Here is a 144,179-nt window from a genome sequence, read left to right as displayed (position 1 = left end):
CTATGAAGGTTTCAAAGTGATTTACATATATTATCTTATTTATAACTTCAGACATTATTTACATTTTATAATCAAGGCTAATAAATTGAAATAAAATAAACCAAGTTGCTGGGGAAATATTATGGAAACCCATATTTCCTAGTACCACACTGTGGTAGATGCCCAAGGGTCATGATTGATTTAGTAGTGTTTGAATTGGGTGTTAATTAGGAACTACTAAGTACCCACTTAAAGGTGATTAGATTTTAGCCACTAGCCAACCCTGGGGAGAGTGTGCTCTCAGAGGCTATGAACTGCTGAGACTGCTCTCAGCCAATCAGCTTGAAGAACCTCCCATTTCTGGGAGGAGGACAGGAAGTAGAAAGTGAAGTCTGGGAGGGGATCTTCTTCTTTTGGTTTGAGGCATCAGCGGGGTGGCAGAATTTCATGTGGGCTGTTAGGAAAGGAAAGGCTTCTATCTCTCTGGCTACACCGAATAGATCCAAGCTTTAATAAATCCTTAAAAGCCTAAACTCTTGGTGAATTTATCAGTGATTGTAGCCAGTTTCCCCCAAAACTGGGGGAACAGATTAGAACCCATATTTAGATTTTTAAACAACACAACACATAATACCCACACCTGTCACATTAGGATCATCATAGATTAAGAGCAAGAAAAAAAAGCAAAGATCAGCCTGTATTGTTCATTGATATTCATACACTTCCAAAAATGGTCATATGCAATTGTCATTGTTTTTCATTCTCAAAGAGAACCATAACCATCAAGAGGTGATGACATGTGTTACAATGAATTGGATTTAAGTGAAGGAAGGCTGTGCAAAGTCACTAGCCTCACTCTCTCCTCCATAGCCATCAGGGTTCGGTGGCCAACCAAACTTGGCCCCAGATAATTGAGGCAATTGGGGTTAAATGACTTGTCCAGACTGACACAGGTAATAAGTGTCAAGTTTCTGAGGCTGGATTTTAATTAAAGTCATCCTGACTCCAGGGCCAGTGTTGTATCCACTCTACCACCTCCCTGCCTTGATTCCCTGTTAATGATATATAATGAAATATGGCTTATTGTCACCCAGAAATCTCATAATGTTTTGCTTATAAGAAAATTATCTTAAAAATCTGAAAGATATATACACAATAAACATGAGATGCTGGGACAAAATTCACCACCCAATCAAAGAAACACAATATAGATCTGAAAGACAATTTCTTCCACACTCTACTAATTGGCTTATGATATCATACTTTATGTCTAAATCATTTACTCATTTTGAGCTTATGCGTTTTATCATATGAAATTTAGTCTATGACTAATTTCTATCAGACTACTTTCTACCTTTCCAAGCAGGTTTTGTCAAATAGGGATATCTTGTCCCAGTAGCTAGTATTTTTGTGTCTATCAAATACTAATCTACTGTGTACATTTGCTTCTACATGTCTCAAACCTAATCTATTCCATTGATCAACCATTCTATTTTTTATCCTGTGCCAAATTGTTTTGATAATTATCACTTTATAATACATTTTAACTCTATTCCTGCTAGGCCTTATTCCCTCACATTTAAAAAAAATTAACTTTATTATCAAATATAGATATCAAAATTATAGTAGAAGACTTTATGGATACTCCCTCAGAGCTAAATAATGCAAAAAGAATGATAAAAATACCTGAAATTGAACAAATTCTTGAAGAAATCAAAGTCAATAGACTTCACAGTCTCAGTAACATATATCCCTTGTAACAAGTTCAGTCATGCAGTAGTGCACAGAGAAATTAAAAAAAAAAGTATAAATGTTAATGTATCCTTTATAGAGCATAAATATATGAAATTATCATCTTTGGGAGCAATAATAAGATATAAGAATCTAATTAGATACTTAATAATTATATCTTAGGAGTCAATGAACAAATCAGAGAAATAATTTATAATTACAGGAAAGAAAATGATATTGATAGGACAGAATAACAAATTTCTTGAATATAACTAAAATAATTCTAAAAATAAAAATCATAAACATAAAAATCATAGATTAACAAAATAAAATGCCCAAGCCATGAGTGGAATAAAGAAAATGTATGAAAATTAAAGAAAAAAATAATTAATTAGTAACTAAAAAGTTTATAACTGAAGAAAGAAAATAATTAAAACCTGGATATTTGAAAAGATTAAATGAAATCACATTTTTAGACAACCCAATTTAAAATAAAGGCAGAAAGATAATAAAGTAAAAAATTAAAACAACAAAATTCTAGACTATTTGTGCACATATGTATGTTTATTGTATTGTGTACTTTAAAAGTATACTCATATTTATATGGTAATGTACCAGAGGACAAAAAAGAATTAGATTAATATCTTAAAAATATAAAGTGCTCAAACTAAGAAAATACTAAAGAGATATTTTAAATAATTCAAATTAAGCAAAGGACATCAAACTAGTGATAAAGGATCTGACAAACATGTGAGGTAAAGACTCCTGGAGTTCCTGGAGCATACTAATAAACATATTGATATATTGACTGGAGAATTCTACCAAATACAGAGAAAATAAATGCCTATGCTATGCAAAAATTTAGAAAGAAAGAATTCTACCAAAGTCCTTTAATGAAACCAATATTATAATAATAACCACACCAGGACAGGATGAATAAGATTAAGAAAAGTATAAACAAATAATATTAATGAATATAAATTTAACAAATCCTGGTCCCTACCTTCATAAAATTTTCAGCACTTCATAGTTTTAAAAAATCATAATTGAGTTTGACTTATACAATTATGAAAAGAGATAAAAATTAGGAAGATAGTCAATACAATTAGTCACAGTAAACCAAAAATATTGTTTTAGAAATGAGAACATTCTCTCAATATATGCAGAAAATTTTTGGCCAAAGCATGATATTCATACTTAAAAATTGAAAACCTAAAAATTTTTAATAACACAAGGGAATATATGTATTTGTGTAAACACACATATACACATAATACATATATAGATATAAATTCCTGTAATGCTATCTTGTACTTTATTATATATTCAATATATTATATTTAATATAATGTTATATAAGATCACATATATTTATATCGAACATTATATGAAATATAATGTTATACATGCTATATAAGATTATATATACAATATATGAAATATAATGTTATATATATTGTATAAGATTTTATATAGCATATTTTATATGTAACATATTTTATATAACACATGCATGTACATTGTGTGTATACATGTGTATATATGTATAAGTGTATACATACATATATGTGTGGTTGTGCATGTGTGTGTATATGTATACATATATAAATAAAAGCTGAGAGCTGAGAGAGCAGCAGGGCATAATAATCAAGAGATCAGGCCAGTCATGGTCCCTGTTCCCCCAGAATTTAGCAGAGGACAACACTAAACTGAAGTACTAAGTCAAGAAGCAACCTGAAAAATTATAAACAACAAAAATAACATGGGAGGTGGAAAACTTGCTCTGGTGATAGGGTAACTCAAGATGCAAACTCAAAAGAAGAGGCACATCTATAAACAAAGCCTCAAAGGAAAAAAAAATGCACATTTGACATAAGTCCAACAAGAATTTCTAAAAGTGCTAAAGAAAGAATATTTTTAAAAAGAAAAATGATTTAAAAATCAAAGAAGACCACTTTGAAGGAAAGTTAAATCAGTGTCAAGAGTATAAAGATAGTAAAACTATGCTAGTCAGTATTTTACTTTGCCACCTGGATTTATTTAACCATAAATAAGCAAGAAAGAAATTAAGAAGGTGAATAGAACCTTAGAGAATTTAGATACACTAGACTTTTTGTAGAATGTTGGAAGGGAAAAGACTAGAATATACCTTTTATCTACAATATGTGGCAGCTCCACAAAAAAATGACAATGAATTAGGACATAAAATCATCACAAACAAATGCTGCAAAGGAAATATATTAAATATACCCCTTTTGGACCACAATGCAATAACAATTATTTTCAACAAATAGCCTTTGAAAAATAGATTTAAATTAATTGTATGCAAAATTCTCTAAGCCTGAAGAATGAGAGCATCAAAGAACACATTATAGAAACAATTGTGTCTCGCTTAGATCCTGTCTTTGTATAACTTCAGGGACATGCTGTCTATACCATAAATCTTAGCGCCCCCTTTCCCCTCCCTGTGCCATGAGCTCATGATCTGCTCATGATCAGAGTATGCTATACATTGTGCCATTTTCTGATTGGGTTAGATATCATGTATAGATTATATATCATGAAGATGGACAGGGGTGGGAGGGGTTATTGCATTAGGAACATATATAATACTTGTTTCTGAATTTACATGCGAACACTTACCATACACAGTTTTGTACCCTTTCTCAAGGAAGAAAATAAACTGTTTTTTTATTTTCTGCTTTTGCTCTCTGACTCCAGGTATTTATATAGAGTTGGTGTTCTATGCACAATAAATAATTTCCTTAAAGGTAATGACAAAAAATAGACAACATGAGAAAACTTTTGGGATGCCACCAAAGCAGTACTTAGGGGAAAAAAAAGAATAGTCTCTAAGCACTTATATCAATAAAATAGTGAAAAAACAGATCAAAGAATTCAACATGTAACTAAAAATAAATGAGACATAAAATTTCAGCTAAAGGAAACAAAATAGTTGGGTTCCAACTTCTCTTCCTCCCACCCTTCCCAACCCCACCCACAAGAATTCAAGCAATTCAAAATAAGTTATACATGAGTAGCCATGGAAAACATTCCCACATTAGCTAGGTTATAAGAGAAAAGTTTAAAAAACAAAACCTTAGATTAAGGAATTGTCAAAGAAAAAAATTAAAATGTGTTTTCAGATACCATCAGTTCTTTCTCTGTAGAAGGGTTGCAATTTTCATTAGTCCTTCAGGTTATATTGGATCATTGTTTTGTTGACAATAGCCACATGCTTCCCAGCAGATCATCTTACACTATTGCTGTTATTTTGTATACAGTACATTTCACTGTGTTTCAGTTCATGTAGGTCTTTTTAGGTTGTTCTGATTGTATCCTGTTCATGATAACCTGAATATAGTACCTTAAACTTGACAAACATTTTGCTTCATAATAGCCAGCAAAGTAGGTACCATATGTTTTCACACTATAATAAATCATCATAACTATTTCCCTCCATCCCATTCTCTTATCATGATATTTACTCTACTTTTTATCTTCTTTTACCCTATTCCTCTTCAAAACTGTTTTACTTCTTACTGTCTTCCCTGCCACTCTCTGCACTCCCTCTTTTTCACCCTTCCCTTCTTATCCTTTTGCCCTCCTACTTTCCTGTAGGTTTAAATAGATTATTCCTCCCAATTGGGTTTGAATGTTATTCCCTCCTTGAGCCCACTCTGAGAATATTAAGGTCTTTGAGCTAATTCTGTGTTGTAAATTTTTCTTCCTCCCTTCCTCAACCCTCCCTCTGAAATCAAACAATTCAGTATGTCTTACTTGTGCAGTTATGCTGAACATCTTCACCTTCCCCAAAAGTGTTTTGCTTTTTACAGCTCCCTCCCCCAATCTGCCCTTCCCTCCTTTCCTTCTTCTCTCTCCCCCCCATCTCCCTCCCCTCCCACTTTCTCTCAGGGCAAAAGTATATTACTATACCCACTTGAGTATGAATGTTATTCCCTCTTTGAGTCAATTCTGATATTAAGGTTCACTCACTTCCCCACTCCTTCCCCCTCTCCTCTCCCCTCCATATGTTTTTTCTTGTTTCCTTCATGTGATCTACCTTTCCCAAGACTATCTTTCCCCTTCCCCCTCCCCCATTCCATTCCTCCTACCCCTCAGTCCTATTTTAAAGATTTCATCATGGGTTATTTAGGCTAATCTGATTTTTAAAAATAAATACAAAAATCAAATTATGAATGAAAATGGTCTTTGTCTCGCTAAGTACGATGAAATTAAAGCAATTATTAGGAGCACTTTTGTCCAATTATATACAAAAAACCCCTAAGTAGAAATGATAAATATTTGCAAAAAATATATACAAATTGTTCACATTAACAAAGGAGAAAATAGAATACTCAAATAATACTATCTTAGAATCATATTTTAAAAAAGAACAACACATTTACTCCCAAACGCAAAAAACAAACAGAAAAACAAAACAGGACTAGGTAGAATAATAAGTGACTACTACTACAATTTAAAGAATAATCTATTCCAATATTACATAAAGTGGTTGAAAAATAGGTAAAGAAAGAGTCATACCAAAATATTTTTATGACAGAAAAATGGTTATCATACCTAAGCCAGGAAGATTAATAATAGAGGGAAAAACAAACAAACAAAAAAACCCTATAGACTAAATTCCTTAATGAATGTTGAAGGAAAAAAAAGTCAAGAAGATTGCAGAAAGATATCACATAGATATGTGATCATAACCAAGGTATATTTATGCTAAGAATATAAGACTTTTTTTGTTTTCAATTTTAAGAAAACTACAAGCAAAATTGACCATTTCTATAACAAAACTATCCAGTGATTACATCAATAGAGTCAGATATTCTTCTTAACAACGACAATACAATAGGAAGCTTAGATAAAACTGGAGCTTTTCTTAAAATGATAAATATCTGTCTAAAACCAAGGGCAAGAGTTATGTACTGTAAACTATAAGCTTTAAAAGAAAACAACAAACTATAAGTCTTCCAATAAGATTAGGAATGAAGCAAAGATATTCAGTATCATAACCATTATTCAGTAGTATAATAGAAATGAAAGATATGCAAAAAAGAAAAGAAATGAAGGTAATAAGCATAGACAGTAAGGAAACAAAAATCTGACTTTTTTCAAATGATATGATATTGTACTTAAGATAACTTCAAAACAGTAAACAACTGTGACAAAATTTCAGGATATAAAATAATCTCACACAAATCATCACAATTTCTTTATATTTCAACAAAACCAATCAGGAAAAGATAGAAAAGAAATTCTGTTTAACTTCATGGAGCCTAAAGTACTTGGGAGTCTACATGCCATAAAAAAGCAACTATAAGAACCCAATTTACAAAACACTTTTTACACAATTAAAGACATATCTAAATATGATTACTCATATGTAGGTAGTAACAATATTATAAAAATGATAATACTACCTTAATTAAGTTATGTTCCTTTTTCATAGCATGCAAACTACTGAAGAATTACTTTATACTGAGGCCTAGAAAAAATGCTAACATGGGGGCAACAAAGTGGCCCAATGGATAAAGCACCTGCCCGATATTCAGGAAGACCTGAGTTCAAATCTGGCCTCAGACACCTGATACTTAACTAGCTGTGTGACCCTGGGCAAGTCACTTGACCTTCATTGCCCCACAATAAATAGATAGACAGATAGATAGACAGACAAATAAATAAGTAAAGAAACAAACAAAAATAAAAATAAGAAAAATTATGTGGTAGGGAAAAAGTCATTATTAACAAGGCAATCAATTAAAAAAATGAGGGAAGAAGATCTAGCAAGAACATATCTCAAACTATATTATAAAGTGATAATCATCAAAACATTTTGATACTGGATAAGAAATACAGTGGTTGATCAATGGAATAGACTGGTACAAGATATATAGAACCAAATGTACATAGTTGATGAGTATTTGATAAATGTAAATATCCCAGCTATTGGGGTAAGATCTCACTATTTGACTAAAACTATTTGGCAAACTGGAAAGTAGTCTGACTAAAACTTTGCATGGACCACCTTTCATATGATATACCAGATAAGCTGAAAATGGGTGCATGATTTAGATGTAAAGGGTGACATCATAAACAAAGTAAGGGAAGATGGAAGAAAATATCTTTCAGATCCATGTATAGTGGAAGAGTTTATGACCAAAAAAGAGAGAGTGTTTTATGAGATGTAAAATGCATAATTTTGCTTACATTAAATTAAAGAGAGCATTGTTGTACAAACAAAACCAATTCAGTTAAAATTAAAATAAAATAAGTAATCTGGTAAAAAATAAATAGAAATTTATCTGATTAAGTTCTCACTTCTCCAATAGATAGGGAACTGAGCCAAATTCATATTAAAAAACAACATAGGATCCATTCCCCAGTTGATAAATAGTTAAATTTGAATATGCAGTTTTCAGTTGGTGAAATGAAAACTATCAATAGTCATATGGGGGGTGGTTCTCCAAGATTACTAATAATTTCAGCAGTACAAATTAAGGAAACTCTTTGGTGTTTCATACTCATCATATTGGATAAGATGACAGAAAAGGAAAATGACAAATTCTTGAGAGTTGGGAAAATGCTAAGTGGTGCAGTGAACAGTGTTGGGCCTGAGTCAGAAAAACATATTCCTGGGTTCAAATCCAGCCTCAGATACTTATTAGATATGTCACTATGCAAATTACTTAACCTTGTTTTCCTCAGTTTCCTCACCTGTAAAATGAACTGGAGAATGTAATGGCAAACCACTCTAATAACTTTGCCAAGAAAATTCCAAATGACATCATGAAGAGTAAGATATGCCTTAAATGAATCAACAAAAATGAAACAATGCACTACTGGTAGATTTGCTAAGTAATCCAACCATTGGGGGGGGGGGGCGATTTGATGCTAAGTTCAAAGAGTTATAAAACTGTACTCTTTCTGAGCTAGCAAGACCACTACATGGACTATACACCAAACAGACCAAAGTAAAGAAAAAGGAAGTCCATGTGTTAAAATATAACTATGTGTGTGTGTGTGTGTGTGTGTGTGTTAGCAAAGAAATGGATTTGAGGGAATACCCGCTAGTTGGGGAATGGATGAAGAAGTTGTGGTATGTCGTTGTAATGGGCAACTATTTTTTAAGAAATGATGAAAGGGATGTTTGCAATCACATACTGTGGAGACTTATATGAAGTAATGCAAAGTGAGGTAAGAACTAGAACCATCTACACATTAGGCAAGAATGTAAAGATAATCAACTGTGAAAGACTTAGTAACTTTGATCAATACAATGATCCAACACCCCTCCTAAGGGCTAATGGTGTAAAATGCCATCTACTTCAAGAAGGAAAACTAATGGATTCAAAGTGAAAATAAAAGCATTTTTCCTGTTTTTTTTTCCTTTTTTCACAATATGACTAATGTAGAAACAAATTTTGCATGTCTGTATATGTATAATGGATATTGCATTTCTTTCCTTTTCAATGGGTACAAGAAGAGTCAATGGATGGAGAAAATTTGGAACTTAAAAATAAAATAGAAAAAAATTGAAATTGAAAATAAAATAATTCCAAAGTTTTATATCATAATCCCAGGGGAACAAATATAGCTCAGTAATAGATTGTTCATAGACTTATGACTTGGTTCAAACTTTCAGGGAAGCAGTTTTCAGTTATTCAATTACAGATATTAATATTAATAAACCAATGATTATACTACTAGGAATATGCCTTAAAGACATCACTGACATTTTTAAAAAAGGCTCCACCTAAACCCAAACATTTTAAAAAGTATGTTTTGTAATAGCAAGGAACTGGGGAAAATATTGATGTCCATTTATTTGAGAATGCCTCAATAAATTGTGTTACCTGAATATAACAGAATATTACTATGCTGTAAGAAACAATGAATATGCTAAATAGAAAGGCTTGGAAAGACTTAGAGGAACTGATGCAAGGTAAACTAAGCAGTGCCAGAAAAACAATATATACAATAATTCCAACAGCATATTTGGAAAGAATAAGCACAAAATAATCCAAATATTATGAGACGTTCAAAAATTATAAAGAATAACTTTGGTCCCAGAGAATACACAATATCTCTGGCACCAAGATCATTCATTAAAATTTCACAATTTGTGCATGTATACAAACACATGCAAATACGTATTTTATAGTCACATACATATGTCAATAAATGTATAAGGTCACTGTGGACTGGTACTGAGTAATGATATAGAAATGATTTTCTTAAGGGCTTCAATTTAAGCCTATTTTTCTGTATTTTAATTTGAGTATCCATAGCAAAGGTTAGCAATTAGGACTGGAATTTCAATATCCAGAGTATTTCTAGTATTGCTCAAACATTTAGAATGAAGGGTATAACTTAAGTGAGTTTAATACATAACATGGCAGTGTAATAAATTCGAAGTCATGCTTTCTTTCCCTTTAGTGAGTTATATGTAATTATCACATTAAGTTGCAAACAACCATCAAGTACTTGCTATATGCCAGGCAATATCTCCCTCTCCTCATGCTGCTGTTCCCCATATAATAGAAAATAAACATTATTCTCTTCTCATTGTGGAGAGGCAGTTTGGGGAAAACAGAGAGAAAGGAAGCAAACAGTGAGAAAAACACAAAGTACAGAAAGAAATCCTAACAACAGAGGGGGCCTTTATTAGCTAATTATTTCCATGGAAACCAGACCCTGATCAAGGCAACTGAACATCATTTTAGAATCCATTGCCTTCTGTTGCTTGAGATTCATTATAAATACAAGTGTTCTTGTATCTGACAGTCAGTGGGCTCAAATGGATTCTCAATGAATTTTCATTTTTTCTATATATCCTAATACAAAAGAATAATGCTGTTAACCAAGAGAACATTTTATTTTGTTTTTTTTTTTCATTCTGCTATTACATTGTCTTTCCCCTGCCAATTATCTTGTCTTTGGAGATAGATATGAATGCAAACATAAAAGAAAAATCAGTTTCTCAAACCAATCCTTGTAAACCAAAAATGATAACCTGTCCCACTATATTTTGCAGAAAAATGCAGCAGTCTTTTGTTTCAAATAAGGCTTTAGAAAAACAAGAAATTGATAAACACTTAGTTAAACAGCAACCAGAACAATTTGTTTCCAAAATTTCAGTAAAAGGTCACTATAAAGAGCCAGCATTTCCATTTTTTTTGTCTGAGCCCAAGAACTAAGACCAATCAACATCTCCCATTTTTGGAAACATCTCTGGTGAAAGAATCTACTTTAGTTTCATGATATAATGATTCCATTATTGAAGGACAGGCTTGGTATTTCAGTAAGTATCCATTGTTTCTCCTTGTTACTTAGGAATAATGTGAAATGATGTAAGATTTGCAGTTGTATAACTCAGCTCTCTACCAGACTAGAGGAAATTTATCAAAAGCTGGGGATGAGAATGATGATACAACAGGAGAGATTGTCATAAAACAAAGAGAAAGAGATGCAAAATCATCTCCCAAATTCACACTATAATCAGCAGGGATATGATTACTACCTGTATGATTAATAATTAGTAATTACTACTTGCATGATCAGAAGTAAGCCTTAACCTCTATTAACTATCCAAATAAAAATTTGGGGTTACAAAACATTTTAATTACATGGGTTGGTCACTTCTCATTTCACTCTAGGCCTCAGAGTCCTCACATGTAAGGGGAGATGTTTGAACTCTGGTACCTAATTATTAAGTACTATTAAATCTTAGTACTTTATTAAAAATCTACTGAAGTATGTAGTTGTTTTAACTTCTAAAACGGAATATAAAAGGTTTAATTGTTCATTTTGCATTACTGCTCCAGAAATCAACCATGAAAGCTGTACAAACTTTAGAAATCCATTTGAATTTAAGTATCGACCATTATTTACTTTTCCAATGTTGCACCTTAGGAAATTGGAGAATATTATTCTAAGTTGGAAGACTGGTGCTGACTTTGTGAAGTTTTAAAGTCTGCTTAGTCTTTTTGCATCTTACATTTTGCTAATTTAAAAAAGGAAAAAGGAAGGAAGGAAGGAAGGAAGGAAGGAAGGAAGGAAGGAAGGAAGGAAGGAAGGAAGGAAGGAAGGAAGGAAGGAAGAAAAAAGAAAGAAGGAAAGAAAGAAAGAAAGAAAGAAAGAAAGAAAGAAAGAAAGAAAGAAAGAAAGAAAGAAAGAAAGAAAGAAAGAAGAGTGGTTGACCTACCTCTGTGGCATAGAACAAAGGATATTTAAGAATATGGATAGAAAAATATTTTGCTAATACCAAAGTGCTATTTAAGTGATGATTATAACAACTCTCTTCTGAAGAAGGGCCATGGAAATGTGAATTTCTGGCTTAAAGAATACCCTTAACAAGATTAAGAAGAGGATGTATTAGAGCTTTCAAGACAGCAAATAACTCTTGCATAGCATTAGGCCTTAAGTGAGAAGTAATCAGAAACATGCTGGATTCCTCTTGAAATTCATGTTAGCACAAAAATTACTGGCAAGGCAAAGAATCAGATTTGTGAAACTATTCAAGTCATTGTAATAAAATCTGAATACTGCTCTTTCTTTCCATATCAACAAAAGACAGAAGTCATCTTTCAGTTTATAATTTTAATAAGGAGCAACAGAGTGTGTCATATTTTGTCCTTCTGCAGGATATCATGGTTATTAGCCCCTACCCCTGCCTCAATCTCAGTACCAGACATATTTGGTTTCATGCCCTTTATAAGAAGTGAGGTTGGGAGTCATTTTTCTGCCCTTTGCTCAAATATGAACAAATTATGTTCTCATTTTTAAGTACTTCATAACTCACAACTTATTTCCATTTAACCATTTATTATCAGATTAGCCTCTACAAAATGATATTTCCTTCAAAGTTATGTAAAGAACAACCATTCAACATTTGTTCCTAAACTTTTGGGGGCACAATGCCATCTCTTCCCTCTCTTTGGGATAGAAATTAGGAACACAATTTTGCTCTGTTCCTACATAGCACTGGGCCCACTAAGTTCATGCCTAAAGATGCCATTATTGGTGGCTTTTATTGGACTAGATATAATATCTTGCCTGCATTCCAGGATTTCAAATTCCAGATCTCTGTGACTAAAATTGAATTTTCCCATCTCAAATAGAATATTCTACTCTCTATACCTAGAACATAAAAGAAAAACAAATGGAATGACCAAAAAGCTATGTCCTATTTTTGGAAGGTGGCATGTTATCTAGGGATGTAGTAGAGAAAGCAAGATCTTCCAACTTTACCACATATTGTGTCAAAGAATCACTTTCACCCTTGGAACCAAATATAACAAATGCCCAGGAAGCTGCTGAGTCAGTCTTTTTAAAAGATAACAAGAGGGGCCAGCTAGGTGGCACAGTGGAAAAAGCACCAGCCCTGAATTCAGGAGGACCTGAGGTCAAATACAGCCTCAGACACATGACACTTACTAGCTGTGTGACCCTGGGCAAGTCATTTAATCCCCATTGCACCACAAAAACAAAACAAAAAGATAACAAGAGATCTGGCTATATGAACAATGGGACAAAGTTATTCTCAAATAAAAATATAGGCTAATGCCGAATAACAATATCTGTGCCTGTTTTTCAGTCTCCTGGAAAGAGATTTCTAGCATCTTCCATTTTTGGTTGAAATCACCTAATATTTTCTTGATTACAAAAATATAGTTATTGATCCAACCATTCTGGACAGCAATTTGGAACTATGCCCAAAGGGCTATGGGACTGTGCATACCATTTGACTCAGTAATAACACTACTAGGTCTGTATCCAAAAAAGATCATAGAAGAAGGAAAAAGACCCACGTGTACAAAAGTATTTACAGTAGCTCTCTTTGTGGTGACAAAGAATTGGAAATTGAGGGAATGCCCACCAATTGGGGAATGGCTAAACAAGTTGTGGTATATGAATGTAATGGGGTATTATTGTGCTTTAAAAGCTATGAGCAGGAGGAGTTCAGAAAAACCTGGAAGGACTTACATGAACTGATGCTGACTGAGAGGAATAGAACCTGGAGAACATTGTACACAGTAACAGCAACACTCTGTGATGATCAACTGTGATTGACCTGGCTCTTCTCAGGAGTGCAATAATCCAAAAAAATTTCAAAGAACTCATGATAAAAAATGTTCTCCACATCCAGAAAAAAAAAAGAACTGTGGATAATGAATGCAGATTGTATCCCATACTATCTACTTTTTGGCTGCTTTTCTTTCTTTCTTTTTTGAGGCTTTTCCTTGTGTTCTAATTCTTCTTTGACAATATGACTAATGTAGAAATATGTTTATGTGATTTAACATATATAACCTATATCAGGTTGCTTTCCATATTGGGGAGGGGGTAGGGTGAGAGGAAAAATTGGATCTGAAAATCCTATGAAAACAAATATTGAAAATTGTCTTTACATGTAAGTGGAAAATAATAAAATATTTTTAATGGAAAAATATATTTAAAATCTCACTCTAGGTTCCAAAAAATCTAATAATTGAATACAATGAAGTGGCTTCTTTATTTTCTTTATTTATTTATTTTGTGCAAGTGCCAAAATATTTTCTCATTCACTATGACGGTTTTATTTTGTTTATGTTATTTCAGATGCACACCTGTATTATCTCAGTGTTAATAAGTATACCTAATATTTGTTTAGGACTTTATACAATTTAAGAGCTTTAGATTTCCCCCAGCACTTCCCAATAGATTTTCAGGATTATCTTAGATCCTGACAATATTATCCATCAGGAGAGAAGTTGCTGAAAAAATTACTGTCTGCAAATGTAATAAGCCTGCCATCTCTTCCTTTATTAAGGTCATGAGTAAAATATTTATTAATAATAATAGTTATAATTCCCATAGACCTAGAAGGTTTTTAAAACACTTTGTGGACAGCATTTATTTTTCATTCTCACAACAACCATGATGGGAAGGTACTGTTATAATCATCCACATTTTACAAATGAGGAAACTGAGGGACAGGGAGGTTAAATGATTTGCAATGGTCTCATAGCTAGTGTAATGCAAAGTTTGTATTCAGGTATTCCTGATTCTAGGTCCAACACTATCCACTATTCTAGGTAGCTAGAATCAAACCCAGATCCAGGAAATACTGCATGGGAGACCTTTTGCCACATTTACTTGGAACTATTAACTATTCTTCTTACAGTCTGACAATGCAACCTCTACTATCATTCAGTCCCTTTCTCTCCCCCAGATGCTTAATAATATCATAAAATACTTTATCAGTTTCTTTTAAACTATATGCATTATTTTATAGCATTGTATTCATCTATCAGATTTGTAATTTTCAGCAAAATTTCAAAACTTTAGTCTGGCATGATTATACATTGATGAATATAACCTTTTTCATTCTAATTACTACTACTATTTCCACATGTCAGCCAGTCAGAGCATTATTCTAAGTCCTATAAAGCCTAAAATTCTAGCTGTGATGTTTAAAATCTAATGTGTTGTCACCTGATCTGACCCCAGTGTGGGGGAGAAGCTAGCTAAGATTCACTGATCAATTCAGCAGGAGTTTAGGATATTAAGTATTTATTAAAGTGTATTAGAAGTTAGTGAAGAGAGAGAGATTGAGAACAGATTTCTTTTAGAATGGAAAAAAAAACTAGCTTAGTTCTATTTGGGATAGTCAAAGATAAAACCTTGCCTCTCCCTAACCATCCATGTGAAGTTCTCGACCAAACTGCAGTCCTGAATGAGAAGAGCCACTACTCAGGGACTTCTCCCAGAAGCCCCCTCTGAAACAGGAAGCAGGGCCACCCCTAGACACAGCTCCAAGCTGATTGGCTGGTAGCACTGATTGACATGACCCACAGGCGGTAGACACAACTCCTGGATGCCAATCCGACCTTCAAAACCCCAGAAAGGTCACTTCTGGACACCAAGTCACATGTCTTTTCAGGCCTGATTCTCAAAATATCCCTCTCAGCAAGGGGTGTCATTCCAATTCTCACAGGCCTGAGGATAAAAAATAGGGCAAAAACAAAGACCCTGACTTCAAGTATCTCACATTCAAATGTTGAAGGTGATATACAAATACACACATGTATATGTATGTATATGTGTATTTGTGTATATAAATATGTACACAATTCACATATATATATATATGTATACAGACAAAATATATGATGTGTAGGGATAGTGTCAATGTCAAATGCAATGTCAAGATCACCAATTTATACTCTGAAAAGTCCATTTGCCTCCTTTAAACAAAATGATCATTCTGTCCCATTCACCACTTTGTGTCACCTCTCTCTTATCCTAAAAGTATCTATTTGTTTCTGACAGAAATCATATCTGGGAGACTGTCCAACATTGTATATTAGGAGGAGGAAGCACTGTGCCTCAGTTCATCCCACTTCCACCAACACTAACTCAAATATAGATCTAAGAAGATCACCAGACCCAGAAGTGATAAAAAGAATCAAAGGAGAAAATATAGTCAGTCATTTTCCCCTCCCCAGGGAGTAGGAAGGGGAGTGGTCTAGAGACTATGTCTTTCCTACCCAAGCTCTAGGTTGAGGACCCTGGGTAGACTCAGTTGTCACAAGGACCAACTTGTGATTTTCTTGCATGACAATGAATGAGTGTGTTTTTAGCAGATTGAGGATGGAAATTCTTCTCTGATCCAGAGGGAACTGAGACTGACTGTGCAAGGAGCAGAAACACTAGCCAGACTGCATCTCTATAGCTCTCATGTAAGAGCTAGGTCAGAGACCTAATATAAACTGATGAAGCATTGGTCATCTAGCTGTGGGGATAACTTGAAACTTTGTTGAATGGTTGCTCATCCTGAAGATGCAATTTAGACTGGGCATGGGGATATATACTGGACAAAGTTCAGAAAAAATGCAAACAGCAGTCTCATTTTGACTGAAGAATGAAGTTATAGATTCATTTCACATTGGTGTTTAGTCTGCAGTGAAGTGACCAGGTCAGATGGTTTAGACACAATTGAATCTAGCAGATTTGTTGCCCTTGATACAAAAAAATCTACTAGTAAGCTATTGGGTAAGGTGGCGAGCAATAATGTACTAGAACTCAAACCAGGGGGAAGGTTACAGTTGTTTTGCACAGACCCAATAGGAACTTGTAAAGGTTTGACCAGGAAGGAATTGACCAAATTACTTTGTATCAAAGTTTTTAGGGGATACCAACTATTTACATTGAGTTGCCCCTGAAATCCTTAAAGAACACATAATTTAATAACATATTCCCTATTAAATTATAAGACCTTGCAGGGCAGCAACTGTCTTTTTCATATGTGTATTTTGGAGAACAGAAAATAGAACCAAAAAAGAATGACATTTTCTACAAGAGTGTGCAGAGCTTTGCCCTAATACAAATCCCAACTAGGAAATAGTCAGTAACAATAACAACAAACAACCCAACAATCTTTCATTATAAAGAATTCTATGCCACCATAAAAATACAAGACAGGCATAAAGACATAAAGGGGGGCAAACAAACAAACAAACACCCAACTCCAAATTATCTATAAGTAAAGTTACAAAACATAACAAAAACCCATAGCTTAAAGCAAGTTCAGAAAATTCAAATAGAATTTCTAGAATAAAAGTGATAATTTGAAAAAATGCTATTACAAATAAAATATGAATGAAGAAGAGAATTAAGAAAAATGGAAGTTTAGGAAGAAAGCCATTAAGATATATTCAAACAAAGTCAAAAGACTGGGAACATAAAATGTAAACACTCTTAAAAACTGAAATGGAATACAGAATGTAGAAATGTAAGAATAATTGGATTATCTGACAGTGATGAGCAAAAAGATGAGTCCTGAGTATATATATATATTTATACACACATATATAAATATATATATATATACACACACATATACATGTATATATACACGTATATACAAGTATATACACACATATATATATATATATACTTATATATGTATATACACATATTTATACATGTATATGTGTGTATATATATACACACATAGGACATATACAAACAAGTATATGTCTATGTATGCATGTCTTCAAGAAATAAGAAAAGAACACATAATACTTACTACAAAAAGAATCCAAAATGAAAATAGAAAAATAAAAAAGATAACATTCTAGAAGAAATCTCAAAATAAAAACTATCAGGAAAGGCATGGTTAACTCTAGCTGTTTAACATCTAAAACTAAAATTAAAACATTAAAAAATAAAATACTTCAAGGAGACAGAAAGAGTTGAAGTAATAAGGAGCCCCAGTTAGGCTCCATTAAGGATTTAAGGCTCTTCACATCCTGACCTTTTCTTTTAATCTTTTCAATTTTCTTAATAATAGTAACAATAGCATCTGGAGCTTTACTATAAAGTTCCAAACTATCTGGTACTGGCTAAGAAAGAGTGGAGGATCAATGGAATAGGCTAGGAACAGGAGACACAGTAGAAAATGATATTAGTAACATAGTGTTTGATAAACCCAAAGACTCCAGCTTCTGGGATAGGAACTCAATATTTGACAAAAACTGCTGGGAAAACTGGAAGATAGTATGGCAGAAATTAGGCATAGACCAACATCTTACACCTTATACTAAAATAATGTCAAAATGCATACATGATTTAGACATAAAAAGTGATACCGTAGGTCAATTAGGAGAGGAAGGAATAGTCTACCTTCCAGATGTTTGGAAAGGGGAACAGTTTATGACCAAAGAAAAGATAGAGAATCTTATGACATGCACAATGTATAATTTTGATTACATTAAATTAAAAAGTTTTTGTACAAACAAAAACAATGCATCCAAAATTAGAAGGGGTGCAGAAAGTTGAGAAACTTTTTTTATGACCAGTACTTCTGATAAAGGTTTCATTTCTAAAATATATAGGGAACTAAATCAAATTTATAAGAATCCAAGTCATTCCCCAATGGAGAAATGGTCAAAGGATATGAACAGGCAGTTTTTCTGATGAAGAAATAAAAGCTATCTATTCCCATATGAAAAAAAAAATGTTCTAAATCTCTAATGATTAGAGAGATGCAAATTAAAACAACTCTGAGGTACCACCTGACACCTATCAGATTGGCTAATATGACAAAAAAGGAAAATAATAAATGTTGGAGAAACTGTGGAAAAATTGGTACACTAATATAGTGTTGGTGGAGCTGTGAACTGTTCCAACCATTCTGGAGAGCAATTTGAAATTATGCCCAAAAGGCTAAAAAGCTGTGCATACCCTTTGACCCAGCAATACCACTTTTGGGTCTTTTCCCCAAGGAGATCATAGAAAAGTGAAAAGAACCCACATGTTCAAAAATATTTATAGCTGCTCTTTTTGTGGTGGCAAGGAATTGGAAATTGAGTGGTTGTCCATTAGTTTGGGAATGGCTCAACAAGTTGTGGTATATGAATGTAATAGAATTCTATTGTGCTTTAAGAAACAATGGGCAGGAGTTCAGAGAAACCTGGAAGGACTTGCATGAACTGATGATGAGTGAGATGAGCAGAACCAGAAAAACATTATACACAATATCATCAACATTATCTGTTGATCAACTGTGATAGGCTGGATTCTTCTCACCAATACAATGGTACAAGAATGTTCCAGGGAACTCATGATGGAAAAGACTTTCCAAATCCAGAAAAAATAAAGAACTGTGGAATATGGATGGTGATTGAACCATACTATTTCTTTTGTTTTTGGTGCTGTTGTTTTTCTATTTTGAGGTTTTTCTTTATTGCTCTGATTCTTCTCTTATAGGATGAGTGATGCAGAAATATGTTTAATGTTGTTATATATGTGTATATGTGTGTGTGTGTGTGTGTGTGTGTGTGTGTGTATAAAACCTATATTGGATTGCTTGCTGTCTAGGGGAGGGGGGAGAGAGGGAGAAAAATTTGAAATTGGAAATCTTATATAAACAAATGCTGAAAACTATCTCTACATGTAACTGGAAAATAATAAAATACTTTTTATGTTTTTATTTTGTTTTTTGGTGAAGCAATTGGGGTTAAGTGACTTGCCTAGGGTCACACAGCTAGTAATTGTTAAGTGTCTGAGGCCGGATTTGAACTCAGGTCCTCCTGAATCCAGGGCTGGTCCTCTATCCAATGTGCCACCTAGCTGCCCCAAATACTTTTATTTTAAAAAAGTAACAACAACTAATATTTACAGAGTGCTTTACAATTTGCCTCATGCTTTATTTTTTTTTCTAATTTGACCTTTATAATAAACTTGGCCAAAAGATGTTACTGTTTCTCTATTTTAAAAGTAAATTAAATAAAATGTTAAGTGGTTAACTAGGATCATGAGGTTAACATGAATAAGGTTGGAACTCAGATCTTCCTGATTCCACGTCCAGCTCCTGATTCTAAATATATGCTGATTATTTAAGATGACTTTACCTACTTACCTCCCCTCTGTGTGCTCTGTGATCCACCTATAATGTACTGCTTTAAGTTCCTCATATTTTACACTCCATCTTCCATATACAGTTTTCTACTCTCACCACCCCATTATCTAGAATGATCTTCCTCTTTCGATTTACCTCTTAGAATCCCTGTCTTAATTGTAAACACATTTGAAGCACCATCTTCTGAAGGAAGCCATTTATGGTCTCTCAAGTTGCTAGTACCTTCCTACATAAAACTAAATATCATCAGCTATACAGAACATGTATGTACTGATTTAAATGTGATTTTTACTTTCATTAGACTGCATCCTCTTTGGGAGTAAGAAAAATTTGTTTTATTGTTCTTTTTCTCCCAGTGCTAAGCAAAGAGACTGGTAAATAATAAAATAGATATAAATGCTTGCTTGTTTGTTTAATTGGTATGTGTCAATAACTCTCCTAAACAAAGAAGTTGGGGGTAGTATAGAGTATGTGTATATAGAGTTATATACATATACAGGTTTGTGTATGTGTGTGTGTATATATATATATATATCTATATATATACACACACACACACATATGCATGCATATGTATGTGAATGTATGTGTATATATGCAAGATAGTTTAGATTGGCTATGTAAAGCTTCACATGTATGGTAGTACTTGAGTTGTTTTAGGGGAAGAAAGCAATATATGAGAACTTGAAAGTAAAACATTCCATTCATTGGGTTTATGTAATTTCTATTAGAGTGAAAACTTTCTCTCTGTTAATGAAACAATGCCCAAAATAGAATTCCCCATTGTTCCATCCTTTATATTTTGAATCATGAAATTATAATTAAGAAAAGTTGAGAAATGCTGCAAAGATGGCAGAAAAAAGACCATGACTGTCCTGAGATCACCTTAAAACCTCTCCAAACACCTTTAAATAACATCCTAAAACAATTCCTGGAGTTGCAGAACCCACAACATGGAAGGGTGAAATATATTTCCAGCCAAAACCAATTTAGAATTTCGGCAGGAAAGGTCTGTTTCACCTGGGTGAGAGTGAAGTATATTCCAGTGCAGGCTGTGCCATCACAGGCCGTGCCCTGCAAACCAAGGATCAGGCTTTGGGAGGAAATTCTTCTGCAGTGGTAATGGCTGCTTCTGGAGTTCTCTGCCTCTGGAAGGTAAAGGGGCTGAACAACTTGCCAGAATGCTACAGGGGTCCTTTCATTGCCTGTGGGGACAAAACTCTGTTTCTTTGCCCATGCTCAGTTGCTGTTTGTAGTCCTTTGATCTGGGAGGGTTCCTATGGCAAAAAAGACCACTATCACTTGTAAGCTTGTGCCCACAGTGGAGTGGAGACCCTTGAAACAAACTGAAAAGTTAAAGTTTTCTTGAAATATCTATGAAAACAATTGCACAAAAACCCTGAATCATGGGGCAGTGTGCCCTCTATCCTGGAAGCAAAGTCCTACTTTAACAGAGTTAAGAGGGGCAGTGAGATGGCACAGTGGATAAAGCAACAATTCTTGATTCAGGAGGACCTGAGTTGAAATCTGGCCTCAGACACTGAAACTTACTAGCTGTGTGACCCTGGGCAAGTCACTTAGCCCTCATTACCCTGCAAAAACAAAAAACAAAACAAAACAAAAAAAACAAAGAGTTAAAAGGCAAGAAATAAGCAGGGGAAATGATCAGAAAACAACAAACTTCTGACCATAGAAAGGTACTATGGTCATAAAAAAAGATCAAAATTCATACTCTGAAGAAAAGAAAGACAAAGGTGTTATATCCATAGCCTCCAAGAAAAATGAACTGGTCTTAGGCCATGGAAGAATGTAAAAAGATTTTTGAAAATCAAGTAAGAAAGGTAGAGGTAAATTTTGGAAGAAAAACGAGAGTGATGCAAGAAAAGCATGAGGGAAAGAGTCAACAATTTGTTCAAGAAGACATAAAAAATACTGAAGAAAACAGCACCTTAAAAATGAAATAGGCCAAATGGTAAAAGAGGTACAAAAAGCCAATAATAAGAATGCCTTAAAAAGCAGGATTGGCCAAATGGGAAAAGAAGAACAAAGAGTAAATGAAGGAAATAAAAAAATCATAAAAAGTTAAATTGGCCAAATGAAAAAGGAGGTAAAAAAGCTCAACAAAGAAAATTAGAATTGAGCAAATGGAACCTGAATTCAAGAAACAATAAAACAAAACAAAAGAATTAAAAAGAAGAAGAAGAAGATGATGATGGTGATGATGATGATGATGACGACAATGGGAAATATCTCACTGGGGAAAAAAGAACAAATCTGCTCTGGAAAATTGATCCAAGATAGATAATTTTAAAATTATTGGAATATCTGTAAGCAGTGAACAGAAAAAGAATCTAGACATAATCTTTTAAGAATTATCAAGGAAAACCACCCTGATGTGCCAGAAGCAGTGGGTAAAACAGAAATTGAGAGAATTCACTGATCACCTCATGAAAGATATCCCTAATTAAAAAAAATACCAGGAATATTATAGCCAAAATCCAGAGCTCCCAGGTCAAGGACAAAATAAATGTAAGCAGCCAGAAAGAAAAAATTCAAGTAACATGGAACCACAGTCAGGATAACACAAGAATTAACAGTATCAACATTAGGGATTAGAATATGACATTTCAGGGGGCAAAGGGATTAGGATTTAAACTAAGAATCTCCTACCCAGCAACACTGAATATGAATATTCAGGAGTGAAATGGAAATTCAATGAAATAGAGGTCTCTCAATCATTCTTGATGAAAAGACCAAAACTGAATAGAAAATTTCACATTGGAATACCAGGCTAAAGAGAAGCATACAAAGATGGACAGGGAAGGGGATTCATAAAGGATTTAATATGGTTAACTGCATTCCTACATGGACATATGATACTTTTAACCCTTAAGTAATTTATCATTATTAGGGCTGTTGGAATGATCACATATAAAAAGAAGACCTGGATGTGAATTGAATATGAAGGGGTGATATCTTAAAAAAAAAATGAGTGAGAGAGGAATTCACTCAGAGGAAGGAAAAGGAAGAGGTGGAATGGGGTAAATTACCTTACATAAAAGAAGCAATAAAAAGTTTATACATTGAAGGGGAAGATGGTGGAGGTAAGGGGGAGTGGGTGAATCATTCATCAGAATTGGCTCAAAGAGGTAATAACATACACATTCAAGTGGGTATATAAATCTATCTTACTCTGGAAGAAAATAAGAAGGGGAAGGGATAACAGGAGATAGGGTGGGTGATAAAAGGGAAAGCAGATTGGGGGAGAACATGGTCAGAAGCAAAACACTTTTGAGGAGGGACGAGGCTAAAGGAGAAAATAGAATAAATGGGGCAGGGGTAAAGGATGGAGTGAAATAGATTTAGCAATAGTAATGGTGGAAAAATTAAGCAAATTTCTCTGAATATAAGTCTTTCCTCAATTGATAAATGATCAAAAGATATAAAGTTTTCAGATGAAGGAATCAAAGCTAACTATAGACATATTAAATGATGCTCTAAAACTCCTTTGATTGGAGAGATGCAAATAAAAACAATTCAGAGATACTAGCTCATACCGAATAGATTGTCTAATAGTACAGAATAGGGAAATCGTAAATGTTGGAGTGAATGTGGGGAAAATGAGAAATTGATGCACTGTTGGAGGAGTTGCGAACTGATTCAAACATTCCATAGAGCAATTTGGAATATGCCTAATAGTCTAAAAAAACCATATATACCCTTTGACCCAGCAATGCCACTACCAAAATACATTAAAAAAAGGAAAAGAACCTATGTGTACAAAAGCTTTATAGCAGCTCTTTATTGGTAGTGAATAATTGGAAATTGAGGGGATACCCATCAATTGGGGAATGGCTGAGCAAATTTTATGTAATTATGATGGAATACTATTGTGCTATAAGAAACGATGAGCAAGATATTCTCAGAAAAGAAAAACTGAAAGACTTACATGAGCTGATGAAAGGCAAATATACTGTGTATAAAGTAACAGCAGTATTGTAAAGATGATCAACTATGAATGACTTGGGTATTGTCAGAAATACAATGATATAGGACAACTCTGAAGAACTTCCAAAGAAAAAATATAATCCAACCACATAAAAAGAACTGATAGAATCTGAATACAAATTGAAATATGCTTTTTAAAACTTTATTTTCTTGAGTTTTTTTTTGTCTATTACATTTCACAACATGACTAATAGGCAAATATATTTTGCGTGTCTAAATATGTATACCCTATATTGAATTAGTAGCCTTCCCAATGATGGAGGTTAGGAATGGAGGAAGAGAGAGAATCTGGCACTAAGAGTTTTAAAAAACAAATGTTAAATTTGTTTTTACATGTAATTGTGGAAGTAAAGTAATAAATCATTTTTGTAAATAAATATTTTGGGGGTAAATCAGCTGTGCAATCATTAGCAGTGTTTTGAAAGTGAGTAAACTGGAACAGATGCTCTTGTTTCATTGTTTGCATCAGTTCATATCAGCTATCCTATGTGTCTCAAATATATCATGTGTGATTGTGTATGACCAAATGTCATAAGAAATTTAACAACCATGTATCAAAACTCATTCAAACATTTTCAAATTAATTAGCACCTCCTTTATTTCTAGTTTGTTGTTGTTTGTTTTGTGTGTTTCCCCAAAAATCTTAGTTTCAATATTTTGGTACAGATGCTTCAAGCTTTTCTTTTCTTTATTTCATTTGTGTGTATCCAACACTTCAAAACTTGGGGGCAGGTATGATGAAGAAATCCAAAGATTCATTCTTCCTTTATTACCAGATCTTTTGAAAGCCTCCCTTAGCCATCACTTAGATAAGCACAAAGCCTGAATCCTTAGATTCTGGTCTATAATGAAATCATTCCTTTCTAATAATAATCCTCTAATATAGAACATGGAACAGCAATTTTCAAGATTATAGTCTTGAGACAGAATGATTATAACCTGGGTGAATTTCTTTTCCTCTTGAATATTTTGCAGGAAGAGCATCCAGAAATATCCAGAAAAAAATCAGGTAAAAAATATGAAAGCTTAGAACTATAAAGTGTGTTTGATTTCACTGTTTGGTTCACATAAACATCTTATTTTTAATGTAATCAAGGAATAATATATTTTGGGTGAGATTTAGATTATATTTAGCTTCATTTCTAGGTGTTTGTGTGTATGTGTCTGATTTTAGCAAATCACTTTTTACTACATTTTTGACAAGAAAAATAAAGTTGCAATTATTGTAATGAGAAAATTTCATCACATGATTTAAATTCTTTCAGTTAAAATGGATCAAATAAAATACTTTAAAATATATTAATATAATTTTTGAAAAGTGAAAAAAATGAGTCACCAAACATTTTTTTAAAAGACAGAATATTCAGATCAGAAATTAATTCAGTTCATTGATATAATGGGTTATTTTGGAATTTTGAAGAATCCTTTATAATCTTATGTTATTGTATATAATATTATAATTTACTATGCATAATTCCAAAATAATGAAAGGATTAATCATTGTCCATAAGGAAAGACCTCTGGAGAGTTGGGACTTAAGATTTCAGTCCACACTACTCATGTTTCTGAGAATGGGTCAATCACCTTACCTTTATTACATTCCACTTCTTGTATAAAATGGAGATAAAATGTCTATAATGTACATATTTTAAAATTACAATCAAATGAACAAATAAAAGTGCACTGACGAGAAATTTGGTGGAGTCTGAAATCCTGGCTTTGATATTTTGTACCTGTATATCCTTTGGAAAGTCAATTAAAGTCTAAAGACCTAAATATTCTCATATCTAAGATAAAGCAATTGTAGAATATGATCTCAAATGTCCCTTACAAAAGTAATTCTCTGATATCATGTTTATGCAGTATTTTCTAAATTTTAATCATTATTAGAAGTTGTAGCAAAATTCAGGAGGAAATTATGTTTAGAGATGACTATAGTCTTTCTTACGTTTCCCAATAAAATGTAACACATCTATGATTATTTGACACCATGGCTATAATAAAATTACGTATGTATGAATGCATGTATATATGTGTGCATATGTATATTTGTATGTATAAATATGTGTAACTATAATAAAAGCCCTTTCCATTTTTATTTTTATTATTATTTTATTCTATTATTTTAATTCTTTTACTGTTTTATTTATTTATTTATTTATTTATTTATTTATTTGTCTATTTATCCATTCATTCACTTATTTATTATTTGGTTGTTTGTCCATTCATTCATTCATTTGTTCATTCATTCATTCATTTGTTCATTTGTTTGTTTTATTTGAAACCCTCATAATTCAATATAAATAAATGTGAAGAGGATTTACCTAAGGTCAAAGAAGTAATAAGTAAGAAAAAAATTAATTTGAACTTAATTTTCTGAGGTAAAATTTAATATTCTTTACTCTCTGCCACTCTCCCCAAATAGCATCATTGAAGGGGAATGAATTCAGGGCCTTCCAAATATATTTGTGTGTGTGTGTGTGTGTGTGTGTGTGTATGTGTATATATGTATGTATATATATATATATATATAAATTTGACCTTTCTCTTGAGTTTCCCTTGCAAACTCCCACCTTCAGCATCTTCCACACTATATTGAATGGGATGATCTGATCTGCCCTGGTGTCATTTAATCCCCATCAGTCCATTCCACGGAGTTTCCATCAATGTAATATACAACCAATTTCTCAGTATTTTTTTAGGCTGAATCTCCTTTGGAAGATTTAGTTTGAAGTTGTGCTAAACCCAAATTTTCCCATGTCTTGCATACCAGACTATGGAGTGAATATTTTGTAAAAATTAATCAATCAATAAATGAATGAATGAATGGTGTATAAAATATAGTGTAAAGGAAATTGAAAAAAAAATAGTTCTTCAACCAGGAAATCAATTTGAAGTTTTCACTTTCAAATTCAATGTTTTTTTTTCTAATATAGGCAATATTTATAATAAAATACGATGAAATAAGTTGGATTAGTCAAATAAAGTTATGATACAATTAAATTGTAAATACGTGATAAAGATAACTGAAACAGTATCTTAGTTTTGTGACCATGAATGAGACACAGTATTTATCTGCCTTAATTTCTTCACTATAAAATGAGAGGGTGCACTCTAAGCTTACTTCTAGCTCTAAAGCTATCACTGTGACTAAGCTATGACCATGCCATGCTAAGAAACCAACTTAGAATCAATTTTCATTTGTCAAGGATCGATAGACAATGAGACTTTTTTGTTGAATTAATAGAATGAATAACTGATGTAGGCAGGAAATTTGGGGTCAAATTGATTATGAGCCATCCCAAAGGAATGACAAGACTCAGTGACTCAGTTTCCCAAGTTTTATTGCAATACTGTGGGTTACCACAGGGAGAGAACCAGGATATTATAAAGGTGTCTCTCGAATAGTGAAAGAAAAGACAGTTATATTTATAGTATAGATAAATTGATTATCAATCTCATTATAATAATCTCCACCTTGGGGAGGTACAAGGGAGGGCCTGTCCTACTCATTATAATATTTTCCCCCTAGGGGTGTTACAAGGAAGGGTTTATCCTAATTTGCCATTCCTGGGGTCCTAAGCCAACCCCTGAGGCGGGTACTTTTTTCAGTGGAAGTGTGTTTTTGTGGTTTACACATCATAAGTTGAATCTGGGGAGAAATTTGGCCTTTTCTGCACATGTCTCTTTCTGATTCCCATGGCTAGTTTCAAAATAGAATCATTTTTCTTTAGAATGTCCATAGCCTTGTCTTTTCCTTTATTGTTAATTTGACCTGACCCATTTTGGTCTGTTATGGATGCTGATCACTGTGGGTATGAGAACCTCACATTTTGACTTGTAAGTTATCCATTAACTGGGATCTAACTCCCTTTTGGAGCTAATATCTGAATTCAAGCTTGGATCTTAGGTTTTTCTATTAACCCTTTTTTCACCTCCTACGTCAATAACAAAACTTAAATGAATTGATGTGGAGTGAAAAGAGCAGAACCAAGAGAACATTATACACAGTATCAACAACACTGTGTGATGATCAACTGTAAGAGGCTTAACTGTTCTCAGCAATAAAATAATCAAAGTGTGATGTTTAAAATCTAAATGTGTTGTCTAAAAATCTAATCTGTGGTCGCCTTAAATTAGAAGCTTTAGCACCAGTCTTTGGGCATTAAGCATTTATTAAAGTATATTAGGGTTTAATAAAAGGAACACGTGTAGCAAGAAAGAGATCTGTCTACTTTCCCTATTCTCCCTGTTCCTGCCACCAACAGCAGGTTCCCAAAAGAAAGAGAAAAGGCCAGAGCTAGGGAGCCAACCTCCCTTCTTACTTCCTGTCTCCCTCCCCAAAAGGGGCCATCCTTCAAGCTGATTGGTTGAGGGTAGTCTCATGTTGATGTCATAGTCCACAGCCTCCGAGAACAACACCCCACTCAGGGTCAGTCAAGCATTGTCTTGATTTTATCAATCTTACTTAGGTTCTCAGTCAGTTTCGCAGTCTCACCCAATTCAATCAATTCCAAATCAATCTTTAGGTGGGGGCCCCTGGGTGTCTGCCAAATCCCATTATTTTATCAGAAAAGACAATGCCGAAAGACTCATGGTGGAAAATTCAGAAAAAAAACCATGAAGTTGGAATGCAGATTGAAGCATACTATTTTCACTTTTGGTGTTGCTTTGTCCTTGTTGTGTATTCTGTCTTGCATTTTTTTCCTTTTGTTCTGATTCTTCTCTTACAACATGACTAATGTGGAAATATGTTTAACATGATTGTAATGTATAATATATCAGATTGATTGCTGGCTTTGGGAGGGGAGAGGGAAGAGAAGGTGGGAGAACATTTTGGAACCCAAAACAATTTTCTTTACATGTAATGGGAAAAAAATAAATTAAATTAAAAATATTTTTGTCCAACCGAAACTCAAAAGGAATTCTTACTATAATATTCCTGACAAGAGGCATCTAGAATTTGCCAGAAGACTTTAGGCTAAGGGGGAAAAGTTCTCCAGCTATATGTAGTCTATTTTAATTTTTGAAAAATCCAATTGTTAGAAAGGTTTTTTCTTCCCTGAGATGAAGACTAAATTTGAATTTTTGCAACTTCCATTTGCTCCATTTTTTCCATCTGAGGCTGAAAAGAACAATACTAATTCTTCTTCCACAGGTTTTCATATACGTAAATGGTACTACCATATTCACCTTGAATTTTCTTCTGGCTAAACATCATCAATCCCTTTAGCTGTCCTCAAATTGCCAATGTCCTTATTAATTGGTCATGGTCATAAGTAACAAAAGTTCTTTAGCTGTAGTCTGAATATATTCTCATATTGAATAGGGCTCTAGAGGCACCTGTTGAATGTTTCAGTGGAGGGAGAACCTACATTAATGAAATAACATATCCTGCAACATAGAAGTAATGGATAAAGTCAAGAAGGATGAACTTCTCAGATGAAACTACTTCATAAGCCATCAGAAATATTAATTCAGCTTAAAATTTTTTATCTCTGAAGTCAATTTGCCTAAAATGATAAATTTAATTGATTTGATCATTTTAAGTAAAAATCATAGAATTCCATTATTCCCTTCTCATTTTCCCTCATAAATGACTCCCCTTCATTTCCATGCATTTTCAAGGTTGATTCCTAATAGATGTAAACCTTTCAGGGTTGGTTGCTGAAAAAGTTCTTTTTATTGTGTGTTAGTTAGGCTTCCTGATGCACACACACACACACACACACGTACACATAAATATATATACACATACATACACACATTTACATATGTGTACATTTGCTGTGTGCATATAGTTATATATACACATACATACTGAAATGACTAAAAAAAAAATCAGTCAAGCAGTCAATCACAGCTACCATATGAAGAATCATGGACAAACCAGGCTGTCTCCTACTGGAGTTGGTCAATTAAATTGTTTTGGGAATTACTGAGCATAGAAGCACTAAGGACATAAGGTATTTTGAGAATTTCTCATTTCATAAAACTTTCTAAATTTGTATTTTAAGATTAAGCTTTTCAGAATTCTATCTGTATGAGACTATAATAAAAGGTGGAAAGGACCTTAGAAACTGTCCAGTGAAATGAAATACTTTCACACTTGAGAAAACAGGATTCTAAAGGATAAAGTATTTGTCCAAGGTCACACAGATAGTAAATAGCAAAACCAAATTTGAAGTTATGTTCTCTCATTTGAAATCAAGTATCTTTTCCACTAGAGAACACATATTCACTTAAACTGTGTTCACACAAAAAATAAAATGTCTTGCTCACCAGCTACAGGCAACCTTTCCTAGCAGGATTCCTTCAGACAAAGGTTTCCCAGTGGTAACTTCTTTTATTCTGTTTCCTAAAATAAAAACCTAGTGCTGGATTACTGCAGAAGATTTGGAAGTATTATTTCTGGGTCTTTAAAAATAATGTATTTGACAAGTGTTCTTTGAGACTAATGCACCCCGGAGTCCATCTGCCTGGGATTGTATCCATGTGATAGCGTTTGAAGGTCAGGAAATTGTCTTGGTGCCTAATAAATTCTTATGATTCCAACAAAAGAATGCATCTAATGAAGCATATCCCTATAGGAGTGTATTTACATATTGTCATCAAGATAGGGGGATAATATTGGTTCCATTTAAATGCCAAATTCCTAAAATTTAAAAGAATAATGTAAAATGAAAAGAAAATGACTGAATAATCTTTAGAAAGGGGACAAGAACTAACCATTTTTTTCTTTCAAATACAGCTATTAAAATTTTTCAACACAAATGAACAGTGCTTTAAAAGATTATCCAATTTTTTTCTCTAACCTTTAGGTTGACTTTCTCTGCCTTTAAAATGCTTAGGGATATAGATTGCACTAGATGGTTACTGAGATAATTTCTACAAAATCATCTACTAATCATAATTGATGCCAACTAACATCCCAAACAATTTGTGAGCAGGGCTTACATAGAATAAATAGTTGTACCTTTCCAATCCTAGCCTCCAAACCATGCACAGATCACCATTTTTGTACATACATACATATGAATACACAGATGTATTCAGGGATCTCAGGCCCTGTAGGACCATCGAATTATACACCACAATTTTGATCTACCAACAAAGCCAAATGTTTTGTAATATATAAGGTTTTTTACAATACCTTATTTGATTTTATAACTAACTTAACCTCAGTGGCCCCAGTATCCTTATGCATAAAAAGAATATATTAGGGGAGATGGCTTCTAGGGTCACTTCTAACTCTAAATCTTCATATAGTAGAGATATTCATTATCAAGTGATGTCCCCTTCACAACCCAGTAGACATAATTTTTTAAAAAGTAAAGAGGAAATCACAAAGACAAAATGTGCCAAATATTTAAATGGAACATATGCAATGGTTTAAGCTACTTTTAACTCCTTTACTAGGTATAAATAAATCCTTAGTCAAACCTGATGGAATTATGTGGTCAACATGACACTGACTGGCAGAAGATTAATTGCCACATACCTGGTAGAACATTAACAAAAAGTTTCATTGCTGGTTCTAGAGACAAAGTTGTTGTAGTAGAATTGTTAAAACTCTGATAGTATAGAAGAGAGACAGCTTTTAAGGAAGAACCTAGTTCCTGAGATAGAATTGGTCTTCACTTCTTGATAAAGGGAATGTATATCTCTCCTCTCCCCTCAAATTTGAAATCAGATATATTTATTTGACAGGAAATACCATACTCGGCAATTATTAGGGATACTGAATAAAGACAAGGAGTCACTGGAGGGACCTATAAAGATTATCTTCATTGGAAGAGAAGAGCTCCAACATAAATTCAAAAGATAAATAGGTCTGGATTTCTAAAGTCCAGATTTTGAGATTAAAATGCCACTGATTCAACTAATTATCATATAAAATTGCAATACTATACCAAGAACAGTTCAATGTGAGAGTACAAGACTGTAGGCAGTTACTGGCTTGAACACACATGCCCCTATAGTTCATGCTTCATTACTAGTGTAGTCTAAATTCATTGTTCCCCTGCACACTGAAACTGTCTGTATTCTTGGGAGAATATAGCCTAGATTAATGAAGGTTAATCCTTTTTGCTACTCTTTTTTTACCATATTACTTTGGAAAATGACTTTCACTGAGTTTATTGTGCCTACTGTATGATTATTAAAGGTAACTACATGAGTGTATTGTGGTGGTGGTGGGGTATATTAACTATTGTTTAATAGTACATTCCCACATCTTGAAACTTGTGGAGAAGTTATCCCACTTGGGAATTCAACAGACCTGTGCAAGTTGAAGTGGTAGCTCATTGAAATTCTGGTGAGATAATGGATAATTGATCAAAGTATATGAATGGTGGAATGTAGAAGATATAAAAGCTATCAAAAGTCATATAAAATGCCCTGAATCACTAAGAATTAGAGAAATAAAAATTAAAACAACTCCAAAGTATCACATCAAACTTTTAAGTTTGGTTATCATGAAAAAGAAAAATTGAAATTGCTAAATGTAATCCAGTTGTGGTGCCAGACCAGAAAACTAAGGAACTGAGGGACTGGTACAGATCACCAAGAGAAGACAGCACATGTGGGAGCTGTGAATCACTGGACCAAGCTTGAGAGAAAGAATATGGCATCTAGTTGTGGCTGATTCTATCAGTTGGGACAGAAATCTAGGCTATTGAATTATGAAATATCCATCATGGGAGGAGGCTGAAACACTGAGAGTCAGTGTCTAAGGAAACCAGAATTTGAGGGGATGGAATAAGGAAGTAAGTGATAAGAAAAAAATATAAGGGGGAGAGGATTGGCAGGATAAAATATTTCAGGGATGTGTGGAGCAAACTGCCTCAGTTTACCCAAATAACTCGAGGAGACCACCAAGTCAAGCAGAGACAGATTTATTACATCCTCATGAGGACGGGCAAAACCCAATTACACATTGAAGTCTTGCAAAGATATGCCCAATCCTCTAGGTTTTTATAGTAATCTTGAAAAGGACTGTCCCCACGTACACCTAGGGTGGATGAGCTCACAATCTAACATCCAATCCTGTCTCACCCAGGGTGCGTATGGAGACATGCATACGTGTTCCAGGGACAAGGGGGAAAAGGGGAGGGGGAACAAGGTCAAACCAAAGGAAAAGGAAACAGGGGAGTGAGAGTCAGATGTTTCACATCTCACAGTTCCCACTGACTCCCCTCTCCAGGCCCCTGTCTCTAAAGATAAGGATGACAGGGTTAAAATTTATCTTCGGCTATGTTGGGAAGAAAAGAATAATCCATTGTTGGGACTCCAGGGTCAAGGGGATTCTGCTCTGAGAAAAAGAGACAATGTTACTTAACATCTGGTCTCAACTCAATGGCTGCATCCTGTGCCGAGTCCCGTCCTTTCTTCTTGAGTCCCGAGTATTGAATTGGTGGGCTAACTCCCTGACCCACTGACTGGGGTTCTGACACATGATAGATTGCAGACAAAACTAATATGTAGCTAACAAGTGGGGAGACTGAGCAGAAGTAAAAATACTGTTAATTGGCAATAAAACTTAAAGGAGACAGTGAGAATTTTGACAAGCAATAAACTTCTAAACAAACTATACTGGGGCAGGGCTGGGTACCTTCCAGACCCCATGGTCAGAGTTTAATCTGACTCAAATCCATAATCATATCATACAGGGAGAAGAAATTCAAAGAAATTGAACATAAACACATCATTAAACAGCAAAATCAGAAAGAATAATATAAATATTGCCACCATATCTGCTAAATGAATTCAGGAATCTATTAGTAAAATTGTAAAACCAATTTGAAAAATGATCTGACCCTAGATAATGTCATGGGGTGCAGAGCACCCCAGAAGTTCTCTGGGGCACATCAAGGAAGCTTCTCCTTGAGAAACTAAACCAGAGGACAGATAACACCTAGAGAGATAAACTGAACCAAATCAGACTGAGCTAGCTTGGGATTCCTACCCTTCATTCTGGTCTCCCTTACCCTGGGGAGATAAGTTTGGGTGTGGCTGCGGCCTTTGTGTTCTGAAGAGGGATCTGTAGCCACCCCTCACCCATTTCCTCTAGTCACTACCAGTGGGGGATGGTCCTCCACTCCTCACCCAATTCCCCCAGCTACCACCAGTGGGGGATGGTCCTCTCTCACTAAAGGAACTTTTCAGATGGTCCACCCCCATCAGTCCTCTATAAAAGTACCCTCCAGTCTCCTGTTTGAGGAGATTTGGTACCTCTGAGCCATGTGCTTTATGCCAAATCTCCCCATGAAAAGTCCAAGGATTTCTTTCATGGTTTCCCTCCCCCCACCCTTCCCTTCCCTTGCTCCTAAATAAACTATCACCTTATTCTAACTACGTTTTGTGTTCAAGAGGGTGTAATTCTTTAAAAGAGGAATTCCCAAGAACCCCAACCCATACCCCATTTTCCCACCATATCAATAAGACAAAAGACTCTGTATGGGGTTTGAGGAAAATACAGAACTTTATGCTTTTCTTAGTGGCTTAAAGGAGAGAGGATAATTTTGAGATCAGAAGTTTTAGCCTGTATGACCAAACAAAACAAAACAAAAAATCAGAATAGAGAAAAAAATAAATCATCAAAGAAACCCTCAACAAAGAAACAAAATAGAGGACAATAGATTGGCTAGGTAAATGCAGAGAAGTAAAAGACAACATAGAAAAAGAGAAGCAAAAAAACAATAACATTAAAATAAAAAAGAGGTTCTCTATGAAAACAAAACACAATGAGCCTTAAGACAAGAAGGATAGAGACAACCTAAGATCTCCCAAAGGAACATGAGGAGAAAAAGAAGAAAACTAATGCTCCAATGAAGGAAATAATAGAAGAAAATTTACTGAAATGACTAAACACAAAACATGGAATTCTAGTCGAAAGTATTCACAGATTGATTCCAGAAAAAAAAGAAATCCAAGACTGCAAACTTGAAGACCCCTAATAGTTAAATTCAGCAATTACATTCAAATACAACAAATTCTTCAAATAATCAGGAGAAAGACCACCAAATAAAAAGACATTATTCAGGGGCAGCTAGGTGGTGCAGTGGATAGAGCACCAGCCCTGGAGTCAGGAGAACCTGAGTTCAAATCCAGCCTCAGACACTTAACAATTAATAGCTGGGTTACCCTAGGCAAGTCACTTAACCCCCATTGCCTCACCAAAAAAAAAAAAAAAGACATTATTCAAATAATTTGACAATTCCATAATCATTAGGAATAAAAAAGGAAGACAGAATGGAGTAATGTGTACTGAAGAACTTTGGCGTTCACAATTCACAATATAGCACAGTGGGACTTATACTGCAAATCTGTGCTTAACACTGTAAGATAAAATATGGAAGTTTAATAATAAAGTTGGTTGAATTATTTTTGTAAAGTATATTAGAAATTAAGATACCATTTATCTCTTAAACATCCTTAAACAGCAGAAATGCAGGAGGTATGACTAATACAAGTGACAAGGACAGCAAGAGAAACACAGCGAACAATATAAACAGCCATAAATTGCTTGAAGGAAGAGGTCTGATAGAAATAAAATGAAGAGGGAGGAGATAGAACCTGCTTACAGTTGAATGCTTCTTTTGTGGGACTGCATTATAATACAATAGGATATATAAAGAGTGCTAAGGGATTAGGGAGATAGAGAAGAGTAAGTGATTCCTCATGGTTAAATCAAGGATAACCAATGAAGCAAAGGTGACCTTTCCAGTCTCAGAAAGATAAAAACCTACAGAAAAATGGGTGAAAAGAAATGAGAGAAATGAGAGTTATTCAGTGAAATTATGAAAAAAATATTCAAGGAGAGGGGGCACCTAGGTCACACAGTATATAAAGCCCTGGATTCAGGAGGACCTGAGTTCAAATCTGACCTGACATTTGCCACTTACTAGCTGTGTGACCCTGGGCAAGTCACTGAACCCTCATTGCCCTGCCAAAAAAAAAAAAAAGATTCAAGGGTCTTCCAGTGCCAAGGTGGGAGGGTGAGAAAGCAACCCTCTGGAACTTGCCCAAATTTCCCCTCCAAACCAATATAAAACTGTCTCTGAATAATTCCAGGAGCAGGGAAACCGCTTCCCAGCCTTGCAAGAAAGGCCTATCTTACCTAGAAGGGAAGGAGGGAAGGTCCAAGAGCAGCAACAACTTTTGAGCTCACAGCACGGGGCCTGAAAAAAGGCACTCTGAGACTGGGGAAATCACCAGTGAGGCCCTGCCCAGCTGCAAACAAGTAGCTCCCCAGTCAAATAAGCAGTCTAGGCAGCATATCAGGGACCCTCAACAGGTACCTCACAGCTAGCACAGGCCACCATGGAGGATTTGACTCCATTTATAACCGGTACTGAAGCCCCACCGAAGACCTGTCAACAGCAAATACCCTCACTTGAGACCTCTCAGCAGAGAGACTCTTTCTGGGGAAAACTAGCAGTAAGGGCCTCCAACCATCAGCAGATCTGCAACAAAATTATACTTCTAGGGCCTATTAGCAGAGGGACTCAGCTACCATATCAACCCAGAATCAAGTCCCCTACACTTGAGCAAATTGGAAACAAAATTACCTCTCCAAGGCCTGCTAACAGAGAGGCCCTGCTAATGGAGCAACCCAGCAACATGACACCAAACCTTGAGCAGACCAACAGTAAGGGCCAGCCACCAGAAAGACTTTGTTAACTTTTCCAACCTAGCACCAGGACAAGACCCCTGGAGAAGGCCAGCCCACACCCAGGGGAGGTTAAAAGGCAAGTCTAACCCACCAATACCAATCAGAAGGGAAGCTTACTCTACAGAGAAACCAAGTAGAGAAGCTCTGAAGCCCAGTGAAAGACATCAGTAAGACCCAGAGTCTTAGCACAAAAATTTGTGATAGTGCAGAAATAGAACCCAACTCTCTCATAAAAAGTTCAAGGCAAAAAATGAGCAACAACAACAATAGCACCAAGTTTGACTATTTATAGTTACTATGCTGATAGGGAAAATCAAGGCAAAAACATAGAGTACAATAGTAACAAAGGGCTAAAAGTGAAACTTCAAAGAAAAATTTTAATTGGACTCAGGATGAAAAAGAATTCCTGAAGAGCTTAAAAGGACTTTAAAAAGCAAATTATAGAAGTAGAAGGAAAAATTGGAAAATAAATAAAAGTAATGCAAAAGAAAATACACAAATAAAAATGAAATATACAAATTTACTGAGGAAAAAACTCCCTAAAGAACAGATTTTGCCAAATGCAAAAGGAAGTGCAAAAGATCACTAAAGAAAATAATTATTTAAAAATTAGAATTGAATAAATGGAAGCTAATGGCTCTATGAGACAACAAAATACAATAAAACAAAAAAAAGGGAAAAAATATAAAATGTCTCATTGGGAAAATAACTGACCTAGAAAATAAATCCAGGAGAGATAATATAAAAAAAAAATTTGGACTACCTGAAAGCCATGATTAAGAAAAATATCTCAACAATATATTTCAAAAATTATCAATGAAAACTGCCCTGAAATATTAGAACTAGAGGGCAAAATAGAAATTGAAAGAATCCACCAATTACACCTGAAAGAGATTCCAAAATGAAAACTCCCTGGAATATCATAGACAAATTTCAAAGGTCACAGATTAAAGAAAAAATATTGCAAGCAGCCTAAAATAAACATTTCAAAAACTATGGAACTACAGTCAGAATTAGACAGGATTTGGCAGCTTTCACATTAAAGAAACACAAGGCTTGGAAAATAATATACTGGAAGGCAAAAGAGTTAGCTTTACAACCAAGAATCACTTACCCAGCAAAATTGAACATATTCTCTCAGGGAAAAACATGGACATTTAAAAAAATAGAGGAGTTTCAAGCATTTCTGATTAAAAAGCCAAAGTTGAATTAAAAAAACAAAACACTTCCAAATACAAGACTCAAGAGAAACATAAAAAGATAAAAAAGAAACAAGTAAAACTGTAAATAATTCAATAAGTTTAAACTTTATATTTTATAATATAAGATAATATTTGTAAGTCTTTATTTTATTATAAGAATAAATAGGAGTATAAATAGAGAGGAAGTGGTCATGAGGTGATATTGAAGGGATGATAATATTTGTAAATCTTAATAACTTAACAATTATAAGAATAATTTGAAGGAGTATATGTAGACAGACCATGTGGTTATAAGGTGACATTGATGGGACCACACACACACAATAAATAAATAAAGGGGTAGAGAAAGAAATTGAATAGAAGATGGAGAGGAGAAATTGAATAGAATAAATTGCCCCCCCACACACACACACACAAGGCATGAAACAATTAAATAATAGAGGGGAAGATGGGGGGAATGGGCAAAGATTAAATCTCAATATCATCAAAGTTGGCTCAAAGAGGGAATAACAAGCACATTCATTTGATATAGAAATCTATCTTACCCTTTAAGGAAGATTAAAAAGGAACAGGGATCATAGAATGCATAGGGGGGATTGATACAGGGGAGGGGATATTGGGCAAGGCAGTAATCATAAGTAAAACGCTAGTGAGGAGGGAAAGGGTGGGAGGTAAGAATGGGGGAAAGGATAAACAAGTGAAAAATAGCATGGAGAGAAATAAACAGTAAGTCATCCTAACTATAAATGTAAATGGGATGAACTCACCCACTAAACAGAAGCAGATAGCAGAATGGATTAAAAACCAAAATCCTACAGTATGGTGTTTACAAGAAACACATTTGAAGTAGAGATTCACACAAGGTACACAAAAGCAGCAGGAACAGAATCTATTATACTTCAGCTGATGTGAAAAACAAAAAAAAAGCAGGGGTAGCAATCATGATTTCAAAGAAAGTAAAAGCAAAGATAGATCTAGTTAAAAGAGATAAAGAAGGAAACTATAGTTTTCTGAAAGGTACCATAGACAAGTAAGTCATATCAATACTTAACATATATGCACCAAATGGTATAGCATCTATTTTTTTTAAAGTAATGGTTGAATAAGTTACTGAAGGAAAAAAATAATAATAAAACTATCCTAGTGGGGGAACTTAACCTTCCCCTCTCAGAACTGGATAAATCTAATCAAAAAATGAACAAGAAAGAAGTTAAGGAAATGAATAAAATTCTTTAAAAGTTAGCTATGATAGGGGGCAGCTAGGTGGCACAGTGGATAAAACACTGGCCCTGGATTCAGGAGGACCTAAGTTCAAATCCAGCTTCAGACACTTGACACTAGCTGTGTGACCCTGGGCAAGTCACTTAACCCTCATTACCCCACGCAAAAAAAAAAAATTAGATATGATACATCTCTGGAAAAAATTGAATGGGAATAAAAAGGAATATACCTTTTCAGTAGTACATGGGACCTACACAACTATTGACCATGTATTAGGGCATGAAAAACTTTCAATCAGGCACAGAAAAGCAGAAATAATAAAGCATCCTTTCCAGATCATAATGCAATACAAATTACATTCAATAATGGATAATTGAAAGAGAGATAAAAATCAATCAGAAATTAGATAATCTGCTCCTAAAAAACAAGTGGGTCAAAAAACAAAACATAGGAAAAAGCTATGATTTAATAAAGAAAATGGCAATGATAGAACCATCTATAAAAATACATGGGATGTAGCTAAAGTGGTAATTAGGGGAAAATTTATATCCATAACTGTTTATGTAAATAAAATAGAGAAAAAGCATATCAATGAATTGGACATGCAACTAAAAAAAAAACAACTAGAAAATGAACAAATTAAAAATCCCCAACTAAACACCAAATTGAAAATCCTGAAAATCAAAGGACAGATGAATAAAATTGAAAGTAAGGAAACCATTGAATTAACAAATAAAACTAGAAGCTGGTTTTATGGAAAAAAGCCAATATAATTAATAAACCATTCATTAATTTGATCAAAAAAGGAAAGGAAAAAACCTAAATTACTACTACTATCAGAAATGAAAGAGGTGAACTCACCACCAATGAAGAGGAATTTAAGACAGTAATTAGGAAATATTTTGCCCAATTATATGTCAATAAACTTGTCAATCTAAATAAAATTAATGAATATCTACAAAATTAGGAATTATCAAGATTAACAGAAGAAATAAAATATTTAAATAACCCAATCTTAGAAAAAGAAATTGAAAAAGTCAACAATGATCTTTCTAAGAAAAATTTTCCAAGACTAGATGGATTTACCAGTGAATTTTACCAAACATTTAAAGATTAATACCAATACTATATAAATAATTTGAAAAAAATAATTGAAGAAAGGGTCCTATCAAATTCTTTTTATGAGACAAAATGGTACTGATACCCAAATCAGGAAGAACCAAAACAGAGAAAGAAAATTGTAGACCAATCTCACTAATGAATATCAATGCAATACTTTAAAAAAAAATACTAACAAAAAGATTACAGCAATACATGACAAAGATCATGGATTTTAACCAGGCAGGGTTTATATATAGAATGCAGGGCTGTTCAATTTTAGGAAAATTATCAGCATAATTGACCATGTCAATAACAAAACCAATAGAAATCATGATTATCTCCATAGATGTAGAAAAGGATTTTGACAGAAAACAGAACCCATTCCTACTAAAAACACTAGAAAGAATAGGAATAAAAGGAGCTTACCTTAAAATGATAAGTACTATTTATCTAAAACCATCAACAAGCATTTTCTGTAATATGGATAAGCCAGAAGCCTTCCCAATATATTCAGGAGTGAAACAAGATTGCTCATTATCACCACTATTATTTAATATTGTACTAGAAATATTAGCTATAGCAGTAAAAGAAGAAACAATAATAAATGAATTAGTATAGGTAATGAAGGAAGAAAACTATCATTGTGCAGATGATATGATGGTATACTTTTTTTTTTTTTTTTGCGGGGCAATGGGGGTTAAGTGACTTGCCCAGGGTCACACAGCTAGTATGTGTCAAGTGTTTGAGGCTGGATTTGAACTCAGGTCCTCCAGAATCCAGGGCCAGTGCTTTATCAACTATGCCACCTAGCTGCCCCTAATGGTATACTTAAAGAATCCTAGAGAATCAACTAAAAAGCTACTTGAAGTAGCTTCAAGCAACTTTAACAAAGTTGCAAGAAAAAAATAAACCCACATAAAACATCAGCATTTCTATACATTACCAACAAATTCCAGCAACAATAGATAGAAAGAGAAATTCCATGTAAAATAACTCTGGCCAATATAAAATACTCGGGAGACTACCAGCCAGGACATATAGAGGAACAATATGACCCAAAGTACAAAACACTTTTGACACAAATAAAGTCAGATCTAAACAATTGGTAAAATATTAATTGTTCATGGGTAGACTGAGCCAATATTTTAAAAATGACAATTCTATCTGATTATTTATTTAGTGCTATACCACTCAAACTATCAAAATATTTTATAGATCAAGAAAAAATGATAACAAAATTCATCTGGAAAAACAAAAAGTTCAAGGATACCATGGGAACTGAAGATAGTGTTGCAGAAATTAGGCATAGGCCAATGTCTTACAACATATACTAAAATAAGCTCAAAATGGGTACATGATTTAGATGTAAAGAGTGGTACCATAGATAAATCAAGAGAAGAAGGAATAGTTTACCTCTCAGATCTATGGAGAGGAGAAGAATTTATTTCCAAACAAAGTATCGAAAATATTGTGAAATGAAAAATGTATGATTTTGATTATATTAAATTAAAAAGGTTTTGTATAAACAGAAGCAATGCAGCTAAGATTAGAAGGAACACTTTTTTTTTTTTTTTTGGTGAGGCAATTGGGGTTAAGTGACTTGTCCATGGTCACACAGCTAGTAAGTGTTAAGTTTCTGAGGCCAGATTTGAACTCAGGTATTCCTGACTCCAGAGCTGGTGCTATATCCACTGTGCCACCTAGCTGAGGAACACAATTTTTACAGTTAGTTTCTCTGATAAAGGCCTCATTTATAAAATATATAGGGAACTAAATCAAATTTATAACAATGCAATTCATACCCCAATTGAGAAATGGTCAAAGGATATGAACAGGCAATTTTCAGATGAAAAAATCAAAGTGATGTATTGCCATATGAAAAAATGCTGTGAGATTTAAAATTGGATACAACTCCCCTTTAACCTTTCCCTTATTTATCTCCCAGACCAGTAAGTGGAAGAAGCCTCTGATCTTTAGTTAGGGCTTTTATTGTTTGGGAATTACAAGGTGATGTTGATTAGAGAGATAGGAAAGTAGAAATACAAACAAATAGTCTTAGATCTAAGCTTAGTCTGTATTCTGAACCAGGCCAAGTCGAACCTCAGTCAGCATCTGTGTGTGCAGAGCCAGCCAGCGGGCGAGGAGAGAGGGAAAAAAAGACATCACTTCCGTTCTCTCCTTGCCTTTTAAGCTCGCACCCCGGAAGTGGAGTGCTTAGCAGACGGACTAGCGGTTCTTCACGGTCTCCTCCCCGAAAGGGTGGTCCTTCAAAAAACTGGCATCTTTCAGTTATCGATAACTGACTGTTAAAAAACTTTCACTTTTTTTTTTTTTACCACAATGCCCTGTCAATTTTAATTAGAGAAATGAAATTAAAACAACTCTGAGGTTATCACCTAACACCTATCAGATTGGCTAATATGAAACAAAAGAAAAATAATAAATTTTGGAGAAACTGTGTAAAATATTTGAACACTAATGCATTGTTGGTGGAGTTATGAATGGATCCAACCATTATGGAGAGTAATTTGGAACTATTCCCAAAGAACTATGGGACTGTGCAAGCCCTTTGGCCCAGTAATATCACTAATAGATCTGTCTATAGCCCGAAGAGATCATAAAAACAAAAACAAAAACAAAAAAAGGAAAATGGCTCAAAAGTACAAAAATATTTAGAGCAGCTCTCTTTGTGGTGGCAAAGAATTAGAAATTGAGGGGATGCTCATCAATTGGGAAATGCCTGAGCAAGTTGTAGTATATGAATGCAATGGAATATGTTATGTTATAAGAAATGCTGAGCAGGTAGACTTCTGAAAATAAAAAAAAAAGAAAAAGAAAAAAGAAAACCTTTAAAGACATTAGTGGATTTATGCTGAATGGGGTGAGAACATTGTACATAGTAAGCACAACATTGTGTGATGATCAACTGTGATAGACTTAGCTCTTCTCAGCGATACAATTCCAACCTACTCATGATGAAAAATGCTCTCCAAATACAGAAAAAAGTACTGTGGATTCTGAATGTAGATTGAACCATACTCTTCCTACTTTTTTTTTCTTTTTTGAGGTTTTTCCCTTTTGTTCTGATTCTTCTTTCACAAAATGACTAATTCAGAAATATGTTTAATGTGATTGTACGTATGTAACCTACATCAGGTTGCTTTTTGTCTTGGGGAAGTGGGGGAATAGAGGGAGGGAGAAAAATTTGTAACTCAAAATCTTATAAAAACAAATATTGAAAAATATATTTATATGTAAAAGGAAAGTAATAAAATAATTTTTTGATTTAAAAAAAGAGCGAGATAGATAAAATGTTCTTACCCTTTGATCCATAGACCCCATTATACAGTTTATACATCTAGGAAGCCATTTAAAATAATCAAGTTCCCATATACTAAAATATTTATAACAGCACTTTTTTTTCAATACCTAAAAATTGTAAACATGCATGATACCTATCTATTGGGGAATGACTAAATGAATGTAATGGAATAGTACTGTGTTATAAAAAATGAAATATGATGAATACGAAGAAGCATATCAGTGTTGGAGATGAAGACGATGAGGCTCTTAAAGACAAAGAGCATTATTCAGGTAGAGGAGACAGAGTAATGATTTGAACACCGTGTTTCCTGATTTTGAGTTGTTTTATTTTTTGTTTTGTTTTGTTTTTGTGTGTTTTCTATCCCTATCCCCCAATTATATACTACTAGGTTTCTCAACTTCATCCAGAATATTTCCTGATATTCAGTGCTAATCAAATAAGCCTTTCCCTTGGTATTTCTCAAAGTCCCCCATTCATTATCATGCATTACATTAGATATTGACATTATTGTCAAGGGACAAATTTCCAGGGATATAGTTTCAGTAGATTTCACCCATTAGGACCTAAAGCTTAATCATTAAGAAACCAATTTAACTGCCCTTTTCTAAATCATAAAAAGCCTTTCAAATATGTTGAGCTTTATTGTGAAACATCAATAGTTACATTTAAAATGACTGAAAAAAAAGTTGCAGGGGGTCTTTTAAATTAATTACTTCACAAATCTTTTTGTACTTTTATTAGCCCATTCATTCTACTGTATAGTGACATTTACATTAATACCTATACTTTGGATTACTTCAAAGAAATGTTTCAAGGAACAAGGTAAACAGAGGGTGTCTTCTATTCATTTAGAGCTATTGTTGCTGACATGGGAAAAATGAAAAGACCTCATAATTCAAAAAATTGCACATTTAAATATTTTAGGAATATGTAGTAACTTACAAATTAATCTTTTGAACTTAGTCATAGATGATAACAAGTAACTTCAAGCCTTCCTGGTGCTCTCTTTGGTGTGCTAAATAACTCATACATAGGGGAAATCATTGTAGGAGTGTTCTACCCTCCAGGGCAGTGTTCTTAATCTTTTTGTGTCAGGGATCCATTAAGAAGTCTGATGAACCTTCCTTGTCAGAAACAAACCTAAATTAATAAAATAAAATGCATAGGATTACAGAGGAAATTAATTACTATGAAATATCTCCCTCAAAGCATTAACAAAATTATGGACCCATATTTAGAGCATCTACTTTGGTGAAGTAACTTGTCATGTCAATACAAATCAGCAGTTGGAGATGGCAGGCACAAAAGCTAATTTAGTCTTGTCAACACTAAAAGCTCCACCTTGTTCAAGAATGTGACTTCGCTGTTGTTTTCTACTCTTGCCATACCATATGTGTCATGCTAAGCCATATGTATTAAGTACTAGGAACTACATTTTTAAAAGGGTAATTATTAGTTAGAAAGCATCCTATAGAAATTAATCAGGATTTTTAAGGATGTCATTATCAAGCCATAAAATAAATGGTTAGCCAACATGAATCCATGAATAAAAATAATTCATTAAGTTCTTACTGTGAAGTATGGTGCTAATCACTGCGGATACAAATGAAAACATGAATATGAAGACTTAAATGAGCTTACATTCTAAGAAGAGGGACAATGCCTATAGGAGAGCTTTTATTACCGAATTTGAAGGGAAGATGAATGTACTCTTCAGGTACGCAATGTCATAAGTTACCAGGAACAAGGATATAATGATTTGATTATGTTTACTGAAATAGAAAGTTAGGAATGAAAATATACAGAAAAACAGAGGATATTGATAGACAGATATATAGATAGATAGATGGATGGTGGATGGATGGTGGATAGATGGATAGATAGATACAAAGATACATACACATCTCCTCTGTTTCATTGTTTATGACATATATACATGCATACATGTGTATATATACATATACATGTATATATAACTGGATATATATATATATATATACGTATATATATATATATAGGTATATATGTGTGCATGTGTGTACATATATATGTGTAGCATGGCTGAATTTTGTGACAGACATTGTGGGCAAGTTAGGAAACCATTAACCAGGAAACACTTCCCAGTGTAGAAATCCTAGCCATGAAAAGGTTAATGACTCCATTTAACCTATAAAAGAGAAAACTTATTTGGGGCAGATAGATATCTGAAAGCATTTGAAGTGTTGTAGTATAGAAGGAATTTGACCTTGTGCTGCTTGACTTCTAAAGATAGAACCTGGTGAGATAAATGGAAACTGCAAACCAGGCTAATTCCGACCTGATGAAAGGAAACACTTGATACCAATTGGAGCTATTTAAAAGTACAATGGATTACAGCAGAAGGTGGTGGCTTTTCACATATTGGAAGTCTTTATGTAAATACTGGTTTACTTATCAAATAGTTTATAGAGGGCATCTTAGTTAGATAGAGGTTGAAATAAATGATCTCTTAGTAACTTCTAATTCTGAGATTGTGCAATTTTCTGCTCTGTAATGATAGCCAGAATTACAAAAATAGATTAGGCATACTTTATACTTTTCATACATTAATTCATTTATTCTTCCATTCACTCACATCTTAAATCCCTGAAACCACTTTATGAGCTAAAAAGTATGACTTTGACTTTATTATTTTTTTCAGATGAGAAAATTGAGGATTATGGAAGGGAAATGACTCAGAGAGAAGTTCCAGGATCCATGTCATCATTAATAAAGTGTTTGATTTGGAGTCATTGTGATAAAATAATGGGACTTGGCAGATACCCAGGAGCCCCACCTGAAGATTGATTTGGAAGTGACTGAACTGGGTGAGACTGAGAGACTGAGAACATGCTTAAGGATGATTATATCAGGACCATACCTGGCTGGCCTGAGTAGGGTGTTGTTCTCAGAAGTTAATGTTGATTAAATTGAGACCCCATGTGGCTAAACCTGAGTAAAGTGTGTGCACTGCTGTAGACTGTGACATCAACAGGAGACCACTCTCAACCAATCAACTTGAAGAACCTCCCATTTCACAGAGGAAGACAGAAAGTAGGAAGCTGAGGCTGTATGACTGGATCTTCCTCTTTTGGTTGAAGACATCAGCTTGGCAGCAGAACTTCATGTGGGCTGCTAGGAAAGCTAGGATTTCCATGCTATAAGGAATCTGTTCTCAATCTTTCTTTATCTTTACTATCTTATAATATATCTTTTAATAAATCCTTAAAAGCCTAAACTTTTGCTGAATTGATCAGGTATTTTAGCCATTTTCCCCCCAAAACTGGAGGGGGGGCAGATTACAACCCACATTTAGATTTTTAAACAACACACCCTGAAGTCTTGACTTAGAATTCCATAGCAAACATTTAGGACCTCTGTTATACTGAGTAAGTAATGGAACCCTTTTAGATCTCAGTTTGTTGATTGGCAAGATGAAAAGCTTGATCTCATTGAAATTAAAGTTTCCTTCTCATGATAAATTCATGATCTAAAATCCACAGTTCCCTTCTGGATCCCTGCCTTCTTGTGTCAGAAGTACTTGCTAAGCTCAATGTAACAATGAACAATACCTTACAGAATTATTCAAGTGGGATAGGTGATATTGGAGAAGTTTTAAAAATAATATACATTTTTATTTATAGTTTTGACTTCCAATTTTTATCCCTCCCCTCCCCTTTCCCTTCCTAGAGGCAGTAAGTAATCAGATATGTGTTATACATGTATGATTATGTAAAATATTACCATATCAGTCATATTGCATAAGAAATCTCGAATTTAAAAAAAGGAAAAAAAATTGAAAAATACCATGCATCAGTCTGTGTTCTATCAATATCAGTTCATTCATTGGAGATGAATGATACTGGAGAATTCTGACAAAAAGTGGTCCACTGGTGAATGAAAAGGCAAACCACTTCCATATATTTGCCAATAAAACCACTTGGACAGTACTAAAATGATAAAATATATGACACCAGAAAATAAGCCCCTAAGGTGGGAAGATGTCCAACATGTAAGTGGGGAAGAGCAGACAACTACAAGTAGTTGCAGAAAGAATGAAGCACCTGGACCAAAGCTAAAAGGAAGCTGAGCTTTGGATGTGTCTTGTGATGAAAGAAAAACCTGATGCTATAAAAATCAATATTGCAAAGGAACCCGGAATGTAAGATCTATGAACCAAGGTAAACTGAGTGTGGTCAAACAAATAGTAGAAAGATTAAACATTGACATCTTGGATTTCAATGATCTTAAATTGATGAGAATGAATGAGTTTTATAGAGGATTATTACATATACTGCTGTGGGCAAAAATTTATTGGAATAAATGGGGTTGCATATATACATATATACATATGTTTGCGTGCGTGCACACACACACACACACATTTATTTATTTATTTATTTGTTTATTTGTTTGTTTGTTTGTTTGTTTGTTTATTTATTTATTCGTTTATTTGTTTGTTTGTTTGTTTGTTTATTTATTTAATTTCTGTGACTTCTGTCCAAGCAAAGCAGATCACTTGCTACTCCTTCCATGCAATGCTTCATTGTATATAACTGTACCTTCATACTAACTGCCTTCCATTCTTGGAATGTTGTCCTTCATCTCTGATTCTGAGAATACTTGGCATCTTTCATTTCTCAAATCTAACAGTAGATCATTTAATAGAAAGTGGTGTAACCAATTATTGAAGTTCCTCTGTGTCCAAACTCAGAAGTCTTTTCCCAAAACATCTCATTGTTTCTTCATTTTCTAAGTCCTAGCATCATAGCAATGAAACTCAAAGGTATTTTAGGTATCATCAAATCCAATTCTTCAGTTTGTAGAAGAGGAAACAATTCCAAAAAGGTTAATGATTTACCAAATGTCAAAGAAGTAGGAAATAAAACTTTGAAGAAAATTATTTGCGAAAAATGAATATGTTTGTAATTTATGAAATCAATGTCCATATTTCAATATATGAACTTTGTATCTATATCAATAATTTGCTTATTACACATCCATATACACATATACATATATACATCATACACTTATGCACACACTACACAATACTGAGCAATGTATAAAATTGTTTTGATAAAAAAGTAGAAAATAGGATGGGACTTCATTTTTATCATCAACATTATGGATGGTTTTATGTACAAAAAATTTGATGTTCTAAAGCATGCAAATATTGGAATCCAATGTTTACCTATTTGTAGTAATTAAAAATGATTGTTTTTTTAAAAGACACACTAGATAAAATTGAGATCAATTTTTGTTTATTGAATATCTGACTAAATTTAAGCCAATTTTCTATGATTTTTTTAATTTATAAAACTTGTAATGTTAGAAAAAGACAAATACAGGTATATGTATATGTATACATACATACAGACACATACTTATATGCATATATGTGCATGTACATCTCTCTATCTTCTATCCCTATACCTATCTATATATAGATAAATATCTTTCTTGCTGTCTGTCAATCCATCTATCTATCATCTATCTATCTATCTATCATCTATTGGCAGTAAGAAGCTATCTCGTCTATCCCTCTCATTTAATATCTGCACGAAGTGAAGTTTAGAAAGAGGCATCGCATTTCTGAAGGTTATATAAAAAATACGAAGCAGGTCCATGATTTGAATCCTCCTAAACCAAATATAGTCTTTCCACTTTTCCAGGTTGCTTGAAGACCTTAGAAAAGGAAGCTTAGAAATGATCTGCTCCAACTACTTCATTATACACACAAAGGGACTGATGTCCAGAGAGGTTACAGGATTTTCTATTTTTACAAGTCACATAGCTATTTAATGACACACACAAGATTAGTACTGAGGTCATAGGATCAGATATTTAGAGAGAGAGAAAAGGAATCTTGTAGGCCATCTAGTCAAAAATCATTATTTTATAGATGAAGAAAATGAAGCCCAATAAAGTTAGGTTACAGCAAAGGTCACATGGACAGTAATGTTCAGAGGTGACTTTGGAACTTAAATCCTCTTACTTCAGACAGTGTTCTTTCGATAGCACAATTTCTTCTCATTCTCAGCCCATTAACCTTGGGCTACTTAACCCAAGCTTATTATGAGAATGGAGTTAATTCCGATCCATGAATAAACACAAAATGCATTTTAACTCTTTATAGGTGGAGGGGCACACGTTTAATCCTTATAGATGTGACATAATATAGAAATTAAGAACCTTACTTTCATGTCCTCCAGATGCAATTCAGCATATTTTAATGCACATCTGTTTTTTCATTACTCCTGGTTAAAATAATAAATACTGCTAAATCCACGAATGATCATTTTATAAGAAGCTCAAATGCTTATTATCAAGTGTTTCAAAGAGAAATGGATAGGCTAATAGATTGAAATGAAAAGCTTGAGGCCAATCATCAAATGATGTAGGGTGGTGGCATCCAAAATATTATCAGAAAGTCACATGACCAGGAAAAACATGGGTCAGTCATGTAGTGAGAGTGAGGAGAAGCTAATCTGTACCTGCCATGCTCCATTGATATCCATGTGTTGTAAAAAGGTTTCAAGCACATTGAGTTCGATTCTTATGGTTAATGAATAGGAAGACATGGAGAAGAGTCAGAGAAAATGGGAAGTCATTGTTAGATTGTGACCTATATTATTTATCTAAGTACTGTAACGATTGGAATGACGCCACCTGCTGGAGACTTACTGTAGAAGAGTTCTGCCCATGAAGCGAAGGTCTTTGAGGGCAAGACCAGGAGTCAGGAAGTGATGTGGGCTAGTGGGAGGAGGAAGGAAGAGACTGGCGCTGAGTCTCGCGCTCTTTCCTGAGGACGCTGGTGGAGAAGGGAGCTAGAAATGTGCTCTCCCTTTAATAGATAGGAATCTAGGCCTTTCTCTCTCTCTTTACCAAATTCTTATTCTCCTTAATAAATGCTTAAAAGTCTAACTCTTGCTAAAGCTTGTAATTGATTGGCGACCACTCATTAGATATTTTAGACAGTTTAGCTAGAATTTTAGCCCTTAACAGTACCAACATTTACAAAATTACAGATCCATGTATGTACCAAAGACTTTGAAATGCCAAATTAATGTATTTATCCTGAAATTAATTCTTCTGGTAGGATTTTGACCAATCAAGAAATTTTCCTGTTGCTATTCCATAATAGAATTTCAGAGAGTACCCATAATCACCTGCATTATCTCAAATGTATCCTCAGGCTTTCCTCTTTCTAGATTCTGCTTCTCACGTAATACTAAACGTCCTATAATATCTCAAGAAGATTTCAAATGGTAAAGTCACCTAAACAATTTTTTTTGTTTTCATATCACTTTCAAGCTACTTATTGTGTAAATATTTTAGAACAAAGTTCAAATTAAAACAGTATTATACCAATTCACTATCATGTTATTATTCTATAAGATTTAATATTCTAACAATGATTGCACAGGTACATAATACTACTGGTTTCTATTAACTGAATAAAAATATGGAGACATAAACTCACATTTTGAAAGCTGAAAGCATCATTGGAAATACTCCATTAATAGACACCACAACAGGAGCCATTCTATTATTGGTGTTGGTGGTATTCAGTTATTGAAGTTGTGTTGAACTCTTTGTGATCCTATTTGGGGTTTTCTTGATAGATACTAGAGTGGTTTGGGATTTCCTTCTCCAGTTCCTTTTACAGAGTAGGAAACTAAGATAAACAGGGTTAAGTGGCTTGCCCAGGATTAGACAGCTGGTAATATCTAAGGCCAGATTTAAATTCAGGAATATGAGTGTTCCTGAATTTAGGTCAAGCATTCTATCAACTTAACTGACCAAATCATTATTTTACCATATTTTTTTTTTCCTGCAAGAATTACATATTTTGGAAACTTAATTGCATTTAATTTGGAGATTATGATTATTTGGCATAGTGACATATATAACATAATTTTTATTATTATAATAGTATTGATCCAGTACAGATTATTTATTAAATTGTTACTTAATGAAAGATTATGCATTTTAATGAATAAATCTTACCCCTTGGTTATGATTAGTAACAATTCTAGTAGATGAATTTTTTTTAAATCAGACTATAATTATGTTACACAGTTTCTACACTTCCCTCGAATATTTTGGACTGGTATTTCTTCAGGATAACCTTTCTGCTGTTTTTCATGATGATTATCTGGTCCAACCTTGAAATAACAGACCCATCCATTTCTATAAACAAATCCATGTCACTCATTCATTTGTTTTATTCTTCTCTGAAGACATATCATTGGATGAGTTCAATTAGATATCACCCATAGAGAGCCTTTTATTTCCATTCTTAAATTAGTTCTATTTCTTGGTTACCATTCTGTGGGGAATCACTTTTAGTTAAATTAGGCAAATCTAAGTGTGTGTACCTGCCATTAGCCTTTATTATTACTCAATGAATTGGTGGATGCTTGTTCCAAAAGTATTTTGTAAGATTTTAGTCCATTCATCATATGCTCCAAGAAGATCCATTAATCTTCTTACATTGTTTTAATAAGTAAGTATTAATTTCAGAATGAATGATAGGGTGATAAACCCTGTAGTTCATTAATGCCATTTAGGGTTTTTAAAGGTTTTTTTGTTTGTTTGTTTTTTAAATTATAGCATAGCTCATATTACATTTCTGAATGAATATAAGACTGATAATCTCTACCTGTTATAATTTTAAAGTGTTTTTTTCCCCATTAAATTTTGCTTACAGGATGCCACTTAGTTTCTTGGCATATATAGACAAAACTTTCTCCTTTATTGTTTTGTTTCACTGTATGTGTTTTTTAAAATGGAGAACAGTTTTCGCTGTCATTCTTTTTGGGGGGGGGGGCGGGGAGCAATGAGAGTTGTCTACAGTCACACAGATAGTAAGGGTCAACATGTCAAATATTTGAGGCCAGATTTGAACTTAGGTCCTCCGGAATCCAGGGCCGGTGCTTTATCCACTGCGCCACCAAGCTGTCCCCAGTGTCATTCTTAAAAGCTTGTTTTTTCACTATACTTACCCCTATTTTGTTTATTTGAACTTCCTGAATAAACTATCTTTGAGGAACTTAATCAAAGATTTTGAGAAAAACCATAAGGGCATAATAAATGTTGTAGATGACTATTCCAACCCCCAATTGCCTCACTAAAAAAAAGTGCTTTATTAGGGTTCTTTGTTTTGAAAAGTTGATGGAAAACACACTTCCCAAAATTTGTAACACGCTGTCTTACCACTATATATATATATATCTCCATATGTAAGTAAGAGTTCCTAAATCTTTCAAAATTGTTTTTTGCAAGATTTTTGTGATTTTATATTTTTTATAAAAAAATTCCCTTCATTTCATTATTCATCAGTTCATCCAAATCTTTCCAGATTTCATGAAAAATAACATTTACATATCATAATTTATTCAACCATTTTACAATTAATGATCACCCTCTTGGATTCCAATTGTTTATCACCTCAAAAGAGCTATAAATTACAAAATTTTTACATATTCTTCACTAGAAATATTTTGCTTTTGATTAACCCCTCTGTTAATTTGTCACCTAATGTCCCACTACTTCTGTCTTCTCCTTTCTCATCTTTCCCTCCTATATTCTTCTTGTTTGAAATGCATTTTTGTACTGTGTTTTTCTTTTATTTTCCAGATAAGAATGAGGTTCATTTATAAGCTCCTCCTCTAACACCTTCCTCCTTTTTTTCCATACAGATTCATTGATTGTGTAATACAATTTTTCCTAGCTTTATTATTTGTCTGCAGAGAGAAGCAATAATAATCCCCACTACTTCATAGGAATACCTTTCTAAACAATGGGGAACTATTAACATAATGAACATAGTTGGAGGAGGTTGTTTCATTTAAATTGTATTTTTAAAAATTTATTATTTTCGAGTTACATATATGGAGAGTTTTCAACATTTCTTTTCACATGAATTTTAGTTCCAAATCTTTTCCTCCCACCCTCCCTTTACTCCCTCCTCCCCAATATGGAAAGCAGTCTGATATAGGTTGTGTATGTACAATCACATTGAACATATTTCTACATTAGTCATCTTGTGAAAGAAGAATCAGAGGACAAGGGAAAAACCTCAAAAAAAAAACAAAAACAAAAAAAAGTCCAAAAGTAGAAACAGTATGTTTCAATCTGCATTCATAATTCACTTTTGTGTGTGTGTGGATGTTGAGAACATTTTCTATCATGAGTTTTTTGAAACCGTTTTGGATTGTTATACTGCTGAGAAGAGGCATTTCTATCGTCATTGTTCATCACACAATGTGGCTGTTACTGTGTACAATGTTATCCTCCTGGTTCTGCTCCTCTCAGTCAGTATCAGTTCATGTAAGTCCTTCCAGTTTTCTCTGAACTCCTCCAGCTCTTTGTTTCTTAGAGCACAATAATATTCCATTACATTCATATAACACAACTTGTTTATTCATTTCCCCTATTGATGGGCATTCCTTTGATTTCCTATTCTTTGCCACCACAAAGAGAGCTGCTATAAATATTTTTGTGCATGCATGTCCTTTTCCCTTTTCTATGGTGACTTTGGGATACAGACCTAGCAGTGCTACCTTTGGGTGAAAGGGTATGCATAGTCGCATAGCCCTTTGGGCATAGTTCCAAATTGCTGTCCAGAATGGTTGGATCAGTTCACAGCTCCACCAACAATGCATCAGTGTTCCAATTTTTCCACAGCTTCTCCAACATTTATTATTTTCCTTTTTTGTCATATTAGCCATTCTGATAGGTATGAGATGGTACCTCAGAGTTGTTTTGATCGGCATTTCTCTCCTCAATAGTAATTTAGAACATTTTTTCATATGGCAATAGATCACTTTAACTTCATCAGATAACTGGCTGTTCATACATATCCTTTGACCATTTCTCAATTGGGTAATGACTTGGATTCTTATAAATTTGATTTATTTTCCTATATATTTTATAAATGAGGCCTTTATAGAAATGCTGGCTATAAAATTGTTTCCCAGTTTTCTGCCTCCCTTCAAATTTTGGCTGCATTGATTCTATTTGCACAAAAACTTTTTAATTTAATGTAATCAAAGCCTTCCATCTTGCATTTCATAATATTCTCTATCTCTTGTTTGGACATAAATTGTTTTCCTCTCCATAGATTTGAGAGGTAAACTATTCCTTCCTCTCCAAATTTATCTATGGTATCACTCTTTATGTCTATATCTTGAATCCATTTTGACCTTATTTTTGTAGAAGGTGTCCAAAATACTTTTGGAACAAGCATCCACCAATTCATTGAGTAATAATAAAGGCTAATGGCAGGTACACACACTTAGATTTGCCATCAGATGATGGTCTATGCCTAGTTTCTGCTATACTCTCTTCCAGTTTTCCCAGCAGTTTTTGTCAAATACTGAGTTCATATTCCAGAATGTGGAGTCTTTAGATTTATCAAATAGTATGTTACTAAAGTCATTTACTACTGTGTCTTCTGTGCCTAGCCATTTCTATTGAACCTCTACTCTATTTCTTAACTAGTACCAAATTGTTTTGATGATTGCCACTTTATACTATAGCTTCAAATTTGGTACAGCTAGCCCACCTTCCTGTGCATTTTTTTTTCATTAGTTCTCTAGATATTCTTGACTTTTTGTTCACCCAGATAAATTTTGTTGTTATTTTTTCTAGCTCTATGAAATAATTTTAGGTAGTCTGATTGGTATGACACTGAATAGGTAAATTAATTTAGGTAAAACTGTTATTTTTATTATGTTAGGTTGGCCTCTCCATGAACAAGTGATTTCTTTCTAATTACATAGATCTGATTTTATTTGTGTGAAAAGTGTTTTGTAATTGTCTTCATAGAGGTCCTGGATTTGTCTTGGCAGGTAGATTCCCAAGTATTTTATATTGTCTACTGTTACTTTAAACTGAATTTGTCTTTCTCTCTCTTGATGCTGAGCTTTGTTGGTCATGTATAGAAATGCTGATGATTTATATAGGTTTATTTTATATCCTCCAACTTTACTAAAGTTGTTAATTGTTTCATGCAGTTTTTCAGTTGATTCTTTAGGATTCTCTAAGCATACCATAATATCATCTGCAAAAAGTGAAAGTTTTTTTTTTCCTCCCTGCTTATTCTAATTCCTGTAATTCCTTTTTCTTCTCTTATTGCTATAAGTAAAATTTCTAGTACAATATTAAATAATAGAGGTTATAATGGACATCCCTGTTTCATCCCTGATCTTACTGGTAATGCCTCTTACTTATCCCCATTACATATAATATTTGCTGATATTTTTAGGTAGATATTGCTTATTATTTTAAAGAAAGCTCCACCTATTCCTATGTTCTCTAGTATTTTTAATGAGTGTTGTATTTTGTCAAAAGCTTTCTCTGCATCCATTGAGATAATCATATGATTTTGCTTAATTGTGTTGTTTATGTGGTTGACCATATTACTAGTTTTAATATTAATATATTTAATATTAATAGTGAGAAATCCACAAACCATAGAAGCACCAGTGTAGAAAGCCAGTGACACAGCCCCTATAACCCAGCACAAGAAGCTTGAAACAGGGACCCTGGTGCCCCCAGAGCAGACCTCAACTTTAAAAAAAACAAACAAACCTGCAGTATGAATAAGAAAAAGAAAAGAGCTCTCACCATTGAGAGCTTCTATATCAAAAGGGAAGAGGCAAACACAAACTCAGATGAGGACAATACTCCCAAATTGCCTACATGTGAAGGCTCAAGAGGGAAGATGAATTGGTCTCAAGAGCAAAAAACCTTGGAAGAGCTCAAAAAGGATTTTAAAAAATCACTTGAGAGAAATGGGGAGAGAAATGAAAGCAACACAAGAAAATTATGAAAAAAAATCAGCAGCTTAGAAAATGAAGCACAAAGATTGACTGAAGAAAACAATGCCTTAAAAAATTCATCTGGCCAAATGGAAAAAAAAAAAGGTTCATAATCTCATTGAAGAAAACAATGCCTTAAAAATTAAAATTGGACAGTTAGAAGGTAATGAATCCATGAGACACCAGGAATCTGATGAGCAGAATCAAAAGACTGAAAAAATAGAAGAAAATGTGAAATACCTCATTGGAAAGACAACTGATCTGGAAAACAGATCGAGGAGAGACAATTTGAGAATCATTGGACTGCCTGAAAGCCATGACCAGAAAAAGAATCTAGATACCATATTACAGGAAATTATTAAGGAGAACTGCCCTGATATTATAGAATCAGAAGATAAAATCATCATAGATTGTCAAATTTATTGGCATAGAGTTGGGCAAAATAGCTCCTAATTATTGTTTTAATTTCTACTTTATTAGTGGTGAAATCCCCCCTTTCATCTTTGATAATGGTAATTTGGTTTTCTTCTTTTTGTTTAAATCAAATTAACCAAAGGCTTATCTATTTTCATGGTTTTTCCATAAAATTATCTCTTTGTTTTATTGATTAATTCTACAGTTTTCTTACTTTCAATTTGCTTAATTTCTCTTTGATTTTCAGGATTTCTAATTTAGTATTTAGTTGGGGATTTTAAATTTGTTCTTTTTGTAGCTTTTTTAGTTGCAAGACCAAATCATTGATCTCCTCTTTCTCTTTTTTATTCATGTAAGCATTTAGAGATATAAAATTTCCCCTAAGCCCTGCTTTCACTGCATCCCATAGGTTTTGGTATGTTGTCTCATTATTGTCATTCTCTTGGATGAAGTTATTTATAGTTTCTATGATTTGTTGTTTGACCCAAACATTCTTTATAATGAGATTATTTAGTTTCCAAATAATTTTCAGTCTAACTTTCCATGGCTCTTTACTACATGTAATTTTATTGCATCATGATTTGAGAAGGATGCATTTACTATGTCTGCCTTTTTACATTTGACTATGAGATTTTTGTGCCCTAATACATGTTCAATTTTTTAGTATGTGCCATGCACAATTGAGAAAATGGTATATTCCTTTCTGTCCCCATTCAGTTTTCTCTAGGTATCTATCATATCTAACTTTTCTAATATTCTATACACCTCTTTAACTTCTTTCTTATTTATTTTGTGGTTAGATTTATCTAGTTATGAGAGGGGAAGTTTCAGATCAGCCACTAGGACAATTTTGCTGCCTATTTCCTGTAATCCATTTAAGATCTCCCCTAAGAATCTGAATGCTATACTACTTGGTGCATACATGTTTAGTATTGATATTACTTCATTATCTGTCATACATTTTAGCAAGATGAAGTTTCCTTCCTTATGTATTTTAATTATATCTTTTTTTTGCTTTTGCTTTGTCTAAGATAAGAATTGCTACCCCTGCTTTTCTGACATCAGCTGAAGCATATTTTGATCCAACCTTTTGCCTTTGCTCTGTATCTTTCTGCTTCAAACATGTTTCTTTTAAACAGCATATTGTAGGATTCTGATTTTTAAACCACTCTGCTATTTGCTTCTGTTTTATGGGAGAGTTCATCACATTCATGTTCACAGTTAAGATTATTAAGTATTTATTTACCTCCATCCTCTTTTCCCCTTCATTTGTACTCCTTTTTTTTCCTTCTTTTACCCTATTCCTCTTGACAAGTGTTTTGCTTCTGACCACTGGCTCCCTCAATCTGCCCTCCCTTTTATCAACTGCCCTTCCTTTTTCTTTCCCATCCCCCCCACTTCTGCCCTCCCTTCTTTCAATACTACCCTTTTCCCCTTCCCCTTTTGTTTCCTTAAAGAGTAAGCTAAGTTCCTTTATACAAATGTGAATGTGTTTTATTCCCTCTCTGAACTAAATCTGATGAGAGTAAGGTTGAAACAATGATCACCTCTCCCTTCTTTCCCTCTATTGTAATGGTTTCTTTTTTTGTCTCTTCATATGGTGTAGTTAACCCCATTCCACCTCCCCAATCCTCTATTCCCCCCACTCTTCTTTTATTCTTCACCTTACGTTACTTTAGATCATCATATCAAAGTCAGTTTAGTAACAATACCTTAACAGAGATACAGACCCCAAGAAATAAAAGTATTATCTTCCCTCATGGGGATGGAGACAGTTTAACATCATTGAACAACCTTTCTTCCCCCCACCCTCCACCCCCTTGTTTACCTCTTTATATTTCTCTTGAGTCTTGTATTTGGAAATCCAATTTTCTGTTCAGTTCTGGTCTTTTTCTCAGGAATTCTTAGAAGCCCCCGATTTCATTGAATATCCATCTTTAACTCTGAATGAGAATGATAAGTTTTGCTGGGTAATTGATTATGAGTTATAATCCAAGCTCCTTTGCCTTCCTGAATATCATATTACAAGCCCTGCATTCCTTTAGTATTAAAGCTTCCAGGTCTTGTGCAATCCTAACTGTGGCTCCATGATATTTAATTGGTTTCCTTCTGGCTGCTTGGGGGATTTTCTTCTTCACTTGATAATTCCAGGGTTTGGCTACAATATTCCTTGAAGTTTTCCTTTTGGGGTCTCTTTCAGGAGGTAATCAATGGATTTTTTCAATGATGATATTATCCCCTGATTCTACAATTTCAGGGCAGTTCTCCTTGATAATTTCCTGCAATATGGTGTCTAGACTCTTTCCTTGATCATGGCTTTCAAGCACTCCAATAATTCTCAAATTATCTCTCCTGGATCTATTTTCCAGATCAGTTGTTTTTCTAATAAGGTATTTCACATTTTTTTTCTATTTTTTTCATTCATTCTTTCTGCTCATCAGATTCCTGGTGTCTCATGGAGTTATCAGCTTCCATCTGCCCAATTTTAATTTTTAAGGCCTGATTTTCCTCAATAAGCTTTTGCACTTCTTTTTTTCATTTGGCCAATTTTTTCTCCCATTAGGCCATTTTTTTTCTCTCATTTGGCCAATTATATTTTTTATGGAATTGTTTTCCTCAATCAATGTTTGTGTTTCTTTTTTGCCAGTATAACTCGCATTTATCTCATTTCTCTTTTCCAGTTTTTCTTCTACTTCACTCATTTGGTTTTTAAGAGCCTTTTTGAGCTGTTCAAAGAAGGTTGTTTTGGTCTTCAGACAAGATCATCTTCCCACTTGAGTCTTCACTTGTAGGCATTTTTACTAACTCATCTGAGTTTGAGTTTTGGTCTTCCCTTTCACCATAGAAGCTGTCAATGGTAACAGTAGTTTTTGTTTGTCTGTTTGTTTCTTGCTCATGGTGTAGCCTATTTTTAAACTTATAAAGTTTAAGTCTGCTTCTGGGCCACAGGGTTTACTGTTGCAAGCTTCTTACTGCTCTCAGCTGCACCACTCTCAGCTGCCAATCTCTGAGCTGTGCTGAGTTGAAGCAGTGTCAAGCCAACCTGTGCTGACCCGAGCTGCCCACTGAGCCAACAGCTGAGCTAAGTAGTACTGAACCACCCTCAGCTTTCACCCATGTGAGACAGACTTTTCCTGAAGTCTTCTAAATTGTCTCAAGTAGGAGGATTTTGTCTATCTTTTTGTAGGTTCTGTACTTACAGAATCTGTTTAGAACCTTGATTTAATGTTGGTTTTGAGGGAAATACAGGAAAGCTCAGGCAACTTCCTAGCTTCTCTCTGCCATCTTTGTTCTGCCCCTAAATTTTCTTATTTTTAATGCTACCCTAAGTAATGACTTAAAAATGCTATCCAGAAGTGTCTCATTGCATTCTAATCCCAAATCTGTATTGCTAGGATTAACTAGGTTTGGCCCAGAATTGATATGAGTTGAGATGAAGGTTGGCAGTATGAGAAGAGCCAAGAGAGTGTGAATATTGTCTAAGTTCATAATATCATATTTGCAACTGGATGACACTTTAAAGGTCACTTTATCCAATCCCTTCATTATCCATAGGAGGATAATGAAACCCAGATATCTTAAGGAGCTATTTTGAGGTGACATAGCTATGTGCCACAGCTAAAATTTTAACTCGTTTATTTTAATGGCAAATATTGTATATTATCTCCAGTTTCATAGTGTAGCCAAGTCTTTAATTTCATGGGTCCTGAATACATATTTGTTGACTCATTGATGAGCTTCTCAAAAACAAATGTCATACTCAGAATTACTGTCAATTTCTACATTTCACATCTTATTGTTACAATACTAGGAACTAAGCTACTTCTGTCTCTTTCACATAGCTTTGTGTACAACCTATCAATTGCTTTCTTTAAATAGCTTTTGGTTTGGAGAAAGAAGATATGCCTTACAAGCTATTAAAATTTCTGTGTCAAGAGAGAAAAGAGAGACAAAGGGATCCTTCCCTTTGTAAGAAGAGGTACTATCTATAGATTCTGGCCTGGTTAACCACTCAGAATATGTGATGAATTTTAGAATACTCTGCTCCACAAAGCATCCTTTTTTCTTATATATTGAACATAATTTCACAAACCTTAAAGAGCAATATAAATTCTAGTTTGTTGTTGTGGTTGTGGTGTTGGTAATTGTTGTTGTAGCTGCTTCCTAAGCTAGGCTATGGGTTTCTCCATCTGTCCTGAGATATTTCACATATCTTCCATTTAGATTTGTCCTCCCATTATTCCTTATCTTCTGACATATGACCAATCACCTGAAGTAGTTGGCCTTACACCATAGTTGCCTGATAGATTTTTTTGCTTTCTGGCTTGCCTTATCTCCAAGAAAAACCTCATATTTGCCAAAATCATATTCATAAGAAACACATCATCTTTCTTCTGCCGCTAAACTTAAAGTGGTACCTCATTACTTACAGAAATATAAAATGTGCTCCTTATACCAATTACATGGTATCACATGATTACCCTTGCAAACTTTTCTAGCCTTTATTGGCCTTGCATTACAACTCAATTAGATTTGTGGTGATCTCCTAACATTTGCTTTAAGATTTCTGAAATACTTCTTTCAAAATAGCTCTCTGAGTTGGGAAAAATCAGTATCCCCATATTATTGGTCAGAGAAGTCACAATCCTGAGAGTATATATGCCTTTCCTATAGTCCTATGATAGTAAATCCTTGAGGCAGGATTGAAGTTGATTCTCTGACTCTAAATCCTGCACTTCTTACAAAAACGAGGCTGAACTGATGTCTTTCATAAGATGCCCTTCATATTACATGAATAACACCTAAGATCATACGTTCCAAGCTATAAAGCTTTCACTGAAGGAAATCTCCCCCAATAGTGTAAGAGAAAGTGCTTTCTATAAAATTATTCTTTATTTACTTGGAATTGAAAAATAATTTTGTTTTTTCCAAAGCTGATATTTGTCCTGGTACAGTGTGAATAGAAAAGAATGAAGAAAATGTGTTTTATTTTTAGGGAAAATAATAGCATATGAATAGTTCAATGTGAGCTTTTTGTTAGGTAAAGTGAAAATATGGAATTTTTTAAACTAAATTCAATTTAAATACAATTCCCTATATCAAATTAGATTTAAAAGCATTTTTATGTGCCTACTCTGCAAGAGGACTATAGTAAGAACTTGAGATACTAACTCTGATACTTTGAAAGAGTTATGATTGCATCTACATGTATCCAGCTAATGATATAAGTAACATTCAATCTACCGTTTGTCATGATGTGCTCATCTCAACATGAGTGACATGCTTTCAAATAAATTTTAAAACACAATTTAAACAGAATATGCTTGGGGATCTTCCTTGAGAATTCCAGAAAATATGTGGCTGTAAATGGCACTCACAGACTCTTTGGCATTTTTTATTCTCTCTTGACATATGTTGGACCCATCTTAATTTTGTGATTTTATATCTCTGTGATGTCAACTTTTATATGCCACTGGGGAAAAAAAAAAGATGAAAATGACTTTACAACTGTTCTCAGAGAATTTAAAATAGATTTATCAGTCCCCTTTAATGGTAGTGATTTAAAAAAATATGAACTCCCATGTATCCTGTGTATGTGTATATATATACATATATATATACATATATATACATATATATATGTATATATGTATATATGTATGTATATGTGTGTATGTATATGTATGTATGTGTATGTATGTGTGTATGTATGTGTATGTATATATATATATATATATATATATATTTCTTGTGCAGAGTTGTTTCTACATTATCTCTCCTATCAGAATTTGAGAGCCTTGGAAAGAGATCATTTTTTGTAGGTAATGTATATATGTACAGTACATATAAGCATATAGGTATATATAATATAAATATGAATATACATGTACATATGTGATACATATTAAAACATAAAATATGTGTATGTATTTATATATAACCATATACATAAGATGGATATATGCATACATATGCATGTTTTTACATGAGTTTCAGGTGTGTCTTACTCCTCATGATTGAGTGGTCTGTCATGGCCTTCTCCAGCTTATTTTTACAGATGATGAAACTGTGGCAAACAGTTAAGTGACTTACCCAGTGTCACACAGCTTATGAGTGAGTGTCTGAGGCAAGATTTAAACCCTTAAAACTGAATCTTCCTGACTCTGAGCCTAGTACTCTACCCACTGCACCATCCAGCTGTGTAGATATATCTCCACATACGTATACATATATGCATGCATGTATCTGGATTTCTATGATAGTGGACATTTAGATACTAAGTTGTAAACAACTAATTGATGACCCAGAGGCATTTAAGTAATTTTGATTTCTATCATAAGCCCCTTGGATATGGGAAAATTATTTTAAGTAGTTTATTTCCTAGAATCTAGTCAAAAGAATAAACAATTTTTAATCTTCAATAAAACCATGTTTTCTATTTAAGAATATTGATACAAATATATTAATTACTAATTTAGGGTTTTTTAAGGAAGATTTCTTTTATGATTGTGGCTAAATGTTCTTGATATGATATCTTCTCTTAACTACACCTTTGTGACTTGTTATAGTTGAATAAATGCCAGATATAGCGTTTGTGGACCCATCTTCAAATCTTGGGCTCCAGTAATTATTACTTGCGTAACCTTGCACAAATATATCTGAGTCTCAGTTTCCTACAACTGATATAATGTAGGGAAGATTCCTGCTCAGTAATTGAGTTATACTGGGTTGGATTAAATGACCAGTGATATTCCTTCTTACTTGTTGATTTCATTCTGTATAAGACTAAATGATGAACCAAAGATTTTAATCAACTCATGGTATGTAATACCATTCTTTTGAATGACAGGGAGATAAAAAATATTTCCTGTAATGAAAGCCAGTTATCCAAATTGCATTAACAAAGAATCATGGTTAGATGATCAAGATTGACAATTCCAATGATAATATTGAAACTAATTCATGTGGAAGTATATTTAAGAACATCAGTTTGAATTTTAATATATTCCTTTGTAGAAAGAAAATTTAAACAATCTAGAATTTTGGGCTGGATTCAATGAGATGAAATTACATAGAGATAAGTATAAATTCATATAGTTAAATTAAAGAAAATTCTCAAATATAATGTGAAAAATTACATGAATACAATACAATTCATGTGAAAAAAAATTATTTTTTTGGATTGTATTACCAGAAAACCTAATGATATTCTAGATTATGTTAAGAGTGGCATAACATTTAGGATTAGAATAGTGCTAATCTTGCTGTGATCAGATATCTGTAATATTATGTATGATTCCAGTTCCTATCTTTTACAAAACAAAATCGGTATTCAGACAAATTGTAGAGTATCTATAGGAGAATACAGAGGAAAGTCTCAGTGAGGTGGTACAGTGAATAGGGCACTGAGCCTGAAATTGGGAGGACCTAAGTTCAAATTTCATCTCAAACATTTAACAGCTGTATTACTCTGGGGAGGTCACAACCTCAATTACCTTAAACATCTGGAGCCATCTCTAGTCCTGATAATTTTCTCTCTCTCTCTCTCTCTCTCTCTCTCTCTCTCTCTCAATATAGATAGATAGATAGATAGATAGATAGATATATAGATATATAAATATATACATGTAGATATACATATATATATATATATGCTAAATTCTAGTTGGTCTGTCTAAAATCTAATGAGTGGTTGCCAATAAATTATAAGCTTTAGCAAGAGTCAGAACTTTAAGCATTTATTAAGGAGAATAAGAATTTGGTGAAAAGAGAAAGAGGCCTAGATTCAGCTATCTATCTCGGGGAGCTACAGTTCTCCTGCTCTGCTCTCCATGAGAATCGTGGTGAAAGACAGCTAGAGAACCAGCCTCATGCCCTCTTCCTGCCACAAGCAAACATCAATTCCTGTCACCAAAGAAAAGACACATGGTTTGCCCTCAGACGCCTTCTCCTCATGGCAGAGCTTTCCTACAGTAAGTCTCCAGCAGGTGGCACCATTCCAATCATTTTATACACACGCACACACACACATACACACATCTATATATAATCCATAGAAATAGATATATACATAGACATTGATATAGATGATAGAAATAGAGGTAGAGATAGAGATAGATAGATATCATGCCCCTGGACCCAGATGACTGTGTAGAAGAGAGTGAGGCCGATGACTTTGCACTTAAATCCAATTCACTGCAAGTTATGATATTACTCTGATGTTATGGTCCTCTTCTTGAACAAAAGATAAACAACAACAGCTCTCATAAAATCAAAAGCATTGCTACATCAAAGAGAAATTACACTAATTCTTCTTATATAGTAGACCTTGAGCAATGGAGCAATGTGTGCAAGTTTCTTAGCAGTAAATTTAGCTTTAATACTGGTAATTGGTTAGAATTGCCTGTAAGAAGATTGGGCTCTGTGTTATTTAAAAATCTAAATGAGGATTCTAATCTGCCCCCCTCCAGTTTGGGGGGGAAACTGTTTAAAATTACTGATAAATTCACTAAGAGTTTAGGCTTTTAAGGGTTTATTAAAAGATATAATCTGATAAAGAGAGAGAAAGATTGAGAACAGATTTCTTTCTTTCTTTCTTTCTTTCTTTTTTCTTTCTTTTTCTTTCTTTTTTTTTTTTTTTGTGAGGCAATTGGGGTTAAGCGACATGCCCAGAATCACACAGCCAGTAAGTGTTAAGTGTCTGAAGTCAGATTTGAATTCAGGTCCTCCTGACTCCAGGGCCTGTGCTCTATCCACTGCACCACCTAGTTGCCCCCTGAAAACAGATTTCTTATAGCATGGAAATCCAAGCCTTCAAGTCCTCCCACCAAGCTGATGTCTCCAACCAAAAGAGGAAGTAAGCCATCAGCCAGCATCCACTTCCTACTTCCTGACTTCCTCCAAGAAATGGGAGGCTCTTCAAGTTGATTGGCTGAGAGTGGTCTCTTCCTGGATGCAGCAGTTCATAGCCTCTTGAGAACACTCCTTCTCAGGGATTGCTAGTGGCTAAAATCTAATCACCTTTAAGTGGGTACTTAGTAGTTCCTCATTCACACCCAATTCAAACAGTACTAATTCAATCAAGTGGGACCCTTGGGCATCTACCACATTCCATTATCTCAACAAAGTTCACTCAGTGTTTCACAGATTCACCCTCATTTCCAATCTTCAGGTGAAATCTATATGTCCTATCATTAGCTATTTTGTAGGCAGGATGTTTGTCTTGGCAAGTGGATTCCCAAGTATTTTATATTATCTACCATTACTTTAAAGGGAATTTCTCTTTCTATCTCTTGCTGCTGGACTTTGTTGGTCATGTATAGAAATGCTGGTGATTTATGTGGATTTATTTTATATCCTGCTACTTTGCTAAAGTTGTTAATTATTTCAAGCAATTTTTGAGTTCATTCTCTAGGATTCTCTAAGTATACCATCATATCATCTGCAAAGAGTGATAGTTTTGTTTCTTCCTTGCTTATTCTAATTCCTTTAATTCCTTTTTCTTCACTGATTGCTAATGCTAATATTTCTAGTACAATATTGAATAATAGAGGTGATAATGGACATCCCTGTTTCACCCCTGATCTTATTGGAAGGCCTCTAATTTATCTCCATTACATGCAATGCTTGCTAATGGTTTTGGGTAGATACTGCATATTATTTTAAGGAAAGCCCCGCCTATTCCTAAGCTCTCTAGTGTTTTTATTAGGAATGGGTGCTGTACTTTGTCAAAAGCTTTCTCTGTATCTATAAAGATAATCATATGATTTTGGTTAGTTTTCTTACTGATGTGGTTGATTATGTTAAAAGTTTTCCTAAGGTTGGACCAGCCCTGTGTTCCTGGTATAAATCCCACCTTGTCATAATGTATTATCCTGGTGATCAATTGCTATAATCTCCTTGTTAATATCTTATTTAATGTTTTAGCATCAATATTCATTAGGGAAATTGGTCTATAATTTTCTTTCTCTGTTTTGGCTCTGCCTGGTTTTGTTATCACCACCATATTTGAATCATAAAAGAATTTGGTAGAACTGCCCAGGTTAACTGAAGAGGAAATAAAATCTTTAAATAAGCCCATAATAGAAAAAGAAATTGAACAAGCCATTACTGAACTCCCTAAGAAAAAAATCCCTAGAACCAGATGGGTTTACAGGTGAATTCTACCAAACATTTAAAGAACAATTAATTCCAATATCATACAAATTATTTGGAAAAAATAAGTGAAGGAGTCACCTTTTTTTTTTTTTTAAAGAAATCTCTTTTAGGATACCAATGTAGTAGTATTACTAGGTTGAAGAGTATGTATGATTTTATAGCCATTTTCCCATAGTTCCAAATTGCTCTACAGAATGTTAGAATCCATTTACAACTTTACCAAAAGTGTATTAATATCTTGTTTTCCCCATATCCACTACTATATTTGTCATTCTCCTCTTCTGTCCTATTATCCAATCCAATAGGTATGAGGTAGTACCTAGAAATATTTTGACCTGAATCTCTCCAATAAATAGTGAGTTAGAACATTTTTATATGACTACAGATAGCTTTGATTATTTCATCTGAAAACTTCATGTCTTTTAATCATCTATCAATTGGGGAAAAGGCTCTTACTCTAACAAATTTGATTCAGTTCTGTATGTGTTTGAGAAGTGAGGCCTATCAAACAAACTTGCTTCAAGTTTTTTCACAGTTACAATAGTAACTGTATTTGCCTCCATCCTATTTCCTCCCCTTTATATTTACTCTATTTTCTATCTTCTTTCATCCTATACTTCCTCAAAAGTGATTTGATTCTGAATGCTCCCTCCCCCTATTTGCCCTCCCTTCTTTCACCTGTCCCCTGTTATCTCCTTCCCTTCCTACTTTCCTGCAGGGTAAGAGAGATTATTTACCCAATTGAGTGTGAATGTTATTTCCTCTTTGAGCCAATTCTGATGAAATTAAGGTTCACTCACTCCACCACACCTCCCCCATCTTCCCCTCCACTCCATAAGCTTTTTCTTCCTTCTTTTATGTGAGATACTTTACCCCATTCCACCTCTCCCTTTCTGTTTCTTCCAATTTATTCCTTACACCTTAATTTCATTTTTTTATCATTCCTTCACATTCAACTCACACCTGTGACCTCTGTCTAAATATAGTCTATTCAGCTGCCCTAATGAGAAAGTTCTTATGAGTGACAAATATCACTTTCCCATGTTAGAATGTAAACAGTTTAAGTTTTTAATATTACTTATTATTTCTTTTCTCTGTTTACCTTTTTTATGCTTCTCTAGGGTCTTTTATTTGAAAGTTAAATTTTCTACTTAACTCAGGTCTTTTCATCATGAATGCCTGAAAGTCCCCTCTTTCATTGAATTGCAATTTTTCCCCCTGAAGGAATATACACAGTTTTTCTGGGTAGCTGATTCTTGGTTGTAATACTAGTTCCTTTGCCCTCCAGAATATAATATTCCAAGCCTTCCAATCTTTATTGTAGAAGCTGCTAGGTCTTGTGTTATCCTAACAATGGCTCAACAATAATTGAATTGTTTCTTTCTGGGTGCTTGCAATATTTTCATTCTTTATTTTTATTTATTTCTTCATTTTATTTATTTATTTTTGCAGGGCAATGAGGGTTAAGTGACTTGCCCAGGGTCACACAGCTAGTAAGTGTAAAGTGTCTGAGTCTGGATTTGAACTCAGGTCCTCCTGAATTCAGGGCTGGTGCTTTATCCACTGCACCACCTAGCTGCCCCCTGCTTGCAATATTTTCTCCTTGACCTGTGAGCTCTGGAATTTAGACATAATATTACTGGAAGTTTTTATTTTGGGATTTCTTTCAGGAGGTGTTGAGTGGATTCTTTCAATTTCTATTTTCCCTTCTGCTTCTAGAATAACAGGGGATTTTTTTCTTGACAATTTCTTGGAAGATGATTTCTAAGCTTTTCTTTTGAACATGGTTTTCATGTCGTCCAATAATTTACAAATTATCTCTCCTAGATCTATTTTCCAGGTCATTTGTTTTTCCAAGGAGATATTTCACATTGCCTTCTATTTTTGTTTTTCATTCTTTTGGTTTTGCTTTATTGGGCCTTGATTTCTCTTAAAGTCATTAGTTTCCATTTGTACAATCCTAATTTTTAAGGAATTATTTTCTTCATAGAGCTTTTGTACCTCCTTTTCCATTTGGACAATTTGTTTTTCAAACTATTGATTTTCTTTTCATGATTTTCCTGCATCAATCTCATTTCTCTTTCCATTTTTCCATCTTCTCTCTATTTTCAAAGTCCTTTTGAGTGCTTCTATGGCCTGAGACCAATTCATATTTTTCTTGGAAGCTTTGAATTTAGGAGCATTGACTTTGGTATCTTCTTTTGTGGCTGTATTTTGATTTTCCTTGTCACCATAGAAACTTTCTAGGGTCAACATTTTTTCTGTTTGCTCATTTTCCCAGCCTATTTAATGACTTTTAACTCCTTCTTAAAGTGAAGTACTGCTTCCAGGGTAAAGGGTGCACTGTCTTCAGGGAGTCCAAGGTAGTATGATTTAAATAGAGACATGTTCACCACTCCCCTATCCTATGATCTGGTCTGTAAGCAACCACAGGCCTACTTGCCCTCTAACCTGGAACAGATCCCTGCTCCACTGTGGCTGCAAGCTCCATGGTGTTTTCATTGCTCCCCTGTCCAGTCTGCCACCCAAGACTGCGACCCAGACCCAAACATGGACAAAACAACATAGTTTTGCCTCATCACCAGCAAAGAGAATCCTGCAATCTCGCCCTGGACAATTGCTTGATCCCCTCACTGTCCATGGGCTAAGTTCCAGAAGCACATGTTGCTGCAGCTGATTCACACGCTACAGAAGCTTGGTTCTCTGGGCCTGGGGCTGGGTCTGCATGGTGCAGCATGTACAGGGTTGCATACCACTCTCACCCTGGTACAAGAGACCTTTCCTGCCAACTTTCTAAGCTATCTTTGGCTGGTAAATTTTCTTACCCTGTCCTTTTGTGAGTTCTACTTCTCCCTGAATTGTCTTATGACATTATTTGAAGGTATTTGGAGGGGTCTTGGCGAGAGCTCTGGGAAATCACTGCCTTTACTCTACCATCTTGGCTCCACCTTCAAGAATTAAGGTTTTAAAAAGAGATAGGAATTATCTGATGAAGAGGCAAAAGGATAGTCTTGGAGGGAAAGTGTATGAATATATGTATGGAGGCAGAAAATACAAGATGATTTCATGGTACAAATGGCTGTCAAATATTATTAGGTTACTTATAGATATGGGAGTTTTAAAAGTAACTAATAGTTTTAGCTAGCATTTATATAGAGCTTTAAGAGTCAAAATGTGGGGGCAGCTGGTTGGCACAGTGGATAGAGCACGGGCCCTGAATTCAGGAGTAACTGAGTTCTCAGGAGTAACTGAGTTCAAATCCGGCCTCAGACACTTAACACTTACTAGCTATGTAACCCTGGGCAAGTCACTTAACCCCAACTGCTTTACCAAAAAAAAAAAATTTAAAAAAAGAGTCAAAATGTACTTTAAGATATTATCTCAATTTATACTTACAATGACTGTGGGAGGATATGTGTTGTTATTGGTCCCATTTTAAGGATAAGGAAATTGAGGAAAATAGAGTTTAAGTGACTTTCCCATCATCATATAGATAGGCAGTATCTAAAGCAGAGTTTGAACTCAAGTCCTCCACAACTCTAAGGCTTTTACCCTAACCACTGCTTATTCTAAGCATTGGTTCTAAAAAGACTGTGAGAGGGAAAGTAAATGGAGTTTGATTATAAGCAAAAGTATTTGGAATGTGAGCTCATCTATGTATAAGGGAGATGATTTGAACTCCTTCCTGAAAAATGGATTTGGGAGAACCATAAGATGTAGTGGGAAGGCTTCTGAGGAAAGTACTGTTTTAGGCCAATTGGAGGATAAAGAGAGCCTGCATATAACAGGGTGATTAATGCAATCCTAGAGGAGAGAATATATGAGAAAAAATAATTACCAAGATTACATCAGCATCAGTTGATTTAGTAAATTAGTAAATGGTTAAATATGAAAATAACAGGGCAGGAGGAAAAGTGAACAATAATAAGAACATGTAAGATACAAAATGCATGGAGAAAGGCATTGCTAAAGAATGATGTGAATTTAAACATAAAGGCAGCAATATCTATATTGTGTTTTATCCTTCTTTTCCATCCCCGTAGATTTTTTTTCCAAATTCGGGCATCTTCAGTAATTGGTCAGTAATTGCTCAATAATCAGGTAACCAGATAAAATGTAATTTTCTCAGATGAATTCAATATAAACCAGTGAACATTAATATAGTTCTTTAAATACTATTTTATATTTCTGTAGTTATTTCTTTTCTATTAACATGCTATACTATTTCAACCATCCATCAAGATTTGATTAATGCAGCATTGATTATAGTTTATTATTACAATTACTAGTGTATGAATGGTTCACTACTTTCCAACAACAATATTCTCTGATTTCTCTATAATTTTCCAATACAATCATCTCAGAAGAAAAACAAAATGAGATATTGGTTGCATATGCAGCCCCAAGCCAGGAACACCTTGCTAAAAATCAGGTCCTGGGTATTTACTATCTGTTTAATCCTGGGTAAGCAACTTGTCCTTTCAATGCTCTAAAGAACCCTCCAAGATTAGAAATTAAAGTGAAGTGGTTTAATTTTGCAGAGTTTTTTCTTTTCTTTTTGCCTTTCTTTAAACAGGTGGTTTAAAGTAGCTTCTGCTCCTTCCTGACTCAGAAGTTTAGCGTACTTATGAAGAGGCACAAATTTGGAATCAGTAAGCATGAGAATCACTAATAAACTTTGCATGGTACTGGAAATTTGCTTAATTTGTCTAGAAAAAAGGTAGATGTCACAAAGTGTGCATTCTTTTATCCAGACTGTTATTATCAGGCACATAGCAAAAGAGATCAACACTATTTCTAACAGGTTTTTTGTTGCAAAGTTAGCCTGACCAGATTGAAATGAACTTAGTGAGTATAAATATCTAATTTGACATTTAAGTTCCCAAAATTGAATACAACAATACAGGATGGGTTATTGATATGTGTGTGTGTGTGTGTGTGTATTTGGTGGGGTAATGAGGATTTAGTTACTTGTCCAAGGTCACACAGCTGGTAAGTGTCAAGGGTCTGAGTCTGGATTTGAACTCAGGTCTTCCTGAATGCAGGGCCAGTGCTCTATCCACTGTGCCACCAGCTGCCCAGATAATTGTTTTTAAGGAATATTCTGTTTTCCCCAATTGCATGTAAAACATTTTTCTTAAGTGAGGCAATTGGGGTTAAGTGACTTGCCCAGGGTCACACAGCTAGTTAGTGTTAAGTATCTGAGGCCGGATTTGAACTCAGGTACTCCCGACTCCAGGGCCGGTGCTCTATCCACTGTGCCACCTAGCTGCCCCTAAAACATTTTTTAATATTAAAGATTTTGAGTTCCAAACCCTCTCCCATCCTCCCTTTGTCCCCCTTTTCCATTGAGAATGCAAGAAACTTGATATGAGTTACACATTTGAAGTCATGCAAAATATTATTTCCATGTTAGACAATAATTCTTTTTCTTTTTCTTTTTGTCAGGCAATGGGGGTTAAGTGACTTGCCCAGGGGCACACAGCTAGTAAGTGTCAAGTGTCTGAGGTCGGATTTGAACTCAGATACTCCTGAATCCAAGGCCAGTGCTTTATCCACTGCACCATCTAGCTGCCCCAACAATAATTCTTAATGGAAGAATAAATCATGTGTGTTTTATTGGACTGAAATTTTGATATGATGTGTGACATAACATTCAGGAAAGCTTGAGATGATATTGGGTTGAGAGATAAAGTATTGAGAAATATGGTGTTAAGAGATTTGCTTTGGACATACTACATAATATTCTCTGTTCAATTCTGTATATCATATTTTAGGATCTATCCATCAATCAATCAACTATCTATCTATCTATCTATCTATCTATCTATCTATCTATCTATCTATCTATCTATCTATCTTTCTATCTATTCTAGAGGTGGGTGATCAGGAGGGTAAGCAGACTGAAAAAGAGGGCACAGGACAATCCACCAAAGGAAGTAAGGTTAATTTGGAAAAGAAATCAGTACACATTAATCTTCTAATATTTGGAGGATTTGGTAGAACACTAGTTAGGAAAGAATGTTTATTTTGGGATAAGGAGATTGAACCTTGTGCTTTGGGAAGCTGGATCTTTCCTGGGATCCTGCAATAAACTGACTAGTCTGAGCCCTCAGGACATCTTTATGACTTTACATCATCCTAGTACCCCTTTTTCATCTGCTCTTCACTCAACCTCAACACACACGATTCCTACCTCTAGCTTTGTATAGAGTAATCAAGTTATAGCACTATCACCTTTCATGGATAAGCCAAGACATTCTAATATCCCATTTCTCCAATAAGTTTTATGATAACCAAGTCCACAATATGCCTGCTTGACCACTTCTTTCTAAAGTTTGTTATATTATTGGAATATAATTTAATTGAGGGCAGGGGCTGTTTTTCTTTTTGTATTTCTATCTATAGCACTGATAATAATGGATGACCCATAGTAAGCCAGAATATTTGAATTTCATTATTACTCTTTCAGTAATTAATCTGACATCAGATGAACAATTAACAGAGTTATGGGGTATATAGATATAGCAGTGATGTTATTATCAGTACAATTGCCATCCCTGACTTTTATAATGTAGACTGGTCAGGAATAATTCTGTATTTAATAAACAAGAACTCCTTTGTAATTATAAATTTCCAATAATCATATAGACATTCCTCCTCATACTAAGCTAAACAAGACATATAGTAGAGTTTAACTGAAAGTTAGATGATGTTGCTACAGTCTATTTTTTTTAAATTAATATTTTTTTTCAAATTTTGAATTTCAAATTCTCTCCCTCTATTTAGCCCCATCTCCCACCTATAGGGAAGGTAAGCAATATGATATCAACTATACATGTGAAAGCATGAAATACACTGTTCCATATTAGCTTTGTCAAAGAAGAAGCAAGAAAACTTAAGTGAAAAATATACTTGAATTTGCACTCAGAGTTCATCAGTTCTTTTTCTGCAGGAAGATAGCTTTCTTTTTTCATAAGTTCTTCAGAATTTTCTTCTATCATTGTATTGATTAGCATAGATAATTCTTTTACAAGTTATCATCATTAAATTTTGCTGTTACTTTGTACAATGTTTTCTGGGTTCTGTTCAGTTCATTTTGTATCAGATCATAAAAGTCAAGAGGGTTTTTTTCTTAAACTACTAATAATAATTTCTTATTGCATAGTACCATTCCATCACAATCATATACCACAACTATTTCAGCCATTCTTCAATTTATGGGCATCAATTTCCAAGTGTGCCACCACAAGAGAGCTGCTGTAAATATTTTTCATACATATAAGTCCTTTTCCCCTGTTTCATTTATCTCTTTGGGATCCAAACCTAATAGTGATATTGTTGGTTCAAAGGGTATGCATGGGGGAAGCTAGGTGGTGCAGTAGATAGAGCACTGGCCCTGGAGTCAGGAGAACCTGAGTTCAAATCCGGCCTCAGACACTTAACACTTACTAGCTGTGTGACTCTGGGCAAGTCACTTAACCCCACACAAAACAAAAGGTATGCATGGTTTGATTGTCCTTTGGTAATATTCTCTAGCATGGTTGACCCAGTTCACAACTGCACCAACAGCACATTTTTGCCCTTATTTATTTTCATCATACATTAATGATTTTGCTTTTTTTTTGTCATGTTGATCAATATGATAGGTGTGAATTGGGACATCAAAATAGTTTTGATTTTAATTTTTCCAGTCAAGAGTTATATAGCATTGATTTCTTTTTTCCAAACACTACCTGTCCCTACCCAGTGATCATATATTAATTGAGGCATAGCTTATTTTTTTTTAATTTTATGTTCCAAATATATTTAATGAATGAGTCCTTTGGTGCTCTCTTCCTACCAGAAACTCTGACCAGGGCCCTTGATCCCTTGTGACTCACAACAAGTAATGCTCTCTACCCTGAAAAATGTGACACAGAATGGCATATGGTCAATGCAGTTACCAAACAGCACATTGTCCTGAACTCAGTATCAGCTCAGGGTCCCCAATAATCTCTGTTTGATCAGTAATCCAACTCTCTTAGGATCTCTGGGCTTCAGGCTCCTGAACCTGCTACTGAATCTAGGTCCAAAATGGTGGCATTGCTGTCTATATGCACTTCAGCTGGAAAACAAAATTTCAGAAATTCCAGGTCAAAGAGAAAATTTTGTAAGCAGCTAGAAAGAAGCAGAAATAAGTCTAATCCTTCAGGGGAAAGTACATTTAATGAAATAAATTACTTTCAAGCCATCATGATGAAAAGACCGGAGTTGAATAGAAAACTGAACTTTCAAAGTCAAGAATCAAGAGAACTACAAAAAGGCAAAGATGAAAGAGAAATCATAAGGGATCAATAAGATTAAAATATTTTCATTTCTATATGGTAAGATGATACTTTGAAGTCCTAAGAACTTTATTATCATTTGGGTATTTAGAAGAAATATTTCTATATATTACTAATGAAATCCAGCAACAACAGATAGAAAGAGAAATTCCATTTAAAATAACTATGGCCAATATAAAATACTTGTCAGTCTACCTCCCAAGACAAACACAGCAACTATATGACTAGAACTACAAACAACTTCTCACAAAAATAAAGTTAGATCTAAATATGTGGAAAAATATTAATTGCTCATGGATAGGCAGGGTGATTATAATAAAAATGACAATCCTACAATCCTACCTAAGTTAATTTATTTATTTAGTACTATAAAAATCAAACTATCAAAAAGTATTTTAAAGAGCTAGAAAAAGTAATAACAAGATTCATCTGGGAAAACAAAAGTTGAAGGATATCATGGGAATCATTGAAAAAAAATGCAAAAGAAGGTGGTCTAGCAGTATCAGATCTCAAACTGTACTGTAATGCAGTAATTATCAAAACAATCTGGTACTGGCTAAGAAACAGAGAGGAAGATCAGTGCAATAGAATAGAAAGAAACAACACTATAGTAAATTTACTACAGTAAATGACTATAGTAAATGTTCCAAGCTTTTGGAACAAAAACTCATTATTTAACAAAAACTCCTGGGAAAACTGGAAAACAGTATGGCAGAAATTAGGTATAGACCAACACCTCACACCATATACTAAAATAAGGTCAAAATGGGTACATGATTTACAAATAAAGAATGATACTGGGGGCGGAGCCAAGATGGCAGAGAGGAAACAGCAAGCTGCCTGAGCTCTCCTTCTGTTCCCTCAAAAAGAACATTAAATCAAGCCTCTGAACAGATTCTGACACTACAGAACCTGCAAAGAGACAGAGAGACACAGTCCTCCAACCAGAGATTATTTAGAAGACTTCAGGGAAAGGTCGGTCTGATTAGGGCAAAAGGGAGGCCCAGCACAGGGCAGCAGTCCAGCGCCAAGGGGGTTGGGGAAAGTCAGCAGGAGCTGCAGCCACAGCCGAACAACTGAGGCCCCTGGAACCTGGTTCAAAAATCTGGTGGCCAAGAAGGACAGTGGAAAAACCTACCTGCACCGGCTGGGAGGCCCACAAACGGGTCAGGCGGGATCGGGCGCCGGGATTGGGCGCCAGGATTGGGCGCCTGGCTGAGCACTCAGACAGGAAGTTCAGGGGGGCAAACTGTACACACTATAAAGGCCTCAGAGTAAAAAGATGGTCACACAGCACCTATACCCCTCCACAACAGGGACCCTGGTGCCCCCAGAACAGACCTCAACTTTAAAAAATAAATAAGTTGCAATAATGAGTAAGAAGCAAAAAAGAGCCCTCTCCATTGAGAGCTTCTGTATCAATAGGGAAGAAGCCAACGCAAACTCAGATGAGGATAATACCCTCAAATTGCCTACATGTGAAGCCTCATGAGGGAAGGTAAATTGGTCTAGAGAACAAAAAGCCTTTGTGGAAGAGCTCAAAAAGGATTTTAAAAATCAATTGAGAGAGGTAGAAGAAAAAATGGGGAGTGAAATGAAAGCAAAACAAGAAAACTATGAAAAAAGAATCAGCAGCTTGGAAAAGGAAGCACAAAGATTGACTGGCCAAATGGAAAAAAAAGAGCATAATTTCACTAAAGAAAACAATGCCTTAAAAAATTCTACCAAACACTCTTCACACAAATCAAATCAGATCTAAATAATTGGAAAGATATCAATTGCTCATGGATAGGCAGAGCTAATATAGTAAAAATGACAATACTGCCTAAATTAATTTACTTATTCAGTGCCATACCAATCAGACTACCTAAAAATTATTTTATAGAGCTAGAAAAAATAATAACAAAATTCATCTGGAAAAACAAAAAATCAAGAATATCCAGGGAAATAATGAAAAAAAAAATTCAAAGGAAGGTGGGTTAGTGGTACCAAACTTGGATATTTACTATAAATGGCAATCATCAAAACTATCTGGTACTGGCTAAAAAATAGAGTGGTAGATCAATGGAATAGGCTAGGCTCAGGAAATGCAGTAGTAAATGACACTAGTAATGTAGTGTTTGATAAACCCAAAGACTCCAGCTTCTAGAATAGGAACTCAGTATTTGACAAAAACTGCTGGGAAAACTGGAAGATAGTGTTGCAGAAATTAGGCATAGACCAACATCTTACACCTTATACTAAAATAAGATCAAAATGAATACACAATTTAGACATAAGAGGTGATACCATAGGTAAATTAAGAGAGAAAGGAATAGTGTACCTATCAGATCTTTGGAAAGGAAAACAGTTTATGACCAAACAAGAGATAGAGAATATTATAAAATGCAAAATGGATGATTTTGATTACATTAAATTAAAAAAATTTTGTACAAACAGAAGCAATGCATCGAAAATTAGAAGGGAGGCAGAAAGCTGGGAAACAATTTTTGAGGCCAGTACTTCTGATAAAGGCCTCATCTCTAAAATATATAGGGAACTAAATCAAATTTATAAGAAACCAAGTCATTCACCAATTGAGAAATGGTCAAAGGATATGAACAGGCAGTTTTCTGATGAAGAAACCAAAGCTATCTATTCCCATATGAAAAAATGCTCTAAATCACTATTAATTAGAGAGATGCAAATTAAAACAACTCTGAGGTACCACCTGACACCTATCAGATTGGCTAAAATGACAAGAAAGGAAAATAATAAATGTTGGGAAAATTGGAACACAAATGCATTGTTAGTAGAGCTGTGAACTGATCCAACCATTCTGGAGAGCAATTTGGAATTATGCCCAAAGGGCGATAAAGCTGTCCATACCCTTTGACCCAGCAATACCACTTTTGGGTCTTTTTTCCCAAAGAAATCATGGAAAGGGGAAAGGGACCCACATGTACAAAAATATTTATAGCTGCTCTTTATGTGGTGGCAAGGAATTGGAATTTGAGGGGGTGCCCATCAATTGGGGAATGGCTAGACAAGTTGTGGTATATGAATACAATGGAATACTATTGTGCTGTAAGAAATGATGAGCAGGAGGAGTTCAGAGAAACCTGGAGGGTCTTAAGTGAGCTGATGATGAGTGAGATGAGCAGAACCAGAAGAACATTTTACACAGTATCATCAACATTGAATGTTGATCTACTGTGATGGACTATATTCTTCTCACCAATGCAATGGTACAGAAGAGTTCCAGGGAACTCATGATAGAAGAGGATCTCCAAATCCTAGAAAAAAAAATGGTGGAGTATAGATGCTGAATGAACCATACTATTTCTTTTGTTTTGGGTGCTGTTGTTTTCTCTATTTTGAGGTTTTTCATCATTGCTCTGATTTTTCTCTCATAACATGACTAATGCAGAAATAGGATTAATGTTACTGTGTGTCGATATATACATATATATATATAACCTATATCAGATTACCTGCTGTCTAGGGGAGGGGGGAGGGAGGGGAGGGAGGGAGAAAAATCTGAAATTGGAAAGCTTGTATAAACAAAAGTTTAGAACTATCTTTACATGTAACAGAAAAAAAAAATTAATTAATTAAAGAAAAAAAGAATGATACCATAAGAAAATTAAAGGAGTATGGACTAGTCTATCTACCAGATTTATGGACAGGGGAAGAATTTAGGTCCAAAGAAGATATAGAGGATAAAATTTAATGTAAAATAGATCATTTTGATTACATAAAATTAAAAAGAGTTTGCAAAAACAAAACTAATGTAACCACAATTACAAGGTAAGTAGAAAACTGGGAAAGAATATTTTAAACAAATATCTCTGACAAAAGCCTCATTTCTCTAATATATAAAGAACTACATCAAATGTTTAAAAAACACGAGTTATTCCCCAATTGACAAATGGTCAAAGGATTTGAACAGGTAATTTTCAGACAAAGAAATCAAAGTTATCAATAATCATATGAAAAAATCACCTAGATCTGATGAGAGAAATGCAAATTAAAACAATTCTGAGATATCACCTTAAACCTATAAGAATGGCAAAAATAACAAGAATGGAAAACACTGGTTGTTGGAGGGATTGTGGGAAAATTGGGATGCTATTCCACTGTTGGTAAAGTTGTGAAAACATTCAACCGTTCTCAAGAGCAATTTGGTACTGTGCCAAAAGGCTATGGAATTGTGCATACCCTTTGATCCAGTAATACCACTACTTAGTTTATATCCCAAAGACATTCCCACAAAGAGAAAAAGATCTATTTGTACAAAAATATTTATATTAGCTCTTTTTGTGGTGTGTAAGCATTGGAAATCAAAGGAATACCCATCAATTGGAGAATGGCTAAACAAAATGTGGTCTTTGATGGCAATGGAATATTACTATGAAGCAAGAAATGACAAATAGGATGACTTCAAAAAAGCTTGCAAAGACATGTATGAAATGGTGTATTGGGCACTGAGCAAAACCAAGAGAACACTGTACACAGAGACAGCAATACTGGTCAATGAAGAACTGTGATTGATATTTTTTTTTTGAACCAGAGAGATTTTTATTGATAGCATATTATTACACTCCAAATAAAAAATTTAGACATCAAAGTGAATATGGCTAGGCCTAAATTCCGCAGGGTTCAAATGAGCCAAGTGGGTAGTAGTAGAAGGTTTGCTAAGTATAAACAGGAAAAAGTCCCCCCCTTTCTTTCTCTCTCTCTTTCTCTCTCTCTCTCTCTCTCTCTCTCTCTCTCTCTCTCTCTCTCTCTCTCTCTCTCTCTCTCTCTCTCTTTCAGTATTTAATTATTTTCCAGTTACATATAAGGATAGTTTTCAAGATTTGTTTTTATTGGATTTTCAGTTCCAAATTTTTCCCCCATTCTCCCTTCCCTCCCTCTTCCCCAGGACAGAAAGCAATCTAATATAGGTTATATATCTTCAATCACATTAAACATAATTCTGCATTAGTCATATTGTGACAGAAGAGTCAGAGCACAAGGGAAATATCTCACAAAAAGAATTTTTAAAAAACAGCCCCAAAGTAAAAACAGTCTGGTTCAATCTGCATTCCTAAACCACAGTTGTTGTTTTTTTTTTTTTTTTCCTGGGTTTTGAGAACATTTTGTATCATGAAAGAAATTGTTTTGGACAATTGCATTGCTAAAAAGAATCAAGTCTGTCACCATTGTTCATCACACAATGCTGCTGTTACTGTATACAATGTTCTCCTGGTTCTGCTCCTCTCAGTCAGCATCAGTTCATGTAAGTCCTTCCAGGTCTTTCCAAACTCCCCCTGCTCATCATTACTCTGTACATTGAATTTTTCAAAATTTGCGTTGTAAATTTTCTTCTTCCCTCTATCCTCATCCCTCCTTATTGTTAAAAAACAACAACAACAACAACAACAACAAAAAAACCTAACTGGGAGCCTAATCTGTGGACTTTTGACTGGGCTTTTGATTTAGTATGGGCCATTTAAAAATTCCCACAACTGCTTCTCCCAAATTGATAAGAAAATAATTAGGAAGCCTCTTACAATTTATGAGCAAAGGGTTTATTTATGAGAATAAACTGAAAAATAAGAATAAAGCAAGAAATACAACCTAACTACATTTTAAACTTTCTCTCCTGCCCACGAGTCTTTCTCACCTGATGGTATGCTGGCTGCTGCTGCTGCAGCCTGCAGCCATGCCTCGGTGGGACTAGTTCACCTTTAGTCCTCTCCGAATTTCTCAGTCCTCTCCCTTTCACTCTTTATCTTCTCTACTTGCTCTCCTTTCACTGTCCACCCCTCTCACTTTCACTGCTCAGCTCCTCTGTCTGTCCCATGCTTCTTCTCAGTGAAAGCACCCCCTCTTCTAGCGTCCCCCCTTTACTCCTCCTAGCATCTCTGTAATGTCCTCTGTACTTCCTCTCACTGAAAGCCCCCCTTCTTGTAGCTTACTGTTTCCTTGGCATCTCCTTCCCCTGTAGCCTTCCCCCTTTCACTGTGTTGACCTCCCAGCATCTCTGCCCCCCAGGCTATATATCCCTTATCTTCGTCCTCTTGAAACTTGGGCTGACTATGCCTACACATGCCAAGCTAACTCATTGGTACCCCTTGGGCAGGCCCATGCCTAGCACTCCTGAAGCTGGGGGCTAGGCGAAGCAAAGCCTGGTGTCCCTCAGGCCATGCTGTGCCATACCTGGGCCCATGGTTTTCATCTGTGCCGCTTAGCTGGGATCAGAGGCCCCTGCAGCTGAAATGGAGGGGGAGGGGTGCCAGCCTGTCTCACACAGAGAAAAGCCCTGAGAGCCTAATATGAGCAGCCTACACTATGAAATACAGCAATTCAATATAAGTCCTACATGTGCAGGACTTGATGTAACATACTATCCACCTCCAAAGAATGAACTGGTATTGATGGAACAGACTGAGGCATGCTATTTTTCACAGTCTTTCTGGTGATGTTTTTCATGATAACCAATGTATAACCGATATAGGTTTTTTTGCCACCTTGGAAAAAGGGGAGGGGAAGGAGGGAAGAAGCGACAGAGATTGGAATAGAAAAATATAAATAAAAAAGTTTAACCTGAAAAAAAAAAGTGGTAATGTACTGGGAAGGATACAGGATGTACAGATGTATCTATATACATGCATAAATATATATGTTGTGCATATAAAAAAGTAAACTCTAACTATAAAATAAATGAGAAAGAAGTTAAGAAGTCCAGTATGCTTTTAGAAAAGTTAGAAATAATAGACCTATGTAAAAATTGAATTGAAATAGAAGGGAGTATACTTTTTTTCCCCTCAGATTTATATAGCCTAGTTACAAAAATTGACCATGTATTAGGGTATAAAAGCCTTCAATCAAATCCAGAAAAGCAGAGATATTAAATGCACCCATTTCAGATAACAATGCAATAAAACTCACCTTAAATAAAGGGCCATGTAAACACAGATTAAAATTATTTGGGAACAAAATAATATCTTCCTAAGAATGAGAGTGTCAAAGAACATCATAGAAATAATCAGTAATTTTACTAAAGAGAGTGACAATGATGAGATAAGTTACAAAAATAAACAGGGTTCAGCCAAAGCCATACTTTGAAGAATGAACTGAAAGATTCTTAATACAGAATAAAGCATACTTTAAAATTTTTCTTAATTTTTCTTTTTCTGGAGGGTATGGATTTTTCTCTCAAAATATGACTTAGATATATATTTTGCACAACCTCACATGTATAATCTTCATGAAATTACTTCTCTTCTTAAGGAGGGTTCAGAAGAAGGAGGGAGGGAGAGAATTTGATATATTTCAATGTCAATTTTTTACATGCATTTGAAAAATAAATAAAATACGTTGGGGGAAATAAAATTTCATTAGCTTCTTACTATGTGTATGGTCTCCTTCACAATAAGTCAAAATCTCTACCCACAACGTTAGATTTGGAGTCATTGGCTTCTGAACCTTACATCTAACTCTGAGCATCACTGTGTCTGGAATATAGGATGTGATCAAATCATTTAATCAACAATCATTTATCAACTACCTACTATGTACCAGGCAAAGAAGAATATTAATAAAGTGAGTCAATCCCTACATTCAAGGAGCTTAAAAGTATTGAAGAGTAGATACTTGTAAAATAAATTTTGCAATTTAGAATTAGAACTGAGAAGACCCTTGGTGATGATTTATTTAGTCCATACTTTTTTTTTTATTTTTGTATCAGGAATATGAAGCACAAAATGGTAATTAGTGAGCTTTTTGTCCCACTGGCAGTAAGTCGGGGAGAAAACAAGGAAACACTTGGGATTCTACAACTCACATTCTTTTTCCTACATCATGTCACCTCTCTAGTGCATCTCATATTTTGATTCATTCTTATTTGTTCTATCATTTGGGATTACATAGGATGTTTAATCACTTATTCCCCTGATAGTCTTTTGAATATTTGAAAATTTATTGATTTCCAGTCATCCAAACAGTTACTGAACAATTAACTTTCAAGAACACATATGATAGGGGCAGCTAGGTGGCACAGTAGATTGAGCACCAGCCCTGGATTCAGAAGTATCTGAGTTCAAATCCGGACTCAGACACTTAACACTTACTAGCTGTGCGACCCTGGGCAAGTCACTTAACCCTAATTGCCTCACCAAAAAAAAAAAAACAAACAAAAAAGAACACATATGATAGGCACTAGGGAAGCAGACAGTTTTCTTGCACTCTGCTCAGTGTCAGTAGATTCTTCAAGACAACCCTCTTCAATTCTAACACACTTGGTAGATTTCATATAATGAAAATAACTGAAAGAATTAGTACAATATATGGAACAGAGCAAAGTAAGATGAACTTTAGAAAACAAGGGGACAGAGTTCGTTATTGATGGACAGCAATACTCATGTTACAGACATAGTAGCTTCATTTTATTACTATGGAGGAATAACTTAAATCCCCCACAAATCCAAGGAGGAGGGGAGGAAAGCAGTGATGAGGATATAATTAGCTGTTTTAGTAACTGTACATTTTGCATACTTTTAAGCAACTCTTAAATATTACAGAATGTATTAAACATAAATGGAGACTACAATGCTGTATTCTTTTTACAGGACCTTTGAAGATCCAAGTTTAAAAAAATCAAGTAGAATATACATAATTGTTAGTGCACTGACTAGATTATGTACAAAGGGGTCAAACCCCCCACCAGAAAACAAAACAGAACCACCCCATGTAAATGGCCAGCAGTGATTAAAGAAAAATCAGACACTTGGTTTATTTCATTTTAGTTGGAGTTCTTATGTCTGAAGAAAAACATTTCTCTCTGTCAAGTTGCATTTATTAGTTGTGTCTTTATAAGAGAAAATGGGGATAAACTTGATTTTTATCACCTTTTAGAAACAGGATAGGCTATAATTTAGATACAATGTACCAACTAAGGTTCATTTTCTTTTTCTGAAGACATGTGTGGCTAAACATTTTTTTAATGGTTTGTGAGATTCAAAATTGGATATATGGAGCATTAAACTCCCCCTTTTAACTTTTCCCATATATAGATAGATAGATAGATAGATAGATAGATAGATAGATAGATAGATAGATAGATAGATAAACTTTATAAAACTTTATAAAACTCACGGAATCCCAAACTGCCTGCCAGACCAAGAACCAGCACACCCAAAGCCAAACACCAACCACATGTTTCTCAACTCTTCTCCCCCCTCTTTTGTCCCTTCTATTGCTGAAACATTAGTCAGATAGTGACACATGCATGTTATTAAAAATTAAGTTCAAAACACAAAAAATAATTCTGTATTAGAAACTTGACTATATTATCAGTCTCTTCTCCTTTTTGGAAGTTGTACTGGGCCAGGTTAAATGCTCCAATTCCACTGTCAATAATTAGGAAGCAGATAGTTTACTTACTACAACACTGACTCCTAGTTGGTTGTGTGGGTTCAGTAAGGTCTATGCCTTTTCCTCTGGCAGAATTGGTTCATTCTTCAGCAACTTTCTGGCTATTGCCATGAATATTTCATTTACATTCATTGTTGTTTTTAGCTGATGTCTATATGAATAATAAACTGTTGTCATCTGCATAAGACTGTGCTTTCTGGAAATCTACAGCTCTTTTATTTGCTAGATCAGCGTTGTTCCCTGCTAAAGCTATTACAGTGTTAAGACTTGCTTGCCTCTGAAGTTCTTTAACCCAGTTTTTTGCTCTTGCAATGGACTCCTCCTTTGTGATATCATATACAACTAGTGCTGCTTGTGAGCCTCTGTAGTACATTGGTGGCAAGCTAGGATATCTTTCTTGACCAGCTGTATCCCATATTTCAAATTTTACTGTTGCGTCATCCAGACACAACAGTTAGAAAAGCATGAAATTGGCCTTTCACAAATCGAAGTATAAGACTTGATTTTCCAACAGCAGATTCGCCAAGAAGTACTAGTTTGAACCGGCAAATTGTATTCCCAGGACTTGGCCCATTGGGTCTCGATTAGCCATGTCCAAATTAGAATAAAGTTCCCAATTTCAGGTTCTTAAATGGTAGACTTCCAGGATGCAAGTATCAATATTTTTCTTTTTATTGGCAGTAACCTAGCGCGGCGGGGCCGGCAACTGCTCAAGGACGCGGCCCGGGCCGGTGTCCGCTCCGCCGCCTGGCTGCACCCCCTCGTGCCGCTCCCTCCCTCAGACTGGCCAGTGTGGGCTCGCGCCGCTGGGGTTGCCACCCCTGTCGGGCTCCGTTTTTGCCTCCAGCTGCTCCTCCCAGCAGCTGGGCGCCCAAGGCCACCGCCCCTGCCTCTGCTTCCTTCTCTGCCCCTTCCTCCTCCGGCTCCCCCGGGCTCAGCCACCAGGCCAACCCTCTTCAGTTCCAGAAATAGATCTGCAAATTCTTTCCCTAGCTTGGACTCTCATATGTATGAGCATAGAGATCTGAATGGAGCCCATTTATGTATCTTCTTAGGTAAACTTATCTATGTAGGGCTTTAGCTCCTTCAGTGAGTCATATTTCCTCAACCTTTTTTAGGTGAAAGTCTTTGACAATTTCTACCAAAATGAAGGAAAAAAAATAGATACAACATAAATACTGTATTTAATATATATACTCCATATATTAGGGAAGGTTTTCTTGATCACATTAGAATGCACCATCATCAACTATCTCTACAGGCAAAAGAGAAATATACTTCTATCACTTCTTCGTTCAAAAACAAACAAAAAAGGGGGCACCTAGGTGGCACCTAGGTGGCGCAGTGGATAAAGGACCAGCTCTGGATTCAGGAGTACCTGAGTTCAAATTCCACCTCAGACACTTGACACATACTAGCTGTGTGACCCTGGGCAAGTCACTTAACGCCCATTGCCAAACAAAAACAAACAAAAGCAAACCCCTTTAAAACATGATGATTTCACTCATTTGCATATGAATCAAATGACATTCATTTTGACACATCTTTCCCCCCATTACTATATCTAAGAAAATTGACTTTATTTTTCTTTGGAATTGTCTTGGCTAATTCTGTTAAGTAATATTTGTTAGCTACCCTGCATAACATGTACATAATCAGTTGTGGAGAAACTTTTGAATTATCCCTGCTAAGTCTTTTATCTTCAAGCTGCTTTGTTATTTAAGTGATAATAAGTATTTGTGAAAGTATGATAAAGCTGTACTGATTAGGAAAACAATAGAAAGATTATTTTATTATAGGAAAGTTACATTTAGTGGGGCCCCATGCTGTGTAGGATATATGAAAGAAGTATCCGCAGGATATTCATAGATAAGAGCAACTCATTTTTGGAGGATGAGATCAAGTTGATTATAGAGGAAAGAAATATAAAATTTGAACTGTTAGAATATAGAGGTGTGACACCTCATGAGTTAGGAAGATAAACTTCTACTTTAATCTCTAAATTATATTCCACAGTATTATTTTTAATTTTGGGGGCATTGACATTAATTATATTATAATACATTTATCTTTCTAATATGTCATCCAGGAACACCTACATATCAACTCAGCTAACATATATTAAATGCTAACTATGTTTAAGTTTATCCCCTATATTCTGAAGAGGCAAATTAAAAAAAAAATAGATTATATCTGTTCATAAGGGACTTTCATTCAAGAGGAATAGCTATACATAAAATATAATTTTATGCATCTTTTTTGTGGCTATTTATTTCTGTTCATTTAATTAAAGAAAAAAAATTATTAAAAGCCTACTGTTTTCAAGGCTCTGAGTTATTTTGTTCCAAAGTGTGTGTGTGTGTGTGTGTGTGTGTGTGTGTGTGTGTGTGTATTCAAAAAAAATTAAAAAAAAAAAAAGAAAGATGGAGGCAGCTAGGTGCCTCAGTGGATAAAGCATCAGCCCTGCATTCAGTAGGACCTGAGTTCAAATCCAGCGGCAGACACTTGACACTTACTGGCTGTGTGATCCTGTGTAAGTCACTTAACCATCATTTCCCCACAAAAAAAAGCAAAAAAAAAAAAAAAAGAAAAGAAAGAGAAATCATAAGGGTCTCAATAATATTAAACTGTTTAAATTTCTATATGGAACAAAAATGATACATGTAATTCCTACCAACTTTATCATTATTATTATTTTTTTTTTAATGAGGCAATTGGGGTTAAGTGACTTGCCTAGGATCACACAGCTAGTAAGTGTTAAGTGTCTGAGGCCGGATATGAATCCAGGTACTCCTGACTCCAGGGCCAGTGCTCTATCCACTTCGCCACCTAGCTGCCCCCAACTTTATCATTATTAAGGCAGTTAAAAGTCTACATAGATATCTTCCCCGGGGGTGGAGCCAAGATGGCTGAAGAAAGACATTAAACACATAGAGCTCCTTACGCAATTACTCCAGAAACAGCAATAAAATAACCCCTGGGACAAAACCCACAAAAAGAGGCTGAGATTATTTTCCATCCAAAGACAGATTAAAGGGGGCTGTGCTGGGCTGAAAACAGAGTTCAACCCCGTGATTGCACCCACACAGACCCCAGGCACTCTGTGCCAGAGGAACTTACCCCTGAGCCTCCAAATCAGCTGCACCACCTGTGTCTTTTGGACTAAGCTTATGGTCAGGTGAGAGTGCTGAATGGTTGTGGGGGGAGTGAGGGAGAAGAGATACAGGGGTATCTGTGGGACCTAAGGAGGAATTTGGCTATCCCACCCCAGCAGAGAACCAGGAAGAAATCATAAGCAGTGGGAGACCCAGGTCAGGGAGAGGCACAGGCTCATCAAAGCTAAGAACCTCAGCACACAAAGTTCTGCTGCCTGGTTAATTATCTAGTTGTCTTGAGGTTATTCAAGGAGAAAATATAGAAAGCAGCTAGAAAAAATGAATTCAAATACTGTGGAGCTACAATAAGGATGAAACAAAATCTAGCATCATCTACATTAAAGGACCAGAGGGCATTGAATATGATATTCCAGAGGGCAAAGGAATTGGGACTACAGCCAAGAATCACATACCCAGCAATACCAAGTATAGTCTTTCAGAGGAAAAAATGGAACTTCAATGAAAAAGAGGACCTTCAGGCATTTGTGATGAAAAGTCCTGAACTGAATAGAAAATTTCACTTTCAAATACAAGAACCTAGAGAAGCATAAAAAGGTAAACAGGAAGAAGAAATAATGAGGGATATTGGAAGATTAAACTGTTTACATACGTCTATGGGAAGATAATACTTCGAACTCATAAGAACTTTGTCAATATTGGGGTAGCTGAGCAGAATACACTTAGAGGACACAGGTCTGAACTGAATATGAATATGAAAGGATGATATCTGTAAAGCATTTATTTTGAGGTTATTCTTATTTTTTGTGGGGCAGGCAGGGTGGTATGGCTTATGTCTGGGGCTGGATTTGGGTTTGGGGTGTCCTGGGTCCAGGTCTGGTGCTTTGTCCACTATGCCACCTAGCTAATCCATGATGATATCTTTAAAATAGGGTTGATGGGGTGGGAGGGAGAAGGAGAGAAGTGGACTGGGGAGAGGTAGTTCATGAAGGAAACAAGAAAGAAGCTTATGGAGGGGAGGGAAAGAGAGGTAAGGAGTGGGGGAGTGAGTGAACCTTACTATCATCAGTATTAGCTCAAAGAGAGAATAACAAACATACTCAAGTGAGTATAGTAATATGTTTTTGGCCTAAAGGAAAGTGGGAAAGGAAGGGGATAAGGGGGGAGGAGAAGAGGAGAAGGAGGTAAAGGCAGATTGGGGGAGGGAGGAGCAAAAAGCAAAACATTTTCAAGGAAGGTGAAGATGTTCTGCATAACTGCACATTTATGACTTAAATTGAATTGCTAGATTTCATAGGAAGGGTTGAGGAGGGAGTGAGGAAGAAAAAAACACAGCATTAGCTCAAAGACCTTAATCTTATCAAAGTGGACTCAAGGAGGGAATAATGTACACACCCAACTGGGAGGAGTAATTTATTTAATCCTACAGGAAAGTAGAAGAGGAAGAAGATAAGGAGGGAAGGGTGAAAGAAGGGAGGGCAGAGCGGGAGAGGGGGCAGTCAGAAGCAAAACACTTTTGAGGAAGAATAGGGCAAAAGAAGATAGAAAATAGAGCAAATATCATGGGAAGGGAATAGGTTGGAGGGAAACAGTTATAATGATTGGTTATAATGGTAAAATGTGTGGTACCTACTCTACTGGGCTATTGTGAAGAAAATTCTTTGTCAAGTTTAAGGTACTATATACCGGTTATGATGAACAGGATACTATCAGAAAAACCTGGAAAGACCTCTATGAACTGAAGCAGAGTGAAATGTACTTTATACAAAATAAAAGCAATAGTGTAAGCTGATCTTCTGGGAAGCACATGGTTATTTTCAGCAAGGCAATGATCCAATGTAACTCCAAAGGACTTATGAAAATCGCCTTCTATCTACAGAGAAAGAACTGATAGTATCTGAAAACAGATAGAAACACATTTTTTTTTGACAATTCCTTTATCTAAAGTTTTGGTTTTTAATCTGTTTTCTCTCACAATGTAATGTAGAGATGTTTTCCATGACTCTCATGTATAACTTATATCGAATTGCCTGAGTTCTTGTGGGTGGGTGGTGGGAGGGGAGGGAGGAAGAGAAGTAACACCAAAATTTTTTTTTAAATGATGTCAAAATTTGTTTTTACATGTAATTTGGAAAATAAAATTCTAAACAGAAAAACAAGTCTACATAGAAAGATGGCAGGATTGTAAGTCAATTGTATTATATAAGAAATTAATTGTGATTAAGGGTTTCCATCACCCCATCTTTGCTTCATTATGGTCAGACTGAAAAGATGTAATCTTGAAAAAAGCCTAAGAGAAGATGGGTGTGTACTTGAAGGGATTATAGAAACGAACATCATCCAAGTATCAAAGCCTCCTCTAGTAGTTCCCTATGCCCACATGGCCCTGGATAAATTATAATGGGGACAGCCCACGGAATATGTTGAATCAATTGGAGACTCAGCATGGCTAAGAACCACCCCTTCCCGTGGGAGAGGCAAAAAGTGGGGAGAGAGGAGCTGGGTGAGAAAGGAGCTGGGTGAGAGAGCTTCAGAGCAAACCAGAGAGAGATGGCACAGCTGACTCTCATTGACAAACTACAGACCCCAGTTGGTGGTAAGTGGAAGTGAGGCCATCTCTTTGAGCTAGCTGAGCTGGAAGCAATTTTGTCTTTTGAATCAGTCTTTTCTAGAGCCAGGGAGCTTATTTCTCTTCTCTATTACCTTCCTCGTTGTCCCTGACTTTATTAACTTCACCTGTGCTGTAATTTTTTCCCCCTTAATAAAACCTGGTTTGTTTGTATAAAAGAGGCTATTAATCTCCTTTCTTATTAATCTGGGAGAAATAACTAAAAAAGGCAGTTTAGAAAGGAGGAAACTTTGGACCTGGAGGTCTCATTATTTTCTGAACCCCATTATTATGGTAAGCCGTCCAATTAACTCTCCCCATATTAAATTTGGCCCTTACAATTGGAATGATCTAAAAAAAATTAAGGGCTAAGAAAGAAAGATGATTTGAGAATAAAGGAAAAGAAAGGAATATCTGGGAAAACTATCTCACACAAAAGGTGGGGGGGGGAGAGACAGAGAGAGAGAGAGAGAGAGAGAGAGAGAGAGAGAGAGAGAGAGAGAGAGAGGGAGGGAGACAGAAGAAAATAGAAAATACGATAAGGGAAAATACACAGAAATTATGACTATAAATGTGAATGAGATAAACGTACCCATAAAACAGAAACAAACAGCAGAATGTGTTAGAAATCAGAATCTGACTTTATTTTGTTTCTGAGAAACACACTTGAAACAGAAACACACACAGTGTTTCACAGGTGCTGGAGCAGAATCTAGTATGTTTTAGCTGAGGTAAAAAAATCAGAGGTGGCAATCATGGTCTCAAGCAAAACATGAGCTCTTACCCCACCCCTTTCAATAATCCCCCAAAACAAATTCTATCAGAACCCAATTTAGAAGAACACAAAAAAGATGGAATGAAACAATTTTCCACCCCAAGACAACTTAGAAGGTGAGCCAGAAAGTTTTTGTTGGAACAGGGTGAGAGTCGAGTGCAGTACAATTGTAACACAAAGCTATTACAGTGTTCTGCAACAAATAGAGTTTTGGTATGGATTCAGCACAATAAAGACACTTTCACTTTGGCAACTGAAGGCAATTTATTAAAGAAGAGGAAAGAAGCAATTATATTTAGAGCATATAAACCATAGACAGATAACACTAACTAATAAACCAACAAGAATCAATTAAACAGAAAATAAAGGCAACATCACCAAGTCAGGGAAGCACTAACATCTGTATTTCTACCTGGGGAATCCCAGTTCCCAGCTTTCAGAGTCCTGACTGGGAAAGGTTCCATTTCATACCTACAGGGGTCCCTTTGATGGCATTGGGGATAGGATTATGGTGCAATGCCTATTTTTTTTTATCTAGATAACAGTTTGTGTCTCAGTCCCAGGGTATGAAGGTAACCAGCACACCAGAGCTTGTGACTTCAGGAAAGGTGGGACCCTGGTCTCACTTCCAACATGGAAATGAATGCCTATGGTTACTCACAGTCCAGGAGAGTAGTAAATAAACTTCATCCTAGATAATTTACCTTGGGAGAACTGAAAACTTACAGGTCCCCAGAATTACCTCTGAAAACAGCTGCAGCTGCAGCAGCAGCAGCAGCAGCAGAAGAAGAAGAAGAAGAAGAAGAAGAAGAAGAAGAAGAAGAAGAAGAAGAAGAAGAAGAAGAAGAAGAAGAAGAAGAAGAAGAAGAAGAAGAAGAAGAAGAAGAAGAAGAAACAACTTGGGTCCATGCTCCATTCACCTGAGAAGCAAAGCCCCGCTTTAGAATAAAGTTTAATGTCAAGAAATAAAATGGAAAATTAGCAAATAGAAAAAAATTAAAAACAGATCCTGACTATATAAAGTTACTATGGTAAGAGTGAAGATCAAAACACAAACTCAGAAAGCAATAAAATCAGAAGTCCTATATACAAAAACTCAAAGAAAAAAATACAAATTGGCTCTGGGCTATGAAAGTGCATAAAAGGGATTTTAAAAATCAAGTAAGAGAGGTACAGGAAAAATTGGTAAGAGAAATGAAAGTGGTGCAAGGAAATCAGGAAAAATGAGCCTACACTATTTGTACAAAACTATTTAAAGCAGCTCTTTTTATGGTGGCTAAGAATTAGAAATTAAAGGAATGCCCATCAATTGGGGAATGGCTAAACAAGCTGTGGTATATAATTAAGATGGAATATTATTGTTCAATAAGAAATGATAATTTCAGAAAGTTATTGAAAAATATATATGAATGAGATCTATAGTGAAGAGAACAGAACCAGGAAAATGTGCACAGTGACAGCAATATAATTTAATGAAGAACTGTGAATGATTATTATCAGAAATACAATGATCCAAGATAATTCTTAAGGACTAAGGATGAAGTATACTATCTACCTCTAAAGCAAGAACTGATATTGATTAAATATTGAATGATTCATCTATTTTTTTTACTTTCTTCCATTTTTGCTTTTATTCAAGTTTTCTTATACAAAATGACTAATATGGTAATTTTTATATGATTACACATTTATAACCTATATGTGCTTGCTTATTGCCTCAAGAAAGGATGAGGGAAGGGAGTGAATGAGGGATAAAAGCACAAAAAGATAAACAGGAAAGAGAAATCATAAAGGACTCAAAAACTGTTTACATTCTTAAATGGGAAAGTGATCCTGTAATTTCTAAAACATTTTTCATTATTAGGGCAGTAAAAAGTATATATAGACAGATAACATGGGTTTGAGTTAAATTTTATGGGATGATTATCATAACAATAGGGGTGGGAATGAAGAATGCACTGGGAAAATGGCAAAGGGAACATTGAAATGGGTAAATTATCTGACATAAAAGAGGTGCAATTAGTATTTTACTATGGAGTGGAAGATGGGGGAAATAGGAAAGGGTGCATGAACCTTATTCTCATTGGAACTGGCTCAAAGAGGGAATAACAGACACACTATCGGATATAGAGATTTGTCTTATGATACAGGAAAGTAGGAGGGGAAGATGATTAGCAAAGTGGGATTTAGAGAGTAGAATAAAGATTGGTAGAAGTAAAGTCAGAAGGAAAAGACTTTTGAGAATGAATAGGTTGAAAGAAGAATGAGTAGGATAAATGGGAAAAATAGTATGGAGGGAAATATATAGTTAGTAATCATTCATCTGAAAAAAATATAGCAAGTTTCTCTGGTAAAGACCACAATAAGAGCTTTTCCTAAACTGATAAATGGTCAAATGATATAAACAAGTAATTTTCAGACAAAGTAATCAAAACTATCTATAGTAATGTGAAAAAATGATATAAATCACTATTGATTAGAGAAATGCAAATTAAAACAACTTAGTTACCACCCCATCCCTAATACATTGGCTAATATGACAAAAAAGGTAAACAATGCATTTTGGAGGGATGTGGTAAAATTAGAACAAAAATGTACTGGTGATGATGTTGTATACTGATTCAACCATTCTGGAGAATAGTTTGAAGATATTTCCAAAATGCTATACAACCTCTAACCTAATAATACCACCAATAGGTCTGTATCACAAAGAGATTAAAAAAATGTTCAAAGATATTTATAACAGCCATCTTAGTGGTGTCAAAGACTTGTAAATTGAGGGGATATCTATCAATTGAGGAATGACTGAACAAGTTACATATGTTTATGATGAAATATTATTGCACTATAAGAAATGAAGAACAGAGTTCTCTCAGAAAAACCTGGAAAGTCTTAGATGAACTAAAGCAAAGTGAAATGAATAGAAAGAGAACATTTAACACAGTAATAGCAATATTGTATGATGACATACTGTGAATAACTTAGCCATTCTTAGCAATGCAATGGTCCAAGACAATTCTGAAGGACTTATAATGAAAGATGCTGTCCATCTCCAGAGAAAATACTGGCAAAACTTGAATGGAGACTGAAGATACTTGATGATGATGATGATGAAATGAGGGTTAAGTAACTTGCCCAGGTTCACACAGCTGGTAAGTGTAAAGTGTATAAGGCAAGATTTGAGCTAAGGTCCTCCTGAATCCAGGGCCAGTGCTTCATCCACTGTGCCACATAGATGCCTCTGATACTCTTTATTAAAGAAAAAAAGTTTATTTTTTTCTGTATTTTCTTTCACAATGTGACTTACATTGAAATGTGTTTTGCATGGCTATGTGTTTGTAACATATGTCAAACTGCTCATATTCTAAATGGCAGGTTGAACTGCAAATTAAAAAAAAGTCTTTAAAAATAATGTCAAAAGTGTTTTTACATGTAATTGGGGACAAATTAAATATATATATATATATATATATATATATATATAATAAAAAGAGGTAAAAAATGAGTCCTACCAAATTCCCTCTAAGCCAGAATATGATTTTATTACTTAATTCAGAGATATCAAAAACAGAAAAGAAAACTATGAACCAATTCCCCTAATAAATATTTATGCAAAATATAAATAAAATACTCTTAAAGAAATTACAACAATATAATACATAGAACATATAGTATGACCAGGTATAATTATATCAGGGATTTAGTGTTGGCTCAATATTATGAATAATTGACTATATACAAAACAAAAAAATAATTTGATTACTTTAATAAATGTAGAAAAAAGCTTCTGATAAAATACAACATCCATCCTTATTGTTCTTGTTTGTTGTTTGTCTTTTGTTTTTGAAAATGAGTAAGCCATAGAGATGATATCATAGCTTGTAGTAAATTGCATTTAAGTCAGGCAGGGATGTGCAAAGTCAACTGCCTCACTCTCTCCTCCAAAGTCTTCTGTAACCAGTGGCAAGACACATATCAGGAGAACTGGACATGCACCTGAATATTTAAGGAAATTGAGGTAAAGTGACTTGTCCAGGATTTCATAGCTAATATGTTTCTGAGGTTAGATTTGAACTTAGGTCTCCCAAATTCAATGTCATTCCTCTATCCACTGTACCACCTAGCTGCCACTCTATTCCTATTAAAAATACTAGAAAGTATAGGAATAAATGGAGTTTTTCTTAAAATAAAGTTATTGTTTGTTACATTTTTATTATTTTTCAGTCATGCATGACTTTTTCTTTTCTTTTCTTTTCTTTTTTTTGGTGGGGCAATGAGAGTTAAGTGACTTGCCCATGGTTACAAAGCTAATAAGTGTCAAGTGTCTAAGGCTGGATTTGAACTCGTTCTTCTGAATCTGAGGCCAGTGCTTTATCCACTGCACCGCCTAGTTGCCCCCAATGCATGACTTTTCATGATAATATTTAGAGTTGTCTGGGTAAACATACTAGAATAGTTTTACCATTTCCTTCTCTAGGTAATTTTGCTGATAAGGAAACTGAATCAAATACTGTTTGGTGACCTTCTCAGGGTCACACAGTTAGTAAGATTCTGAGGCTAGATCTTCACTCAGGAAGATGAGTCATCCTGACTCTAGGCATGTCACTCTTTCAACTGTGTCTCCTAGCTACCCCCAAATGTTAAATAGTATCTACCTAAAATCAAGATCAAGCCTTCTCAAGAAAATCATGGTTAAAACAAAGATGTTCATTATCACCAGTATTATTCAATATTGTACAAGTTATTCTAGCTCTATCAATAATACAATAAAATAAATTGAAAAGGAAAGAATAGACAATGAGGAAACTAAACAATATTGTTTTGCAGATAATGTTATGATATACTTAGGGAACCTTTTAAAATCATTGAAAAACTACTTGATATAATTAACAATTTTAGCAAAGTTGCAGGATATTATATATATATATATTTATGCATACATACACATATACATACACACACACGCGTGCACGCACGAGCACACACACACACACATACACACACACACATATATATATATATAAAACCAGCAAAATACAGCACTTAGAAATAACAAGAAAAATTACATTTAAATCACTGAAGACCATATAAAATACTTGTAAATCTATGTGCAAAGAGTGAATCACGGAATTAAATGAACAGAATTATGAAACATTTTTCACACAAATAAAGGCTGAGGTAAGCAACTAGAAAAATATTAATTATTTTTGGGTAGAATGAGCCAATATAATGAAATGACAGTTCTACCTTAAATTAATTTAATAATTCCATTCCATCCAAATCAAATTGCCAAATAGTTATTTTATACATCTTGGAAAAATAACAGGAGCATTTATCTGGTTAAGACTATGAAGGGAATCAATAAAAAAATGTGAAGGTGGCCTAGCAGCATCAGATTTCAAACTAAATTTCAAAGTATTAATTATCAAATAAGTTTGTACTGCATAAGAAATAGAGTGATAGGTCACTGGAATATATTAGCTACACAAAATACAGCTGTAAATAACTAAGTAATCTAGTGTTCCATTTCTTAAACTTAACCATACAAATTTTGGGGGCATGAACTCATCATTTGAAAAAAAAAATTCTGAAAAAGTTGCAGAGTAGTTTGGCAGACAATAGGAAGTAAAATGGATAATTTTAATTACATGAAATTAATTTTTTTTATAAAAATAAAACCAGTTCAGCCAAAATGATAATTGATAAATGGTCAAAAGATGTGAACAAACAGTTTTCAAAAGTAAAGAGATATCTGGTCATATAAAAAAATAAATCACTATTAATCAGAAAAACGCAAACTAAAACAAGTTTCAGATGTCACTTTAAAGTTAATATGATGGAATTTTTTTTTAAATGACATGCAGGAAGAGATGTGGAATAGGAGGCTTGCTAATGGAGTATTGGTAGAGTTTTGAACAGGTTCAAGCCTTCTGTAGAACAATATAGAATTATTCCCACAGGGCTATCAAATTGTTTATATACTTCCAACTGATAATATCACTATTTGGTCTATATTACAAAAAAGATAAGGAAAGTCCAAAGGAAAATAGCCTATGTACAAAAATATTTGCCACAGCTCTTTTTATATTGACAAAAATTTGAAAATTGAGGGGATATCTGTTAATTGCATAGTGGCTGAAAAATTGTGGTATTTGATTGTAATAGAATACAATTTTTCTATAAGAAATGATGAGCAGGGGGCAGCTAGATGGTGCAGTGGATAAAGCACCAGCCCTGGATTCAGGAGGACCTGAGTTCAAAGTTGGCCTTAGACACTTAACACTTACTAGCTTTGTGACCGCGGACAAGTCACTTAACCCCCATTGCCTCTCAAAAAAAGAAAGAAAAGAAAGAAAGAAAGAAAGAAAGAAAGAAAGAAAGAAAGAAAGAAAGAAAGAAAGAAAGAAAGAAAGAAAGAAAGAAATGATGAGCAGGATGGTTTCAAGAAAACCTGGAATGACTTATAAAAACTAATGAAAGATGAAGTGAACAGAACCAGCAGTAGCAATATGACAGTCATTGAAGACAGTTCCAAAAGGCTCATGATAAAAAATGCTATGCACATTCAGACATAAAACTCATGAACTCTGAGTACAGATTGAAGCACATATTTTTTTCACTTTATTCACTTTGCTTTTTTTGGCAACATGTCTAATGCTGAAATGTATTTTGCATGACCACACATACATATATAGATATGGATTTTATATATATATATATATATATATATATATATATACAGAGAGAGAGAGAGACATAGATATAGATAGATAGATAAGATGAATTGCTAGATATAGACATTTTCCTTTATAGAATACTTTTGTTGGAATCCCACCAATTCACAAAATGGTATGACATAGTTAATAAAATTATCTGTTCTTTAGTAATTTGTCGTTTGACTAACCAATATTTAGAATTATGATATTTAGGTTCGAATTAATTATATCCCTTTCTTTAATGTTCTTTTATTGAATATATTTTACATTTAATATTGCATATGATAATTTTTTGTATTATGATTAGGTGTTGATTTCTTTAACAATACTACCTCAATGTAGTCCTTTTCAGTGCTAGACATCTTTAAAAACAAAGAAAAAAGGTAGTTAAAGACCTGATAGAATTATTTAAAAATTTTAGATATTGTGGATATTTCAATTATTAAATGGGAAGAGCTAGGGATATTCACAGGTTTCATCTTTAATATTATCTTTACAAAAATTCACTTATATATTAAGAAATTTTAACTAATTTTACCTGAGGTGTCTCCCTTGGTCATTCCTTTTTAGACCTTATGCTAAGTTAAAGATTAATCTAGAACCTCACTTCAGTATCAGTGTTGAATAGCTGCTACTTGTTAACATTACTTCTTCATTAAACCCTATGAGTTGGATTCATTAGAATCATGCCCACATGAATTGACACAGTTACAGATCAGTTCATTTATAGATTCAGCTCCCCTCATTATGTCCACATTCCATCAGTCATCCAACTCTGGGGTTATATGGAATACAAGTGTAGTCTGTTTTTTCCAGATCCTTACATAGCCAGTTCTTGTGCCTATTTGGTTTGTAATCATTCCTACTGAATAATGCAGCCATAGGACATCACTGCTTCTAGTAACACATCCTCTCCTAGGTCCAAGTTGTTTCCACATTCCCGGGGTTGGGAAAACAACTCAATTTGTTTTTTACCTTTACATTCTGGTTTACTACTTGAATGGTTCCATTCTATATCTTTGTTGGTATGGTTGTGTGCATGTGTGAGTTTATGTGTACAAGAGTGTATGAGAAGATATGATAGATTCTATTCAATCACAGATTGTCTGATACCTCAGCATTTTTTGTAGTAGTAGAAAAAAAAACAGAAACTAATTAGATGTGCATCAATTGGAAAATGACTAAATTAATTGTGCTGCATAATGTAAGATGTGTAATATATAAGTAAGATGATTGCATTGTAAGAAGTGAGCAACATGATTACAAACAATCATGGAAAGACTTACATGAAATGATTTAAGGGGAAGTAAGCAGAATCAGGAAATTTTTATATACAATGACTATATTTATGCAAAATAAAAGAACTACCACAAAATGATTTAGGATGAATATTGTGAAATTTTAAAGAATAAGGTGTATCAGATATATGGAATGAAATCTGCCTTAACTCTTTAGCAATGGTGTATTTGTTCAAATGTCTGGATAATTATTTATATAATCAGATTATTTAAAGGTAGTAATTTATTTGGCTGATTTTATTGCTTCTCCATAATTTTTAAGTTGTTTTGCCAAATATTTTTAGTAAGATAAATATAGTTATATAGGCAATGCAAAAGTTTTATATATATATATATATATATATATATATATATATATATATATATATATGGTAAATCTAAAATATATATGAATAAAATCTATTAAAATGAAAGAGAAAAGGTAAAAGGTAAAGAATATATTGTGGGAACAGTGACGTTAAGTGAATATCACTTTGTGATATAAGAAAAATTGTTATGTTTTTAAGAGTGATAAAATGAATCTAGAAAAAGGGAAAACCAATAGTGATATAACATAGCAATGCAACAATGGTCTATGTTACTGTAGGAAACAGAAAGGGATGAATCAATTGCCGACACAGTGAGAGAACTTATAACAAAGAGAAGATGGAAGATGATGAAGAGAGGTTTTGAGATTTACATTATCAGTGAAGATTTAGTTCAAGATTTTATAGATTTTTGTCAATAAAGGAAGATAGGAAGTCATCTAGGAAAACCTTTAAGAACCCAGAATCACTTCTGTACTCCAAAGAATTATTAGAAATAAATGTTGAGGTGAAAAATAGAAGAATGTTTTGTGGAGACATTAATTAACCAATCAATAAAAATATTTATTTTCTGAAAACTTTCCTAGATATAGTAGATGTGTGTATATGTGTGTGTGTGTGCATATATATATATGTGTGTGTGTGTGTGTGTGTGTGAAAGAAAGTCCCTATACTCAAGGACTTTACACTCAGTTATTATGAGGAATTAGATGTGTATATATCAATATGCCCAAATTACATATTATATAAATATAATTTAGTAGGTTTTGTGTGTAGGCAGTAATTAAGAAAAAGTTCATGTAGAAACACTTGAACTCATTCAAGTGAGTTTTAAAAAAGTAACAGATTCTATAAGATGGAGGGGAGAGCAGGAAGTTTGTCATTTATTAGAAAGAAGTATAAGATGTAGACATAAATAGATGGAGGGGAGAGTAATCCATTATAAGGTATATAATATATATGAATTAATAAATTTTAATAATTAATCAAAAATACTAATAGCAATTGTGATGAAATAATGGGATTTAGCAGATAGTCAAAGACCCACCTGGAGATTAATCTATACTGATTGAATCAAGTGAGAATGATTGACTGCTGATTAAGCCTACTTCAAGTTAACTGGATTGTAATCACACCTGGCTAGCCCTTAAGAAGGTATTGTTCTCAGAAACTAGACTGTGAACTCACCTTGAGAACACCTTCAAAGCCAATGGATTTGGATGTTGCCAACCAACCACCTTGAAGCAGTGTGTAAGGACCACCTCTGTTCCAGATCTATAAAAAAGCTTCCACAAACAGCTTGCTAGAGAGTTCCTGATTAAAACAGGCTCCTGGAGGAGTTCAGGAAGAACCCAACCAGGCTGGAACTCTAGGCTAGATTTTAAACATCACACAATCAATAAATGCTTGTTGGCTTTCATTGGATATATATCCAGTAATGTATACACACAGGTGTGTCTTTATATATATATCAATTGGATATACATTTCATTATATTTCTATCAATCAGTCAATCTATCTAACTGTATATCTATCTATCTCCAATGAAAGCCAACAAGCATTTATTGTTTCATATTAGACTTGACAATTAACCTGCCTCCTTCATTTTAATTCATTCAATTCTGGGATAAATCAACTGTCCAATTAGAGTGTCTATGTAAGAATTATCTAGTTTTGGATGATATCTATAGGCAAATGCATCCAACTGAATATTTTGGTGTACACAAATGGAACATTTCTTCCATTTTTGTTCCTGTGGGGATGATTGGGCTAAATATCTTTGAGTTGTTATGGATGCCATGTCTAAAGCTCTTTAAAGTTTTTGAGGCCTGATTCCATTAGTGTAAAAAAATTTAAAACATGAACATTTACAAATTCTTACTATATATAGGCGAACCCTTTTTAATTTACTCTGTGCTGGATCTTCTGTATTACAAAGATAAACACCTTTTTTAAACAAGCACTTTCTTGTTTTATGTTTATCTGATATTAATGATCAGAATTAATATTTATCAGCTAATTTTATTTTAATGTTTCTAATATCCCTGAACTAAGCCTTACTTTTTACATATAATCTCCCTTTCCTATGTGTTCAAATATTAAATATTTATATGTTCACCTGGTGCTGTTAATTGGTTGTGTCAAGAAATAAAACAGTGTCTGTGAATTAGTATCTTGCAGAGGGTATGGACATTTTTTTTTTTTTTTTTGCGGGGCAATGAGGGTTAAATGAGTACACAGCTAGTAAGTGTCAAGTGTCTGAGGATGGATTTGAACTCAAGCACTCCTGAATCCAGGGCTAGTGCTTTATCCACTGCACCACCTAGCTGCCCCTGATATGGGCATTTTTTTTTTATTATGAGATATTTTATTTTTTCCGTTACATGTAAAGATAGTTCTCAACTTTTGTTTATACATGCTTTACAATTTCAGATTTTTCTCCCTCCCTCCCCTCCCTCCCCCCTCCCCTAAACAGCAGGTAATCTGATATAGGTTATATCTATATATCTCTATACATATACATATATATATATATACACACACATATATACACATAATAACATTAATCCTATTTCTGCATTAATCCTGTTACAAGAGAAAGAATCAGAGCAGTGATGCAAAACCTCAAAATAGAAAAAAAAAACAACAGCACCCAAAACAAAAGAAATAATATGGTTCAATCAGCATCTATACTCCACAGTTCTTTCTTTCTTTTTTTTCTTGGATTTGGAGATCCTCTTCTATCATGAGTTCCCTGCAACTCTTCTGTACCATTACATTGGTGAGAAGAATGTAGTCCATCACAGTAAATCAACACTCAATGTTGATGATACTGTGTACAATGTTCTTCTGGTTCTGCTCATCTCACTCATCATCAGCTCACGTAAGATCCTCCAGGTTTCTCTGAACTCTTCCTGCTCATCATTTCTTACAGCACAATAGTATTCCATTGTATTCATATACCACAACTTGTCCAGCCATTCCCCAATTGATGGGCACCCCCTCAACTTCCAATTCCTTGCTACCACGTAAAGAGCAGCTATAAATATTTTTGTACATGTGGGTCCCTTTCCCCCCTCCATGATTTCTTTGGGCAAAAGACCTAAAAGTGGGATTGCTGGGTCAAAGGGTATGCACAGCTTTATCGCCCTTTGGGCATAATTCCAAATTGCTCTCCAGAATGGTTGGATCAGCTCACAGCTCCACCAACAATGCATTAGTGTTCCAATTTTCCCACAGCATCACCAACATTTATTATCTTCCTTTTTTGTCATTTTAGCCAATCTGATAGGTGTCAGGTGGTACCTCAGAGTTGTTTTAATTTGCATCTCTCTAATCATTAGAGATTTAGAGGATTTTTTCATATGGGAATAGATAGCTTTGATTTCTTCATCAGAAAACTGCCTGTTCATATCCTTTGACCATTCCTCAATTGGGGAATGACTTGGATTCTTATAAATTTGATTTAATTCCCTATATATTTTAGAGATGAGGCCTTTATCAGAAGCACTGGCCTCAAAAATTGTTTCCCAGCTTTCTGCCTCCCTTCCAATTTTGGATGCATTGCTTCTGTTTGTACAAAATTTTTTTAATTTAATATAATCAAAATCATCCACTTTGCATTTTATAATATACTCTATCTCATGTTTGGTCAAAAACTGTTCTCCTTTCCAAAGATCTGATAGGTACACTATTCCTTTCTCTCCTAATTTACCTATGGTATCACCTCATGTCTAAATCATGTATCCATTTTGACCTTATTTTAGTATAAGGTGTAAGATGTTGGTCTAAGCCTAATTTCTGCCATACTATCTTCCAGTTTTCCCAGCAGTTTTTGTCAAATACTGAGTTCCTATCCCAGAAGCTGGAGTCTTTGGGTTTATCAAACACTACATTACTAATGTCATTTACTACTGCATTTCCTGAGCCTAGCCTATTCCATTGATCTACCACTCTATTTTTTAGCCAGTACCAGATAGTTTTGATGACTGCCGCTTTATAGTAAAGCTCCAGGTTTGGTACAGCTAACCCACCTTCCTGTGAATTTTTTTTCATTATTTCCCTGGATATTCTTGATTTTTTTGTTTTTCCAGATGAATTTTGTTATTATTTTTTCTAGCTGTATAAAATAATTTTTAGGTAGCCTGATTGGTATGGCACTGAATAAGTAAATTAATTTAGGCAGTATTGTCATTTTTACTATATTAGCTCTGCCTATCCATGAGCAATTGATATCTTTCCAATTATTTAGATCTGATTTGATTTGTGTGAAGAGTGTTTGGTAGTTGTGTTCATAGAGTTCCTGGGTTTGTCTTGGCAAGTAGACTCCCAAGTATTTTATATTACCTACCGTTACTTTAAATGGAATTTCTCTTTCTATCTCTTGCTGCTGGACTTTGTTGGTCATGTATAGAAATGCTGATGATTTATGTGGATTTATTTTATATCCTGCTACTTTGCTAAAGTTGTTAATTGTTTCAAGTAATTTTTGACTTGATTCTCGAGGATTCCTTAAGTATACCATCATATCATCTGCAAAGAGTGATAGTTTTGTTTCCTCCTTGCCTATTCTAATTCCTTTAATTCCTTTCTCTTCTCTGATTGCTAAAGCTAACATTTCTAGAAAAATATTAAATAATAGGGGTGATAATGGACATCCCTGTTTCACCCCTGATCTTATTGGGAAGGCCTCTAATTTATCTCCATTGCATATAATACTTGCTGATGGCTTTAGGTAGATACTGTTTATTATTCTAAGGAAAGTTCCCCCTATTCCTAAACTCTCTAGTGTTTTTATTAGGAATGGGTGCTGTACTTTGTCAAAAGCTTTCTCTGCATCTATTGAGATAACCATATGATTTTGGTTGGTTTTCTTATTGATGTGGTTGATTATGTTAATAGTTTTCCTAATGTTGAAGCAGCCCTGCATTCCTGGTATAAATCCCACCTGGTCATAGTGTATTATCCTGGTGATCACTTGCTGTAATCTCCTTGCTAATATCTTATTTAAGATTTTAGCATCAATATTCATTAGGGAAATTGGTCTATAATTTTCTTTCTCTGTTTTTGCTTTGCCTGGTTTTGGTATCACCACCATATTTGTGTCATAGAACGAATTTGGTAGAACTCCTTCTTCACCTATTTTTCCAAATAATTTGTATAATATTGGAATTACTTGTTCTTTAAATGTTTGGTAAAATTCACCCATAAACCCATCTGGCCCTGGGGATTTTTTCTTAGGGAGTTCATTAATAGCTTGTTCAATTTCTTTTTCTAATATGGGTTTATTTAAGGATTTTATTTCCTCTTCAGTTAACCTGGGCAGTTTGTATTTTTGTAAATATTCATCCATTTCATTTAGATTGTCAAATTTATTGGCATACAGTTGGGCAAAATATTTCCTAATTATTGCTTTAATTTCCACTTCATTGGTGGTAACATCACCCTTTTCATTTTTGATACTGGTAATTTGGTTTTCTTCTTTCTTTTTTTTAATCAAATTAACCAATATTTTATCTATTTTATTGGTTTTTTCATAAAACCAGCTCTTAGTTTTATTGATTCATTCTATAGTTTTTTGCTTTCAATCTTATTGATTTCTCCTTTAATTTTCAGGATCTCTAATTTAGTGTCTAATTGGGGATTTCTAATTTGTTCTTTTTCTAGCTTTTTAAGTTGCATGCCCAATTCATTAATCTCCTCTTTCTCTTTCTTATTCATGTAAGCATTTAGAGGTATAAATTTTCCCCTAAGCACTGCTTTGGCTGCATCCCATAGATTTTGGTATGTTGTCTCATTATTGTCATTCTCTTGGATAAAGTTATTGATTGTTTCTATGATTTCTTGTTTGGCCCATTCATTCTTTAGAATGAAATTATTTAGTTTCCAATTGATTTTCATTCTACTTTTCCCTGGCTCTTTCTTACATGTAATTTTTATTGCATCATGATCTGAGAAGGATGCATTTACTATTTCTGCCTTTCTACATTTGACTATGATGTTTTTGTGCCCTAATACATGGTCAATTTTTGAAAATGTGCCATGTACTGCTGAGAAAAAGGTATATTCCTTTCTATCCCCATTCAATTTTCTCCAGACATCTATCATGTCTAACTTTTCTAGTAATCTATTCACCTCTTTCACTTCTTTCTTATTTATTTTTTGGCTAGATTTATCTAATTCTGAGAGGGGGAGGTTCAGATCCCCCACTAGTATAGTATTACTATCTAATTCCTCTTGTAACTCATTTAACTTCTCCTTTAAGAACTTGGATGCTATACCACTTGGCGCATACATATTCAATATTGATATTACTTCATTATCTATAGTACCTTTAAGTAAGATGTAATTTCCTTCCTTATCTCTTTTAATGAGATCTATTTTTGCCTGCACTTTGTCTGAGATAAGGATTGCTACCCCTGCCTTTTTTACTTTCGCTGAGGCGTAATATATTCTGCTCCAGCCTTTTACCTTTACTCTGTGTGTATCTCTCTGCTTCAAATGTGTTTCTTGTAAACAGCATATTGTAGGGTTCTGGTTTTTAATCCACTCTGCAATTCACTTCCGTTTTATAGCAGAGTTCATCCCATTCACATTCACAGTTATTATTACTGACTGTCTATTCCCCTCCATTCTATTTACCCCCTTTGTACTTTTCCCCCCTCCTTTCACCCTATTCCTCCTCACCGACGTTTTACTTCTTACCCCTGCCTCCCCCAATCTGCCCTCCCTTTTTATCACCCCCCTCTCTTTTCTTTAACCTTTTCTCCCTTGCTTTTGTCCTCCCTTCTATCAGTCCCCCCCCTTTCCCTTCCCCTTTTGTTTCCCTAAAGAATGAGTTAAGTTTCTTTATCCCAATGAACGTATATGCTATTCCCTCTTTGAGTCAAATCTAATGAGAATAGGGTTGAAACCATGTTCCCCCCTCCTTTCTTTCCCTCTGTTATAATAGGTTTTTTTCCACCTCTTCATATGATATAATTCATCCCATTCCACCTCCCCTTTCCTCTCCTCCACATAGGCTCCCTTTTTATCCCCTTAATTCTTTTGTATCATCACATCAAAGACAATTTATATTTATACCCTCTACAGAAAGTCCTTCTCTCTGCCCAAATACATTTACAGTTCTTAAGAGTTATGAGTATTATCTTCCTGTGTAGGGATATAAACAGTTTAACCTAATAGGGTAACTTTTTTTTTTCCCCTCTGTTTACCTTTTTAAACTTCTCTTGAGTCTTGTATGTTGAGATCAAATTTTCTATTCAGTTCTGGTCTTTTCACCAGGAAAGATTGAAAGTCCCCAATGTCATTAAATGTCCATCTTTTCCCCTGAAAGAAAATGCACATTTTTGCTGGGTAATAGATTCTCAGCTGCAATCCAAGCTCCTTTGCCTTCCGGAATATCATATTCCAAGCCTTGCGGTCCTTTAATGTTGAAGCTGCCAGGTCCTGAGCAATCCTGACTGTGGCTCCATGATATTTAAATTGCTTCTTTCTGGCTGCTTGGAGTATTTTCTCCTTCACCTGATAATTCTGGAATTTGGCTACAATATTCCTTGGAGTTTTCCTTTTGGGGTCTCTTTCAGGAGGTGATCGGTGGATTCTTTCAATGATGATTTTATCCTCTGATTCTATGATATCAGGGCAGTTCTCCTTAATAATTTCCTGGAATATGGTGTCTAGATTCTTTTTCTGGTCATGGCTTTCAGGCAGTCCAATGATTCTCAAATTGTCTCTCCTCGATCTGTTTTCCAGATCAGTTGTCTTTCCAATGAGGTATTTCACATTTTCTTCTATTTTTTCATTTTTTTTTATTCTGCTTGACTGATTCCTGGTGTCTCATGGATTCCTTATCTTCCAACTGTCCCACTTTAATTTTTAAGGCATTGTTTTCTTCAGTGAGATTATGCACCTTTTTTTCCATTTGGCTAAGTGAATTTTTTAAGGTACTGTTTTCTTCAGTGAGATTATGCACCTTTTTTTCCATTTGGCCAAATGAGTTTTTTAAGGCTTTGTTTTCTTCAGCTTCCTTTTCCAAGCTGCTGATTCTTTTTTCATAGTTTTTTTGTTTTGCTTTCATTTCTCTCCCCATTTTTTCTTCTACCTCTTGCAATTGATTTTTAAAATCCTTTTTGAGCTCTTCCAGGAAGGCTTTTTGTTCTTGCGACCAATTCACCTTCCCTTGTGAGGCTTCAGATGTAGACAATTTGAGGCTATTGTCCTCATCTGAGTTTGTGTTGGCTTCTTCCCTATTGATACAGAAGCTCTCAATGGAGAGGGCTCTTTTTTGCTTCTTACTCATTATTGCAGCTTATTTATTTATTCTTTAAGTTGAGGTCTGCTCTGGGGGCACCAGGGTCCCTGTTTTGGGCTTCTTGTGCAGGTGTATAGGTGCTGTGTGACCGGGCTTTTACTCTGAGGCCTTTATGGTGTGTGGAGATGCCCCGCCCTGCACTTCCTGTCTGATTGTGCTCGGCCAGCCAGGCGCCAGACCCAGGCGTCTGATCCTGCTGTTCGTGGCCCTCTCGGCCGGTGCAGGTAGGTTTTTCCACTGTCCTTCTTGGCCACCAGATTTTTGAACCAGGTTCCGGGAGCCTCAGTTGTTCGGCTGTGGCCCGCAGCTCCTGCTGACTTGCCCCGACCCCCTCGGCGCTGGGTTGCTGCCCTGCGCTGGGCCTCCCTTTTGCCCAAGTCAGACCGACCTTTTCCTGAAGTCTTCTAAATTATCTCTGGTTGGAGGACTGTGTCTCTCTATCTCTTTGCAGGTTCTGTAGTTTCAGAATCCGTCCAGAGGCTTGATTTAATGTTCGTTTTGAGGGAACAGAAGGAGAGCTCAGGCAGCTTGCTGCTTCCTCTCCGCCATCTTGGCTCTGCCCCCCTGATATGGGCATTTTTAATAGAGGGCTTTGAGTAATCCTCTATTCCTTATCAATAGGGGTTTACATAGGATAAATGGTATAAAGGATCCTATGAAATATATAGGTGAACAAAAAATGATGACTACCATCCTCTTCTAATCACTTAAGGAAAAACTTTAATTTCATCCCCAATTATTTACTTGGTCTCATCCCCTATATTCAATCTATTACAATATGCTATTGATTCCACCTTCATAGTAACTGTAGTTTACATTCATTTCTGTCCTCTAGCAATCCACTTCTGTCCTGTAATAATGAAAACACTGTAATGAAGCCTGTCATCACTTCATGTTTGGAATATTAAAATAACCTTACAGTTGGTCTCTCTTCCCAAAGTCTTTACCTATTTCAGTACATCTTTTTCTTTAAACATATGTATTGTTCTTTCTAAATGATAGGTCTGACATATCATTACTTATTATATAAATTCCATTGGCTCCCTGTTACCTACAGGATCAAGTGAAAAAATCCCATATTTGTTTGCCTTTCATAATCTACTTTTCTTCCCTTTTTAATACTTTACTCTCCTCTGAATACTTCAAGATACAGCAATACCATCATCCTTACTGTACCTTTCACATAGGAGTCCATCTCCTTACATTTTATTTGCTTTTTATAGATGTAACTATTTTATTATGAATTTAAGAAATAAAACATACATTCCAATCACATAGTAGGATAGGAAAAAAAATTATTTGCTTTTTCAATGGTTATATTCTCTCTTGTTTCTGCCTCATGGCTTTCTTCAAGTCTTACCTTCAATATGTTTTTCTATAGCAATCCTTATCTTGCCTGGAACATAGTAAGCACTTCCTAACTTGTTGCCTTGACTCTGGTTCCATGGCAAAAATAAATAAAAACTGATGTCACCCTATATTTCCTATCAGTCCCATCATGCTGTAAAGAGAAAGCAATGGAGGGTCCCTTAAGTTGAATGAATCCACTTTGGCAAACTTATGGTATGACAGGCAGTAGGAGTACATGATGGGCAGGAATGCGTAATCTGTGAGTTGTATCAGTTCAAGAAAAATTTCACACTAATAAGCTCAGAGATCTATTTGATAATACCAACATGAAGTCAGCGACAGGTAGATATAAGGACAAGGGATAAAACCATGTTTTTTTCTTGCATCAAGTATCCAAATATGTTTCATTAAAGGAACAATTTCTATTAAGAGATTTTGAAGAGATAAAAGACAAACAATATTTGTCCAGTTCTAATCCAACCTAGATGATGGGCACGGAATCTTATTTAAAGCTATAGATATTTATTACTTCAGTTGATTTAAAACAATGCTATTTGTCAGTAACAAGATTTGTCAAGCATGGTGTGGATAAAGCATAATTTGGACATAAAATGATGGGTGTATAGAAGTACTGAATAACAGTCAAAAATCCATTCACATTCAATAATATTTTAGTTCATGGTAATTTATTTTTTCCATAACTGGAGTAACAAAAATATTATTTAAGAAAATATATTCCATAGAGGCTGGTGTGTTTAAATGTATTGTTCTTCAAACAATATGGTAATATTCTTGTAATTTATGATGTGCTAAAAGCATTTTCCACATAGTCAAGCAAAGAAATCCTTCTTGTATCTACTGTGACTGCTATTGCATAGTCTAATCACTAGATTTCAAAGAAAGAATTTTCATTTAAGGAATTATCCCTTCATGGAATGGAGAAGCTATTGATGTTCAATCATGTATCTCCATGAAGATTAAGAAATGAGACTGACCATTAAGGTTAATTAGTGACATCTTTGACCTCAGTGACCAAATATTTTTTGGTCCCTATAACCCTTGATTTTCATTCAATCTTTGAATGCCTTCTTCCCAATATGAAATAAATACTAGAATCTATTAAGAACATGTGCATAAGCAATAAAGAAAATTCATTCATTTCAATAGTATAATATATTTACAAACTATTTTTTTATCCCATTGACAAGCTCCCCACCCCGCCACCCCCAACAAGGAGACATTAATTAAGATTAGCGACCTCTTGTATGGTGTGAACTCCTTATTTTATATAACTGAATAATGAAAGTATATACTGACATCACATACCAGCTATAGTTGAAGAATGGTTTATCAGAGAAAGGACCAACCATTGATCTAAAATTTTAATTTGATGTAAAGAGACTGTATGATGATGGTCAAATTGTTTAATTCCTGGATATCTCAATCAGCTCTCTACCTGTAAAAATTAGAGATGAGTTGATTTGTATCAGTAGATGGAATTAACTATGGAGTTTCATACACTATTGAAATTGTGAGTCCAGATACTCTAAAAATTATATATATGTATGCACATACCCATATGCATATCATTTGGAGAATATATATGTATACATACATATATTCTAAAAGCAGGGTTATATATTAGATAGAGGATAGAATGTGAACAGAACGTACAATCTGAGAAAAACTCAGAAGCTACAAGACAGCAAGGCAAAGAATGTTTCTTTCACCTTATAGTACAGAGAGCTGGTCTTAAAGACAAGATGGATTAAGTCCAGGTTTTGCCTTTGACCCTTACTATCTGCATAATCCTGTGTTAGTCATGAAATCTCAGAGTTCAGGGAAAATTTTTAAGATTGAAAATTAAAGAACTCTTACTGATCTGCATTGCTAATATGGGGAAATTTAACAGGTTGTTTCCATAGGTCATAAGCCATAGACCTACAAAGTAATAATGATAATAATGATAAAATTTAATAATGATGATGACATATTTCCATTTAAAATTAAACATTTAATTAATTCTATGCTTCCAATTTTCTTCTCTGAATCTCAGGTTTCCCCTCTGCAAAACTCTACTGGTGGGAGAGGTACTACCTAGAGGCTTTTTAAGTCTAACAGATTTTGTATTTGTAATCTCAAACCACCATTAAGAATAGTATAATGAGGGGCAGCTAGATGGCGCAGTAGATAAAGCACTGGCCCTGGATTCTGGAGGACCTGAGTTCAAATCTGGCCTCAGACACTTGACACTTACTAGCTGTGTGACCCTGGACAAGTCACTTAACCCCCATTGCCTCACCAAAAAAAAAAAAAAAAAAGAATAGTGTAATGAATGAAGGAATTTCAAAGGACTACCTCAATAAGAGTTACTAGATAATGGGGGAAAAGTGGTTCTATCAAGTCAGAAATGAAAGCAGCAACACTTTAGCCAGTTGTGTAGGAGTTATCACATCTAGTGTGCTCAACCATGACCAATGCTGACTTAAGGTATAATGCAAAGAGAAAGATACATTCAACATGCACATTTTGATTTAGATCTACTGCAAATATTAAATGACTTTGACAGTGACAATCATGAACAATTTCAGGAGACAGAGGCCAAGACAAGTCGTTTCTGGAAGCATGTTACCCAAGTAAAACTGAGAAAGGTGCTCTCTCCTTCAGTTCCTACTACAAATTGTTTGGTTTTTGTTGTTGCTGCTGTTGTTGTTGTCATCATCATTACTGCTGAATAACACATGCAGACCAATATTATTATTATTTTATTTTTTCAATGATTAAAGACAGTCTGTCAAAGTATAAAGTAATGTTCTTAAGAGACATGGTCACTTTGGAAGAAGCTGTTTATAGCCTTTTTGATGAGAGGTCAGTTACCTGTTCTGATGCTTGGCTGTAAGGTAGCATAGCTTGAGGAGTAGAACAATCATTCTGACACTAAAATAAATACCTTTTAAATAAGAGTCTACCGAGTCTATTAAAAAGAAAACATGTTTTTCAGTGTAATGAAAACAAAAGTGTTTGCCAAACATTAATGAATATACATATATGTGTATGCATGTCTCTATACACATAAACAATACAAATATATACACATATGCATGCATATATGTATGCTTCTATTGTGCTTGTATGTGACTATATATATAAAAGTAGATATATAAGTATAGACATAATTCTATCTAAATATCATCTATTTATCCATCTATCTCTACTAGGTAGATAAACATATCTCCTCCCATTTTAAAAAATTAAAAAAATAATAACCTGAGGTCACAGTTGTTAAGGTGCTTGTCCAAGGTCACACAGGTATAAGTGGCAGAAATGCAATTGGAAAAAGGGAAGAAAGTAGATATTTGGAATATAAGAAGAAAATATAAATGTTATTAATAGAATTTAAGAGATAGAGGGTTAGGGTAACATTAAACTGGAAGAAAACCATACCAATCAGACTACCTAAATTATTTTAGAGAGCCAGAAAAAATAATAACAAAATTAATCTGGAAAAACAAAAGGTCAAGAATATCTAGGTAAGTAATAAAAAAATGTACAGGAAGGTGGGCTAGCTGTACCAAATCTGAAGCTTTACTATAAAGTGGCAGTCACCAAAACTATTTGGTAATAGCTAAGAAATAGAGGAGAGGATCAACGGAATAGGTTAGGCACAGGAGACACAGTAGTAAATTACTTCAGTAATGTCCTGTTGGATAAATCCAAAGATTCCAGCTTCTGGGATAGGAACTCACTATTTGAAAAAAAAAAACTGCTGGAAAAACTAAGAGCATATGGCAGAAACTAGGCTTAGACAAACATTTTATACCTTAGACTAAAATAAGGTCAAAATGGGTACATGATTTAGACATAAAAGTTGATACCATAGGTAAATTAGGAGAGGAAGGAATAATTTATCTCTCAGATTTTTGGAAAGGAAAACACTTTATGACCAAACAAGACATAGAGAATATTATGAAATGCAAAATGGATGATTTTGATTACTTTAATTTAAAAAAGGTTTTGTACAAACAGAAACAATGCATCCAAAATTAGAAGGGAGGCAGAAATCTGGGAAATAATTTTTATAGCCGGTATTTCTGAAAAAGGCCTCATTTCTAAAATATATTGGGAACTAAATCAAAATTATAAGAATGCTACTTATTCCCCAATTGGGAAATTGTCAAAGGATATGAACAGGCAGTTCTCTGATAAAGAAAACAAAGCTATCTATTCCCATATGAAAAAATGCTCTAAATCACTATTGATTAGAGAAATACAAATTAAAACAACTCTGAGATGCCACTTGACACCTATCAGATTGGCTAACATGACAAAAAAGGAAAATAATAAATGTTGTAGAAGCTGTGGGGAAAATTGGAACACTAATGCATTGTTGGTGGAGCTGTGAACTAATCCAACCATTCTGGAGAGCAATTTGGAATTATGTCCAAAGGGCTATAAAGCTGTGCATACCCATTGATCCAGCAATACCACTATTAGGTCTTTTTCCCAAAGAGATCATGGAAAAGGGAAAAGGACCCACATGTACAAAAATATTTATAGCTGCTCCTTTTGTGGTGGCAAGAAACTGGAAGTTGAGGGGTTGCCTATCAATTGGCGATTGTCTAAATAAGTCATGGTATATAAATGTAATGGAATACTATTGTGCGGTAAGAAATGATATGCAGTCAGATTTCAGGGTAACCTGGAAGGACTTACATGAACTGATGCTATGTGAAATGAGCAGAACCAGGAAAACATTTTACAAAGTATCAACAACATTATGTGTTGATAAACTGTGATAGACTTGATTCTTCTCAGCATTACAATGGTCCAAGATACTTCCAAAGGGCTCATGATGGAAAATGTTCTCCAAATCCAGAAAAAAAAAAATAAGTCTGGAATCTAGATGAAGATTGAACCATACTATTTCTATTTTTTTGTTGTTGTTCTTTTTTCTCTTTTGATGTTTTTCCCTTTTACTCTGATTCTTCTTTCACAGCATGACTAATGCAGACACATGTTTAATGCGATTATACATATATAACCTATAGCAGATGATTTGCCGTCCTGGAAAGGGGGGATGGAGGAGAAGGAGGGAGAAAAAATTTGAAACTAGAAATCTTATAAAAACAAATGTTGAAAACAATCTCTACAAGTAACTGGAAAATAATAAAATACTTTTATGGAAAAAAAGAAAAACAACTGGAAGAAATCTTACAGTTCATTTGCTCTAACATTTTAGAACTAATACCAAGCAAGGTAAAGGGACTTACCAAGAGTCAAGTAGGTAATACATGATAAGACTAGGATTTGAAAGTTAGAAATAAGGACATCCTTCTATAATATGAAAAAAAAATGACCTTTAAGCCATGTTGAATCTCTTATCACTGTGCCTTCTCACAGCCTTTTTCTCATGTCCTTATTACTTCTGCCTCCTAGAGTTCTTATGTTCCTTTAAGATACAGATCAAAAATAATTTTTCTGTATGAAGTTTTTCCTGTTCCCCACGTGCTAATGTTCTCTGTTTCAATATACCTTTTGTTTAACTATTTTGTATAAATTTGCGTTCATTGAATATATATTTGTACTGCTTGGGTTTAAATTTGCTTGTCCTCCTCCATTAGGTATGTTTCTTTGGCATAGGGATTGAACAATTCCAGGCAAATAGTGGATGCTTAATAAATACTTTTTTTTCCATAGATTAGATTTTAAAATATCTGAAAATGGGTGTGACTGCAGTTTTACTGAGTTTGCTAATTCATAGGCTACTAGCAGGATATTATTTAAGATAGAATTCTGAGTCTGAGTTAGAAAATTGAGGATCAAATAGCTCTTTGTGAGACTGTGCAAGTCATTGACCTCCTGTTGGCTTTTACTTCCTCATCTGCAAAAATGAATGGGCTGGGTAAATGACCACTTATTGAGATGTCTTTGTCTTTACTTCTCTGATCCTATAAGATTTGCCTGGAAGTCAGGAGAAACAAGAGAGATTAATTTTAAATGGCTTGATTAAGCTCAAATTTAACATCTTGAAATAGGGTTTTCCATGGGTTTTCCTTCATGGGGATCAGCATGAGTAATCTAGTGAGAAGCCTTAAACTCTGAGATAACACAGAACTGGATTAGTGCACATGGCTTCTGCAGTCAGAGGAAAAGTGAACCATTGCATGGAAGATTGATTTCCAAATGTAAAACAAAAATATATGGAGAAACATAAATGTTTATATTCAGAATGTGTCTTCAGGAGCATTTTAAAAGGAAGAACATGATTGAAATGAAATAGAAGCAGTGTTTCCCATATAGATACTTCCAATTAAAATATCCTTTTTCTGTAGAAAGTAATTGAATCTGTTTCCTGCAAATATCAAAGAGGAAACTTTTATCAAAGGAAAAATGAATTAATGATAAAGTGTTTTGTTTTAGTTTTTCCCCCTGAGATTTCAGGATAATGGAGAGGGGGATGGAAAAATTTAGATAAATGCATGAAGTCAGTGAATGAATTGTGGCAGGAAAGGATCTTTCTCTCCCCATTGCAAGATTGCTATTTGGAATATGAAACATTTCTTTAAAGGATAAGTTGCTAAAGCAAAGGATCACAAGCTCTTGGGGAATTATGATTTTAATCTCAAGGACACATGTGGCACAATGTGAGCCTAGAACCGTTATTTTACTTTTGGGGAAAGCAACGGTCAGAGGGGATGAAATTATCTACTAAAAATCACACAGGTAGTGAGTAGGTTACCATAGTTGTTTGATACCAGATCTTTTTTTTATTTCAAATGCAATATTCCTTTACTATAACATCTTTTCTCTAAGGTCAAATCATATATACCTTAAGAAATGAGGAGTCCCCAAGCTTCTCTCTTAGGAGGGAAGTCTCCACATGATCAGATTGTGTTACCTTTCTGCTTGGAACAAAATATTAAATTGATATTATGTTTTTCTGTCTGTCTCTGATCTGTTTCATATGAGGACAGGTATCATGTTCTCCGATCTGGTTCACTTTGGAAGAGATTTTATAAGATATTATTATTTTTCTGATCTGTTTATTAATTTTGTAGGAAAAATTAAACATCATTTCTCTGATCTGTTTGTAGGAGACAGGCAGATACAAAAACTATATTTTAATATTTGACAGAAATGGTGCCTTGTGACTCAGATTTAATTGGAAAATGGAAATGGAATTCACTCTCCAACACAGGTCATGGCAAGTTGTCCTACAGGAGTTTTTTTTTTTCCCAAATTAGCTGCAGACTCTCACTTGTAAGGTGAATATTTCTTTCCACATTCCAACTCAAACCTCGAACTCTCACTTAACTAAAAGTGCTTGTCCCAGGAAGAAACTAGAGCATTGAATAGAAGATAGCTATCACAAACTATTTCTAAAATGTAGGAATTCCTCTTTGGGGGAATATAAATTTCAAATTATTTAATCTGGCTAAGTTCTCTTGTAGATCTGTTGTATAGGAAATAGTTAAGAAACATTTTTATGTGCACAAATATTGCTAAAATGATTAGGCTTTACTAAAGACTGGTCTAAACTAGGTTAAAGAAAAGCTAAAAAGAAATTATATGTGATTGTTTCATGTGTCTTGTCTTTGTGTAAATGTGTGAGATTATCTCGTGTGTTCAAGTTTCTGCCAAAAATGTAATTTTGTGCTTGGAATTTAGAAGTTCATGCTGTGACTAGGGTGAGAAAGTGGGAGAAGGGCAGAAAGAAATGCTCTAACAATATCATGAAAACTAAGAAAGCTGAATGTGGCAATAAAATGCTGATTTATTTATTTTCAACTAGAAAGAAAGGAAAGAAAGAAAAAGAAAAGTGTCATTTCAGTGACCATAGAAATGTACTTTTGCTATTGTTTTAAAAGCTGACAGGCTCACCAACAAAGAAAGAGTTTGCATTAGCAAGAAAAGATCATCAAAAAGGTGAAGAAATTTGGGGATCCATACAAACTAAGAGCAAGTAAAATATTTTATATATTGCCATTTAAAAACATATACATATACACATACATATATATATATATGTGATATATACATACATATATATAAGTGGAATAACTTTTAAAAACAGGAAAATATAAAATGCTTAGGATAAATTATTCTTGGGTAAATTATTAAATTATCATTTGAGGTCTTATAGGATATCATTTGGCAAATAAATCCAGGTGTTATCAAATCAATTCTTGTCTCATTTTAAGTTAAATTTATCATTAAGATAAATTTCCTCTATCAGGAAATTTGTATAATTTAAACTGTGACCTTAGTTATGTGGTTTGTAACATGTACAAGAAAAGTGCCTCAGCAGTTTAATAGTTCATTTTATTAGAGATATTGTCAGAATGGAGATTCTTTAAATTCTTTTTGAGTTATTAACTTAATAGAGTGTAATAATAGTTTTCTGTGTAGTGGGCATAGTAAGAACCTCATAGAATATCCTCAGTTGTATTTTAAGGCTTTAAGATCTAACCACATGCTCAGTAAAGTACAGTGATTCAATTTCATTAAAAACTAGAAAATACATCAGTCTCTAACAATTAGGACATTTTGTCTTAAACCTGACTTTCAAACTCTGTCTTCAGTTTTCAGCTACTAAGGTTATAGCACCATCTACTTAATTGCATCTAGCCATCTTTTAGGATAAATCTCTAGAGAAACATAAAATCTAATGTTATATAAATATTGGATATGGTTAAAATATTGGTTATTGATTGATGTGCTTATTATATGAAATTTGAAAAAAAAATTTCCTTGTGCTATCCAAATTGCAAACTGGCCACACCCTGTCAGCAATGTTCAGTCAAATTCTTTACCTGCAGGTCACCAAAGCCTTGGAAAAGAAAAAGCTAGCACATTATAACTTTAATTTGTTATCTGATAAGTTTCAAATGTAGCTGCAGAGGTCTTAGTAGATCCTTGGAAAAGGGAAGAAAAAAATTTTTACATAGCAGGGGGATAAATTGTCACTATGCATCTTTCACAAAGGTATTATGTGAATTTATAAATGATAATTTTTATTTTATAAATGCAGAGTACTAGGCCATAGAATTAAAATGTTACCATTAGTAACAATTGATTTGATTTAAACCAAAATCTGCCATAAAAGAAATAACGTGGTCTGAATGTGTGCTCTTATATCAGGTTTATTATAGTAAATTAGTACTTAACAGTAAAAAGTTTTGGCATTAAAAAAAACATACCAGTTGTGTGACCCTAAGAAAAGTTCTATCTATCTCAGTTTACTTTTCTGTAATAGACCTTAGTTCCCAGGATTGTGTGGATCGCATGATTGTAAAGTGCTTAGCATAGGGTAAATATTATATTAATGATTTTCTGTGTAAAGGTTAGAGCAAAAGCACATGTAATTAAATTAAGAACATCTGATGATTGGTAATTAATTGGGGTTGTTTCAAGCTTTTATCTATCTATCATCCATCTATTTATCTATCTATCTATCTATCTATCTATCTATCTATCTATCTATCTATCTATCTATCTATCTATATTGAATAGTTGCTACCTGTAATATTGCCATCTATATGGGGGGAATCTCAAAATCTGGAACAAAAAAAGGAACTGTGGAATATGGATGCTGATTGAACCATAATATTTCTTTTGGTTTTGGTTCTATTGTTTTTCTTTTCTGAGGTTTTTCCTTTTTGCTCTGATTCTTCTCTTGTAGTGTGACTACTGCAGAGGTGTGTTTGTGTTATTGTGTGTGCATACACACACACATGTGCACACATGTGTACATACATGTATGCATGCCTACATATACACACATACATGCACATATACATGTAAATATACATATATATACACACATATATAAATATATATAACCTATATTGGATTGCCTACTGTCTGTGGGAGGGGGGGACGGACGGTAAAGAGGGAGAAAATTTTGAAATTAAAATCTTATATAAACAAATGCTGAAAACAGGGGGGAAAAGGATACTCAGACACACAAATGCAATGCTAGAGCACCACTGGAGCAACCAAAATCTCCCTTTTCTAATAGGCTTGTCATTTTTAAGCAAGCATGATAAATGAACATTTTTAGATTTACAGAAAATAAAATTAGAAGATAACTGGAAAAAAGAGATAAGGAAGGAAACTACATCTTGCTAAAATGTATGATAGATAATGAAGTAATTTCAATACTAAATATGTATGCACCAAGTGGTATAGCATTCAAATTCTTAGGGGAGAACTTAAATGAATTACAAGAGGAAATATACAGCACAATTATCCTAGTGGGTGATCTGAAACTTCCCCTATCAGAATTAGATAAATCTAACTACAAAATAAACAAGAAGTTAAAGAGGTGAATAGAATATTAGAAACTAGAAAGCAGAGGTCAGCTGGCTGAACTGGCCTTTTTTCATTGAGGAACTGTCATGGTGGGAGAGGGAGAAAAAGGAGGGTCCCTCTTGTTGTTTGGGACTTCTGAAAAAGGCCTCATTTCTAAAATTTATAGGGAACTAAATCAAATTTATAAGAATCTAAGTCATTCCTCAATTGAGAAATGGTCAAGGGATATGAACAGGCACTTTTCTGATGAGAAGTCAAAGCTATCTATCGCCATATGAAAAAATGCTCTAAATCACTATTGGTCAGTGAAACCCAAATTAGAACAATTATGAGGTACCACCTCACCCCTATCAGGTTGGCTAATACGACAAAAAGGGAAAATAAATGTAGAAGCTGTGGAAAAATTGGAACACTAATGCATTGTTGGTGGAGCTGTGAACTAATTCAACCATTCTGGAGAGTAATTTGGAACTATGCCCAAAGGGTTGTTGAGACTTTTCATACCCCTTTCCCTAGTGGTACCACTGCTAGATCTGTATCCCAAAGAGACCATAGAAAAGGGAAAAGGATCCACATGTACAAAAGTATTTATATCAGTTCTGTTTGTGGTGGCAAAGAATTGAAAATTGAGGGAATACTCATCAATAGGTGAATGGCTAAACAAGTTGTAGTATATGAATATAATGAAATACTATATGCTATAAGAAACAGTGAGCAGGAGGAGTTCAGAGAAACCTGGAAGGACTTACATGAGCTGATGATGGCTGAGAGGAGCAGAACAAGGAGACCATCATATAAAGTTATAGCAACATTGTGTGATGAACAATAGGGATAGACTTGGCTCTTCTTAGCAGTGCAATGATCCAAAACAATTTCAAATTACTCATGATAGAAAATGTTCTCAACAAAATACTTTAAAAAGAAAAATAAGAAAAAACAAATTGTGCATAATTCAATTATTCAATCAATTAGCAAACATTTATTTAGCACCTGTTATGTTCCAAGCACTGATGATAGAAAGATAGGTTAGATAGATAGAAAGTAGGTTGCCCCAACTTTCACTGTCAATGAACTTATCTTTTAATAGGGAACAAGGGGTAGCTAGGTGGCACAGTGGATAGAGCTCTGGCCCTGGAGTCAGGAGGACCTGAGATCAAAGCCTGCCTTAGATACTTGACACTTACTAGCTGTGTGACCCTGGGTGAGTCACTTAACCCCAATTGCCTCAGCAAAAAAAAATAGGGAACAAAGGGCAGCTAGGAGGCATAGTGGGTAAAGCACTGGGTGTCTTGGGTTCAGGAGTACCTGAGTTCAAATCTAGCCTCAGATACTTGGCACTTACTAACTGTCTGAACCCTCATTGCCCTGCAAAAAAAAAGCTACCATATCCAAATTAATAGTGAACAAAATAAATGTATGTATACAAGATTGTTTGCATCAAACATATATAAACAAAATATAATACATATGCATTTACATGTAAATTTATAGTTTCCAGAATTAATATAAATGTACACAGGGTGACAGGCAGCTAGGTCTAGTGGCTATGTTCTAAAGCAGTTAGGCTTTGTTTCAAGACACACCTTTTAAATCAGCTGTTGACCAGGGGAAATCACTTAAACTCAGGGCAACTGACTGGCACAATGAGATGCAATGAGGTGGGATAGGCAGCCTCCTCTAGTGAAATGTCCATATATTAATGAAATCACAGGTCCAAATTCTATCATTTCAATATAATATATGATATATTACTTTATGTAAATATATACTGTTAAATATTTAATGATATTCAATATTATTAAAGATAATTGAATATTTTATTTAATATATTAGATACTTTATATTATGTCCTCAATGTTCAACTGGGTGCCATACCTTGAGTCTTCTCTAAGTTTTACATTATGTCATAGGAACCTCAAATTATAATAATGTCATCATGTTGTATGATTTCATCAGCCTTGGTGTGCCATCTCATCACTAACCTCTGCCTCTCCAATTGGGATTAGAACATTGAAATCCTAATCTCTATTTGAGGAGAAAACTGACCTCAGACATAACCCCATTTGCCACATGAATTTACACCCCCCCCACCATGGGCATCTCCTTCTCCCACAACACTGCTTTTCAAGTTATTAATATTTTATGGTGTTATCATCCCCTATTAGAATGTAAGATTCTTTTTTTGTTTGTTTTGTTTGTTTTTCGTTTTTGTTTTTGTTTTTGCAGGGCAATGAGGGTTAAGTGTCTTGCCCAGGGTCACACAGCTAGTACATGCCTCTTGAATCCAGGACTAGTGCTTTATCCACTATGGCACCTAACTGCCCCAGAATGTAAGTTTCTTGATAAATATTTTCTTTCTTCCTCCCTTCTTCCCTTTTTTACTCCCTAACTTATTTTCTTCCTTCTTTAATTCCTTCCTTCCTGCATCCCCCCTCTTTCCCCCTCCCTCCTTCTCTCTCTCTCTCTCTCTCTCTCTCCCTCTCTCCCTCTCTCTCTCTCTCTCTCTCTCTCTCTCTCTCTCTCTCTCTCTCTCCCTCCTTCCCTCCCTCCCACTCTTTCCCTCTCTCATATTCCCAAAGCTTAGTAAAATGTCTGGCATTTAGTAGGTACTTAATACATGTTTCTGGACTGATGGAATGATAAGTGATTTGGTAGTTAATACCAATTATTATCATTGTAATCAGCATGATGATCATTATCACCAACAGCAGGCATTTATAAAATGCCTTCTTTGTACCAAACACTTTGCTAAGTACGGGGAATAGAAAGTAAAATCATAGCCCATAAATTCAGAAGCTCACAATCTAATGAAGAAAACAAAAATATGCATACAAAAATCTGAAGGAATCTCTGAAATAAGAATGTAGCATTGAGGCAGGGATAAGGGAAGAAAGATCTCTTTCAGTGGATAGAGTTTTTTTTGTTGTTGTTGTTTGGTTGGGTTTATTTATTTATTTATCTATCTATCTATTTTTTTTTGGGGGGGGGTGAGGTAATAGGGGTTAAATGACTTGCCCAGGGTCACACAGCTAGTAAGTGTCAAGTGTCTGAGGCCGGATTTGAACTCAGGTACTCCTGAATACAGGGCTGGTGCTTTACCACTGTATAAAGATGAATTAGCTTTTTTTTTTTTTTTTTTAATCGGGGCAATGGGGATTAAGCAACTTGCCCAGGGTCACACAGCTAGTAAGTGTCAAGTGTCTGAGGCTGGATTTGAACTCAGGTACTCCTGAATCCAGGGCCAGTGCTTTATCCACTGCACCACCTAGCCACCCCAGTGGGTAGAGTTTTAAAGGAAACCAGGGGTAGAAGGGAGTAGGTAGAATATTCTAAACATCATGAACAGTCAATGAAAAACAATAGTTAATCAGGAGTGTTGTGCATTCAGAATAACCCTAATTTCACCAAAACAGGAAAGGAAAATACAAAACCTTAAAAAGCATTATGAGGAATTAAACGTGATTTGGGTTTTGTATGACCTCTTTGACTAGAGTTGGAGGCCACAGCATACACCCATGTGTGCTGACCTTGCGCCAGACACCTGCACAAGTACATGGGCCTAGGCAAATTATACTCGAGTGAGGCCCTGCCATGACGAGAAGCCTGGTGAGGGCAAGTCAGGTGGTCTTCAGCATTTGGAAGAGGCCGGCTTGCGTTTGTAGAGTGGCCTGTTGGTTCTGTCAGTCAGGCTAGCCAGCCAATTAGCTTGGGGCTATATGTGGACAGCCCTGTTTCCAGTGGGAGAGGGGGCTTCTGGGAGAGAGAAGGGATGGAGCTCTCACTTTGGGGTGGGAGAGAGAGTGAGCAAGATGCTGGTGTGGCAGACCCGAGATCCAGACCAAGGAGAACTGTGCAGCTGGTTCTCTTTAGAACTGCTGCTGATACTTGGTGGTGTTGAGTTTGTGGGTTGTATTTTTTCCTTCCCCTATTCCCTTTTTCACTGTCCCTAACTTTATTAACATCACTTGTGTTTTAAATTTGTTCCCATTAATAAACCCTGTTTTGTTTATTGAAAAGAGGCTCTTAATCTCCTTTCTTACCCCAATATTATGGCAAGCCACCCAATTAACTCTCCTCATACAAAATGCGGCCCTTACAGAAGAAAGAAGCCAAGTCACGAAAGTTACATTGCCAGTGAGAATTATTAATATTTTATTCTAGAGGGATTTGGGAGCGATTGGACTTTGTGAATATGTTGCAGATATTGACATGGTCAGAACCACATTTTGGAAAGGTTACCTTGGCAAATGCAGAAGAGTGGAGGATAGTCTGGAAAGGAAAGGTGCTTGAGGGAAGGAGATAAACCAACCAGCTTGAAATAGTCTAGGTATGATGAGAACATCTACCAGTATAGAAGCTTTATGGATAGAAAAGATGAGTATACAGGAACTGTTGTAAAGATAGAAATGATAAGAATTGCCAATAGATATTTGGGTTAAGTGCAAATGAGAATTTGATGTTACAGGAGTTAGAAAATAATAGATTATACATTTTCTCCAATCCCTGGGGTCTCTAAATATTTTTTTCAAAATAGAAATGATGTGTTAAAAATAAAGTAACTTCAGTAATTTCCATGACCTAGAATATCCAGAGTCCAAAAGAAAATAAACAAACAAACAAAAAAACATACCAGGAAGTGACACTCATTGACCGTGACCTTATTCAGCATCCTTCTTAAACCTTCTCTGGCTACTAGCAACAGAGTCATAGTACCAGACCAAAGGAAACAATATAGGCCTATATCAAAACCAACCCCTGCAACCTTCCTCCATACTGGGGATGTTTGGCCAGGTCTTGACAGTCAACTTGGCTATATCCCTTCAGGAAACAAAACAAGTCTATAAAGGCTTTTGTGTTGAAGAGCTAAAGCTGAAAAGCTCTGAACTTCTGCTGGTGGGGGAAAGCAGGTTCTGATCTTACTGAATAGGATCTAAACTATCTATGACAGGTGTGAGAAAGAATTATTAATAATATCTTGTGGGAGCCAGAGACCTCCCCTTTTTTAGTACCATTTTCTCTCCACCCAAAGACAAGCTTTCTTTTAGAAATTCCATTAAATCGTTTTTTTTTTTTTTCGTGAGGCAATTTTGGTTAAGTGACTTGCCTAGGGTCACATAGCTAGTAAGTGATAAGTGTCTGAGGCTGGATGTGAACTCAGGTCCTCCTGAATCCATGGCTGGTGCTCTATCCACTGCACCACCTAGCTGCCCCTAGAAATTCCATTAAATCTTAACTAGGTCAAACCCATCCCAACTCCAGGCTCACAAAAGGAACATTAGGTTCTTTTGTTTAGAAAAAGCTGAAGTACTTTACTGATGAAATTTGGCTTGCATAAACAAGTTCTAGGTAGGAACTATTATGTCAGTTTAGGTGCTAGTCTCTGTATTTATCCCTAATGTCATCTTTACTTGAGTAGTCTATTCCTCAAATTCGTTTTCATATGACCCACCTCCAAATGATGTTAACCATTGGATTGGATTGATATATAATTACCCAATTATATTGGATTGATGTGTGACACACCTCTTATTGAATAGGGTGACACATAACCATATGTGCTCTTGGGACCATAAGAAGCAAAGGAGACATTTGGTCAATACCTTACTGGTAGAAATTGATGATAAGATTAGCCAAAATTTGTTTCTAAAATAATTATTTTAACTGTTACACAAGCTAGAGAACTAGGGAACAGAGGAAGTGGGGCAGGTTACCAGAATGGGACACTATCTTTGTGGTAAACTGTGTAACACTCAACTAAGTTTCAAGGAAAGAACACTGCAGGCCACTGAGATCCTTTGTGACCACCAAACAGTCAGTTGGGTCAGGAATCTAGGCTGGTGAACCATGAATTCACCAATGTATTAACAGGTTGAGATACTTTATGATCCAGACCACAAAGAAACCACAATAAGAATGGAGAGGGTCATGAAATGAGTGATAAGGAAAGTAAAGGGTGTAGGGGGAGAGCAGACTCAAACTAAGTACTTTACGAAGAAGAAATCTAATAGATCTAGAAGAGCAAAAGATAAATTAAAAGAAAAAAAAGTAATAGAAGGATAAATGGCCACCAGGTCTAGTAAATGAATATAGGCAGCTATGAATAAATACTGTACAATTAAGGAAAAAATCTAATATTTGATGATACCAAAGACACTTTGTAATTTGAGAAGGACATGGGACCACAAAAAGACTCTTCCTGAGAGGCTTAAATGAGAAAGTAGATTTATGAAAGCAGAATTTGTGTCCTGAACTACAAAAAAATAATGGGTAGAATAGAAAAAATAAATGCTTAAATCTATCATAGCAAATTTTACCAAAGAAACAGAGGGAAAAATATAATGGAAATGCAAGTTCACAGAAGTGAGTGATAATGTAGAAGAAAAGAAGCAAATTACACATGCAAAATTAAAAGGTATACTTATTATATATATATATATATATATATATGTATGTATGTGTATATATACATACATACATACATATATATATATACATACATATATATTATATATATCATGTATGTGAGATGAAAGAAACTCCATGTGAAATATTATAAATGAATAAGGAAGAATTCCAAGAACAGACTTTGGAGGGACAAATATAGTTACTGCACATGACCTAGATGAAGATCCAGGGAATGAGACTGAGGAGTTTTTAGAAAAGTAGGAGAATCAGGAAGGTCAGAGTTATGAAAACCTAGGAAAGAGAGAATATCAATGAGAAGAGGCTGATTGGGAAAAGCAAAGGCTATGGAGCTGTCAGGAAGAATCTAGTTTTAGGAATTAAGAGATCCATAATAATGTTGGGGTTTTCAAAGCTTGGCAGTTTTAATTGAATAATGAAATGTCAAGTCAATCTAAAGAATGTCTTGGATAGAGTAAAAGAAACAATGATTGTAAATCACTTTCTCAAGGAGTTTAGCTACAAAATGGAGGATAAAATATAGGAAGAGAGATTTTCATTTCATAATCATAATCACTTTGTGAGATTGTGAGCAGAGAACTGAGGAAGTAATGTGTCTCCTGCTCCTTGTCAAAGATGTAATAGATTATTGCTGGGGACACAGTAAACAATTTTATTTATTTTCCTTAACTAAATTTCTTTATTACAAGGAAGAGCCTAAACAATTTTATTTATTTTCCTTAACTAAACTTCTTTATTACAAGGAAGAGCCCTTTTGGAGGAGAGTGAAGTTGGGGTCAGGATTGGAAAAATATTGGGGGAAAAAGGATGTCAATAAACATATCAATGAAACGTAAATAAAATTAACAACCTAGAGAGATAGGCACTACAAATACTGTTCATAGGTAGTGAAATTGAGTTCCAGATTGGTGAAGTGATTTGTTCATGGTCACATATGTAATAAATGTCATAAGCATCATATTTATACCCATTGTTTGTTGATTCCAGTTGTAGAATATATAAACATCTGTTTCTTTTTAATTTTGCCCAAATTATCTTATGACTGCTTACTGTATTACAAAAAATTATTTGAAAACTTCATTTCTTAGCTCCATTTTCAGCCTATAGAGTATAATCACCTTCCATTATATGTGGTAATCCAGATTTTACAAGAAGTTTTTTGGGGAGAAGGAACCAACTGCCCCCAAAGGCCACTCATTCCATTTTCAAGTAACTTCTCTTTAAGATATTCATCCCTATTGTGAATGACTTACCTGTTCCCACCACTAAAATAATGATGAAGCATACAATCTGCTTCCAAAAAAAAAGAACTGATATTGATTGAACACATACTGAAGCATGCTATCTTTCACTTTCTTTCATTTTAATTTTCTTATACAAAATGATTAATAAGGTATTATTTTACATAATTGCATAGGTATACCTATATCTGATTGTTTCCTGCCTCAAAGAGGGGGAAGGAGATGAAGGGAAGAAGGGATAAAATTTGGAGCACAAAACTTTAAATAAAAATGTTTATTGAAATACAATATTCATCTCTTTGCAACTTCTATACATTACTCCTTCTTCTGTACTTTAATTCCAAGTGTCTAATCTCTCTCCTACAGAGATTACCTTTGATCCTCACGAAAACTCTGAAAGAGAGTAACTATTATGACTGCTTTACAAAATGAGAAATCAAATACAGAGATCAAGTGGCTTCCCAACAAGTCACACAACTAGTAAGAGCCCAACTTGGAATTTGAAACCAGCTTTTTTCATGCCTCTATGTCTAGTTCTGCTTCCATTATTCAAAATTAGGAGCTAAAAGTCACTTTAGTGCATTAATTTCATCTTACCTAGGAGGAAACTGAGGCTGAGGGAGGTTAAGTGACTTGCCAAAGATCCCTCAGGTTTCAAGTGGGAGAGGCAGAACCCAATGCCATGACTGCAGAGCCAGCTGTCTTTTCAGTTAGATGCAATGCATAAGACAATATTCTAACTTTTTAAAAGGATAATTCTCATTACTTATGCAAAGAGGGGAGGCAGTGAAGGAATCTTGTGGTTTATTTTCAATAATTAAGAAAATCAACAGAACAAGTAATCAAGAATAATGGACTCCAAATCAAATGCAACAATTGATATCATTCCTCTCAATAGCGATTCTGCAGTTTGAGATGGTAATTAAAGTCATTTTAAAAAAGAGAGAAAGAGCAAGAAAACACATGCATTAGGCCAAGTTTCCACAGCAACCAACATTGAAACCTGGACTTCCTTATCATGTGTCCTTCCAAATTTCAATGGTCACCATCAAGAAGACCATAAAACAATTTTTAAAATGATGATGTTCTTGCCATGTTTTTGTTCTAAGAGTAATTTCGAAAGCAAGCCAGCTGTACCTCACCCCATCCCTCCTGAAAACAAAGTGTTTGGGAGAAGTCAGGGAGGCCTTCACTATAATCAGTTGAACATTTTGAGGCCTGGTTGGAGGGGTTACCATGGTATTGACTATTGAATCCCATTTGTTTTGGTAGCATTGGCTAACAAAAATGTTTATTTTCCCATATTATATGCCCTGATACTCTCTACATAGATTATTTGGGACATATGCAAACCTTAGGGAAGGCACTGCATTTTATGAATGTTTGCTTCCCTATATCCCCTATATGTGCGTATGTATATATGATTGAATGCATGTTTGTATGTGCATATATACATGTATGCATATACATATATGTGTATATATCAAATACATACATATTTGCATTATTAGAGATAGGAACTAGATTTGTATTATCTTTGATTAAAGGAAACTCTGGTGTGACAAAAGTCTATCTACCAATACATGCTAACACCGTCTCCTAAATGTATGTCCTTACAGTTGCCTAGAACACAGAGAAGTTAAGAAAGTTGCCTCTGGTCATATAGGCACTATTTTTCAGAGCTTGAATTTGAAGGCAGAGCTTCCCGACTCTGATACATAATGCTTCTCTCACAAGCAGTAGTCCTCGTACATTTCCCTGAGTGAAAATTAAAACAAATAAATAAAATTAAGTTCCCTTTGTATGTGCATGCAGCTATCTGATATTTATTTTCTGGGATGGATCCATGCTTCCATTGCTTTAGGGAATTAACTACAGCATCTAAAAATCTAAAACAATGACCAGAAATATAATTAGAACTTATTAAATGCATGTTGATTGATTTTAATCAAATTAGGTATATGGTGGACAGCAAAGGACATGGTACCTCATTTATTTCTCAAAGAGAAAGCTATAAAGATATAAGTATCGCTTTATAATCATGAAATGCTATCTTTACTGAGACCCTCTGTAAATGAAGATTGATTCTGTTTTTCTTTTTTGGCCAAATAGAGGAAAGGAATAATGGAATGGGGAGGGACAGCAGGAAAGAGATACTCTCCACTAGCCATTACTGAGAAGCTGGTAGAACTTGGATCTCAACTCCTAGCTATGACCTTGACATTTCTGCTACCCTACCAATTCTCAGTATTGGTAATACTCTGTGGAGAAGTTGAATAGCTTCTTATCACATCCCAAATACCTGAATGATCATGGTGGAGGACTTATAAATGATCTCTATGAAAAAAAACAACAACAATTTTACCTTTACTCTTGCATCCTCTGGTACCAGAACCTGTTTTAAAAAAATAATCCATTACACTTATGCACTCCACAATTCCAAAGTTCTCTCTTCTTGGGTTATTTTGCTTAACTTATGGATCAGTAGTCACATCTGAGAATTACCCTGACCAAAAAAATATTTTTAATGTGAACTTTGCTAGCACAACTTCAAAATATTCCTTGAACAGGATTTAGTTTCAATGACAGCCAAAAAGGATAACTTTCTGCTTTGTGTTCTTTTAATTGATGTATGGAAAGATCATCAATTAACATATATTTTTCAGTTTATAATCCCAAGCAATAAACAAACATTCATTAAGTACTTATTATATACAAGGCATTGTGTGCAAAGAATTTGCAAGATCAGCCTCTGTCCTCAAGAAACTTGCATTGTAATTTTAAAGACAGTAGGTAAATAAGTAAGCACATTGAAGAAAAACATATAGAGAGTAGATTAAAGGTAATATTAGAGGTAATGGTTTTCCATTATTGAATATTTTAATTCAAATGCAACATGTAATATTTACTACCTTTGTGATCTTTTTTAAATAAAATTATTTTTACTATTTTTCAGCCACATGTAGAAATAGCCTACAACACCTGCCTCCATAAGATTTACAATTTCAAACCTCCACCCTCCACCCCTCCCCCAGACAGCAGGCAATCCAACATAGGCCACATATATATATATATATGTATGTATGTATGTATGTATATATATACATATACATATACATACATACACACACACACACACACACACACACACATATATATATATATATAAAATAACACCAAACATACCTCTGCACTAGTCATGCTACAAGAGAAGAATCAGAGCAAAAAGGAAAAACCTCAACAACGAAAAACAACAGCACCAAAAACAAAAAGAAACAGCATGGTTCAATCGGCATCCATATTCCACAGTTCCTTTTTTTCCCTGGATTTGGAGATTCCCCCCCCCCCCGTCCCATCATGAGTCCCTTGGAATTTTCTTGTACCATTGTATTGGTGAGAAGAATCTAGTCTATCACAGTTGATCAACACATAATGTTGATGATACTGTGTACAATGTTCTTCTGGTTCTGCCCATCTCATGCATGATCAGTCATGCAAGTCCTTCAAGGTTTCTCTGAACTCTTCCTGCTCATCATTTCTTACAGAACAATAGAATTCCACTACATTCATATACCACAACTTGTTCAGCCATTCCCCAATTGATGGACATCCCCTCAATTTCCAATTCCTTGCCACCACAAAAAGAGCAGCTATAAATATTTTTGTACATGTGGGTCCTTTTCCCTTTTCCATGATCTCTTTGGGAAAAAGACCCAAAAGTGGTATTGCTGGATCAAAGAGTATGCACATCTTTATAACCCTTTGGACATAATTCCAAATGGCTCTCCAGAATGGTTGGATCAGTTCATACCTCCACCAACAATGCATTAGTGTTCTGATTTTGCACAGCTCCTACATTTATTATTTTCCTTTTTTGTCATATTAGTCAATCTGATAGGTGTCAGGTGGTACCTCAGAATTGTTTAAATTTGCATCTCTCCAATCAATAGTGATTTAGAGCATTTTTTCATATGGGAATAGATAGCTTTGTTTCTTCACCAGAGAACTGCCTGTTCATAACCTTTGACCATTTCTCAATTGGGGAATGAGTTGGATTCTTATAATTTTGATTTAGTTCCTGATATATTTTAGAAATGAGGCCTTTATCAGAAGTATTGGCTATAAAAATTGTTTTCCAGCTTTCTTCCTCCCTTCTAATTTTGGTTGCATTGCTTTTGTTTGTACAAAACCTTTTTTAATTTAATGTAACCACAATCATCCATTTTGCATTTCATAATATTCTCTATCTCTTGTTTGGTCATAAACTGTTCTCCTTTCAAAAAATCTGAGAGATAAATTATTCCTTCCTCTCCTAATTTACCTATGGTATCACCTTTTATGTCTAAATCATATACCCATTTTGAAATTATTTTAGTATAAGGTGTCAAATGTTGCTCTATGCCTAATTTCTGCCATACTATCTTCCAGTTTTCCCAGCAGTTTTTGTCAAATACTGAGTTCCTATCCCAGAAGCTAAAGTCTTTGGTTTATCAAACAGTACATTGCTAAAGTCATTTACTACTGTGTTTCCTGTTCCTAACCTATTCCATTAATCCTCCACTCTTTCTTAGCCAGTACCAAATACTTCTGATGACTGCCAGTTTATAATAGAGCTTCATATTTGGTATAGCTAACCCACCTTCCTGTGCATTTTTTTCATTATTTACATTGATATTCTTGACAATTTGTTTTTCCAGATTAATTTTGTTGTTATTTTTTTCCAGCTCTATAAAATAATTTAAGGTAGTCTGATTGGTATGGCACTGAATAAGTAAATTAATTTAGGTAGAATTGTCATTTTTATTACATTAGCTAGGCCTATCGATGAGCAGTTGATATTTTTCCAATTATTTAGATCTGATTTGATTTGTGTGAAAAGTGTTTTGTAATTGTATTTATAGAGTTCCTGGGTTTGTCTTGGCAAGTAGGCTCCCAAGTATTTTATATTATCTACCATTACTTTAAATGGAATTTCTCTTTCCATCTCTTGCTGCTGGACTTTTTTGGTCATGTATAGAAATGCTGATGATTTATGTGGATTTATTTTATATCCTGCTACTTTGCTAAAGTTAATAATTCTTTCAAGTAATTTTTGAGTTGATTCTCTAAGTATACCATGATATCATCTGCAAAGAGTGATACTTTTGTTTCCCTCCTTACGTATTCTAATTCCTTTTTGTCCCTGATTGCTGAAGCTAAAATTTCTAGTACAATATTAAACAATAGAGGTGATAATGGACATCTCTGTTTCACCTCTGATCTTATTGGGAAGGCCTTTAACTTATCTCCATTACATATAATGCTTGCTGATGGTTTTAGGTAGATACTACTTACTATTTTAAGGAAAGCTCCACCAATTCCTAAGCTCTCTAGTGTTTTTATTAGGAATAGGTGCTGTATTTTGTCAAAAGCTTTCTCTGCATCTATTGAGATAATCATATGATTTTGGTTAGTTTTCTTATTGATGTAGTTGATTATGTTAATAATTTTCTTAATGTTGAACCAGCCCTGAATTCCTGGTATAAATCCCACCTGGTCATAGTGTATTATCCTGGTGATCACTTGCTGTAATCTCCTAGCTAATATATTATTTAAGATTTTAGCAACAATATTCATTAGGGAAATTGGTCTATAATTTTCTTTCTCTGTTTTGGCTCTGCTTGGTTTTGGTATCACCACCATATTTGTGTCATTAAATAAATTTGCTAGAACTCCTTCTTCACCTATTTTTTCCAAATCATTTGTATAATATTGGAATTAATTGTTCGTTAAATGTTTGGTAGAATTCACCTATAAACCCATCTAGCCCTGGGGATTTTTTCTTAGGGAGTTCATCAATTTCTTTTTCTAATATGGGCTTATTTAAGGATTTTATTTCCTCTTCAGTTAATCTGGGCAGTTTATATTTTTGTAAATATCTATTTCATTTAGATTGTCAAATTTACTGGTGTACAGTTGGGCAAATAGTTCCTAATTTTTGCTTTATTTTCCACTTTATTGTTGGTAAAATCACCCCATTATTTTTTGATACTGGTAATTTGGTTTTCTTCTTTTTTTAAAAAATTAAAATTAATGAATGTTTTATCTATTTCATTGTTTTTTTCATAAAACCAGCTCTTAGTTTTGTTGATCAGTTCTATAGATTTCTTGCTTTCAATTTTATTAATTTCTCTTTTAATTTTCAGGATTTCTAATTTAGTATTTAATTGGTGACTTTTAATTTGTTATTTTTCTAGCTTTTTAAAATTCATGCCCAATTCATTGATCTCCTCTTTCTCTTTTTTATTTATGTAAACAGTTAGAAACATAAAATTTCCCCTAAGCACCGCTTTGGATGCATCCTGCAGATTTTGGTATATTGTCTTATTATTGTCATTCTCTTGGATAAAGTTATTGATTGTTTTTATGATTTGATGTTTGACCCTCTCATTTTTTAGAATGAAATTATTTAGTTTCAAATTGATTTTCAATCTACCTTTCCATGGCTCTTTATTACATGTGATTTTTATTGCATCATGGTCTGAGAAGGGTGCATTTATTATTTCTGACTTTCTGCATTTGACTATAAGGTCAATTTTTCAAAATGTTCCATGTACCACTGAGAAAAAGGTATATTCCTTTCTATCCCCATTCAGTTTTCTCCAGACATCTATCATGTGTAACTTTTCTGACAGTCTATTCACCTATTTCTTATTTATTTTGTAGCTAGATTTCTCTGATTTTGTGAGGAGCAGATTCAGACCCCCAGTAGTATAGTATAACTGTCTATTTCCTCTTGTAACTCATTTAACTTCTCTAAAAATCTGGATGCTATAACACTTGTCACATACATGTTTAATATTGCTATTATTTCATTATCTATAGTACTCTTTATCAAGATGTAGTTTCCTTCCTTATCTCTTTTAATGAAATCTACTTTTGCCTGTGCTTTGTCTGAGTTAAGTATTGCTACCCCTGCTTTTTTTTTTTTTTTTTTTTTTTTTACTTTAGCTGGAGCATAATATATTCTGCTCCAGCCTTTTACCTTTACTCTGTGTGTATCTCTCTTCTTCAAATGTGTTTCTTGTAAACAGCATATTGTAGGATTCTGGTTTTCAATCCACTTTGCAATTCGCTTCCATTTTATAGCAGAGTTCATCCCATTCCCATTCACAGTATATGTTATTCCCTCTTTGAATCAAATCTAATGAGAGTAGCATTAAAACAATGTTCATCCCTCCCTTCTTTTCCTCTATTATAATAGGGTTTTTTCCACCTCTTCATATGGTATAATTCATCCCATTCCACCTCTCCTTTGCTCTTCTTCCCATAGATTCCCTTTTTAACCCCTTAATTTTCCTTATATCATCACATCAAAGACAATTTATATCTATATCCTCTGTGTATCATCTTTCTGTCTGCCCAAATATATATACAGTTCTCAAGAGTCATAGGTATTATCTTCCCGTGTAGGGATGTAAATAGTTTAACCTAATTGAGTAACTTTTTTTCCCCTCTGTTTACCTTTTTAAACTTCTCTTGAATCTTGTATGTTATGATTGAATTTTCTATTCAGTTTTTGTCTTTTCATCAGGAAATCTTGAAAGTCCCCTATTTCATTGAATGTCTATCTTTTCCCGTGGAAGAGAATGAGCAGTTTTGCTGAGTAAGAGATTCTTGGCTGCAATCCAAGCTCCTTTGCCTTCCAGAAAATCATATTCTAAGCCTTGCAATCCTTGAATGTTTAGGCAGCCAGGTCCTGAACAATTGTGACTGTGGCTCTGTGATATTTAAATTGCTTCTTTCTGGCTGCTTGGAGTATTTTCTCCTTCACCTCATAATTCTGGAATTTGGCTACAATATTCCTTGGAGTTTTCATTTAGAGCTCTTTTTCAGGAGGTGATTGGTGTATTCTTTCAATGACAATCTTATTCTCTGATTCTATAATATCATGGCAGTTCTCCTTAATAATTTCCTGGAATATGGTGTCTAGATTCTTTTTCTGATCATGAATTTCAGACAATCCAGTGATTTTCAAATTATCTCTCTTGGATCTCTTTTCCAGGTCAGTTGTCTTTTCAATGAGATATTTCACATTTTGTTCTATTTTTTCATTTTTTTATTCTGTTTGACTAATACTTGGTGTCTCATGGATTCCTTATCTTTCAACTGTCCAATTTTAATTTTTAAGGCATTGTTTTCTTCAGTGAGATTGTGCACCTTTTTTTTCCATTTAGCCAGATGACTTTTTTTAAGTGAGGCAATTGAGGTTAAGTGACTTGCCCAGGGTCACACAGCTAGTAAATGCTAAGTGTCTGAGGTCATATCTGAACTCAGGTACTCCTGATTTCAGGGCCGGCGAGCCATCCACTGTGCGACCCAGCTGCCCCGGCCAGATGACATTTTTAAGGAATTGTTTTCTTCAGTCAATCTTTGTGCTTCCCCTTCTAAGCTGCTTATTCTTTTTTCATAATTTTCTTGTTTTGCTTTCATTTCTCTCCCCATTTTTCTTCTACCTCTCTCAATTGACTTTGGAAATTTTTTTGAGCTCTCTTCCCATTTTTTCTTCTACTTCTCTTAATTGATTTTTACAATCCTTTTTGAGCTCTTCTGAGAAGGCTTTTTGTTCTTGAGACCAATTCATCTTCTCTCTTGAAGCATCACATGTAAACAATTTGAGAGTATTATCCTCATCTGAGTTTGTGTTTGCCTCTTTCCTGTCAATACAGAAGCTCTCAATGGTGAGACCTCTTTTTTCTTTTTTACTCATACTGCAGTTTATTTATTTTTCTATTTATCTATTTATTTACCCATTTATTTATCTACTTATCTATCTATTTGTTGTTTGTTTATTTATTTATTCATTTATTAAGTTGAGTTCTGCTCTGGGAGCACCAGGGTCCCTGTTTCAAGCTTCTTGTGCTGGAGTATATGGACTGTGTCACCAGCTTTATACATTGAGGCCTCTATGGCTTGTGGATTTCTCCCTGCTCTGGACTTCCTGTCAGAGCTCACTGGGATCAGTAGGCCTTGTCATGCCTATCCTAAGTGTGGCCCTCCAGCTGGCAACTTGTCCTCATGGCTGGTGCAGGTGGATTTTTCACCACTGCCCTGCTGTGCCACCAGATTTTTAAGCCAGGATCCAGGGGCCTCAGTTGTTTGGCTATGGCCCACAGGTTCCTGTTGACTTGCCCTGACCCACTCAGTGCTGTGCTGCCACCCTGTGATGTGCCTCCCTTTTTCAGAGTCAGACCGACCTTTCCTGAAGTCTTCTAAATTATCTCTGGTTGGAAGACTTCGTCTCTCTGTCTCTTTGCAGGTTCTGTAGTTCAGAGTCTTTACAGAGGCTTGATTTAATGTTCTATTTCTGGGAACAGAAGGAGAGCTCAAGCACCTTGCTGACTCCTCTACACCATCTTGGCTCCACCCTCCCTTATCTCTTTTAAACCCCTGCTTTTTGGATGTCAGATGAATCATAATATATATATTGCGGGGCAATGGGGGTTAAGTCACTTGCCCACGGACACACAGCTAGCAAGTGTCAAGTGTCTGAGGCCGGATTTGAACTCAGGTACTCCTGAATCCATGGCCGGTGCTTTATCCACTGTGCCACCTAGCTGCCCCAGCATAATATATTTTGCTCCAACCCTTTACCTTTTCTCTGGGTGTATCTCTCTGCTTCAAATGTGTTTCTTGGAGACAAAACAATGTAGGATTCTGATTTTTAATCCACTGTGGTATTCACCTCCACTTCATGGGAGAGTTCATCCCATTCAAATTCACAGTTAATATTATTAACTGTTTATTTCCCTCCATCCCCTTTATCCCTTTGTTTATACTCTTATATCCCTTCTTTCACTATATTTCTCCTTACCAGTGTTTTGCTTCTGACCCCTGGCTCTCTCAATCTGACCTCCCTTCCATCAGCTGCCCTTCCTTTTGTTGCCCCTTTTTTTCTCCTGCCTCTGCCCTCTCCTCCTTCAATACCACCCCTTTCCCCTTCCCCTTTTGTTTCATCAAAGAGTAAGCTAAGATCCTTTATACAAATGGGAGTGTATTTTATTACCTCCCTGAACTAAAGCTGAGGAGAGCAATGTTGTAACAACACTCATCCCTCCCTTATCTCCATCCATTGTAATGGGCTCTTTTTGTGCCTCTTCATATGATGTTACTAACCCCATTCCACCTCACCCTACTCTCTTACTCCTGCTCTTGTTTTATTCTGCCCCTTAAATTTCTTCACATCATCATATCAAAGTCAATTTAGTAACAATACTTTAACAGAGATACAGATCCCAAGAGTTAAAAGTATAATCTTCCCTCATAGGGATGCAAGCAATTTAACATCATTGAACAACCTTTTCCCCCTCTTCCTTGTTTACCTCTTTATATTACTCTAGAGTCTTGTATTTGGAAATCAAATTTTCTGTTCATTTCTGGTCTTTTTCTTAGGAAGTCTTGGAAGTCCCCTATTTCTTTGAATATCCACCTTTTCCTCTTAAAGAGAATGATCAGTTTTACTGGGTAATTGATTATGAATTATAATCCAAGCTCCTTTGCCTTCCAGAATATCATATTTTAAGAACTGTAATCCTTTAATGTTGAAGCTGCTAGGTCCTGTTTCATCCTGATTGTGGCTCCATTATGTTCAAATAGTTTCTTTCTGGCTTCTTGGAGTATGTTCTCTTTCACCTGATAATTCTGAAGTTTGGCTACAATATTCCTTGAAGTGTTCCTTTTGGGGTTTCTTTCAGGATGTGATTGCTGGATTTGTTCAATGATGATTTTGTTCTATGATTCTACAATTTCAGGGTAGTTCTCCTTAATAATTTCCTGGAATATGGTATTTAGACTCTTTTCTTGATCATGGCTTTTAGTTAGTCCAATAATTCTCAGATTATCTCTCCTGAATCTATTTCCAGGTCAGTTGTTTTAATGAGGTATTTCACATTTTCTTCTATTTTTTTCAGTCTTTTGGTTCTGCTCAGCAGTTTCCTGGTGTCTCATGGAGTTATCAGCTTCCATCTGCCCAATTTTAATTTTAAAGGCCTTATTTTCCTCAGTATGCTGTTGCACCTCTTTTTCCATTTGGCCATTCTTTTTCTCCCATTTGGCCATTTTTTCCCTTCCTTGGCCAATTGCATTTTTAAAGAACTATTTTCCTCAGTCAATTTGTGTGTTTCTTTTTGCAGTTTAACTCTCATTTCTTTCCTTTCTTTTTCCATTTTTTCTTCGACCTCTCTCATTTGGTTTTTTAAAGCCTTTTTCAGCTCTTCAAAGAAGGCTTTTTGGTCTTGAGACAAGATCATTTTCCCACTAGGGTCTTCAGGCATTTTGACAAAATCCTTTGAGTTTGAGGTTTGGTCTTCCCTTTCACCATTGAAGCTGTCAATGGTAAGGGCCGTTTTTTGTTTCTTGCTCATGTTGTAGCCTATTTTTAAGTGAGGCAATTGGGGTTAAGTGACTTGCCCAGGGTCACACAGCTAGTAAGTGTTAAGTGTCTGAGGCCGGATTTGAACTCAGGTACTCCTGACTCCAGGGCTGGTGCTCTATCCACTGTGCCACCTAGATGCCCCTGTAGCCTATTTTTAAACTTATAAAGTTGAAGTCTACTCCTGGGGTTCACTGTTGCAAGCTACTTACTTCTCTCAGCTGCCCCACTCTCAGCTGTGTTGAGTTGCAGTAGTGTTGAGCTGCCCACTGAGCCAAGCTGTGTTGAGCAAAGTTGCAAGCTAAGCTGAGCAGTACTGAGCCTCCCTCCCCTTTCATCCAGTTGAGATATACCTTTCATGAAGTCTTCTTAATTATCTCAAGTAGGAGGATTGTGTCTCTCTTTTTGTAGTTTCTGTAGTTCCAGAATCTTTTTAGAGGCTTGATTTAATGTTTCTTTTTTTTTGAGGGAAACACAGGAACGTTCAGGCAACTTTTTGGCTTCTGACTGCCATCTTCGCATCATTTCTTTTCAATCTAATTTAGAACACAATTGATTTTGAGAATGATTGACAATGGAGATCTTTTCATTGCCCATGACTTACCTTCTTGGGAATATTACTTATTTTAAATAGAAGCTAAGATAACATTTGTTGTTTTTATTGCTATGTTACACTTCTTCCCAAGAATTAAAAGCAAAAGACAAATTAAATGATTACTATTTAACCATGAACTAATACAGGAGAATGAAAATCTAAAACAATTTGTAATCAAAAACTGTAAAACAAATGCTTCCCAAATTCCTTTTGCTTCATAAGAGTATACCCTCTAGCTTTTCTTCAAAAAGTAAAAAAACATCACTAAGAAAATATATATTCTCTTATAGGATCAAAGGATCATTGATTTAGAACTAGAAATGACTTCAGAGATTCTCTAAAATAATGTATATATCCATGTTTTATATATGCACATACACATAAACATACAGATGTGTATATGCAATTGCATACCTATACATAGCACACATGCATACATACATATACACACATGGATATACAACTATCCCAAATACAACACTCTTTGTATGACCCCCATGCCATATCCTTAGCATAGCTTGGCACACAGAGAAAATTCTGAATAGATACTTTTTGAAGTATCTTGAATTAAAGATTTATACAACAATTGGTAAAATTGTATTTTTTGATTAGCAAAAATATATAATACTATTGTTATTAATGTTTCTTCTTAAAACAAAGTATCAAAGTTATTTTATTCTTCATTGATCCATTATGCAATAACCTCTCAAAACTCAACATAGCCTAAGTGCTGAAAGCTGTGGGTTATAAAGCAGATTTACTGATAGATGATTGAAATGTGTTAAAAATCTTGTGTTTTTCCTCTGGGTATATGATCAGGAAACAATGGTGGATGGGTTATTTTCATCAAGATTTTATTCAACTATAAATTGTTTATGTTTTCTGATTGAATCATTTAAACCATCAAGCTTCCCAGGGCATTGAGATCAATCATTTTGATGGTATTGTCCTTACTCGTTCTCTAGTGCCAATCTTCAGAGGCTTTCTAATGAGGTGGACAACAAAGACTATCAATGTTCATCATGCCAATTAAATATAATATTGTCTTTGGAGGTAAATTGTTGGTTATATTTTTTTGCTTTGGAGTTAAAGTTCATTGGCCCAATTCTTACACTCCATCTTGATTTTTGCTATACTTAGACTTCCTAACAGACCCTTAAGCTTCCTGACTCACTTACTCTGGGTCAATCACTAAACCTTCCTGAACCTCAATTTCTTCATCTAGGAAAAAGGGAATGATCAGGCATCCATTGACTATGGAATAGATGAAATAAAATAGATCTTTGGCAACTTCAAAGTATGTATATATAAGAATGTTAGTTATTCATATTAATGTGCTTCTGGGACATGATAATGCATCTCCTTCCCCTCTTTCTTTTATATGGTACCTATTTACATTATTATCTCTTTATAATTAAAATTAAAATAGCAGAATGTAATGTAGAAATCACAAGGAATAATTTCCTACTCATATCTTTGATATTATAATAATTCCACAGCATAATAATATAATTCCATATTTGTATACATGTAGATATGTACATATATGCATATATGTATATAAAGAGTATGCACACATGCATATATGTGCATGTACAAACTAAATGTGTTTCTAACATATAGATGATAATATAAGCAGTAAATAAATTAACTAAGTGAGCCATAGATTTAAAGTAGTGACCTCAGGGGCTAGCTTGAAATCTAGGTCTTATCCTCAACTCCTCCCTCTTTCTTACTCTCCATATTGTTTCCATCTTCATATCTCTTGTATAAGACTACTTCTTTCCCCACACACTCTAAATACTGTGGGGTACTTCTTCATTTCTTGCCTGAACTCTTATAATAACTGCTCATTTTTCTCCCTACCTCAATTGTTTTCTTGATTCTTATTCCTCCATCATTCAATTGTCAAATTTATCTTCCTAGAACACAGGTTTGATCATACCAACCCCCACCTTTATTCAATAAAGCCCAATATGTCCCTATTACTTCCATGATCAAATATAAAATCCTGTTTGGCTTCTAATATCTTTCATAAAATGCCCCTTTCCTAGCTACCTGTTTTTTCTTTGTTAACTTATTCTTCTCTTATGTAACCTAGTCCTTTCTCTATGTCAAACACAAAAATCCATACCCTAAACATTGGCATCTTCATGCTCAATGCCTTATGCCTCAAATGTTCTCACTCATCTAGGATTTCTAGGTTCCTTCCATTTTTCAGGCCCTAGCTAAAGTTGTACCTTCTTCAAAAAGCCTTTCCTAGTTATCCTTATAATGTCTTGGCTCTGAAATTATTCCCAATTCATCTTGTTTTTCTCTTTGTCCATCATTGTGTGTATTTTATCTCTCACATTAGACTGTGAACTCCTTGAAAGTAGGGCCTGTTTCATTTTCCCTCCCTCCTTCCTTCCTTCCTTCCTTCCTTCCTTCCTTCCTTCCTTCCTTCCTTCCTTCCTTCCTTCCTTCCTTCCTTCCTTCCTTCCTTCCTTCCTTCCTTCCTTCCTTTCTTTCTTTCTTTCTTTCTTTCTTTCTTTCTTTCCTTTCTTTTTTCTTTCTTTCTTTCATTGTATTTCTAGAACACTGTCTGCCAATAGTAGGCACTAAATATATGCTAGTTAACAAAATATTCTTATTTGATATTTGTAAGGGATTTAGCATTGTAGATTTAGAATTGCAAAGGCCATCTGGTCCTCAGAGGCTATTTAGTCCAACACTGTAATTTTCCTAATGGTTAATTCATGCAACAAACATTCAGGGAAAATATGATACAACCAATTTTGTATTTACCAAAAAACTTCTATTTAGTTCATTTGTTGAAAAATTGATCTACTTGAAAAAATTAACCAACATATGTGAAAATAGGCAAATGCGTAAGTACAAAATCAGCTAGTGCTTAAAAACTAAGATCTCTTGGCAATTGAATAAAATGCATTTATATTAACCCCCCAAAACAAAAGGTTAATTTTAAGATAATTTAAACCATTTCAATTAAAATATAGATTTATACACTTCATTTTTTAAAATTTTAACTGTTTTAAATTCTAGAATATTTTATTATATACATTCATTTCCATATTCCCTAATAATATTCTGATACAACAGTAGATATCAAAATACAGACATGTATAAAATATAATTAGAACTGGGAAATGCCAAAAGTATCATTAAATCAACCTCTTTCATTTTGTAGATGAGCAAGTGAAGTTGACAGAAGATGTTATGTTTTCCAATTTTATTCAGAATAATAGTAGTAGAATCATAACCCTTTCCTACTTAACCACTCTCTTGTCTGCAAATCACCCACACCATTTTTGCTTAGTTGCTTTCTTTATATAATTTCTTGTTCCTTTTGGGAATTATAGATATATATGAAAGCATTTTAGCAGTCAAAGAATTCAAGTAGTATTTGAGGGTGCATTCCTTTATGACATCCTGAATTAATATTAAAAATGAGGGCATCTACAATGGAGTTGTATGCTGCCAACAAACTATTTATGGAGGTGAGAAAATAGCTTTGGGGTTACTGTTTATTGGGAACTGGCTTAGATGTGATGTAGTAAACAGAGCAATAGGGAAACCCACTCATACTGTCTCCCACAAAGATGATTAAAATTATTTTAAAATATATAAAGTAGCATGGGTTATATCTGGCTAGTTTTATTTCTATAATAGACCTTGATTCTGGTGGTAAAGTAAGGTTGAAGGTGTTGAATGGCCAAGAGAACATTTGACTGTGTTCTAATAATTTCTATGAAGGAGTAAGTGTTATTATCAAGTCAGTTTTTTTTTATAGAAGGACTTAATGGACAACACAGGAGAAAGAAAATACTAGGGGAAATTTTTTAGAATTAGATCTGATCCAAAAAGACATCACCAGGGAGACTGATTCCAAATGTTCCCAGTTTGCTACATACATTTCAGTATGAAATAGCCAGGGCAGGGTGCTTAAGCAACTTAAGTCTTATTTATGTGAAACAGACTTTTTCTGAAGTGTCTTTACTGTGTTTTAGAAATATAATGTTAAAGAAGCTAGCAGAGCAGACTAGATCATGGGGTGGATGAGATTATCCCCAAGTAAAAAAAATCTTGCTATGTGACAAGACATTCTAGTTCATTTTTAGACAGCTCCAATCAATGATAATCTCTTGTCTAAATATTACAAAATCTTTCAGACTGAAATTCATTTAAAATTCCCTATGCTCATAACTTTATGACCATGATGAATGAATCCTTTTGTGACAAACTCATTCACTAATCACCTCTTAAAAGAAACCCCAAACTGAAAACTCCAAGGAATATTGTAGCCAAATTCCAGAATTATCAAGTGAAGGAGAAAATACTGCAAGCACCCATAAAGAAACAATTTCAATATCATGGAACAACAGTCAGGACCTAGTAGCTTCAACATTAAAGGATCAGATGGCTTAGAATGTGATATTCTGCAAGGCAAAGGAGCTTGGATTCCAAGCAAGAATGTACTACCCAGAAAAATTAAACATTGTCTTTTAAAGGAAAAGACAGACATTCAAAGATATAAGGGACTTTCAAATTTTCCTGATGAAAAGTCCAGAGCTGAACAGAATATTTGATCTCAGAATAGAAGACTCAAGAAAAACATAAAAAGGTAAAATAGGAAAAAAATGTATTATTCAAAATGGTTATTTTTTATATTCCTACATGGGAAGATGATACTTCTAACTCTTGAGAACTGTATCTCTACTACAGCAGAAAGAAGAGGTATACAGAGTCAGAAGCTATGGGTATAAGTTGATTTTGATGTGATGCTATTAGAAAAATTAAGGGGTGAAAAATAAAGGATTGTACTGGGAGAAGAGGAAATGGTAGGTAGAATGGGGTAAATTACATAATAGGAAGAGGTGCAAAAGACTTATTCCAGTAGA

The 144,179-nt window shown here is 34.6% G+C and overlaps 1 pseudogene; it reads right to left on the bottom strand.

Moving 5' to 3' along the window:
• Positions 1–44,676: 44,676 nt before the first annotated feature.
• On the bottom strand, positions 44,677–130,474 carry LOC122738202 (annotated as a pseudogene).
• Between the last annotated feature and the right edge of the window lie 13,705 nt (positions 130,475–144,179).

This window comes from Dromiciops gliroides, chromosome 2 (assembly GCF_019393635.1).
Source record: "Dromiciops gliroides isolate mDroGli1 chromosome 2, mDroGli1.pri, whole genome shotgun sequence".
Taxonomy (NCBI): Eukaryota; Metazoa; Chordata; class Mammalia; order Microbiotheria; family Microbiotheriidae; genus Dromiciops; species Dromiciops gliroides.
The sequence above is the reverse complement of the archived record's forward strand: the minus strand, read 5'-3'. Positions and strand labels throughout refer to the sequence as shown.